At 39.3% G+C, this 144,179-nt stretch overlaps 1 protein-coding gene across 4 annotated transcripts; it reads left to right on the top strand.

Annotated features, from left to right (window-relative positions):
- Window positions 1–71,619: 71,619 nt before the first annotated feature.
- Window positions 71,620–140,980, top strand: LRIG2 (leucine rich repeats and immunoglobulin like domains 2). Of its 4 annotated transcripts, none has more exons than XM_037005369.2 (19): window positions 73,106–73,240; window positions 100,990–101,138; window positions 112,190–112,255; window positions 113,729–113,803; window positions 113,966–114,100; window positions 114,646–114,789; window positions 114,908–115,051; window positions 115,537–115,680; window positions 115,885–116,028; window positions 120,867–120,947; window positions 121,653–121,724; window positions 121,863–121,931; window positions 126,142–126,305; window positions 127,900–128,220; window positions 129,260–129,541; window positions 130,958–131,407; window positions 132,034–132,183; window positions 133,840–134,130; window positions 136,023–140,980. In XM_037005369.2, exons 4-19 carry the CDS (start codon window positions 113,733–113,735, stop codon window positions 136,241–136,243), a joined length of 2,883 nt encoding a protein of 960 aa, XP_036861264.2. In that variant the 5' UTR covers window positions 73,106–73,240; window positions 100,990–101,138; window positions 112,190–112,255; window positions 113,729–113,732; the 3' UTR covers window positions 136,244–140,980. The 4 variants fall into 4 exon arrangements, with proteins under 4 accessions (XP_017519117.3, XP_036861264.2, XP_073090508.1 ...); XM_073234407.1 differs by lacking the exon at window positions 100,990–101,138 and adding an exon at window positions 73,861–74,048; XM_037005370.2 differs by lacking the exon at window positions 100,990–101,138 and adding an exon at window positions 77,025–77,148 and having other exon boundaries at window positions 73,116–73,240.
- The last annotated feature ends 3,199 nt before the right edge of the window (window positions 140,981–144,179 follow it).

The raw sequence follows: 144,179 nt of genomic DNA, 5'->3' as shown, positions 1-144,179 counted from the left end.
GTGTCTATGGAGATGATCATGTGGTTTTTTTCCTTCTTTTTTTTTGATGTGGTGGATGATGTTGATGGATTTTTGAATGTTGCACCATCCTTGCATCCCTGGGATGAATCCCGCTTGGTCATGGTGTATAATCCTCTTGATGTATTTTTGAATTCGGTTTGCTAATATTTTGGTGAGTATTTTTGCATCTATGTTCATCAGGGATATTGGTCTGTAATTTTTTTTTGTGGTGTCTTTGCCTGGTTTTGGTATTAGAGTGATGCTGGCTTCATAGAATGAGTTTGGAAGTATTCTCTCCTCTTCTATTCTTTGGTAAACTTTAAGGAGAATGGATATTATGTCTTTCTCTGTATGTCTGATAAAATTCTGTGGTAAATCCACTTGGCCTGGGGGTTTTGCTCTTGGGTAGTTTTTTGATTACCGATTCAATTTCGTTGCTGGTAATTGGTCTGTTTAGATTTTCTGTTTCTTCCTTGGTTAGTCTTGGAAGGTTGTATTTTTCTAGGAAGTTGTTCATTTCTTCTAGGTTTTCCAGCTTTTTAGCATATAGATTCTCATAGTATTCTCTCATAATTCTTTGTATTTCTGTGGGGTCTGTCATGATTTTTCGTTTCTCGTTTCTGATTCTGTTGATGTGTGTTGATTCTCTTTTTCTCTTAATAAGTCTGGCTAGAGGCTTATCTATTTTGTTTATTTTCTCAAAGAACCAGCTCTTGGTTTCATTGATTTGTTTTCTCTTGTTTTCTTCTTCTCAATTTTATTTATTTCTTCTCTGATCTTTATTATGCCCCTCCTTCTACTGACTTTGGGCCTCATTTGTTATTCTTTTTCCAATTTCAATAATTGTGACTTTAGACTATTCATTTGGGATTGTTCTTCCTTCTTTAAATAGGCCTGGATTGCCATATACTTTCCTCTTAGAACTGCCTTCGCTGCATCCCACAGAAGTTGGGGCTTTTTGTTGTTGTTGTCATTTGTTTCCATATATTGTTTGAGCTCCATTTTAATTTGGTCGTTGATCCATTGATTATTTAGGAGTATGTTGTTAAGCCTCCATGTGTTTGTGAGCCTTTTTGCTTTCTTTGTACAATTTATTTCTATTTTTATACCTTTGTGGTCTGAGAAGTTGGTTGGTAGAATTTCAGTCTTCTTGAATTTACTGAGGCTGTTTTTGTGGCCTAGTATGTGGTCTATTCTGGAGAATGTTCCATGCGCACTTGAGAAGAATTTGTATCCTGTTGCTTTTGGGTGTAGAGTTCTATAGATGTCTGTTAGGTCCATCTGTTCTAGTGTGTTGTTTAGTGCCTCTGTGTCCTTACTGTCTCGTGGATCCATCCTTTGGAGTGAGTGGTGTGTTGAAGTCTCCTAAAATGAATGCATTGCATTCTATTTCCTCCTTTAATTCTGTTAGTATTTGTTTCACATATGTTGGTGCTCCTGTATTGGGTGCATATATATTTATAATGGTTATATCCTCTTGTTGGACTGGGCCTTTTATCATTATGTAATATCCTTCTTTAGCTCTTATTACTTTCTTTGTTTTGATGTCTATTTTGTCTGATAGTAGTACTGCAAGACCTGCTTTTTTCTCCCTATTGTTTGCATGAAATATCTTTTTCCATCACTTGACTTTTAGTCTCTGTATGTCTTTGGGTTTGAGGTGAGTCTCTTGTAAGCGGCATATAGATGGGTCTTGCTTTTTTATCCATTCTATTACTCTGTGTCTTTTGATTGGTGCATCCAGTCCATTTACATTTAGGGTGATTACTGAAAGATACGTACTTATTGCCATTGCAGCCTTTAGATTTGTTGTTACCAAACGTTCAAGGGTAGCTTCTTTACTATCCCACTAACTTAACTCACTTATTAAGCTATTATAAATGCAGTCTGATGATTCTTTATTTCTCTCCCTTCTTATTCTCCTCCATTCTTTATATGTTAGGTATTTTATTCTGTAGTCTTTTGTGTTTCCTTTGACTGCTTTTGTGAGTAGTTGATTTTATTTTTTGCCTTTAATTAGTATTTGGTTGGTCTGCTTTCTTTGCTGTGATTTTATTTTCTCGGATGACATCTATTTATCCTTAGGAGTGCTTCCATCTAGAGCAGTCCCTTTAAAATATCCTGTAGAGGTGTTTTGTGCGAGGCAAATTCCTCAGCTTTTGCTTGTCTGGGAATTGTTTAATCCTTCCTTCATATTTAAATGATAATCATGCAATACAGTATTCTTGGTTCTAGGCCTTTCTGTTTCATTGCATTCTCTTCTGGCCTGTAAGGTTTCTGTTGAGAAGTCTGATGATAGCCTGATGGGTTTTCCTTTGTAGGTGACCCTTTTTCTCTCTCTGGCTGCCTTTAATACTCTGTCCTTGTCCTTGATCTTTGCCATTTTAATTATTATGTGTCTTGGTGTTGTCTTCCTTGGGTCCCTTCTGTGGGGAGTTCTGTGGGCCTCCATGGTCTGAGAGACTATTTCCTCCCCCAGTTTGGGGAAATTTTCTGCAATTATTTCTTCAAAGACACTTTATATCCCTTTTTCTCTCTCTTCTTCTTCTGGTACCTCTATAATATGAATATTGTTCCATTTGAATTGGTCACACAGTTCTCTTAATATTCTTTCATTCCTAGAGATCCTTTTATCTCTCTCTGCCTCAGCTTCTCTGTGTTCCTGTTTTCTGATTTCTGTTCCATTAATGGCCTCCTGCACCTCATCCAGTCTACTCTTAAGTCCTTCTGGAGATGGTTTTATTTCTGTATTCTCCCTCCTGACTTGATCCTTTAGCTCTTGCATATTTCTCTGCAGGTACATCAGCATGGTTATGACCTTTATTTTGAATTCTTTTTCAGGAAGATTGGTTAAATCTCTCTCTCCATGCTCCCTCTTAGGGGTTGTCTGGGTAAGTCTGGACTGGATCAAATTTTTCTGCCTTTTCATGGCAATAGAGGTGGTCGTAGGCAGTTGGTGTGTGTGTCAGCTTGGAGAACAACGTCCCGCACATGGGGAGCAGCTTCTGGTCTTTTTTCCTGAGCCGCTGTGGGTGGAGCAAGTGTTGGGGCAGCCCAGAGCCCCACAGGGAGAGGCAGGCATGCCAAGTATGCTCTCCTGCAAGAACGGTGACCTTTCACACCCTGTCCCAGCTTCCTCTGTCTGCTGGGCTGCTGCATGCTGGCAGCGCCCCTGAGTCTGGCCCAGGCAGCTGCGGAGGAGGCTCTGTGCAGTTGCAGTTGCCACAGCCACTCTCAGGCTGCTCCCCTGCTATGGTGGGGCCATGCCAGAGGGGGAATGGATGGGAGGCTGTTCAATGCCGTGAGGGGCTTCAGAGCTGTGCTGTTGCCCAGGGAGTTAGGGTGCCTGGAGTTCTCCAGAATTCCCAGCTGCTCAGCTGAGTGTGCGAGGATGCTTCCGTCCAGCTGTGAGGCCCCTGTCCTTTTAAGACTTTCAAAAAGCACTCGCTTTTCTTTTGTCCCAGGGGCACCAGCTGTGGGGAATTTCTTGCAGATTTTACTGTTCCATTTCCTGAATATCCAGCACACCATGCAATGTGTGTCTGCCCTCCTGGTGCAGATTACTAGGGCTGGGTATTTAGCAGTCGTGGGCTTCCACTCCCTCCCCACTCCAACTCCTCTCCTCCTGCCGGGGAGCTGGGCTTGGGGGAGTGCTCGGATTCCGCCGGGCCTCGGCTTGTACCTTACCCACTTCGTGAGGTGCTGAGATCTCGCAGATGTAGATGTAGCCTGGCTGTTGTACTCTATCTTCTGGTCTCTCTTTTAGGATTAGTTGTGTTTGTTGTATTTTCAAAAATATATATGGTTTTGGGAGGAGATTTCCGCTGCCCTACTCATGCCGCCATCTTGGCTCTGATCTATCTCTTTCTTCTATTTTTAACTTAAGCAAATTGTATAATCTTTCTGTGCCTCAAATTTCTTATCTGTGATTTGGGGATAACAAAATTATCTACTTCAAAGACTTGTTAGGAAAAATTGAGACAGCATGTTAAGAACTTCATGTTGTATCTAACAAAATGCGTGATAGAGAGTAGTTATTCATATTTTTAGAGCTCTCCCTAGATGCCAGGAACTATGCTGAGCATTGATATAGTTGCCCAAAGTCAAACAGCTGGCAAGTGGCAGACCTGGGAGTTGAACCAGGCCAAAGCTAATGTATGACTACTACGTTAGACTGTCCCTGATTTGTTAACAAATGCAGCAAAACATACACTTCTAAAAAGTATCATCTCCTTTAATGGAATGAATTTGGAAACTGTATACTTTTTCTTTCCTAAGCCTATTCAGAATTTTTCTTTTGGATTTACCTTAGAAATCTGTGATACTTTTTGAACCTCAACAAGGGAAAATATTTGTTCTTTAAGAGAAGATTTGATCTTCCAGTAAGCAAAACTTAGTGCCAAGCCCAGTAAAAAAACAAAAACTAAAACCATGTGGTCTAGAAAGCAGTTCCACAGTTTTGATAGAAGTAGCAAATACTTCATTATTGCAAAGTCAGCATTGCTGCTAATGTCACTTTGCTATCATATTGGTCTTGTATGGGACAAAGAAAGGGAATATATATTGTTACAAGTAAACTGGGTTAACTACAAATGGGTTGAATAATTATAATTGAAAACTAATTTGTGGATGAATATAAACATAAAGAAAGATTGTCAATGAAGGCCTTGTCTTTTTAACAATTCTATCCTTGACGTGAAAGTACGCTCATCAAACAAAGTTGGGAATTGGTGATTTAAAAAAACATGAAAGGGGATTAAAAATTAAGTTTAATAGAGTTAAATGTAAGGCCATGTACTTTAAGCTAGAGAAAAATAACTATATGAACAGGATAAGCAATATGGCCTAGCAGAAACACATGAGAAAAATGCTTGGAAGTTTTAGTAGATAGGAACTTAATCTAAGTTAATGACTGTCAAGAAAAAATTTAAGATATTAAGCTGAATTAAAGGAAAGCATATATCATAGATAAAAGAAGTGACATGTTCACTCTGCTAAGTAGATTTCTAGAAACTACAATTTAAGAGGGATATGGTTAAATAGAAAAGGGTAAATGATGGTAAAATAATTTGAGAAATGTATGGTTAGGTGTGTTGTTTGAAGGTGATAACATTGTGGGGCATGATTGATTTCCTTAAATATTAAATGTACTATCACATGGGGAAAGGATTTAGTTCATTCCATATGGTACTCAGGAATAGGATAAGAAAAATGGATGGAAGCTTCATTGAGAGAGATTTTTAGTTCAGAAAGCAAAAAAAAAAAAATGTATGTGACACAAAATGAAATGAGGTTTCAGGAAAAAGTTTCCCCATCACTTGAGGTGTTCCTGCTAAAATGGACACTGAACAACTTCTCTCCTCTGTAAGAGGATTCACACTTAGCAGATCTTACTTAAAATCATCACTGTCATCCAAGAGCAACCTTAAAGTACCCATACATGTTCTGAAATTATAGTGACCAACCATCCTGATTTTCCCAAGACTGAGTTTCTTGGGGTGCAGGACTTAGAGTGCTAAAACTATGAAGAGTCCCATTCAAACCACAAGGAGTTGATTCCCCCTGGGAGTTTTAAATAAAACTTTGAGGCATTGGATAGATACAAAAGATACACACCTAAGCCTTTATTGAACCAATTAATGAATAAATGAAGGTTTTTTTTCTCTTCTATATAAATGAGATTTCTAGAAATAGAACCTTACTCTTTAAATACCAACAAATTTATACATATTAGATTTTGAATGTCCTAAAACCTACTATGTAGTTCCCTGTGCTTTTTATCAGACAATATGGAATATAGATGTCTTTTAAAAAGTATATCAGGAAACAAATAAGATGGGAATATAGGACAATAAAACAAAATAGGTAAGACTTCAGTTTTGAAGTCTGGCAGAGGTGAGTTTGAACTTGTTTTGGTCCATTACAACACATCAAGTTACTTAATTTGTGTCATCATTTTTTCAGCTGTAAGTGGGGATAATGTGTGTGCCTACTACATATAATAGTACCCAGTAGACCATAATAAGCACTCAATAAATGGTAGGTATTTTATCATTGGTGTTAATAATCCCCAGGGTTTTTGTCTAGTCTAAATAGATCCAGCCAGTTGCAGTCTTCTAGAACATCTGAACAGACTGCTGTCAGCTGTCAGTATCTCTGGTCTGTATATTTGATTCCTTTATTTTATGCACAATTGAATGACTGTGTGAGGGCACTTAAACCTCCTAAGGAGCAAAGTGCATGTGCTTTTTGATGGTTATTTACTCATTTATATCTAGTCTCTGGACTTTGTTCCAAATACTTGGGAGTTTTGGAAACATTACCTACTTGTAAGTGTGGCATTATAAAAATACAAGAATCAGTTAATCTGCCAATTTTACCAGCACTTTGAAGGTAAAGTATTATTTTCAAAAGTAATTTTACAAAGGCTCTTCCTTTTGTTCTACCACCCATTTTGTCTAAAAAAACATCCCTCTCTTCTCTTATGGTTACTCAAATCCTGAAGAACTACTTGGACAAAATGTACATCTGAGCTTTATTAGTTTTCTCAAAGAAGCCCAGGAAAGGAACATTCCTAAAGCACAAGAATGAGACTTTTAAGTCAGTAATTATTTTTCCCTTATTAGTTAACCCTTGATCCCATATAAATGAAACTTGCATGAAGATCCATAAGAAGGCTCTATATCAATAAAGGAACAGGGATGCACACGTAACATGGCGGTACTGACTTCCCTTACCTTTCTCTTTCTCCTCCTACCTGCAGACCTAACCCAAATCTGTGGGTCATGGCTTAATCAACTGTATTCCTCATGCCAGGACTAGACAAAGATTACCCATTAAATTGTTGTCTTAAATCCATAGTACTCCCCTGAGGTATTCCCTGGGAGAGAGGAAATATTTCAGAAGAGCAAATAAAGTCAAACACACGAGCGTCATTCATATGTCTGTGTGAAAATTGCGGAATTTTAAAGAATCTCTTCAGTCCAGAACAAAGTTAACCTATTTGAAACTGACCACTGGGAGTTGGCCTCCTGTCTAAAGGTTTAGCTGTAAGTAAACAAACTAAAAAAATTTAAAGACCTTGTTTTTGATGAGACTGTTCAAAGAAAGCCTTTTGTGGGTAAAAGTTCACTAGGCTGAAACAATAGAAACATTTGAGAGTGGAATATGGCCTGCACTCTTAAAGCAGAGGGGCTTAGTTCACCCTTGCTAGCCTCCTTTACCTCTCAGAATATTTTGCAAGTTGATCTCTGACTTTAGGAGAGTCAACTAGAAGATGCTATGTTCACTTGGACATTTATCTAGGTATAGGAGAAGCTGGGAACAGATTTCAGCCAGCTTGGTCTTCACTTGGCAAACAACCTCCTGAATCATCTTTAATGATTAAAAAGCAAATGGAACAAAGTAGCAAGAACTTTACCACTCCCATGGCTCTGTATCAATCTCACTATATTTTCTTAAACTGCAGATAAAAACCATCCAGAACTGAAAAAGAGAAGATAGCCAGTCTGAGCCATGCCCTGATTTAAACCTTACTTTTTAACCTCTAAGATAAAAACAAACTTAATCCTTCATTAAAAAGCCTCTAAGAAGAGGCAGAAGTTAATTACTATTGCAAGAGTGTGAAGGTAATTACATATCCATGAGTTTGCCTATATGTTCAGTTGTGGCAGTCATGTTTCCTAAATTATCTGGGAAAGTCCCAAGTTTTACATATTTTATCTCAGAACTCTTTTACTCCTTAGATCATGAAGAAATTTTTCAGTTTGTAAGATATGATTATTTTTGCTATGGCTTCATAAGCTCTGTTATCAAAAATATGCTGTTTTAGACTGAGGGAAGGCTGTTGAAGAACACACATTCATCCACCCCCTTACTGCTGCTTACCAGGGTAATAAATCGTATCTCCTGTATGATTTTAAGGTACACCAAAAGAACAGGGCTTATCACAATTACTGCTGGAATCATCCTGACCTCCTCAATGTAGTGTAAGTGGAGAAAACAGAGGGGTATTGGTTTATGTCCCTTCTGAGTGTCCTTTTACTGTTGGAAATTAGATGCGCTTCCCAGGTTCCCACTAAATAGCAGGCTCTTCACCAGCCATTTGCTCCATCGTGGGTCACCACTCAAGTACAGATCACTTGCCCCAAACTCCTGGACATAGCTGTCTTGTGGGATGTTGTTTCCCATGATGGGTGCAGCATAAGAGTAAATGTGAGGCAGGGCACACTTCTCTTTACAATTTTATCCCTTTATTTGCCATACCTCCAACGCACAAGGTAGTGTAGTCCTATTAGACTAAGTGAATAGTTGGAGTAACTTAAGGAAATCACAGTGTAGCAAGGGAAAAAAATTTAAACTGAACTCAAAATCTGCTATAATTACACAACTCAGTGCATTTGATAGGTAGAAGCTCTAAGTTGCCTTCCTGGAAATTCTATCAAGACTTCCAATTAATCTTATTAATTAGAAACTTAGATTGACCCATGGCCATATAGATGTGCTGCTTCAAGAGTGAAATGCATATTCTTCTCTTAAATCTCTCATGTCACTGTAATTTCAGCCTAGTGAACCTGCAAAAGACTGCAGAAGGGAGGCCAGCAAAGTTAAGTATCCTTACTCCCCACCACTTACTACAAGAGAAAGTCAGGGGTTGGAGGACAAAATGAGATTAGTGACACTAATTGATCAAGTTATGTATTTTTTTGTACATCCTAGTTTTAGTGTCTCAATGGTAGCCCAGCTAAATAACCTTTCCAATAGTCCCTGGAAATCTAATAAGACATTATACCTTTCCCAGGAGATTGCCTTATAAGATAACCAATCTATAATCTTTCTACCCTACCACCAAATCTGAGAGCCCTGAATTTGCTAACCTCTGCCGTGTGACTGCCCACCTATCTCTGGGAAGTTCTTGTCATTACCATGGAGTTGGTCTCATCCCAAGAACTGTCCGTTGCTGCTCCCAGTAGTTCATTCTCCAAGTGTTGAGTTATCAGGCAAAAAAGCCCAAGTGCTTCAAACGACTCCCACAAACCAGTCATGGTGGCCTTTGGTGCTTCAGCCCCACAGAACTGTCCACGTGGGCACATGGACCCTATAAATGTGATCCCTGTTTGCCTTTTCACCCCTGTGAGCAGCAAATATGCCTTTGTTCTTAAAATTATGTAGCCAGTAACTGTTAAAACACAAGTGCACACACACATACACTCTTTTTGAGGGCAAATGTTAAGTGCAGAGATAATTTAAAACCTTAACTAAAGCTCTCAAACTGCCTATAAAGTTAATTCACCCCACAGACAAGTCTGATCAGCCAGGTATCGTTGCCTCTGTCTTCCAGTGATTTTTAATGTCTTTAGAAGGGGCTTTCAGTTCCCATTTTCTTCTGGTCTCTACTCCCTGTTACACATCCACCGGCATCACCCATTCATATACTGACCTGTCCTTGGAAAGCATTTGGATTTGAGTTCCCAGTAAACCCATAAGGAGGAAGATATAAATTTTCCTAATTACCCTATGATACATGAACGTGTCCTTTCTTTTTAAACTTTGCCCCTTGTATCTTCAAGTCATAATAGGCCACTGCCCTATCAACTCCCATACCATGTGAAGTTTTTAAATGTTCCTTTAGGATTTAGGTAAATTCTTGACAAGACTTGTCCTCTCATCCAGCCTTTGAACTGGAGATGGAGGGGCAGATTGATTCCTCAGACCACATAAGTAGTAACCATGCTTTAGCATTCTTACTGATACTGTTTGGAATACTGATAATTGAGCAATAATTCCTTCCAGATTTAGTTTTATAATTTGTCATTTTCTCCTATTATGTGACCAAACATTTCCATTTGTTCAACAAATATTTACTAAGCCCCTAATATAAGTCAGGCATACTGGGAATGGAACAATGAACAAAACCAAACTCCCTGCCCTCTTGAAGCTTACATTATATATAGTAAAGGAAACAAGTTAAGTAACCACAATAGAGATCTTATTGTTAATGTCTGTGATTCTGCAGATTTAATATACTCTGGCTTTAATTAAGAATTATTTGTCTTGCATGTACATCTTTCATATAATCAAGAGATTTTATCTCAACACAAGTTAAAATAATTGCATGTTATTAAACACAAGTTTAGTAATAAAATATTCAAATTAACCAGTCTGTGACTAGTTAGCTTAATAGATGGGGAAGGATGTAATGATGTCAAAGTCATTAATTCAGTCTTATTCTTTGCACAAATTAGTTACTACCCTTCAGTCTCAGCCACAGAATACTTTGCCAACCTAGCCAGTCCTCCACAGGCATGCAGTTGGAAACAAGAGAAATCAGGGAATGATTGATTAGGTGTCTATTAGCACTGTTGGAAAAACAACTTAACATCCACATCCTGTTGATGGTATTCTAAGAAGCATGCCGGACAATAACATCATCGTGATCAAATGTGGCGACTGCAGTCTTCAAACTGAAAGCTCTCCAGGTTTCCTCTGTCTCCACCAGCCAGGGTCATGAGGGAGTTCTTTACCTTGGATGAGATCCCTGGGATGGGGTTGCAGTCCTTTCATGTCTGTGCTGCTTCCATAGTATAGTCCTCTACCATAAAGAGAGTTCCTGAATTAAACAATCAATACAGATAATTTAAGAGAAGAACAAATGTGATGTGTTTTTGAGAACTTAAGCTGACACATTCTGGTATTCAGACATGTCTGGAAGACCTGTCTGCCAAGGTTTCATATATGTGAAGGATTAAGAAAGAACTCATTCTAATGGAAGAGAGGACCACAAGACAGGGTTGAAAGAGAAGTGATTCCAGGCACAAACCAGATTTATTCTGAATCCTAGGGAAAGGGAGCATGTAAAACCCCAAAGAGTACTTCCCATAAACTCTGTGGGCCATCAGGACCTTATAGCAGCCCTTCCAGACTGGCTGTGCCTCTGTAGAGCAAAAGTTGGGTGAAGAGTTCTTTTGCTGGTTGGAATTTCTCTTGCAGGTGTAACAGGCTGAAATGGCCAAAGAAGGCTGAAAGAAGCAGGGAGGGGTGCACCGCGCCTCAATGGACACTGGTGATGTAGCACAGACATCATTGGTTTGAGGGGCCATTAGCCCTGGTATCAATCCATACAGGTTGGCTTATGGATAACAGATTGCACTGAAGTGACTCAGAGAGGAAAGAGAGTGCATGTAGGGGTGGTTACATGTAGTAGACTGTGGTTCCATAGATTTCTCATTGTTGGAGAAGGGAGTAATAAATATGGAAAGAGAATGGATTATTACCAAAGCTATACTGGAATGGGAAATATTGATATGAGCACATTGTTTTTCTGTGTGTATGTGTGTGTGTGTGTCTGTGAAAGGATGAGGGAGAGTGCCCATCCTCTGAGAGAACCTACAGACAATTACACAGATGTACAAATCAGCATACCTACAACCCGAATCTTTCTAAATACTATTCTCCACTAAAGGAACCAGGGCTTCTTAGAGAAGTGGCTGATTTTAGGGCTGGTGCTAGGAAAATACAAGAAAAACCTGGGATATCGTGGTGTCATAAAGTTAGGAAGTACAAAGAATTTGGGGACATGTCAGTAGGACAGTTTGAAGGGACTCGCACTAGCCAAATCAGGGACAATTTGAGTATCATAATAAAGTTAACATTATAACTCATTTAATAAGTAGCAATCTATGAGTCTATACTGGTATAAATACATAGCCAAACAAACCAGGGAGAAGAGAAAACTTTTCCTGGCAGTAGAAGGCCATCTAAAAAATATAGAAGGAACGGCAGAATTATAAAAACACCATTTGGCAATCATCACAATAATAATGACTCAGGCAACAGTCTTCAATGGATGCTAAAATTAGTAGGTAAAATTTGATGAGGGACAGAATATTTAAGTCTCAAAGTATGCCCCTACAAGATATCTGGTATTGACAAAGGGAAAAATAGTAATTTTAAAGTGGGAAAACCTTGCAGATACTACCTTAACCAAGTCATTAATAGTAACTGCAACAGTAACGGAATAAAGCAACTCCTAGTATTATGTACTGAGAAAGTCACAACATTACTTTTGTGGTATTCCTGCTAAGAATGCATAACTTGAATCTAATCCTAAGGAACACTGTACAAAACAATTGGCCTATAATTCTTCAGATATGTCAACGTCATGAAAAGCAAAGTGTAGAAGACATAGTCCAGATTAAAGGAGACTAAAGATACTTGGCAACTGAATGCAATATATGATCTGGAATTTTCTTTTATATAATGGGAATTATTATGAGGTCTGTAGATTCTGTAATATTGAATACATGTTAATTTCTTAGTGTGCATAATTATATTGTGGTTATGAAAGAGAGTGTCCTTGTGTTTAGGAACTACACACTGAAGCACTTAAGGGAAAGGGGCATCATATTTACAATTTATTCTCAAACAGGATGAAGTTCAGAAAAGGCTATAAATCTTATATACGAAGAGAGAATGCACAAGCAAACACTCTAGGTATTGGCCTAGGTTGCTAGGAGAAAGAATTGGAATTAACGAATGATTTATACATGGCTGATGCCAGAAATTCTGAGAATATGCCTCAAAGCCCTTTTGGGTGCCCAATGCCAATTTATGATGTAAGAATGTAGCAGCCCACACAGCAGAGATCTTGAATACCAAGTGAGTCATTTCCTGTGTTTGAGACACCTATAGAACACTCTTCCAACCCAAAGTCAATTCAGCCCATCTCAACTTCAATTCCATAAACCTTCTACCAAAAATTGCTTAACTTTAATCTTCAGATTGAGTCATTGCAGTAAAAAATTCTCCTGCTGGAACAAAAGAATAATCTATTTTCTGATGAACAGATTTAATCCAAATAAATTCCCAACACTTATCTTAATATAAGGATAAATTATTGGGGGCTAAAAGTCAAAGCTGATTAAGAAACAGGAGGGATCACAGGTGAGCCACTACCACTTCACTCTGTTATTTGTTTTCTCTTTTTGCTTTATTATTTCTGTATCACTTGTGGTCAGGAAGCAGCCATATTGAAATACAAATTTTATTTGTTTCTTAAAAAAAACAAAACAAATAGACGGTTTATTCTAAGAATATACAGGAACTTATATTCTAAACGGCCATAAATACATATTCTAGGGACTCTTATCACCTCCAGAACCCTACTACAGTTTCTCTTTAATCTTTTTAAACATCCTGTTACATAAATTGCAGCTGCATCTGTAGCAGGAAGAGTAATAAGATAATAATTGGTCAAACATCAAAAGGCCTTTGGGTGGGTCTTACATAGACCTTTGGTCTTCTCTCCCCTCAACACCATGTTCTTAGGCTTTTTTCCCAACCACATTAATGTATTTTTTGTTTGTCTGTTTCCTTTGTCCCTTTCCCTGAGTAATAACTGAATTTTTTCCAGATCAGGATTTTTTCCCAGGAAGAGGCCCTGAGTATTAAGAAAGCAGACAAATAGTACCTGAAGATAAGATCTTAACTTCTTCCAGGCCTACCCCTCCCTTTTATTTCTTTCTCCATACTGAATGGAATTTAACTGGTGAAATTGCATATCCTCTACTGCCTGTGCTAGGAATTTCCTACTAAATGTCATGGGATGAACTGGGAACTGGAACCACCCAGTATTTGATAAGAACTACACGAATTGTCTCATGAGGACTGTGAATCTAGTGTATGTATCCATCCAGCAAGCATTTCTTGATCATACAGTGTTAGAGTTAGGAAGATTTTTAGAAGTCATTTAGCTTGACCTCTCCTCCAACACAGGCATTTCTTCCATAACTTTTCTGACAAATGGTTGCCAGCCAAGACTCAGTTATTTATTATAACAAGGAGCTCTCCGTGGTATAGGACAGTCAATTCTGTTGCCATACAGCTCTCATCATAATTCTTGCTTCTGGCTATGGTTCTTTGCAGTCTCACAGAATATGTCTCGCTCTTTTCCATTTGACAACTCTTCACACATTCGGCGGCTGCTAATTTGGCCAACCAAGCTATCACCAGGTCTCATGATGATTTTTCAGATCACACTGAATAATGAATAAACTTTCACAAGTTAACAAGAGTTAACCCTGGAAGGTATGATTATGACTGTGTTTTTATTTTCTTATTTATATATAAATTCTAATTTTCACAATAAATATTTTCTTTTATAGCAGTGGCAGCCATTATTTTTATTGAGTTTATTCTAGATGTCAGTCTTGGCATGCATATATAATGATCCTACAATAACACTGAGATATAGGGATTATAATTATCCCCACTGCACAGATGAAAAACTAAGGCATAAAGGGATTAAGTCATTTGCCAAGGATACACAGCTAAAGAAGTGGCTGAAAAGAAACTAGAACCCAGGTTTGCCCGATTCTTAACCATTCCTCTTATAACAAGAAAAACCAATTTATTTCTTTTTGCAGGGAGGAGAATATTTGTTTTGTGTTTAGTGTGGTGTCCAGAAATTAATACAATATGCTAGGTTTGATCTGAAAAGCATAAAGGACACTGTGATATTACATCCTTTGATTCGGACTCAGTACAATCTATTAATGTCCCTAAGATTGCATTTGATTTTTCAGCTGTGATATGAGATTATTGGCTCATAGAGCTTTTAAAAAACCCTTTGGCTCTTAATTTATTTTTCTTTTTCCTTTGACTATCTCTTGTCCCCTTCCTTCTCTACCACTTCATCAGCTCTTACTCCTCCATAATCATTATATCAACCTTGTTAACATTTTTCCCCATGCTCATATAACCATATATAGACAAATACGAATGTTCTCATATTCAATATAGCTTTTTTTGCCATTAAAAAGTGACTGCATTTTTACATCTTACTTTTACATAAAACAATTTCTTGTTTAAAATCCTTCTAAATCAACTGGTAGATACAAATTCATTCCTTTTAATGGATGTTCAAAATGTGACTGGATTGAGAGAGAACCAAGATGGCGGCATGAGTAGAACAGCAGAAATCTCCTCCCAAAACCATATATATTTTTGAAAATACAACAAATACAACTAATCCTAAAAGAGAGATCAGAAAACACAGGACAACAGCCAGACTACATCCACACCCATGAGAACCAAGCGCCTCGCAAAGGGGTAAGATACAAGCCGCAGCCCAGCAGGACCTGAGCGCCCCTCTCCCCAGCTCCTGGCGGGAGGAGAGGAGTCAGAGCGGGGAGGGAAAGGGAGCCCAGGACTGCTAATCACCCAGCCCTAGCCTTCTGCACCGGAGCGCAGACACAATGCATGCGTGGGGTGCTGGAAACTAGGGAAACAGGACAGTAAGACCTGTGAGCAGGTCCCTGCAGCCGGCGCCCTGGGGACTAAGAAAAGTGAGTGCTTTTTGAAAGTCTTAAAGGGACAGGGACCCCACAGCTGGATGGAAGTGCCCTGGGACACTTAGCCCAGCAGCTGGAAATCCCAGGGAACTCTGGGTGCCCAAATCCCCTCAGCACAGCTTGGAGGCCCCTCACCGTGATAAACAGCCTCCTGCCTGTTCCCCCTCTGATGCGGCCATATTGGAGAAGCAGCCTGAGGCAGGCCATGCCCACAGCAACTGCAGAGCTAAATAAACTCCATAGCGGCCGGGCAAGATCAGAAGCCCTGTCTGCACACAGCTGCCCAGCACAAGCCGCTAGAGGCCGCTGTTCTCCCAGGAGAGGAAGGCCACAAACTGACAAGAAGGGACTTTCTCTTACCCAACACACACGTCAGCTCCCCACAAATATATCTATCGCCATGAAAAGGCAGAAGAAATTGATACAGACCAAGATCACAGAGGCAAACCCTGAGAAGGAGATAGACCTGACCAGTCTTCATGAAAAAGAATTAAAAATAAAGCTCATAACCATGCTGATGGAGCTGCAGAGAAATATGCAAGAGCTAAGGGATGAAGTCCAAAGGGAGATTACAGACGTCCGGAGGGAAATTACGGAAATGAAACAATCTCTGGAAGGATTTATAAACAGAATGGATAAGATGCAAGAGGCCATTGATGGAATAGAAACCAGAGAACAGGAACGCATAGAAGCTGACGCAGAGAGAGATAAAAGGATCTCCAGGAATGAAACAATATTAAGAGAACTGTGTGACCGATCCAAAAGGAACAATATCTGCATTATAGGTGTACCAGAAGAAGAAGAGAGAGAAAAAGGAATAGAAAGAGTATTTGAAGAAATAATTGCTGAAAACTTCCCCAAACTGGGGGAGGAAATAATCAATCAGACCATGGAAGTGTACAGAACTCCCAACAGAAAGGACCCAAGGAGGACAACACCAAGACACATAATAATTAAAATGGCAAAGATCAAGGACAGGGACAGAGTTTTAAAGGCAGCTAGAGAGAGGAAAAAAGGTCACCTACAAAGGAAAACCCATCAGGCTATCATCAGACTTCTCAACAGAAACCTTACAGGCCAGAAGAGAATGGCATGATATAATTAATGCAATGAAATAGAAGGGCCTTGAACCAAGAATACTGTATCCAGCACAACTATCATTTAAATATGAAGGAGGGATTAAACAATTCCCAGACAAGCAAAAGCTGAGGGAATTTGCCTCCCACAAACCACCTCTACAGGGTATTTTAGAGGGACTGCTCTAGATGGGAGCACTTCTAAGACTAAATAGATGTCACCAGAGAAAATAAAATCACAGCAAAGAAAGCAGACCAACCAAATATTAACTAAAGGCAAAAAATAAAATCAACTACCCACAAAAAACAGTTAAAGGAAGCACGAAAGAGCACAGAATAAAACAACCAACATATAAAGAACGGAGGAGGAGGAATAAGAAGGGAGAAAAATAAAGAATGACCAGACAGTGTTTAAAATAGTTCAATAAGTGAGTTAAGTTAGACAGTAAGATACTAAAGAAGCTAACCTTGAACCTTTGGCAACCACGAATCTAAAGCCTGCAATGACAATAAGTACATATCTTTCAATAATCCCTAAATGTAAATGGACTGAATGTACCAATCAAAAGACACAGAATAATAGAATGGATAAAAAAGCAAGACCCATCTCTATGCTGCTTACAAGAGACTCACCTCAAACCCAAAGACTATAGGAATAAAGAAAGACTGAAGGAACAAAACAGCAGCAGAATCATAGAACCTACGAATGGACTAACAGTTACCAAAGGGAAAGGGACTGGGGAGGATGGGTAGGAAAGGAGGGATAAGGGGGAGAAAAAAGAAAGGGGGCATTATGATTAGCATGTATAATGTGGGGGGGGGGGTCACGGGGAGGGCTGTGCAACACAGAGAAGACAAGTAGTGATTTTATAGCATCTTATTACGCTGATGGACAGTGACTGTAATGGGGTTTGTGGGGGGGATTTGGTGAAGGGGGGACCCTAGTAAACATAATATTCTTCATGTAATTGTAGATTAATGACAACTAACTAAATAAATAAATAAATTTTAAAAAATAAAATAAAAATAAAATACAAAGGAGAAAAAAAAAAGGAATCCAAATTGGTGAGGAAGTCATTATGTGCATATGACATAATAGTACACATAGAAGACCCTGAAGAATCTACCAAATATATATATATATATATATATATATATTACAATAAATGAATTCAGTAAAATAAAAAAAATGTGACTAGATTATAGTTTTTGCAACCATTTCCACATCAGTGGGCAGGCATAGTATTTACAGTTTGTGCATGTGCATATGTTTGCGTGTGTGTGTGTGTGTGTGTTGCCAGTTAAAACACTGCTCTAACAAATATCCATGTGCATATGTACTATGATTTATTTTTACTTAAATAGTTTTATTGAAAACAATGGCTTTTTTCTCAGTAAGATAGGTTCTCAGAACTGCGATTGCTAGGCCAAGCTGCTGCCCGATTGCCTTCCAAAAAGCCTGTAACACTCTATATTTCAACAGCACATGAAAATACCCTTTACTCCATATCCCTGTAGCAACAGGTATTACAGCAGCCATTCTAATAAAACCCCTGTGAAACAGATCAAAAGAAACTACTTAAATATAGTAAAGATTATTTACTGCAAATCAACAGCAATTATAATCCTGACTGGCAAAATATCAGAACTCTTTCATTCAAAAATCAGAAACTATACATTGAGCTTTTAATTAAATACATCTCCCAGGTCTAATTTGCCCTTAACTTTAAAACTGATGTATAATACATGTAAAAAGATGTGCACAAATTTTAAGTGCACAGATCAATGAATTATTCAAAGTAAAATCATCCATATAACCACCACCCAGGTCAAGAAATAGACTTCACCAGCACCTCAAAATACTTCCTCATGTCCCCTCCCAACCACTTCCCCCTTCCTCCTTCTCAAGAGAACCACAGAATAAATAGTTTGCCTAGTTTTGAAATATACGGAAATAGAGTATGTGGCTTGCTTTCCTCAGCATTACCTTTATAGATTTTCTCCATGTTGCAGGTGGTGGTACTTCACTCATTTCACTGCTGCACATCAGTTCATTGTATGAATAATATGCCATAATTAATTATCCATTCTATTTTTTTATGGACTTTCAGGTCCTTTTGAATCTGAAACCCGTCATCCAGTTTATTAGCCACCAATACTTCCAGCTTTGTGTCATTAGACATTTGGATTATTACACTATTTCTGTCTACACAAATCATTGACTTTCACCCATTTAACAAGACCAGACTGACTTGTGTCAGGTGACTAGAAATCTCCCTTCAGGTGAGCTTTGATACTAATAAATATTATTTGATACTAATAAATATTATTTGGGCAAGCTATTCAGTTTGCTAAAACTATAGCTATCATTTAACATAATTTCTTCACCTCATACAATTCAATTTAAGAAACACTTATTGAAGGTCTGCTGTGTTCCAGGTTCTGATGGGGGATAGAGCAGTGAAAAAAAGAGGTCAGATCCACACCTTGATGGATTTTACATTCTAGTTGATGAGAGAAATTTAAACAAAAACTAAATAATTTAAATAACTTATTTAAGTGTATGAGGGAAGTGAAACAGGATAACACGATAGGGAGTAATGAGGAGGGGGCAGCCAACTTTAGAAGGAGCTAGCCACATGAAGACTGGGAGAATTACATTTCCAGGCAGGGGAACAGAAAGTGCAAAGGCCCTGAGGGGGGAATAAGCTTCAAGAAACAGAAAGGCTAGTGTACCTAGAGCAAATTGTGAGAAGAAGGAAGTGGAAGAGAGGTACAGGAGCTAGATTATTTAGGGTCTTGAAGTCCTAAAATTCTAAATGCAACAGTGAGATGGGTAAGGAGATGCAGCACCCCGATCTCCCCTAAGGAAGGACTTGATGCTCAGATGTGAAGAGTATTGTCAGCAAACAGCCTAGAGCTGACAGCTCTTTCAGGGTTGAGCTCAATTGCAGAGCTTTACTGCCTGAAGACACACCCTTCCTAGGGCAGACATCTGTGACTAAGTGAGCAGAGGTATAAAGGGTCCACCATTCTGATCTGGTACTGGACAATTCTGACCAACAGTACTCATTTCAGAGCTCCCTGATAGGTCGGCCAAGGATGTGCATCACGGATTTCTTCCTCTGTTCAATCCTGCTTCCTCCCTTTTCCTTTCATAGGTGTCAGAACCCAAGAAATGTATTGGATCCCAAATTTGGCCTCCATATTTGTGGAGAAGAACCCAACTCGTGACAAAGGGGAAACCACTGAAGGATTTTTAAAAATTCAAATGGTATGATTTAATTTTTAGATCACGCCAGCTGCTGTATAGGGAATGGATTGTAGGAGGTATAAGTGAAAACAGTGGCCCAGGGAGAGATGATGGTGGCCTGATCTACGGAAGATACAGAAGATAGGGAGCAGTTGGTGAATTTTGGATTCGTTGTGAAACTGGTAATTATGGTTCATCCCAAGCATTTTGATCAGTTGTCTTGCTGAAAACAAATTTAGTGTGCCTTTGTATTTCTTTAATCTACCTGTCTAGCAATCATTTCAAAAAAAGGAAATAACATTAGTTAGTGGCTGTGTGACAGGGCCCCTAATCACCTGGATAGTCTTATTCTTGCATTCTCCAATTACTGTTCTAGCCACCTCAGCCTATTCTCTGTTCCCCTTAGCATGCCAAGTTTATTGCTGCCTTAAACCTTTTTCACATGTGGTTTTCAGATTGTCTTTGTAGCACCCACATTTTGCCTTCCTAAATTTGATTCCACCTTCAAGGCTTACTGACCTTCTGATCTGGTACCATATGATTTCACTTGTCAGTGGAATATAAAAACAAAGCAAAGTAGAACAAAACAGCATCACTGAGAATTTCTCTAGCACTGCCCCCTTCCGATGAGGCTAGTTCCTCTAATTATGTGCTCACATAAACCCCTTTCTTTTATAGCATTTCTTAGGTTGTGCTTATGCTGTAATTTTTGTTAGTATTTGTCTTCCTCGCTATAGTTCCACAAAGAGCAAGAACATGCCTATTTTGTTTTCTACTTTATCCTCACTGCCTTGTACTATGCACCCAATAGATGCACAATAAATATTGTTGAATGAATGAACTTGCCCTTAGTGGATCCATGTTGGCTGCTAGGGTCAATTCCATTAGGTGCTTATATAACATCTCTTAATAATCCAGGCCAAAATTTTCCAAGGATCATTGAAGATTTCAGACTGTAGTTTTTAAGATCTTATTTTTTCCACATGAAAAACATTTGGAGGGTGAGGATAAAGTTTATTTATGAATGTAATCTTAAAGTAATATAAAATATTTATAATTTAAAAAGAAATCCTGCTTTGCTCCCCAGTCTTGCTCTCTAGATAGGCAGGTACTTTAAACTAAACAGGTTTGGTCAATCCTCTATCTTTAAAAAGAAGTCCTTTTTTATGCATCCTACAAAATGGGAAAATATATTTGTAAATGACTCATCTGATAAGGAGTTAACATCCAAACTATAAAAATAATTCATATCCCTCAACACCCAAAAAACCCGATTAAAAAATGAGCAGAGGATCTGAACAGACATTTCTCCAAAGAAGAAATACAGATGGCTAACAGGCACATGAAAAAATGCTCCACGTTGTTAATTATCAGGGAAATGCAAATCAAAACCACAATGAGGTATCACCTCACACCAGTTAGAATGGCCACTATCCAAAAGACAAGAAATAACAAATGTTGGTGAAGATGTGGAGAAATGGGACTCCTCCTACACTATTGGTGGGAATACAAATTGGTGCAACCACTGTGAAAAGTAGTATGGAGGTTCTTCGAAAAACTAAAAAATAGAAATACCATTTGATCCAGTAGTTCTACTTCTAGGAATTGAACCTAAAAAAACAACATCCCTGATTTGAAAAGATATATGCACCCCTATGTTTATTGCCACACTATGGAAGCAATCTAAGTGCCCACCAACAGATGAATGGATAAAGAGTAGGTGGTACATATATACACAAAGGGATATTATTCAGCCACAAAAAGAAAAGAGATCTGGCCATTTGCAACAACATGGATGGATCTAGACGGTATTACACTCAGTGAAATAAGTCAGGTGGAGAAAGAGAAATACCATATGATTTCACTTGTCAGTGGAATATAAAAACAAAGCAAAGTAGAACAAAACAGCAGTAGACTCATAGACACTGAGAAGTAACTAATGGTCAAGGGCAGGGGGGAGGAGGGTGAGAGGGATAAAGGGGCACTATAATTCACAATCACAACATAAGTTGGTTATGGGGAGAGTAGTCCAGCATGGAGAATATAGTTAATGATCTGTAACATCTTTCTACGTTGATAGTGACCATGCTAGAGGGGATGAGGATTTAATAACATGAATAACTGTTGAGCCACTGTGTTATACATTTGAAACCACCATAAGATTGTATATCAATGACACTTCAATTTAGAAAATTTTTAAAAAGTCCTTTTTCATACTTGAAAATCAATACATCACCACTCTTTTCCCCTCTCAACAGTTTTTATATTTCCATTTGTGGTTTGCAATACCACAAATTGGCTATTTCTTGTATTATCTTTCAGTGTTTGGGATTAGAAATCTTGATGTGTTAAAAGTGGCAAAATATCTTATTATATCACTTCGGTCATGTTTTGAATTTCATACTTACATTTGTTCTTCCTCTTCGAGCATGAAAATTATCTTTTGTTTTTTTAATGAGGTATAATTTACATACCATAAAATTCATGTTTTTAAAAAAGAATCTTTCTTGATGAAGAAGATGGACAGAAAAGTAGGCCTGACATAGTTCACCAGCAGACATGTTACTTCTTTCTGGAAGCAATGGTGTATGCGCTCCTTAGAGGATGGCCTGGGTTTCAAAGCCAAGGTAAGGAGGGATGGCAGTAGTGAAGCAGATAGATAGAAGCAGGAAAACTTGAGGCATAGGCTTTGCCTAATCTGAAAGGGGTAGTGAATTTCTTTCAGTAATTTCCTTTCATAACAAGGTTGTCATTTCTTATTCACATCAAATGGTCTTTTATCAAGCGTCATAGGTAGAATTAAGATACAAATTTATTCTTCATATAGTTTGGAGTTTATGCTAGCCAGGTCCATCTTAAAAGCCTCTTGTGCTCTAGGCATTGTTATCTTTGGAGATCTTTTGTGGTATCCTATATACATATGAAAATATATAATCACATCCCAAATCACATATAAAATTTCACTGTAAAATTCTGACAGACTTTCGTAAACTTTTTCTTTTGAAATTATTATTTAAACTATAAGCAAGTAATATTTAATTTGTTTGGTTATCATTTCTCAAAAATTATATGATCTCATGAGTTTATGTAGAATTAAATAAACCTTCAAATACTTTTCAAATGTAGTAAACTTTTGAATAGTACATGATTAATGAACTTCACATTACATGTATACACATTTAATTAAGAGTTTTATTCATTTCAAAAAATTTGTGCACAAACATACTTTTTGTTTTAAAAGTTAGTATTTTATGAATTTGTACACTCACATGGTAAATCAGCATCCGGAAAAGCATATATACAAGAGTCAAGTCCTTTTTCCTATCAGCCATTACCATTTTCTAGAATCTAGACATAAGCACTGTTGAGTGTCTTGTGTGGCCTTCCAGAAAACTTACATTCATATCCTGACATCCATTTATAAAAATATACAGATGGTATTGCATTGTGCCTACTATTATACATATCATGCTATTTTCACCTTATAATTACTATGGGAGTTTTTTCTTTCATCATGAGATACAGATTTATCTCACTGTTTTCAAATGTTACATAACATTCCACAACATAAACTATAATATATTGAACTACTGCCCTATGAACATAACTTGAAAAAATGTTTATCGTTTTTAGGGTAGTGACATGGTGGTGACCTTTTTTCCTGCCTTTTTTTTTAGAACTGTATTGTTACTATACTTATCATGTAATTAATTTTTTTTAATTTATAAAAAAAGTAAAAGAGAAATGGGTTGCTTTAATTTGTCTGATTTCTCTCAGACTGTTCAAGTACAGTTGGACAATATCCATCATATCATAGACAAATTTTCACAAATGCCTAGGGTGCCTAACTGGTTTTCTTGGCTTCACTGGAGATGGATGGTAATTATAGATTTGCTTAGTTTATGTCACCGTATTCCTATTATGTTAATATGTGTGCACAAGTTAGTTAGTAGTTTAAAACCTATACATGCTTAAGGTACTCTACAAGAAGATATGTCAAAGAAATAATCAATCCTCCCATGTTTTCTTCCATATGCTACCTCTATAGCTTTTATTCTTCCTTCCTAATTACAACGCTTAAATAGAATTCGTGCCTCATATCGAATTTACCGAGTATCATAATTCCTCCAGGTGGTAAAGATACCTCGAGACAAGTGCTGGGCATAGAAGCCACAGGGCATAAATCTGCAAAGAAGTAAAAAGCTAACCTTTTCAAACAGTATGGCTTCTCTCTCACTTACCAACTTTGCATTTCCCTGTATGGCCCCGGAAGATGACTGGTTAGCCAGAGACGGGTAAGATTCCTCAAGGGAGGAACAACCTAAGACAGGCACAGTCGCAGGGGGGCCATCAGGTGAGAATTTGGGGATCAACAGAGGTGAGGCTCAGAACCTCACCCCCACTGCTTTGAGAGAAATCTTCTGCATCCGTGGATGTTTTGCTGCTCTTGTCTAACCTGGATTAATACTTAGTCCATAGGCACACACCTGATCATCTGATCGTCTACATTTGCCCTCTTACAGTACTAAACCATGTTTTCTACCTTTATCTTGCATCTACCTACCACTTCAGCATTTTATTAAAAATAAAAATAATAATAATAATAAAGGGAGAAATGTAGGATCAACATATAAATCAAGTACAAAAATCAAACGAATATTCATATTTGACCTGATTGTTTATAGGTCATAATGCATGATCAAAACCGAAAGTTTCTGTGATGAATGCCCTTGTACTGTTCACCATGTAAGAATTTATTCACTATGTAAGAATTCGTTCACCATGTAAGAACTTGTTCATTATGCTTCAGAAGATTGGAGACTGATGAGAATTAGGCTTGAGATGGATTAATGATTGTACATTGAGCATTGACCCCCCTATACTGAATTTTATTGTTGTTAACAACCATTTGATCAATAAATATGAGAGATGCCCTCTCAAAAAAAAAAAAAAAGGTAAAAGAACTATCCCTTAGGGTGTGGTTTGCACTAATAAATTCAGGAGGGGACTCAAAGAGTCAGTTAAGAACTGAGAAGGACATTTGAATCCACCCATTCAGAAGTAGATAATGACCCCTCATTATATTTCAGTAGAGACTAAAAACATATTACTGGAAATTAAGAGGTGAAGATAACGGTGAGTGCAGATTATTTGTTCGAGAAGGGTTGAAAACAGGACAGAATCATTAGAGAGCAGCCAAGTTGGGCAAAGGCTATGTTATGAGTTGGAAAGACCAGACTAAAACAGATCTAAGCTTCGCCTATTACCTATCTTGATTGTAGGCCTGACGATCTCATCAGCAGTGGAAAGTTGATAGCGTCCTAAGAGAGCCTCTTTACCTTTCTCTATTGGTTGCTTTACTTTGTAAACAACATAAAATGTTTGCTGTTATAGCCTCATAAATTATGCTTTTTTGAGAGGCCAGTGTTAGAGCATTGGGAAGAAGAGAAAGCTACTTGATTGTAAATTCCTCACATTTCATCTGTGAGCAGAATCTGGTTTGTGTGAAGCTGGCTTTTGTGGAAAATGTGGGGCTGTTGGAAAAACTATCACATTTGAAATCCTGAAATCAGGTTTGCCTTAGTGAGGGCCCTAAGATGGGGGTATCTTTTGAGAAAGAGTGTGAAGAGAACAAAATGAACAGAAAATACTGATCAGGTTGATGAACATAAATGCCTTTAGGCAAAATTACTGAGTTTGACCATTACCTTTACTCTTTGTTCAGCATAAGAATTACCCCTCAGGGGAATTTCCTGCTAGGTTGAAAAGGAAGGGGGTCTCAAGTCAGTAAAGATATATTTTGGATAAAGCAACGACTCTTTTTTTTTTGAGAGGGCATCTCTCATATTTATTGATCAAATGTTTGTTAACAACAATAAAATTCTGTATAGGGGACTCAATGAACAGTTATTAATCAACCCCAAGCCTATATCTCAACAGTCTCCAATCTTCTGAAGCATAACAAACAAGCTCTTACATGGTGAACAAGGTCTTACATAGTGAATAAGTTCTTACATGGTGAACAGTGCAAGGGCAGTCATATCACAGAAACTTTTGGTTTTGATCATGCATCATGAACTATAAACAATCAAGTCAGATATGATTATTCATTTGATTTTTATACATGATTTATATGTGAACCCCACATTTCTCCCTTATTATTAATATTATTATTATTATTAATAAAATGCTGAAGTGGTAGGTAGATGCAAGATAAAGGTAGAAAACATAATTTAGTGCTGTAAGAGGGCAAATGTAGATGATAAGGTCTGTGCCTATAGACTAAGTATTAATCCAAGATAAAGCAAGGACTCTTTCTGCACTTCTCAAATCGCACCGTGTAAAAGAGCATTCTCTTCTAATATGCAGAACCTCTCTGTTTAGGTTGAACCAGCTTCTCTGGATACTCTATGGGATCAGGCTGGCTGGTGAGGGGCGGGGTGTCAACAGCGGGAGGATGTGACTTTTCAAGTTATACTTTTTGTGTTTTTTGAATTTTGTGTTATGAACATATATAATTTCATTTTGTTTTTTTAAAATTGTTGTTTTAAAAACTTGATTAACACCAAGAAGAAAAATTAAAGATTTTGTTCTCTGGTCAACATAATCTCCTGGATTTACTTCATTTCATACCCTACTTGTTCATTTGATTCGTGTTTCATAGTGTGACATTTTTGTTCAAGGACCTCTCACTGCAAACCATAACCACAGCCCAAATTAACTAATCTAGTCCAAACAGGTCAATTTATGTGTGACATCTTGTTTTCTCCCACTCCACTTTTTTTTTATTAAGGTATTATTGATACACACTCTTATGAAGGCTTTACATGAAAAAATAATGTGGTTACTACATTCACCCATATTATCATGTCCCCCCCATACCCCACTGTAGTCACTGCCCATCTCTTTCACTCCACTTTTTGTTTCCCATTAGCAAACAAAACATCTTGTTAAACACAGACCATCCACCTCAAGTTTGAGAAGAGAATTACAGTCAGATGCGAGCCCTGCTATTTACTAGCTATGTGACCTTTTGCAGGACATGTAAAACCCTCTGGGATTCAGTTTCCTCATGTGGGACTGTGGAAGGCACACCCATTAGATCAGGGCTGGAAGGGAGTAGGTTCAACTTCTGGTTCTGCCACTTTGTTGCTGTGTGACCATGGGCATGCTGCTTGGCTTTTGAGCCTCTGTTTTCTGTTAAATAGGGATAAATCTTACTTCCAGAGGGGTTGTGAAGGTGGGATAAAAAAGGCTTGGTGTCTGGGACACATGGGCTCTCAAGCCATGTTAATGTCTTTTCCTTCCTCTTCACCTTCTTCCCATTTTTGTTTTGTTTCTTTTAATTTTGCAAAATCTGCCTGTTATTCAGATCCCCTGCCTCTCATAATGCTGTATAAAATATAAAGCAGAAAGCAGAATATGTGATTGTTTTGGCACCAGGAAGGCATAGGGCCTTAGGCTGTGAATTTCTCTGACTTCTCTAAAGTGTACTTGAATTCCAGAGGAGAGCTCTGTTTTACTAGGTGGAAATTGGGTAATTTTTCCCCAGGAGCTCACCCCAGACAGCATGCTGGGGGCTGGAAGGTTCTCTCTGGAAGTCCTCCCCATCGTCTGTACAAGGGGCTCAGCATTGTGGAGCCACCTGGGGAGCCAGGGGTGGGTACTACTCTTAGGGGACACTGGATGCTGGCTCATTCCCTCAGGGTGAGAGAAGCTGCTCAGGCTCTTGAAACACATTATTAAAAAACATATCACACTTACACAAAAGCCAGATGGTGAGAGTGATGATATTAATGATGCTGAGGAGGAGGAGGAAGAGGAGAAGCGGAAGCCATACCTGCTGTTCACTGTGTTCACTGTACTCTGGGAGAAGTCAGAATGCCTTCAGCCCGGTTCTTAATTTGTTTTTTTGTTGATTTTTTTTTTACTGAAATGTAGTTGATAACAATATTACATTGGTTTCAAATATACAACATAGTGATTCAACAGTTATATACATTATTAAATCCTCACCCCAACTAGGGTAGTTACTGTCAACATAGATGTTACAGAATTATTGACTATATTGTCTATGCTGTACTATCATGCCTTTGACTAATTCATATTATGATTGAGGTTTTGTGCCTCTTTATCCCCTTCACCAATCTCACCCACCCACCCCCACTCTTTCCTCTTGGTATCTGCCAGTCACTTCTCAGTGTCTATGAGTCTCCTGCTGTTTTGTTTTGTTTTTAGATTCCACATGTAAGTGAAATCATGGTATTTGTCTTTCTCTGCCTGGCTTACTTGGCCCAGTTATTAATTTGTTTATCAAAGATTTCACTGCATTTCTATCTTCTCTCAAGTTTTACTCTTAGAAGCACATCTTAGTGTAAAAAGTTGTTAACTAGATACTAGGAGAGGGAAGAGAGAGGACAACCTAAAAATTACTAATTTAGTAATTTTGATTAGTTTCGAAATGAACCAGAGGTACAAGTGAAAGTTTAGAAGAGTTCATTAAGACACCTGCTTTACCACTCAGTGGATCTATGACCTGTAGTAAACCAGCAACTCTCTGGGCCTCAGTTTCTCTGTCTTAAGATGAGGAGAATTGGTGAACTATTATCTAACACTTCCTACCTCTTTTCACTCCTAGGCCATATCCTTACAGACTGAAATTCTTCAGTGTCAACCCTGTCCTCTTCTGTGGGCAAGGGGGAGGAGAGAACCTGTTCTAGGTTTGATAGAGCAATCAGCATATGCCAGGCATTGTGTAGAGGATTCATGTACATTAATGTGTAGTTAACTCCTAGTATAGCATTGCTCTGTTAATTTCACCAGGGGTCTTCAAACATGGGGACATTGGGTTGGGCACACATGCTCTTATTTCTATCTTATCCAGAAAACAAGAAAGTAATCAATAGAAATGGATAGACAAAAGTGTACATATATATGTATTTAACTATAAATAGTTTATATGTATATAAATTATATTTTTATGTGTGGTACATAATTTAAATTTTATATTACGTGTGTAAAATTTAAAAATCATATCCTCTCACCACATTATCCTAGACATTGGAAATAAGGTAATCACAGTTAACCCACCAAACAGATATTTCACTTGGGGGTAATTGAGAGTTCATAATATGTCTAAATTAAGTGGCATATATAAATAACAGGTGAGTTGTTTTTCAGTTCATTATTTCCTTCCTTCATATCCTTCCTTCCCTACTTAAAAAAAATTACACACGTAATTTGCTACACTATTCTCACTGTGCAAAAGCCCAACAAAATAGAGCACAGAGTTCTGGGACATTCTCCACTCTGCCCTCCTCCCTACTCCTACCCCCTCATCTTACTATTCTACCCACCCAGTTGTCTCACTAAAGATAACCATGATTTATAATTTTGCTGTGTATTCCAGGCCATTTTTAAAGTTAAGATATTGATACACACTCTTATGAAGGTTTCACAAGTAAAACAATGTGGTTATTACATACACCCTTATTATAGAGTCCCCCTCGCCCCCCATACCCCATTGCAGTCACTGTCTCCAGGCCATTTTTAAATTAAAGTTTCATTATTGCTACCTTAACTTGTTGCCATAAGAAAAAAGAGACTGGAAAGAAGAGAAAGTGGGATTCAGTAACCTACCAAACATCTAAGGCAGGACGCTTTTCAATGTGCAATGGGCAGAACTGGAAGTTGAACCGCATGTGGTTTCCAGTGCAGGGCATCTGGCCACCTTCCCCTTGGTAAATACTGCTGATTGACTGGCTCTGGCTCTGGCTTGCCTGCCAGAGGCAGCCAGACACAGGAAACCTGACAAATCACTAGCATCCTTCACTTCTTTATTTTTATTCTTTATAGTCATCAGTCCCCTGGGTCTTGATTAATGACTGGGAATAGAAGTTTCTTGTACACACCATAGCAAGGACACACTTTCTTTCCTATTCTTTCCTTTCTAAAGGACAATGTCAAGGACGTGTGTGGGCCAGGTCAGAGAATGTTACATGAGAGATACTGCTGCTATATTTACCCCCCCTTGTCTTTCAAGCAGAGCAATTCATATGATGAAAAACAGCAGAGACAAACTGCCCTGGGTATCCTCAGAGAAGAAAAGCATTGAATTTTAAAGCTGTATATGATTTTACACTGCAGTAAATTTCTCTGGGAGCTAAATTTCCTTTTCCTCTTTCTTTTCATTTAAAATTCTCTTTGAAAGAGTTAATAAGACTTATTTTATTCCAGGCCTAGAGACCTGCAGTTGCCATTCAGGGTTTAATCCATTCCAGGCTGTCACCACAGCCTTGAGACAAGAGAGACTACACAGACAGAAAAAGGACAAGCAGAGTCATCACTGGATTTGCTTTGTCTGGAAGTTTCCATATGGATCTCTCTCACTCTTCCATCCAGAACCCAATCTTTATCAATTATTTGTATTCTCCAGGCTCAGTTTCCTGCTCAGTAAAATAGAAAGAATCAATTCTGTTTCAGTTGGAGAGGCATTGTTAGGAGAATAAATGTGAATAAAGTCTTAAGAGGGAAGGAAGGTTATTCAGCTCTAATTCTATTCAATAATCATTTCTTGAATACCTATTAAGTTCTGGCAGAGGGTACCACTCCAAGTAAGATATTGTACCTACCCTTAAAGAGTTACCAATTTGATAACTAGTAGAAAATCAAATTTACAAAGAACCCTAACCCCAGGCAGCAAATTAGAACAGCCCCAAGTTTCAGATGAGGGAGTGCTAAGGGAATTATGAGAGGACCGGGGGAAGCGTCCAAGGGAGAAGCAGCATTTGACATGGGAGGGAGCAAGAGGACATTCCAGATAAAGAACAAAGAAAGGTATAGAGGAGCAAAGCTCAGGATGAGTTCAGGGAACAAAGAGTATAGCAATCTGGCCTCATCAGGGAGCGACAGGCAATAAGTTGGATTTACACTGGACAGGCTAAGTCTGTGTTTAACTCCATATGTGCCACAGATGTTTAGCTGAGGAGTGACATGACTAAAGTAGTGCTTTAGGGCATTTACTATGGCAGCTGTGGTGGAGGGGCATAGATTGGAGAGATAAAAAGAATACGTTCTTCAGTGAGGGTGACAGAATCAGTCTTCCTTGATCAGTCACCCACAATGAATTTATGTGTCAAACTCTGTTAAATGAAGAACTTCCCTCTTAGCACTTACAAAGTCAATATTTATACCCACCCAAAACTGTTTTTGGTAGGCCTCTTTCTTTTCCAAGCTTGACTCCGGGCTCCCTGTTGGAGGATGAGTTTCCTGAAAACAGGGCTGTATTTTTTCTTTTCATCTTCTGCCTCTTTGTTCCAGAAGCCCAAATGCCCTCTATGCTATGGCTAGCTGTAACCCTCACTCAGAGTAAAAAGATTGGCACACGCCCCTTTGGACCCAGTCTACACAGTCCCTATGCTTTTGTTTCAGGTATTTTTCAGCATCATCTAAGACATCCCATTAATTCAGAGGGTGAAAAAAGGAAATAATTTGTAGGCAGATGGAGGAGGACAAGAAGTACTTGCATCACAGTGAAAGACCCAACTTTGTTTAGGTCATTGCCCTTTAAAAAATAGTTTAAGATAGCATTTGGTGAGTGGTTACTGTATGTCATGCATCTTGCACTTCAAACATATTATCTCATTGGTTCTTACTGATAATACTATGAAATAGTTACTGTTATTTAACAGATAAGAAAACTGATGCAAAGAGAAGTTCAATGATTTGATCAATAACCTATAACACAATATTCCTGATGAACAAAGATGCAAAAATACTCAACAAAATATTAGCAAACTGAATTCAAAAATACATCAAGAGGATCATACACCATGACCAAGTGGGATTCATCTCAGGGATGCAAGGATGGTACAACATTTGAAAATCCATCAACATCATCCACCACATCAAAAAAAAGGACAAAAACCACATGATCATCTCCATAGACACTGAGAAAGCATTGACAAAATTCAACATCCATTCATGATAAAAACTCAACAAAATGTGTGTAGAGGGCAAGTACCTCAACATAATAAAGGCCATGTATGACAAACCCAAAGCCAACATCATACTTAACAGCAAAAAGCTGAAAGATTTTTACCTAAGATAGGGAACAAGACAGAGATGCCCACTCTCCTCACTGTTATTCAACATAGTACTGGAGGTCCTAGCCACGGCCATCAGACAACACAAAGAAATGCAAGGCATCTAGATTGGTAAAGAAGAAGTCAAACTGTCACTATTTGCAGATGACATGATATTGTACATAAAAAACCCTAAAGACTCCACTCTAAAACTACTAGAACTAATATCCGAATTCAGCAAAGTTGCAGGATACAAAATTAATACATGGATATCTGTTGCTTTCCTATACACTGAAGATGAGCTAACAGAAGGAGAAATCAGAAAAACAATTCCATTCACAAAAGCATCAAAAAGAATAAAATACCTAGGAATAAACCTAACCAAGGAAGTGAAAGAACTATACCCTGAAAACTACAAGACACTCCTAAGAGAAATTAAAGAGGACACTAACAAATGGAAATTCATCCCATGCTCTTGGCTAGGAAGAATTAATATTGTAAAAATGGCCATCCTGCCTAAAGCAATCTACAGATTCAGTGCAATCCCTATCAAAATACAGCATTCTTCAACGACCTGTAACAAATAGTTCTAAAATTCATATGGAACCACCAAAGACCCGAATAGCCAAAGCAATCCTGAGAAGGAAGAATAAAGTTGGGGGGATCTCGCTCCCCAACTTCAAGCTCTACTACAAAGCCACTGTAAAAAGACAATTTGGTACTGGCACAAGAACAGACCCATAGACCAGTGGAAAGGAATAGAGAGTCCAGATATTAACCCAAACATATATGGTCAATTAATATACGATAAAGGAGCCATGGATATACAATGGGGAAATGACAGCCTCTTCAACAGCTGGTGTTGGCAAACTGGACATGCACGAGAGTGGTCCTATGATAGGACAGTGGCAGGAATGGGATCTCGTACTGGTCTAGTATACCAGACCATCACCCCCCAGTCCCACCCTGTGGGAGTTATAGATGGGTCAATATATAGGGCTATGGGAGGTACATGCACTGGCCATAAAGAAAAAACAAAATTTCCCCATAAGATACTCTTACCTCCTGGATGTTTTGGGTAGACTGCTGTGATCTTTGGAGCACACAGAAAGCCAGCTTCCAGGCCTTTTCCCCAGGGTTCCAGAAGAGTCAGCCATCACTGGTCCATGTGTCAAAATGTCCAGGGCCAAGTCCACTCAACAGAGTCCTCAGGGTTTAATCCATTTGGAGCTGGTAGCAAGATGTTGCTCTGCTGGCCACATGCTGGCTTTAATAACTCCTCTGGTTTGCACATACAGTTGTATAGGAGAGGCAGCAAGGTGTGTGAGCATGTCCACAGGGCTCAAGACTTCTTTTGGGAGCTTCTCATTCAAATGCTGTAGCACCGTTCATAAGCAAACTGACCAGCCCCATAGACTATTGGTGTCTGACTTCAGACCAGATTTCAACAAACCATTGTACCTCTCTATCATTCCTGCCTCAATAGGGTTATATGCTACATGAAACTTCCACTTTATCCCTAATTGCTGCATCCATTCTTTTAACACATGTCCAGTAAAGTGGGTGCCTTGATCGCTCTCAATCACCTGTGGCCTGCCATAGGCTGCAAAGAGATGCTCTAGGCCCATTTTGCTGATCTGCATGACATGCATGAAAAGCAACTAACAGTCCAGTAGCTGTATCCACACAAGTCATGGCATACTGATACCTTTCTGATATGGACAAAGGCCCAGTATAGTCCATTTACCACCTGATGAGGTGTATCAGCCTCTTTACTATTGTCCCATGTTGCCATGGGACTCAATGTAAGTCCTCCTTAGAGTACACAAAGTACTCCTTCTGGGCTCTGCTGACTTCTTCAAAGGTCAACAGCAATCCCCACCAACAGGCTACAGCCCACAGTGTATTTTGCCCCACCTGTAATAAATGCTAGTGTAACCATTGGGCTACATCAGAGGCGGGCCTTCCTTCTAGCCAATGCACCTGGGCCAATGTGTCTGCTTCATCATTCCCAGGGAATGCCAAAGGCAAATGGCCAGTCACATGATATACGGTAACTGTCTTAGTCTGACCAAAGGTCCATAGGTCTTGCCACAACTTTAGCCCCAAAGAGGCCGGTGACCAATCATCTAGTTGGCACAGTACCATGTTGGTAGCCACAGGATCAAGCTCTGATAGACGGTCCGTTGTCAGTGCAGGCAACTATGGGGGAGGGCTCCTGGATAATCACAAGCCATACTGCCCACAACTCAGCCCATTGAATTATCTTGCACTCTCCATCCTCCATCCATATTGTCTCAGTCTTAGGATGGAAAGCCATATCCCTCCACTTCAGGGGCTGCCAACAACTGGAGCTGTCTGTATATCAAGCATCTTTAGGTATAGAGGCTTTTCCCCCCTGATAAGAACTCTCAGCTACCAATGGCTCAAAAGCAAGTTTTTCCTGCTTTCCACTGGTATGTTACTGGTTCCAATAAGTGTTGGAGTTCTCCACATAAGTGCTAGTGAAGAGAACACTATGCTGCTGTAAATCTTCTCCCCATTTGGCCCATTTAGGCATCTTTTCGATGCCACTCTGTGGCCTTTGGGTCCAGTTTCGCACCCACCCTGCAATGGGATAGGTGGTTATTACCTTGGTTAGAGCTGTTCTGGTGATGGGCTCCATTGCCAGTAAGACGTAGTACACAGCAACCAGTTGCTTCTCTATCAAAGGGTACCAGGCCTCTGCTCCTCTGCATAGTTGTGACCAGAATCCAAGAGGTTGGTGGGTCCATTCAAGCCACTGCCAAAGGCCATCCATAACAATTTTCAGCTACATGAACACCATCTTCAGTTACATGAACATCCAGCTCACAGGGCTTTGATGGGTCCATCACACTCAAGGCCTTTACAGCCCTGACTGCTCACTTAGCAGCAGTAAAAGCAGCTGCACATGTCTCATTCCAGTCCACCCAATGCCCTTTCATACCAACCAGTAAAAGGGCTTCAGAATTTGTGCCAAGTACAGGATAAACACTCTCCAGTAGACTAAAAGACCCAAAATCTCTTGTAAAATTGCCACAGTGGTAGGGGTAGGGAGAGCCTGGACCTTGTCTATAAGTGCTTCTGGGATAACTTTAGTTTTATCTGACCAGACAACTCCCAGGAACTTTACTGACAAACCAGGTCCCTGAACCTTGATGGTGTTCACAGCCCATCCTTTCTCCTGTAAATGTTGCAGCAGTCTAGGAACTTCCCCTTCTAAATCTGAAAGAGAATCAAACGTGAGAGAATCATCAATGTAGTGATAAGCTGCACTGTTTGTGGTCTCTTCCATGTAGCCAAGTCCTGGGCTATAAGTCTGACAAATGGTGAGACTGTGGAATGTCCACTGCCAGCCTTCCAATGCAAAGGCAAACTTCCTGACTTTCCTGTGCTATGTCAATAGAGAAGAAAGCATTAGAAAGTTCCACAACATAATGATACGTCCCTAGTTCATGACTGAGGGTGTCCGTAAGGGCTGCTATAGAGGGGACAGCAGCTGGGTGTGGCTTTATTCAATTCTCTGTAATCCATGGTCATACGCCAGAAGCTGTCTGGCTTTTTCACTGGCCACACTGGGGAATTAAAAGGACTATGAGTGGGCTTTATTATGTCCACTTTGTCTAACTCCTGTAGAGCTTCTTCAATTTCCTTGTGCCCCTCTAGGCAATTTATACTGCTTAGTATTTGTCACCTGCCGAGGTACAAGAAGAGCTACAGGCGGGTGCTGAGCATGTCCTCTCAGAATTGCCTTTACCACACATACCCTCAGTCTGAACTCACCTGCAGTGATCTGTAACCACAGGCTCTGCATGATATCCACCCCAAAAATACATTCAAGGATGGGAGAAATGTACACGGTATACTCCTTTGGGGGTAAACACCCTATCCCCAGTGGGATTTGGGCTTTCTTCACTCTAATTGCCTTACTCCCATAGCCGTCTATCATAGCAGGGGTCCCAGAAAAATGTTCAGGGTTGCCCTAAGTCAGAGAACATTCAGGTCCTGTGTCCACCAGTGCCAGGACATGACCATTCACAGGGAACTGAATTGCTAATTCTGCATGTGACCTCTGGTCCCCACCATGTCCCCCAAGGTGGGGAACCTTGACCCTCCCCTCAGTCAAATTGCAACACCCAATTGTCATCGTGTGCGGGTGAGGACCCAGGTGGAGTCAGAATACTGTCCACTAGGAAGTCCTGCAGGGACATAGACCAGACATGGGGCTTTGCCTCTGGCTTCCATGTCCTAGACCTCAGTGGCTAGCACTGCTGCTTTGGCTTTAATTGGTGCCACTGTTCTAACAAGATCCTATTGGGCTGCCCATCAAGGTTTTCTTTCACTACCCCAGCCTTTATCAAATCAACCCACATCTGGGTCCTCAAGACCTTCATGGGGCCCTTTGCACCTCTCCTTTCAGTCATAGCCTGTACTTCCTTCTGTGCTCTTATTGTTTCAACCTCCCCCACATCTGCTGAAGTACGAGTAGACTCACTTAGGGTTGCCCTATGTGGAGGGCAAGAATAGTCGCTAGGTACCCAAAGAGAGATGGGGGAACTGTGTGGAGTACGAGATTTCTCATTCCCACAGTGAACATCTCATCAGGCTCCTAGGGGTCCATATTATAGATGATATTTTTCATGCCCAACTCCTGTAATACCTGCTGGAGCTCTGCATACTTTTTTTTCCAGCTAGCAGGTAAGTTTTGTAAATCACCCTGATTAGGTCAAATTGCCCTGATGGCAGTTGTCAGCCAATCTAGAAGTGCATGATTCCCTGAGGCATGATGGGCACCTTGCAATTGCTACTGGGGGATGGGGTGAGTCATCAGGGAAACCAGTCTACCCATTTCAGAACCCAACATAGCAATGTTTTCCACCCCGATATCCCAAAGATACAATAGCATTGTAAACAGAGGTTTTGATGGCTTCTGCCAAAACTGGATGCTCAGATCCAGCAGCTCATCCTTGGTATAGGGGCGGGGCATGGAGTGCTCCACAACCTGGGGAGGGGCTGGCTCCTCCCCCCCAGGAGCCCATGGTTGTTGTGTTTTTACTTTCTTAATTACAACCAGGAGTGCCTTTAATAGGGGAGGGGTTGGTGCCCTGGGTGGTGGACTTGGCCACAGTTGCAACCCTTGGCCCCACCCTCACATCCTCCCACTATCTCCTCTACAATCTCCAGTGCTGAAGGCGTTGCTCTTCCCTCCTCCTCCCCCACAACCTCCTGCAAAGCTGATTCTCCTGCTGCCTCCTCCCTCACCGATAACATATCTTTCAGGAGTGTGACCTCACTTCTCAATAGTTGTCTCTCTTTCATAAGGGCATCCCATAGGTCGCCCAGCTCCTCCAAGTGACACCAAAGTGTGTCTTTCTCCTCAGTAACTCTTTACGGTATTTCAAGAAACAAATATCCCACAATCCTGGCCGCCACACGGCCACTAAGGGCCTCTAAGCAGTTTTCTACATCACGGAAGGCTAATTCCACAGCTTCCAGTGTCTCCAACCTTCCCCAATTCTGGGGAAGAGCCCACCCATCTAGGAGGTGCTTTACTCTAGTCTAATTCCCTACTAGGGGCTCCCCGAGTGGAAACCCTAAGAAAGGGGTGTTCCTGGGTGAAGTCGCAACCACAGTGTGGTCCCCTCCCTCCCTGCAGCAGCTACTGGTGCCTCCTATCATCCACAAGGGGGTTTCTGCATATCTCAGCACCATCTCTAGGGGCAGCCTGCCCAAGCTTGCACCCATGAAGACATATTTCGGGTTCAGAGGTCCTGCTGACTACCTCCAGGTGTAACTCTGTGGGAAAAATGTGTTCCTAGCCTGGGGCAAATAAACTTTTGAAGTCAAAATCAGTTAAAGGGAAAAATTAAGTGGGAGAAACCCATTTATTGCCCCAGGAGCAGTCGTCCACTTCTGCTCACTCGTGTCTTGCAATCTGGCTGCAAAGGCTCCCAAGAAAAACCTCTCTGCTCCAGGTGCACACTCATTCCCCACCCCCCTTGTAATCACTTATTGATGTGGAGATAGACTAAGGCTCAGGCAAGAGATTCTGGAAATATTGCAAGTTTACGCACAGAAGCATTGTGTAAAAGCCATTTGTTCAAAGTCTTGAGAAGTACCATTTTGTATTAAGAGGCTTCAGAATTAGACAACTTTCTTGTGAATTTCCATGTAGTCTGTTATCTCTAAGTAATGGTTGAAGTAAACTAGAAAGACCTCAGATATTTTTAGTAGATGATAGTGGTCAGCCAAACAAAAGAGCATGACCTTAATGAACTAGCTGATCCTTGCGGAAGATAGAATGTGGATAAAGCTTCCAAATTGTCAGAATTTTTTATTTGACTCTTCTAAAGACAGCTCAGTTTTAGACTGAGAAGTAATTATTTTCAGCATAAAGATCACCAAGAACATATTAAATGGCATTATTTCAAATTAGATCTTGAGACATAATTTTTGTTTATTTCTGTTTTTAGAGTCCTTATTACAAGATCTGTTGCAAGAGACAAGCTTGATATTTGAAGAATCTTGGTTTAGCTTTAAGCTTTCTTCCTGACTTTTCTGTTTTGTTTTGTTTTGTTTCTCTCTCCCCTGAGGCCAAATGCTGAGCTCTAGAACCAGGGTCTTATCCAAACAATTGGCCCTATCCCTCCAATCTTTCCAGGGGATGTGGGGAGGAGGGGATGGAGGGAGGTTGCCCTCTAGCCCTACTGTGCCTTCTAAGCAAGGCTATTGGTGAGGAGATGTTGTTTTTTAGCATCCCCAAGTGGTGACACTATTTGCATATTTAATGCATATTCTTATAAAGCAGGGACAGTTCAAAATCAGTGACTACTTCGCAGATTTCCCTAAATCCTATGAGCTAATGAATGTACTGAATCAGCAAGACCATCACAGGGGTGGGCAGGGTCTCTGCCTGAGACTTCCTTCCCCACTTCACATGGTTAGAGTCAGCTCTGCATCCCCTCCTCAGAGAAGCATCTCTTATCACATCTTTCCACCTCAGTGCATCAGTCTCTGGCTAGGAGCAGGGTTAAATTTCCTTCTCACACTGCCTTAACCTTTATGTAGCACTGTGATGGACTGATTAGAAGTTGATTACCTTACCAGAGCATGTTTCTTCAGAAATTTTTTCTATTCCATCTCCAGAAAATATCACAAGACCTGGTATATAATAGATGTTTAATATCAGTTTGCTCATGGAAGGAAGGAAGGGAGGGAGAGTGAGGAAATCCCATTCATCTCCCTCCTCGCCCTACCACCCCTACCCAGCAGGGAGCAGCAATATGGCTTCTGAATATAGAAAAATCAAAACAAAAACAAAAAAACAAGCAAGACAAACATGAAAGCAAATGAACTCTGAGTTATCAGTTTAGCAAAATGTCTCTATTTTCTAGGTTTCAACCTTTGTTACTAAATAATTGAGAATGGCAGAAATCCTACACAAAAACAGACAAGATGTTTATGCATCAAAATAGCATATGTTTAAAAATTCTCCCATTCCAATAAAAGTTTTTGTTGTTAGTTGAATCTAGCTCCAGGTAGGAAAAGTTGAGAGTTCTAGTTCTGGTTTTAATGCTGATGGTAACTCGGGGTTTTCCTTTTGTTTCAAGTTGTTCATCTGTAAAATGAGTTTGTGTTAAAAATGTGAGTTGTCATAAATAAAGAGAACAGACTGGTGGTTGCCATAAGGGAGGGGGTGGGGAGAAGGGTGAAGTAGCTGAGGGGAGAAAGAGGTACAAACATCCAATTATAAAATAAATTAGTCATGGAGATGAAAGTACAGCAGAAAATAGCTCATAATATTGTAATATCTTCGTATGTTGACAGCAACTACACTTTTTGAGGAAAGCATTTAGTAATGTATATAATTGTCAAATCACTATGTTGTACAGTTAAAACCAATATACTATATCAACTATGTTTCAATTAAAACACATCCATGAAAAAAATGTGAGTTATGGTCCATTAGTAGGTTGTGTTACCAATTTAGTGAGTCTCAATTGTCATTTTCAAACTGAAATCAGGGTATGGTTTGCAGTAAGGTAAGGAATGTTTCATTAAACTTGGTTTTTTCATTAACACTTTATGTATGTAGGTACTAAGTCATGGTGTAAAATGTACTTGTTATGTTAGGGGGATTAAGTTTATTTTCCTCGGTTCTTGTCCCTGCACAACAAAGAATTGGAGGGCAGAGACACAGTAGTGAAGCAGAGTAAAAGTTTTATTTGAATTTACTCCAAGAGAGGAAGGAGTGAGCTGAGTCAAGGTAGATAAAGGCAGGTTTACTTAAATAAAGCAGACAGAAAGGAAAAGGAAAGGTAAACTCATTGAACTGCTGCTCGAACTAAGGGCATAATCCCTTGCCAATACCTGAACCCAGTGTCACCTGGCGACCAGTGTTCACTTAAATCTACATGGCCTGGGAACTAAATTCCTACCACCCCAGGATTTGGAGGAGCCTCAGAGTACTGGATGGAGTAGTATTATGTTCTGAGAACTTCTCAAAGGCAAAAGAAGAAATTTTCAGGCAGGCTATTAAAAAGCATGATCATTCAGCTGCAGTCCTGTCTGGGTCACCCAGGCGACAGGAACTTGCAAGCCCCAAGTCTGAGCTCTCAGCATTCCCTCCCTATTTATCAGGGGTAAAGCAGAGACTAAGTCAAGACTTAAAAATAGAATGAAATAGCAAATAAACAAAAATGCTTACTACTGGAAAAGCACAAAGAGGCAAAACGCAATTAAGGTGAGCAGTGAGAAAGTTACACACTTAAAGAGAAAAAGTGTGAGCATCCTCAGAGAGAAGGTGTGCTGAAAGGTTGAATTCCCTCTTTTAAGAATTTTTCAAAGGGCCAGGAGGTATAGACTCGTAAATTGGTCTCAAAATTATTATCTCTGGTGAGAGACATTAAGTCTCTTCTCTTCTATTATTAATCCTCAGGTGATGCTATATATATAAAATTAACTTAACACAAGAAATTTACTAATCTAGTTCCTCCCCAGGATAGCAGCTTCCCTCTGGGAATATACCAAGAAAGACCACCTGCCTTGCCCCCAAGGTGGGCTGAGTTATTGTCTGTTTACTGAAGAATATTTTAGGAATCTTACTTGCTAACTTTCTGGGGGTTTTTTTGGTATCATTAATCTACAGTTACATGAGGAACATTATGTTTACTAGACTCCCCCATCACCAAACTTTCTGGTTTTTAAATGGAATCTTAACTTTAAGATGGAATCGTTCCTGTTCTTACTATAATGTTTACATCTGGGCTTTTTTGGAAAATTAATCATGATGCTTGTCTCCTGCCCTGGTTGCAAATTACTTAATGAGGGGCTGGAGGAGAAGGAGTTAAAAAACAGCGTATAGGTTAAATCAAAGAATAAGCTGGACCTTTTAGAAGGCTTAAGTTGACAGGGTGAAGTCATGGGCTGCTCTCAGATACTTTTCTTTATCTGGGGAATATCCAGACATTCCAAGTTGTTCCTGGCCTTTGGAGCTTCAGCTGATTAACTCAAACTCTGTGAGTCTTTTCTGGCTCTCTAGTTTTATCTGGTTAACTCTGAGTCCCTTCTAGTGGGCTTTATTCTTTCTCCACCCTGCTCATATGTATTTTTCTGCTGAACACTTACTGTGTTGTCACAGCCAAAAATTTTAAAAGAATTGAACAGGGTGATAAATGAGGCCCCTCTAATCTTGATCTTTGTGAATTTGGCAGGACTGCAGTATAACCACCTAAAACAAAGGGGAAAGAGGGACTGTCAAGAAGTAAAGAGAGGTCAATTAGAAGAATGCAAAAGATAAGCAAACTCCAGAATAGGAAGAACTTACAGAAGAATACCAGATAGGTATAAAATAGAAACCCAGAAAATAGTGCAGTTGGGCCCTACCTGACCTTCTGGCCTTAAACCTCTGACCTTGTCTGTCTACTTGAGTTGGGAAGCACACTGGCATTCTCAGGAGCTGTTCCCTCCAGCCCCACCCCTACTTTTCTCTTTTGGTTATATAGAACTCCTCTTCCCCCCTCTTTGCAACTCCTTCCCACCCACATCCTGATGCACCCACATATGTGTGCACGCACTGAGTCTAATTATTTCTGATGTCTCGCTCATACCTCTTCTATTCATCTTTGGTGGTCTGCCACATGTACCCCCCCACCCAGAAGTGTGTGTCAAAATGTGGGGTGTTGGGGAGGTAGATTAAGGGGTGGAATATTTCATTTCAGAAGCCCAAATCTTCCCCAGGAGGCAGATCAGTATAAATTGAAAACATCCCAAACATTGTTTCAGTTCACATTAAAGGAAAGTATAAGTCTTATTGTTTTTTAATCAAGGGCGACCATGAACTTTAAACGTTTGAGAATCACTGGTCAATGGAGTCAGAAATGTCTCCCATTATCCACCAACTCCAATCACCTGTCCTGTTTCAGAGGTACAAGACCAGCCAGTATGGAGGAGATCCAATGAAGAGAGATGGAAACGGATCTCTGAAACCCTAGCAGAATGACTGATGGGAAGGGTGTGGGCCTAAAAACAAGGACTGTCTGATTTCTACAGTCCTTTCTAGTTATCATTCTTAAAAAATAATGGATTTAAGGATTTTATGTTTTAATGAACAAATGAGAAGTGATAGGAGATTTTTAGCAGGTACCTATCTACTCTGTTTTATCATTTGGAAGCCCAGTCTTAAGAGGAGACAACAGACCTTAGTGTGTAAACCTAGGCCCCCTATTCTGGCTGTGGGTGCTTCTACACAGTGCTTAGTGGAAACCATGAAAGAATGGATTGTTTTCAATGACTGTGTCAGGAAAAGATGTTATGGACCAGCCCTCTAAGTTTTTTGACAAACATTGAGTCACTGCTAATTAGAGGTGGGTGGGCTAAATGCTAACATTCCAGGATTCTTGTCCTTTGCAACTGATGAAGCAAATGACCTTTGACATCTGGCTTGACCTGTTTCTCATTCTTCCTTTTCTGTTGAGTGTTAAAATAAACAATAGTATCTTCCATTGCCAAGCATTTTTTAAAGTAACTTACATAAATTATAAAGTAGTAGTAGTAGTAGAAAAAGAGTAGAAATTGAAGAAGCAGTAAATATTATTCCCATTTTGTAAATTAGAAAACAGAGGCACAGGGAGGTTAAGTACCTTGCCCAAGGGTACCCAGGTATTTGTGTATGTGACTGAGTTGGCCACCGCTTAAGGCTGTGTGACTCCAAGGTGAGTAACTAGAGGTGCTTGCTGGAAGTAGGGGTGGAAGCGGCTAACAAAGGAGCAAGGTGTGGCCCTGCCCTGAAGAGCCTTGTCCTGCTGCTGAGTCATAACCCTTCTGGGTTTCCCCTCCAGAAATGAGTTGGCCTAGAGCTGTAGTCCTCAAATGTTTTTGCTCCTGTGTCTTTCTAAAAGAGTTTTGAAAAACCCTATACCCCCTTGTACATTTTAAAGTTGACATCTAACATTTTTCATCATAGCTTTAAGAGTTGTAAGAGTTGTAAAATACAGTTATTGGCCTTTGGTAAATATTAATATGATAAAACTTGAAAACACTCTTTTAACTGAATCTAAAGGATTCATATAAATATAGTAATTTGTTCTTACCATCATTGATTTAGCTAATTCATGATGAAACTCTAATTTGGAGGTTTTATATATATTTTTTACTTTGAAATCATATTTCAATACTTTTTCTATGTAATCTTGTCTTAATATAATTTAGTGATTGAAAGCATTTTATTTATTATTGAAGTTTAGTTGATAGACAATGTTACGTTGGTTTCAAATATACAACATAGTGATTCAACAGTTATGTGCATTATTAAATCTTCACTGTAACTAGTGTAGCTACTGTCAACATAGAAAGATGTCACTGAACTATTGGCTATATTGTCTAAGCTGTACTTTCATTCCCATGACTAATTTATATTATGACTGATTTTGTGTCTCTTTATCCCCTTCACCTGTTTCACCTACCCTCCCCAACCCCTCCCACATGGTAACCGCCTGCCATTTCTCAGTGTCTATGAGTCTGTTGCTATTTTGTTCATTTTGTTTTGTTTTGTTTTTACTACCACATATAAGTGAAATCACATGGTATTTGTCTTTCTCTGCCTGGCTTATTTCACTTAGCATAATACCCTGAGGGTCCATCCATATTGTTGCAAATGGTGAGAGTTCCTTCTTTTTTATGGCTGAATAATATTCCCTTGTGTGTAAATACCACATCTCTTTATCCATTCATTTATTGATGGACACCATCACTGCATCCATATCTTGGGTGTTGTAAATAATGCAGCAATAAACCTAGATGTGCATATATTTTTTTCAAAGCTGAGATTGTGTTTTCTTCAGGTAAATTCCTAGAAGACAAGTTACTGGGTCATATGGTATTTCTATTTAGAGATTTTTGAGGAATCTCCATATTGCTTTCCACAGTGGCTGCACCAATTTACATTCCCACCAACAGTGTAGGAAGGTTCCCATTTTTCCACATCCTTGCCAATACCTGTTGCTTCTTGTCTTTTAGATAGTGGCCATTCTGACTGGTATGAGGTGATATCTCGTTGTGGTTTTGATCTGCATTTACCTGATGATTAATGATGTGGAGCATCTTTTCATGTGCCTTTTGGCTATCTATGTATTTCTTCTTTGGAAAAATGTCTATTTACATCCTCTGCCCATTTTTTAAATCAGGTTATATGGTTTTTTGGTGTTGAGGCATATGAGTTCTTTATATATTTTGGATTTTAACCCCTTATCAGACAAATCATTTACAAATATATTCTCCCATATTGTAGGTTGCCTTTTTGTTTTGTTGATGGTGTCCTTTGCTATACAGATGTGGAAGTATTTTATCAATCTTCTATTATGCAAACTTATTTGCAACAAAATATACAAACTGAAATTCATTAAAAAAGTATTTCCAGTGACAGAACGTTCTAATCATTTAAAAAATATTGTTATTAGTAACATTTATCAAAATAACAGACATTACAAATTTTATAACTAGTAAGCATTGTTTTGCTCTAAGAAGAAAATAAGAAGAAATAGATTTTACTGGGGACTTGTCTCTTAAGAAGATGGAAAGAATAGGGAAGTGTTTATGGTTTCTTGATTAAAATAATTGTGGAATTGTCCTTTTGTCCCAGAGGTATTTATACCCTAGAGAAATGCATCATTTAACATGATTAGAGAATGAGAGGTAAACTCTTTTTTTTTTTTGTAAAGTGGGAAGAAGCAATTGACAGAGTTGGGGAAAGAAAATCAGTGCTGCTGATGTCCTGTGAGTTTTAAGGAAGAACATGAATGGGAACCTAAGACCTGGAAATTGCTTGCTTTGAAACTCTTCAGGGTCCTATACCCTTAAGAAAGCCTTCATGTATACCTGGGTACTGGCAGCCCTGCTGGTGTCCACATTACCTGTGACCCCCACAGCTCCCTACGGGAGAAACTGGTAGCAGGAGCCAAGCAGTGCTCTATGTTCCCTATCCCACAAAATTTACAGAACCTACATTACAGCCCCTTCAGGGTCCTTCCGAGTCATTCTGTAGTTGCTAGGGGTGACTTTCTTGTGCTCACAAACTGGTCTTCTCCACCCTTTGTGTTCTTTGCTGGTTTTGTTGATCTTCTGAAGTCTGGCACAGCAGAGCTGCCTGCCCTGAACTTCCAGAGCCCAGGAGATGGCTGGATATGAGGAAACCAGGCCTCAGACCCTAGACCCTTAGTTCTCTTCTGACCCCTCACAGTGGCCCTTCAGAGGGAAAAGAACCCATACCCTCAGGCACTGTCCTTCTCGGGAGGAGAGAGCCTTAGCACAGAATGAACCTCCTGCTGACAGTTCTTACAAGGGCTTGCCTAACAAATTTTTCCCATTTGGGCTCTCTCTTCATTTCAGAGTGGGGATAAATGCTCAAAGTGGGCTGAAGTACCAGGTTCTATGAAAGGGACCCCAGACACCTGATCCCAGCATTTTGTATTTCAGCAATATCCCAAGGCTCAAATGGCTTCTTCTCTCAGCCTTGCCGTTTGTCTCATTGGTGAACTCATAGGCCCCCTTCAAATCTGAGTGCAATCCCTTCTTTCAAGATGCCTTCCTTTTCCTGATGACCTTGAGGGTTTTCTGCTAAATCCATGGTCTTACTGCATTTTGGTACATTTGCTTTTATGTATTTGTTAGTCTTTCTCTCCAGTTAAACGCTGGGCTCCTTGAGAAAGGACTAGGACTAGGTTTATCAGAGACTACGCATCCAGCATCTAACATGGGGTGTGTGAAGAGTAGGTGCTCAAATATTTGTTGAATTGAATGTCATGCCTTTTGGAGAAACTGTGAGTGCAAAAAAAATAACTGAAGCATCCTGCTGACTTTTTCCCTACCTCACAAATGGGGATGAGGAGAGGATAGGAAGTGTGCACTGATACTTCCTCTGTCTTGTTACCACCTGGTGCATAAACAGGAGTGGCTCTCTTTTAATCACTCTTAGTGCTGTTGAATTTCTCTTGAGGATAACCCTATCATTCTCACTGGCCTTTGTGTCTCTAGAGTTTTTAGAGTTCAGAGGGTGCTAAGGAGAAGACAGAGGCCTTGGGGCGCAAACTGTTGAACACAGCCAGGGTTCTGTGGATAGAGTCTCCATCTCCTGCCCGGGAGTGAAGGAGGGGCCTACTGTGATGCTCCTGCCAGTTGGAATGAAAGAAACAGTCAATGGAGAAGAAGCCTATTATCTGAATTCAACCCCCTCCAACAATGCTTTGGTTGATACATTCTCTGCTCCTTTTCCAAAGGGAGGGAACAACTGATGTTTGAAATCTTCTGGCGTGGACTTCGGAGGATCAGGACTGACTATTCTGGGGGATTTCATCTTACCAGGATTTCATCCAAGCCGGCCTCTGACCTAGATTTATACAATCTATTAACTGTATTTGGTGTACAACAGTGCTGCTCAAAATGTAGTCCAACACTGGCAGCATTACACTATCTCGGAGTGGTAAGAATGCATATTCTTAAGACCCACTCCTTACCTACTAAATCAGAATTCCTGGGTGAGGCCAAGGAGGCTGTGTTTTCACAAGCTCTCCAGGTGATTTTTTAATGTGTATCAGTTTGGTGGAAAGTACTGCTATACTGGATACACACGCACATTCTTTCCCTCACTCACTTGCACACACACACACACACACACACACACACACATTCTTTCCCTCACTCACTTGCACACACACACAGTTTCCCCTCAGCTGGGGCTTCGGATTTGTTTTCTCTGCCGTGGACCTTATTCATTTCCTGCTGCTTCCAAGAGATTGGGAGAGGAAAGAGGGCAGGAATGAAGGCAGGAGGGAGGGGTAAGGGGTTAGCTAAGGCAGTGGAGCTTTCAAGAATGAAAAGGAAAATGCTTAGTGACAATGTTCCTTTGTGAAGAGTTAGCTTTATGTTGATGGAGCTGCTCGTGGTTCGCAGCCCAGGCGCACAGCGGGAGGCGGCCGGGTCATTCCTCAGCGGCAGATCGCCCTCTGCTGCCGAGGGATGACACTCTGGGACGCTGGAACTGCCAAGGAAAAGAGAGAGTTCCTGGGGGTGGGGTGGGAGACAGGACTTCACTAAGGCCAAGAGGTCACAGAGTTACCACTTCAGGCAGCAGAAGAATCTTAAGATGATGTTGACAGGGAAGGAAGAAGTAGCCAATTCAGTGGGTGTTTCCAGGATCCACCTAAGAAACAGTGGGCTTCTGCCAAGATCTCCACTGGCTCCCATGATTCGAAGCTCTCTGCTTCATTTGGCTCTGCAACCACTCTTTCCCCTTTCTTTCTCACCCTTACCTCACCTTGAAAAGAAGGGGGCTTAAAATAGGAAGAGGGATTTAAAAAAAAGAATTTTTTGGTATGGAGGCACGTCGGGGCAGTTAGTCATGGCTCATACTTTTTTAAAATTTCATTTTCTCAGTCTCTGTTTCTTTTGTTTCCATGAAAGCACTATGTCTTTTTCCTCTTGCCAGGGAACTCTTACCTCACAGATGTGGAGTCAGCCCTTCTTTATTGCTGTGGGGACTTATGGTTCATGTGGGTCACTGGAGAAAAGAGCGAAGATTTGTTCACAGAATAAAAGCTCTGGCACAGCAGTTGCTCCTGCCAACCCCTGGGCAGTGACCCATTTCCTCCTGGTTCTTGCTTTTGCCCCTTCCCTCCTCTGACTTGAGCTGGCCCAGGTGGGCCATCACCCCTGTGCACCCACTCTTGGGGCTTCTGCAGAGTGTAGGACTTCCTCTGGGGAGATGCCTTCGGGGTCAGGTCTGGAAAATTACTTAAACTGACCTAAAGGGGTGAGGATGGAGTGGAGGAAGGGAGGAGAAGGAGAGAGTGGGAGACTGGGGAGATGAGCAGTGAGAGGTGGACATGGGAGTGTAGATGGGGAGGAGATGAGAGCCACAGCCTGATTTTTCAGAATGTTCTAGTGTCATGAAACACCCTGGCCTGTCCCCAAAACATCCTTATGTGCAGAGTAAGTCTATCTATGTGATGCTATGCCACTCAACCAGAACAGATATCTTTAGATAAAAATTTGGTTGTTATTGGTTTTTGGTCTACATGGGACCAGATATCTGGATCTTTAGGTAACCGCATTCGGATAATTTTATCTATATGAGCCCAGATATATGCTGGTTATCTGTTTGTATTAAAATCAAAGCACCCTACTTCTAGTTATAGAAAAATTAATACATGGAGATGCAACATATAGCATAGGAATGCAGTTAATAATATGAAACAACTTTAGTGAAATAACAGCTATATTTATTGTGATCACTTCATAATGTATATAAATGTGGAATCAATATGTTGTATACCTGAAACTAATACAGTGTATGTTGACTACAGTCAATGAAATAGCTTTTTTAAAAAAAATCAAAGCACCTTATACACTGACTGTGGTTATGGTACTTGAAGGACAATTTCTTCTCTCTTGTAATCTACTTGGTTGTCTTCACTGTGAGCAGGATTGCATCTCTGGATCAGTTTTGTGCCTGGAGTTGGACCAGAACCCCAAGAAGTTACTTTGGCTGGTGAAAGTGGTCTGGTCTCTGCAAACACAGGCAGGTAGGGGGTTAAGGAGAAGAATGGTCAATACAGGGTGTTGATGCCAGGGTTCTTGTTCACGAAGCCAAAGAATGAGCTTCACAAACACTTAAGGTAGGAGAGCAAGGTACAGGCTTTTATTTAGAAATAAAGCAAGAAATAGAGCTCCTGGCTCACGCCAAGAGGGGTCAAGAGAGCCCATTATGGTGTGTTGTCTAGGGGTTTTATAGGCAATGAGGATTTTTTGAGAACATCAAAAAAAAGCCTTAGGGGTGTGGACTTGTACCACCTGCCCTGTCCTCAAGGTGGGCTGGGTCATAGTCTGATTGTTAGGGCTGACAGTGGAGTCACTGGTTATACTGATACCCTTGCAGAACACTCAAACATTCCAGGCCAAGTTGCTCCTGGCCTTTTGACCTTTAACTAATTTCACTGAAGATGTCTGTATCTTTACCCTAGAGAACTAGTGTGACCTTGACTTTGCATAATGCTTAGCAGAGTTTCAGTAGGGACATCTTTGCCCATTGTTACATTGCTCTGATTGTAGATATTCTGCCCTGCTTTTCCCCGAGCCCCTCACCCTACTCTGACTACATCCACCGTCCCTGTCTCAGTGTGATTGTAACAATGTATATGACAGATGTTAATTAGGCTTATTGTAGTGATCGTTACACAATATATACAAATATTGAATCATTATGTTGTACACCTGAAACTAACGTGTTATATGTCAATTATATCTCAATTTAAAAAAATAGAGGCTGTCAGTAGCTACATAATTTGCAGGGCTGTAGCTCCGGGGGGAAGGGTGTTCCCAGCCTGGGGTGAATTCCCCGTGAAACCAGGGAAACTGAAATAAATCAAGGGAAAGGGTGGATTGGGGGAAACCATATTTTAGTGCTAACAGCTTGCTTGAATTCCTTAGTTATGCCAGGCCCCATCTGTCTCCTCTACTGCTGCTCAGCTCTGAAACCCAATCCCCGCCCCATGTGCTCTCTACTTCCTGCCCAACCCTTGGGGGGGGGAACTCCATTGGTGGGTTCTTCATAACTGGCAGAAGCCAGACCAATTACATAGCAGGAATGGAGGAGCCCTGCAGAGGTAAACACCTATTGATATGTAAATGAAAGGCCAGGAGGGAGATTCTGGAAGTTCTGCCATTATACACAAGGGCTCAGCACAAAATGAAAATATAGGGCTTCTTGTAAAAAAAAAGAGTATTAAGAATTTCAAGATGGTGACAGCAGAACATTAAATGTGTAGACCTTGTTGGTAAGCATGGGGGCCTATGCGATTACACAGGTCAAAGGCCCATAGAACCAGCTCTGGTAGAGGGTCCCATAGGGAAGTGGTGAACTAACAAATTCAAGGAGCGGTGCTATGCCCCCACCAGTTTAGGTTTCTCTCCGTTTCAGTGTAATTTCTTCTGTGATCTTCAAGGGTCTGTCAGGCTTTTCATGACACCCACTTGCTAGTCTTAGCCATACTTTGGGGAGACATACCTAGGAGAGAGCAGCCACAGTATCAGGGAAGAGCCAGTCCCCAGATGGCATCAGGTGGCCTTGGAGCTGTGGAACAGAAGCATGGATGGCAAATGTACCTGGGGAGGGAACCTGCAAATGCCAGGATCCTGTTGGGTTTCATCCAGGATTCCTGCCACAAACATGAAAGAAAAGGGGGAATCCAGTGAAAATCAGTTTCTCATATTCCAGAGATGACTTGGAGTCATTGAAATGTGTATATTAAAGAAATGTGACCTGATTCTTTGGGACATTTTTGGTGGGATAATCAGGCATAACTAGTATGACACGCTTTGTAACTTTGTTAGGTAGAAAGACATGAGGAACTGGAGAAGGTGAAGATAAGGTTCAAGGAAAAAACCGCCCAAACCCTGCCCAGGTAGGGGTCCCACGTGAAGACAGAAAGGCCTTGCAGGGAGATAACTTCCTTGCCTATCAGGATCAGGCCAAACCGGTCCCAATCAGACCCAATGGAGTGCAATTGAACACAACTAATGCCCAAACCACATGTCATCATAGTTTCATTAAAATAAAATTACAATTTTGTCTCCACTCCACCCCAGGGCTTTTCTGTATGCATTTTGGGAAAGGACATGTGCACTGACAGGGATGGCTATAGAGATGGACCTGTCAATCAAATGGCCTCACCTTGTCAATCCAAGAGGTGCCTCTTAGCCAGAATGTAATAAAAAGCCCAGCTAACTGATGGAGGCCTTTGTCTACCTTGACTCTGGCCTGCTCCTCCCTTGGAGTGTATTCAAATAAAACTTTTACTCTGCTTCACTATTGTGTCTCTGCATTTCATTCTTCGTTTTGGCAGGGACAAGAATCGAGGAGAACGAACTCAACCCACAACAGCTTTGGGTATAAGTATAGTTTATCTTTTAATTTTCTATTAATCGCGTGAGCCCTTAACTGCCCTTAGAGGCAGGAAGTCCAATATCAACTCGAAGACCTTGCCATTTCTCTTATGAAATGTCCAGGAACATGATGCTTCTGTAGGTCTGGCCAAGTCCTTGTTTGGGAAGAGAAGCAGCAGCAAGGAGTGGCTCAGAGAGTGGACACCATGTCTGGATGTTCACTGAGGTTGAGAAACAGCACCCCTCAAGTTCTACTTTCCTTTCCCTCCCCTGCAGAATCAGTGCTGTGTTTGGTGAATGAGCTAACAACATCCTTCCTGACTTCTTACTCAGAATTAGGAAACATTCAAAACCTTACTTTTCATAGACATCAGTCATTAAAATTTCAAGACCTAGGCAACAACACTGATGAAATTTAATATTAATATTAAGCAAGATAATAAAATATATTTAAATATGTTTAGAATGTGTACTTTGAAAAATGTTTAAAATATGCATTTAAAATGTTTATTATGTCTTAATTAAAGTTGCCATTTAAGACAAGATTTGACTGTTATTGCTTCTTCTTTCTAAAGGAGGTGACAAAACACCTGTTGATAAGGAACTACATACATCTCTTGCTTGGTCCCTAATAGTCCCAGGGGCTCTGGGAGAAAGAGAAAGGAGAACAGATTTCTAAGTGGCTGTGGGGAAAATGCATAGAGGTTAGCAGAGCGTAGTCAGCAGAGAAGGCCTGGGTTGAGTAGAGGGTAGAGAGGTCAGTCATTTTGCATAACAGAGGGAGGGGAACTGAGTTTCTGGGAGGTCAAAGGAAAGGGGGTCTGAATATTGAATAGGCAAGGAGGCTTTCAGGAAGAAATGATGATCAAATGCAGTTTGTGTTGTTTGTGTTTATGTAATGTAAATCCCTTCCCCTCCTGAACTCTTCAGTAAAGTCTGCTGCACACACAAATGCCTTGGGCTAACAACTAATAAAATAATACAGCCCTTGCTGTTTATCACATACTAGTCTAAGCACTTTACATACACAAACTAAATTAATCCTCATAATACTCTCTTGAAGTGAGTACTATTATTCCATTTTTATGAAGAAACTGAGACCTAGAGAGAGTAAGTAATTTGCCTAAATTCATTCTAATGGTTGATATATTTTGAAACATTACAATATTAACATGCTATTATTTATCTAAATGCCAGTAATTCATATACATCAAATACCTGGCAATTTTTAAGTTCTCAAGTTTAAATTAATGGAGAGATGTAAACAAGGAGGAGTGTGGGCTTGGACTGCTTTTTGTTTGTTTGTTTTTATATTTTTCCTTCCCAATCTAAAGAAGCACTGAGGCCAAAACTCTAGACAGTACAGGTGCTGCAAGATAGAAAGGACTAGCATAGCAAGTGTGTAAAGAATGAACAATGATGCTGAGGAGAAACTGGAGTCTGAGAAAGTAAGAGGGTGCTGGATGAGCTTTTTAAGAATGCTGCCCAGAGCTTCTGGGCCCAGACATTTATATTCCTTAGTATCAAAATAATTTGTTAATGGGATCATGGATCTATCAGCAATGTTCTACCTTTGAACATAAAGTTATACATATTTTAACTTAAAAATACTTGAGAAATTGTGATAGAAAAGTGTATCAGAAGACTGGAAACATGAAAACATTATAAATTTCACAAATGAGAAAAGGGCAGATGCCACAACTCATACAAAAAAGTAGAATATGGATCACAGGAAGAAATCCCAGAATAGTATTAAATAGTTGTTTTGTGGATACTTCATAAAGAAAGATGTTGACATGTGGAATGAGTATGAGTTTTCTAGGAATATTCAATGTCAAATTATCTATATTTTATGATAAAATAACTAAATTATAACTAGGACCATGCAATAGTTACACTCCCTCTTGACTTTAGCAAGACATGTAAAGAGTTGATTGATGTCATTATGGAAATGATGAAAAATATGATTAGATTCTCTTAAAAAGAAAGACACAGGCCCAACATGGTGTCACTTCTGCTAGGCCAAGTCACCAAACTGGGACTTAATACCTTAAAACTAAATTATAATTTCAATTTCCCCCAAGAAATGTCAGTTCAGGAATATTCTGGTCAGGATCGGTGAGATAATGTCACATATGCCCTCTCTATCCCCAAAGGGAGATGAAGTAACCCACTTAATGAGATCCTTATCCTTGCCCCCTTTCACACACAAAGATAGCCAGAATGTGTATAACATGATCCTTTAGGACACTAACTAGACGTATACATACTGCTGGATGTGTTGATAAATATAACCTCTTTTCTGCATGTATCCCCTACTGTAGAAAAAGTATTTAAGATGTTTCTAAATGAAGGGGTTTACAGCCCTTTACAAAATTCTTCCCAGGTTATTTCACTGGTCATAATCCTCAGTAAGACTATGAATAAACTCTATTTTTCTTAAATATAACGGTTGTATTGATATCACTTGACAGTCCTAATATGGTTTGCTGGGTTGTATGGGTCAATGTGAACTGACTCAGGGCCTTTGACCTTGTCCTGCTTGGTATTTTTATCGAGGATTTAAGAAGGCGTTTTTATTAAATATGTAGATGACAAGTTTTGGAGCAATATTTAATGAATTAGAGAAGACAATCAAGATTCAAAATTATCTTGTTATTTTAGAATAATTACTCCAAACTGATAAGAATATGGTTGCATTCTGTAATTAAGTCTGGAAAAAAACTGAGCAGCAATGAGCTTTTGGATGACTGGCACAAAAGAAAAATCCTAAGGAAAACCCTGATGGTGGGAGTCTTCATTATTTTTAGTATAACTGCTACAAACAAACAAACAATTGAAGAACTCTTCCCTGGGGGCCACATTGGGAGCTCTGTATATGATTTGGTGTGCTACTCTAGGAGGATCTTTAAAAAACGGGGATATTCAATGGTAATGACACTGTGCAAGAGGCTTCAGTACACCATTTCTCATTTCCTTCTTTCAACAGTCTTGTATGATAGCTATTACTATTCTCATTTCACAAATGAAGAAACTGGGCATAATAAGATTAGGCATTTGCCCCAAATCATACAACAGTAAGTAGGATTTGAATACAGATCTAGCACTTTGCCACCCAGATGCTTGGCCACTATGCACGCTGCCTTTCAGGAGAATGACCAAGTCAGTATGGTCCTAAGTTAAACTGTGCTAACACAAAAGGTTGAAGAGTCTGAGTCTGTATTTTCAAATATTTTTAGTTTCACATGGAAAATGTGGCTCCAGGGGGCATAAATAGGACAAAGAGATTGGTCAGTATCTGCTGCCCATAAGGAAAGACTTTATATAATCACTAGAAGTGTCCAAAAATGGAATGAGCTGCTTAGAAAAAAAAAAAATTTGAGAGTGTGTGTGTGTCGAGGCTCAAGGTGCTAGAACGTGGAAGTGACCAAAGTTCCTGCTCTCAGGGTGTTTCTTGTCAGTGTTTCCAAGTTTCTTGCAAAATGTGTTCAGGATGGATGGTGACTCTCTGGATTCCTCCCAGAAGCCATGATATTTGAGTTGATTTTGTATGAGGTAGGATTTTGGACTGGTGAAATCTAATTTTGCAGTCAACTCAATGATTCCTATTTGTAAATATTTGGATAATCTGTTGTGTAAGAATTTATACAAATGTTAGGTAAACAGACTAAAAAGAAATAGCTCATATGTTACCACTGTCTCTCTCCCACATCCCCCTCCTCAGTTACTCACAGTTGTTGCCGTTATTGTTTTTTATTCAAATAAGACTGCTTTATGTGTCTAGACCAACTTATACACAAACATTCAGAGCAGTTTTATTTATAATAGTCAAAAACTGGAAGTGGCTCAAATGTCCATCAGTAATGAGTGGATAAACATACTGAGGTACATCCACACCATGGATTATTACTCAATAATAAAAAGGAATGAAATATCAAAAGAATAACATGATGCATCTCAAAATAATCATATTGCATGGAAGAAGCTACACACACACACAGAGTACATGTTGTGCTTTGTAATTTATTTAAAGTTCTAGAATATGTAAACTAATCTATAGTGACAGAAGGCAGATCAGTGGCTGCCTGTGGACAGGGTTAGATGGGGAAGCAGGAACGGATCACAGTGGAGCTTGAGGAAATGGGGGATGACGGCATTGTCTCAATCATGGTTATGGTTTCACAGGTGAATACCTGTGTCAAAACTAACAAGTTGTATACTTTAAATACGGGCAGTTCATGATATGTCAGTTACACCTCAATAAAGCTGAAATTGAAAAAAGAATATGTGAGAACAGGAATATAGGAACCTGTAAGCAGTAACTACCTCTGAAGTCAGGACTGGGGAAGGGAGAACAATTTTCCCTTTTTGTGCTTTTTAAAAAAATTTTTATGAAAAATGAAAGTAAAAATGTTTTTAAAAATGAAACTACTCACACAAGCAAAAGAATCAGCCCGTTCTGAGTCCAGAAATTAATGGATTTTTAGAAAATCGTCGAAATGGTTGGGTGTAGAACAAGAAAGCGTGCTGCTGTAAGGAGCAATTTAGATGTGGTCTAGTTACTGAGAACTGCAAACGGCAGAGCTGTAAGTTCTCTCAAAAGCTTCCTCACTTCCTCCTCCCTTGGGGTCAAAGACTTTGGAACTCAGCAGTGAACAGAGAATAGAATTCTATCTCTCTGGTATTAAGTTAGAAGCCTTTAGGGTAAGAAATCTGGTCATTGTTCAGTTTTAGGAACCTGTACTTAGTACTTAGAGCATGCAAGGCACTAGGATGGAAACTCATTGTCTCTGTTGTCAGTTGTAATCATCATCCTCATAGCTAACCAAGCAAGGTACTCTGCCAGAGGATGTTAGATGCAATATCTTGTGTAATCCAAACAGTTGTGTATGATATGGATATTATTTTTAACCCTCATTTTGCAGATGAGGAGATTGAGGCAAACAGAAGTATCTTATCAAAGTAACAAACTTATAAGGGATAAAGGTGGGATTTTAATTTGGCAGACTTCCACTAGAACCACCTTACTCAGCCATCACTTTAGGCAGCCTTTCTAGGGACACTAAAATGAAAAAGATAGAGGCCCCACTCTTGAGGCACCCCTGGGCTGGTGGGGGAGACTGGCACAGAAACACATTAAGCCTAGCATGTGATAAGCCCTGCATGTAGGTGGGTACAAGTCCCATGAAAGAACCAAAGAAGGCCCCCACTGCCTGCAGCAGGAAAATGGGGAAGGTGGCATTTGAGCTGAATCTTGAAGGATGGTGGGATTTTTGATGTAGAGAAGGGAGAAAAGAGTATGGGAGCAAATGGAACTACATGTGCAAAAGGCATGGGAGAACGAAACAGGAAAGGAGGAAAGGAAATAGTTTGAAAAGAGAAATGGGTGAGGCAGCAGGAGATGAGAATGGAGGCAGACTCTGAGAGGTCTTAATGGGTGTTCAGGAACCACAGGAAATGTGTGAGCATAATAACAGGGTGAGAGCTGTGGTGAGGATGCTGCTGTAACTACATCAACCTCTTAACAAGGAGCACCTCAGACTTTTGCCACAAGTACCGAGACTCTGAGCTCAAACTGGTTATGACTTTGAAAGAAGAGGACTTACAGCTGTTTGTGTATTGTTTATTTGCTTTTGCTTAGGGAAGTCAACCTTGGGCAGGAAGAGGTGTTAGCAAAATACTTGCCATTTTCCTGTGAATGGAAACACCAGGCATGCTTCCTTGTCCACTATTATTGTTACCTACAGAAGGAATGCTTTGTTGGGATGCTTTCAGTTGCAACTAACAGAAAATTGACTTGAATAAGGAATTTATCAGCTCCTGATGTTATAAGTCCAGAGGCAGCTAGCTTTACATGAGGCTTGATCTAGCAGTAAAACAATGCTTTCTTTTTTTTGTTGGAATTAAGTTAATGTACAATACTACATTGGTTTCAGATATACAACATAGTGACTTGATAACTATATACATTACTAGTGCTTGCCATGATAAGTGTAGGTACCCCAAACAATGCCTTTCTTTCTTCTCTGCTGTCTTCTAATTAAAGCTCCCTTTGAGATCCCAAGATGGCTAAAAATAGATCCCAGGGCTACCTGTTTTCTCATTCATATTCAGCAGGAAGGACATCATTGTCCCAGTATTCCCCAAAATAGCCCTGAGAGTGACCCTGATTACAATAGCTTTGGTCACATGTACACTTTAAACCAGTCCTAGTGGCAGTGAATAAAATGCAATGATTACCTAGGCCTCTGAGTCTCCTGCCTGACCTCTGAAGCTGGGAAAGGAGCAGCATCCCTTGTACTGCACAGATCTTCAAATGTAAAACTAGGCTACTGGGAAAATGGAAAGGGGTCAACCAACAACCATCCTCTACAGTCAGGTGTCAGAGATTCAGAGGACTCAGTTAAAGCCTTGATTTTCACATAGCACCTTCGTTGTTCTTAGGAGCCCCCAAAACTTCACACTCATGGCAGCCTCTGTTTAATCCAGTGCTGCTTAATGCCTTCAGGGATTCTGATTTCATTGGTCTGGACATCAGTATTTTGTTTTCAGCTCACCAGATAATTCTAGTGGGCAGCCAGGGCTGAGGCCCTCTGCTTCAATCTTTTACAATCGCCACTTCTTAGGTGGTAAGCTTAGTTTTATTTTATGTATAGCTGAACTCTGTTGAATCTCAACAAATTAGAATATAGGCAAACATATAATAAAAATTAGTAATAATTACACTTAATGATTCAGGCACATTGTAAGTAGTTTTACAATGTGCTATGTCATTTCATCTACTCAACAATCTTACGAGACAGAGATGATCTCTTTTTCTCAGTTGAGAAACCTGAGGACCAGAGAACTTAACTTAGCTATCCAAGGTCATGCATGTGGTTAACACAGAACTTGAACCCAGGTATATCTGACTCCAAAATCCCATGCACTTAAACTATTACACATTGTTCCAGATCCATGACTATATGAGATCTCATTTAGACTTCATTGTCCAATGCACTGTAGTCCCTGACATTCTTTTGTCAGGGCCTTCCAAGTGATTTTTATATTTACACACACACACCCCTTTTTATCATCTCTAAAATGAGGAGATAGGGGTTACTTTTTCTAACTGCATGATTTTCTGAGTATCAAATGAGATCCCAGACCTAGCAAGGAGTCTTGACCTTACATTTTTTTGCCAGCTAATAAGCTGTACATGTGAACTCTATATATTTGATGTGTTGGCATCACGTTTTTCAGAGTAATATTGCATCTTTGCATACCCCCATTGATGAGCCATAAATCTCCCCTTTCCTTGTTTCCTCATCTACTGATAAACCTCTAGAATTTTGTGTAATGTGCATGGCTCAGAGATTTTACATTTAATAAAAAGCAGGGAAAAGGACAGAAGTAAAGAGAAAGAGCGGGAGAGGCATTTTTACAACTGATACTCAAGCATGTTTTTTTTTTACTACAAGTCACTGTTGGCTAGGATGGGCGGAAATGGGCCTGCTTATACACAGCTGGTGGGAGTGTAAATTGGTATAAAATTTTGAAGAGTTAATTATCAAATTAAAGATCAACATATCAATTCAATTTTGTATTCAATAATAAAAAAATTAAAAATCTAAGTTCATGTGTATTACAAGATTTAGCAGGGAAAGGTATGAAAAGAGAGACAACAAATTGTTAGCAGTGGCTATCGCTGGTGGGTGGGAGCATCTGAGATGGGAAGTTTCACTTTTTACTTTATGTTCTGTGTGGTTTGAACTTGCCTGCAAGTATTTATTATTTTTTGGAAAAACAAAAGCCCAGAGCAGAGGGTAGCTAGATATGCACACATCAGCTCTGCTCCTGTGTTTTTAATCCTTGGCTCGTCTTTGCAAGGCAGGCCCACAGTCCCAGGAGGGCACTGACCTCTGCCTGTCAGGCCCCCCTCGTGCTGTTTTGCGCTCCATTACCAGCTGCTTAAGCAGCAGGTTCCCAGTGGCTGGTCAGCTGGAACTGCTTCAGGACAAACAGGAAGGACACAGCTGTCAGTGCAGATTACCCGTTGGCCACACTGACAGAAAAACAAATCAAATCTTAAAATGTTGAGGAAAACTTCATTCTATTAACAACTCTCTCAAGCCTCCGCCTGGAGAGGGAAGTGAGGCGGATTTAAGTAGCGCTGAAGGAATCTTTGCAGTTGCTCACGTTTCAAGCCTACAGCTCCAGGTCCGGGAACAGCTTGTCTTTCACACTTGGTCAGGGCTGCAGTTCCATAGGCTAAGCCTCCTGGTGATCCTGGATCCCTATGTCAAACAGGAGCTTCCTCTATAGAAAAATAAAATGTCTTACCATTTCTGCAGCTAGCCTTGTCTTATGCGAGATGCCTGCGGGAGCTCAGGGCAAGGAGAGATTAAGGGAGGCAATGCAATGTGGTAAGAAGGTTGATGGTTAGCAGCTGCTCTCACTGACACTTCTTAGCTGTGTGGCCTTAGGCAAGTTACTTCACCTCTCTGAGCCTAAATTTCCTCATCTGTAAAACAAGGAAAATAAGCCCACCTGCCTTGTAGGGTCGGAGGTGCTGCCACCTGCAAAGGACTGGCCATTCTCTGCCTGGAGTAGAGGAATGCTCAAGGAGTGCTATCTGTGTGTGCAGGAGCCTCATTTCCAATTACGCCCTGTAATGGCCGTGGCTAAGAGTTTGGGCTCCATTAGTAGTTACAAGTGTGACTTTGGGCAAACCTCCATTTTCTCATAGGCAAAGTGAACATAAGGATTCCCATCTCATGGATCTTGTCAAGATGAACTGAGATAATGCACATGAAATAGTCAAGTGCCTGGAACCTGGGCATTCAGGAAATGGAGCTGTTAAAATTTGCTGATGAAAAGTTGCATGTTTCCTATAAAAAATATGAGTTTTATAAAAACACTCAGAAAGTGAGCTGCTGGTTCCACTCTGAAATGTAGCCCTGAACTGTGCTTTCACCCCCTTCCTTCTCACTCTCCCAGCTTCTCTTTGTCTCCCTGCCTAGGCCTCTCATTAGTCCAACAAATGAACTGTTGCTGTCATTTCAGTTCAGTCCCAGGAGCAGGGGCCCTGGAGGATGAGCAATATGCTGGGGAAGTAAGGTGACTGGGGTGCTGCAGGGAGACCCTCATTTCCACAGGGAAAGGGGACCAGGAACCAGGGCTGGCAGCAGATGGACCTCCCTGGGCCCAGTCACTAGGGACACCATCAGGATAATCAGTGGGAATTTCATTATACAGTATGAGAGTCTGGATGTTTGGCAGCACACCAGGGGCCCATTCAGGGACTGGAAGGTTCTGGCCTGGAGATAATGACCAGCCGGAGGCCTCTGGCTTTCTTCTGTGCACTGGCCTTCGGCTCCCCCTTGGGCATGTACACACACACACACATGCATGCATGCAGGCACGCACAGAGTTCCCTGAGCTTTTAATCAGCTTAAGAGTTTATGGGTACATTCCAGGCCTACTAGGCTGGTCAACAGGGTGAAGCTGGAGGGCCCAGAAACGCCCGACTGCTCTTGCTGATAGCTGAGAATATGCAAACCCTGAGGTTCCCAAGAGCCCATTAAACCATCACAAATGCCCATCCAGAATGAGAGCAGGTTCTTTCCCAGCCTTGGAAAGATAAAGGAGCAGACCTGGGGAGTAACCCAGCTAGCTGAAAACAAGAAAGTGAACACATTAGCTCAGAAGCTCAAGCAGCCCAGGGACAGGTTGGTTTGTTGAGTGTGTAATGGAGTCAGTATCTTCCCCACCACCAACCACCACACCAAGGTGTGAAACTGGACTTAACGCTGAGGATGAGGGAGGTGGGGTTAGGTGGGGATAGCGAGGGGGCAGTGTTTGATGGGAAGTTAGCACAGTTATTTCCTCAACCAGTTACATCATACATACCTGTTCACGCATATATTTAGGGAAAAGGGGCTTCATTTCAAACTCATTCCTCTGACATCTGGCTCTTACCTGCGGCACTGTTGGCACTGTCAGCACTTCATTTACCACCTAGCTTATGAGCTTCTATGCAGGCCTTAGCCCATGTGCAAAATGCTACATTTTCTTTTACTGCTTTGTCTTCTAATTCCCCACACAACATGTCTGTGGATAATGGACTTTACTTTAGGTCTCAAAGTGTGGTTTTCAAAGTGTGGTCCATTGACCTGGAAGCTTATTAGAAATGCAAATTCTCAAGTGTCACCCCAGACCTACTGAATCAGAAACTCTTGGGGGCCAGCCCAATAATTCATGTATTAACAAGCCTTTTAAGTGATTCTGATACTTGCTGAAATGGAAGAACTATTGCTGTATGTTTGAGGATAACTTGAAAAAAATTACGATTTAGGAAAGGAAACTAAATTAAAACAGATTTGTCAATAGGACTGTTTGCAAGTATACAGGAATATAAAAGCGTCTTTCATGGAGTTTTTCTTCCTTTTCTGTAGACCCACATGCAGAGGGTGATTTCTTCCCATATACAGACAAGCTAAAGCATGTACTCACACACACACACACACATGCACACACACACACACGAACCCATTCCTCACCTCTCCACAGAGGCCACAACATTCTTTAATTTGGTGTGTATCATTCACATGCATGTTTTTATCACATACTTAACTATGTGGTATTTTTTGCTTATTTTGACAGTATGTGTATTTTCAACATACTGTACATACCTGTTGACAGTTTGCTTTATTCCACTGACATTAAGTTTTGAGGTTTATCTTTGGTTCTACTACATCTATTTTCTTATTGATGAATATTTTGCTTGCTTCCAATTTTTAGCTGTTATATATAATGCTGCAATTTATACTCATATACATATCCTTTTGCACCAATGTACAAGAGTTTCTCCTAGGTAGGAATGTAATTACTAGATCATAGTGATGTGCACCTTCAACTTTGCCTGATCTTTCCAAGTTATTCTCCGAAACGATTATATTGATTTAAGGCTCTACAAAAACAGAGTAAAAGAGTTCCTGTTGCTCATTGCCAATATTTGGTATTGTTAGACTCTAATATTTTTGTTAAATTTTCTAGTTTTTGGATGTGAATGGTATTTTTTTAGTTTTGCTTTTTAAAAAATTAATTTTTAGCTTTAATTAAATTTATCTGATTATTGTTAAGGTTGAACATTTTGTATATGTTTACTTGACCATGGGATTTTTCTGTGATTTCATATTTATTCCCTTTGTCTATTTTTCTGTTGGGTTGTTTACATTTTCTACACTGACCTGAGGAATTTTTTATATACTCCAGCTATGAATTATAAATATCTTCTTTCAATGATGCCTTGTGTTTTCATATTATTTATGATGTTTTGTGATACAGATTTTGTCATTTTAATGTAGTCAAAAAATTTTTTTAATTTATATACTTTTCATTTTTAAATGATTGTAGATACACAGTGATTGCAAAAGTAGCCCATTGGACCCTCTGCCTGGCTCTCACAGTGGTGACATCTTTTTTTAATTTTTGTTGATTAAGGTATGATTGATATACACTCTTATGAAGGTTTCACATGAAAAAACAATGTGGTTACTACATTTACCCATATTATCAAGGCCCCACCCATACCCCAGTGCAGTCACTGTCCAACAGTGCACCAAGATGCCACAGATCCACTATGAGCCTTCTCCCCCATACCATGTGTACTAAACATAGTACCCCTCAATCCCCTTCTCCCTCCCTCTCCCCCACTCTCCCACACCACTCCCCTTTGGTAACCACTAGTTCATTCTTGGAGTCTCTGAGTCTGCTGCTATTTTGTTCCTTCAGTTTTGCTTCATTGTTATACTCCACAAATGAGGGAAATCATTTGGCATTTGTCTTTCTCCACCTGGCTTCTTTCACTGAGTATAATGTGCTCCAGCTCCATCCAGTTGTTGCAAATGGTAGGATTTGTTTCTTTCTTATGGCTGAATAGTATTGCATTGTGCATATGTACCACATCTTCTTTATCCATTCATCTACTGATGGACACTTAGGTTGCCTCCATATCTTGGCTATTGTAAAAAGTGCTGTGATAAACATAGGGGTGCATATGTCTTTTTGAATCTGAGAAGTTGTATTCTTTGGGTAAATTCCAAGGAGTGGGATTCCCAGGTCAAATGTATTTCTATTTTTAGTTTTTTGAGGAACCTCCATACTGCTTTCCACAATGGTTAAACTAGCTTACATTCCCACCAGCAGTGTAGGAGGGTTCCCCTTTCTCTGCATCCTTGCCAGCATTTGTTGTTATTAGTTTTTTTGATGCTGGCCATCCTTGCTGGTGTGAGGTGATATCTCATTGTGGTTTTAATTTGCATTTCCCTGATGATTACTGATGTGGAGCATCTTTTCATGTGTCTGCTGGCCATCTGAATTTCTTGCTTGGAGAACTGTCTCTTCATATCCTCTGCCCGTTTGTTAATCGGGTTATTTGCTTTTTGGGTGTTGAGGTGTGTAAGTTCTTTATGTATTTTGGATGTTAACCCCTTGTCAGATATGTCATTTACAAATATATTCTCCCATACTGTAGGATGCCTTTTTGTTCTGTTGATGGTGTCCTTTGCCATACAGAAACTTTTTAGTTTGATGTAGTCCCATGAGTTCATTTTTGCTTTTGTTTCCCTTGCTGGAGGAGATGAGTTCAGGAAGAAGTTGCTCATGCTTATATTCAGGAGATGTTTGCCTATGTTGTCTTCTAAGAGTTTTATGGTTTCATGACTTATAATGTAGTCAAATTTATCAACATTTTCCTATCTAGTTGGTGCTCTTTGAGTCATGGTCATAAAATATTTTTTGTATTAGTGAAGACGGATGCTGTAACAAAGAGACCACAAAATACAGTGGTTTAAAGAACAGAGACATTTATTTCTCTCTTGCAAAACAGTCTCAAGATGAGTAGTCCTGATTGCTGAGGTGGCTTTCAAGGCATTCAAGGGCCCAGGTTCATGCCATCTTGTGGGTTTGTCATTCTCTTGGGCATTATCACCACTTTGTATAGTCAAATCTGGATCACTGCCATATTCAGATTCCAATCAGCAGTAAATAGAAGGAAAGCATGGGAGAGGCAAAACTAATGTCAAGTCCTAGAGCTACAGTGGCACTCATCATTTCTTCTCAGATCTCATTGTAAGAACTTAATTTTATTACCAGACCCATCTGCAGGGGAGGCTGGAAAATGTACCCAGCTATAGTGTGGCTATTACAGAAGAATGGGAGGATGGGTTTCATGGGCTAGGAGTAGTTTCTGCCACATCTTCTCCACCTTGATGTCTTTATTTTATTAAGGTTTTATTTTCATTATAGTGTGAATTAGTGGTCTAATTTTATTTTTTTCTTATGTTCCAGCATATTTGATTTATTTGTCTTGTAATGTGACCTCTGTCTTATGTCAAGTTTCTTTGTGTGCATGACTTGATTTCTGGACTCTATATTCTGCCCTGTTCTGTTGGACTATTTGTCTATCTCTATACATCTTCCCCAGTTTCTGAATAACTAGAGCATTATTGGAAGTCCTATTATCTGGAAGGGTAGGTCCCTTGACTTACTAATTTTTTATAAAAATAGTCTTGGCTCTTTGTTCTTCTTTATCACTTTAGAATCAGCTCGTCAGGTTTCCTAAAATACCTTATTAAAATTACATTGCATTATGGGTTTATCTTGGAAGACTTGTCATTTTTAACTCTTCTATTATGAAATATATAGAAAAGTATAAAAAATAGAAATCTACATTTTGGTTGTAAAGCAAAATCCATATACCACCACTGGTCAAGAAACCGTACTACTGAAACTCCTGAAGTCCCTTATATATTCTTTACCAATCACAACTGTCCTCTTAACTTTTATAGTGATAATTTATTTTGCTTTTCTTTACAGTTTAACTGCTTGTTTATGCATCTCTAAATATAGTTTTCCTTGTTTTTAAGCTTTATATGAAAGAGTAATATAGTATGCACTCCTTTGTAATTTGGAGTTTTGACTCAACATTATATTTGGGTTGTTTCCAGCTTTGGGCAATTGTAATAATGTTGTATCAACGTTTTGGTGCATCTCTCCAGGTTAGTAAGCTGCTTATCTCTAAGGCATACACCTGAAAGTGGAACTGCTGAATCATAACATGTACATCTTCAGCTTTATTAGATAATGCCATACTGTTTTCCAAAGTGGTTATGCTAATTCCTATTCCCACGAGTCTTTGATGAGTTACCTCATTGCTCTATGTTTTTTATCAATACTTGGGATTGTCATATTTTTATAACTTTTTTGTCAATTTGATGTACATAGTGGTATTTCACTGTGGTTTTAATGTTCCATTTCCCTGAAATATGAGACTGAGCTATGTTTCATTGCTTTTTGACTATTTGTATTTTCTTTCCTCTTTTAAAGTGCATGTTAAAATCTTATTCTCATTTTTCTTTTGGGTTGTTTGCCTTTATCTCATTGATTTGTAGGAATTCTTTGCAAAGTCTGGTGCTTTTAGGTTATGTGTATTACAAATCTCTTTTTATAGTGTCTTTTGTGAATGAAAATTTAATGTATTCAAATTTATCATTCTTTTCTTTTATGATGATGAGTTTTTCCATTTTAAGATATTCTTTTCCACGCCACAGTAAAAAAGATAGTTTTTTCTCTTCGTGGCTTTGCCTTTCATTTTTAGGTCTTGAATTGATTTTTGTATGTGATGTGAGAAAGGATCCAGCTGCATTTTTTCCCACATGCTTATCTAGTGATCTCAGCGTCATTTATTGAGACGTCTATCCTTTCTCCACTTAACTGAAGTTTCAACCGGGTCATAAATCAAATGCTCAATCAAATCTCTGATATATACCAAAAGTTTATTTAACTTTTCTTTTTGGCAATATTACCCTTTTAAATTGCTATAGCTTTAAAACCTATCTAGATATCAGGTAAAGCAAGTTCTACATTTTTTTAAAGAGTATCTTTGTTATTATTTGTTCTTTGTAATAACCATGTACATTTGGGGTTTTCATTGGGATTGCATTAAATCTACAAAGTAACTTTGGAGAATTGACATCTTTATGGTAATGATTCTTTTAGTCTAAAAACATAGTATAATTTTCCATCTATTTAGGGTTTTTTTTAATACTTGTCAGTAACATTTGATAATGTTCTCCATACTTTTTCTTGAGTACTTCTTTATTTGATCAAGGAATCTTCTAGTTTTATCCTAGTTATCTTTCTGTGTTTATTGCTACTGTAAATGCTATCTTTAAAAAATTATATTATAAAATATAATTTTATAATTGCTGATTTATTAGAATAACACTGATTTTAGTATGTTGATCTTGTAGTCACAACCTTGTTGAAACTCCTTCCTAGTTCCAATGGTTTGCTAGAAGATTTTTTTGGGTTTTTATTTCATAAATCACACAATCATATATTCACACAATCATATCTTGTGTGAGTAAGGGTAATTTTATTTCGTCCTTTAAAATCCTTGCACCTTTAGTATCACTGTTTATGACCTCTTGTGGCACTGGTTACAACCTCTAGTACAGTGCTAGAAGCAGTGATAGACATCTCTGTCTTCATCCTAATGTAAAATGAATATCTTTCATGTTTCACTACTAAGTAAGTTTGGCAAATACCCTTTACCAAATTACTTAATGAAGTTCATTGTATTCTAAGTTGGTGAAGAGTTTTTATGATGAATATGTCTGGATATTCATATATACTACATCTCATATAGTAGATATTTACATATATCTTATATGGTCTACACATATGACCTAGATTACAGAGTATGTAGTATATGTATGTGTTAAAGAAGAAAAACCATAAAAATATTTCAGTATATGAAAAAAATATGACAAATATTTATATGATGTATGTAATATGTATAACATATTAAAAATGTAAATATATATCTGGTAATGTAATGAATTGCTGGCCCTCTCTGGTTTACTTTACTCGAGTTCATTCATAGTGTTTGCTCTGTGGGTGGTTTTGAGGGGGACAAGATTGGAAAAAGGAGTTCAGTTAGGAGGCTACTGAAGTGAATAGGTGAGAGATGATTGTGGCTTGGGGTTGGTGTGGTAGTAATGGAGATGGAAAGAAACAGTCAGTTTTAAGATATATTTTGGATTTGCTGATGGACTGGATATGATGTAGCTGTAGGGAGCAGATGGAGAATAAAGAGAAGGGGAAGACTCAAAGATGAGTTCCAGATTTCTGGTTTTAAATTAAAAAAAAAATTGTGGTAATATACACATAACATAAAATTCACCATTTCAACCCTTTTAAAATTACAACTCAATGGCTGTAAGTACATTTTAAGTACATTCACATTGTGCAACCATTATCACTGCCCATCTCCACAACTTTTTCATCATCCCAAAGTGAAACTTGATTCATGTTAAACAATAACTATCTATTGTGTCCTTCTCCTGAGCCCTGGCAAACACCATTCTGTTTTCTTTCTTCATGAATTTGACTATTGTAGGTTCTTCGTGTAAGAGGAATGAACAATATTTGTCCATTTGTTACTGGTTTATTTCACTTAGTATGACATCTTTAGGTTTCATTCATGTTATGGCATGTGTCAGAATTCCCTTCCTTTTTAGGGGTAGATAATATTTCATTGCACATATACACATTTTCTTTATCCATTCATCTGTTGATGGACACTTGAATGGCTTCTACCTCTAGCTATTGTATTGTGAGTAATGCTGCTATGAATGTGGGTGTGCAAATCTCTCTTCAAGTTTCTGCTTTCAGTTATTTTGTGTATATAACCCAGAAGTGGAATTGCAGATTGTATGATAATTCTGTGTTTAAGCTTTGGAGGAATCAGGGAAATGCAAGTTAAAACCACAATGAGATATCACCTCACACCAGCAAGGATGGCCAGCATCAAAAAAACTAATAACAACAAATGCTGGCAAGGATGCAGAGAAAGGGGAACCCTCCTACACTGCTGGTGGGAATGTAAGCTAGTTTAACCATTGTGGAAAGCAGTATGGAGGTTCCTCAAAAAACTAAAAATAGAAATACATTTGACCCGGGAATCCCACTCCTTGGAATTTACCCAAAGAATACAACTTCTCAGATTCAAAAAGACATATGCACCCCTATGTTTATCACAGCACTTTTTACAAAGCCAAGATATGGAAGCAACTTAAGTGTCCATCAGTAGATGAATGGATAAAGAAGATGTGGTACATATACACAATGCAATACTATTCAGCCTTAAGAAAGAAACAAATCCTGCCATTTGCAACAACGTGGATGGAGCTGGAGGACATTATGCTCAGCGAAAGAAGCCAGGCGGAGAAAGACAAATGCCAAATGATATCCCTCATTTGCGGAGTATAACAATGAAGCAAAACTGAAGGAACAAAATAGCAGCAGACTCAGAGACTCCAAGAATGAACTAGTGGTTACCAAAGAGGAGGGGTGTGGATGGTGGGTGGGGAGAGAGGGAGAAGGGCACTGAGGGGTATTATGTTTAGTACACATGGTGTGGGGGATCATGGGAGAGCAGTGTATCACAGAGAAGGGACATAGTGGATCTCTGGCAACTTGCTGTACTGAGGGACTGTGCCTGCATTGGGGTGGGGGTGGGGGCTTGATAATATGGGTAAATGTAGTAACCACATTGTTTTTTTCATGTGAAACCTTCGTAAGAGTGTACCTTAATAAAAAAGAAAAAAGAAAAAGGTTTGGAGGAAATGCCATACCATTTTCCAGAGTGGCTGCAACATTTTTACATTCCATCAATGTACAAGATCCAATTTCTCCACATCCTGGGCAACATTTATATTTTTAAAAAATTATTTCATAATAGCCACGCAGATGGGTGTAAAGATTCTCATTGTGATTTTGATTTGTATTTCTTAATGATTAGGGATGTTGAGCATCTTTTCATGTGCTTATTGGTCATTCTTCTATAGAGAAATGTCTACTTAAGTCCTTTGTCCATTTTACAATTTGGTTGTTTGTTTTTATTATTACTGAGTTATAGGAGTTCTTTATATATTTTTGGATATTGATCTCTTATCAAATATATGATATGCAAATATTTTCTCTTATACCATGGTTGTATTTTCTTTCTGTCAATAGTGTCCTTTGATTCACAAAAGGTTTTAATTTTGATGAAGTCCAGTCTATCTACTTTCTGGCTTTACAGTTTTCTTCAACAAATAGTAATTTTTATTCTTATCCCTTCTTTGTTTTAGCAGGAAAAGGAGGTGGAGGAAGAAGGAAATAAAAGGAGACAAAAGGGGTTGGAAATATATTTGGGCTTATGCAATGGAGAAGGAGTTGAAGTTAACAACAATATATTCAATAATAAACACTCATTTACTATCTCTTGTATTCCAGATACTGCATTTAGAACTGGAGATATAAAGTGAATATGGAGATCTCTTAATTAGTGGGAGGACAATCAGAAGAAGGTATTTTCAACAAAATGGGATGCTGTAAAATTACATATGCCATGGACTATGGTTGTAGAATTGAGGTAGATGCCATTAGATGCCTAGGGGATTCAGAGAAATCTTTATAGAGGAAGAATCTAGAAGGACAGTAGGAAATGCCTGGCTAGGAAAGGTGGGTAGGGGCAACTAGTAGAAGAGCAGCATGCACAAACAAGTATAGGCACACAACGCCTAATTAATGAAAGGCAAATAATTTCCTGTGGCTGGATATGGGGAAAATGGTGAGGAGATACAGGAAATGTGGGAGGTAGTTAGGCTGGGGTCTGATTGTGGAATCTTCAGTGGTAGGACAAAGAATTTGGAACTTTATATTATAGGCAATGGGGAGTCATGAATAAAACTTTTTTTTCCTGTTTTTCAGAATAATCCATGTTTACTATAAAACACTGGGGAACACAAAGAAATCCACTGGGAATATCAAGTATTTCTATGTAGGGAGGATCTAATAACATACCTATACCAGTGTGCTTTGGAAATACAATTCTGGTGATACTGAGTGAGGGGAGAGACTGGAGGACAGAAGAGGGGTTCAGAGGTTATTGCATTAATACCTATGAGAGAGGGAGGTCTGAGGAAAGACAGTAGGCAGTGGGGATGGAGAAGCGGGAAAGAGACATTTCTGAGGGGAAATTTAACAGAACTTAGTGACTGGATGTGGGAGGAAAGAAAGAGGGGAAAGCATAGGTGACCCTGAAATTTCTGGTTCAAGAGAATGAAATTGACCAGGCTAGTTGACCTGATTAGTTAGCTATGACTTAGCAAAGAGTAAAGTCCTGAGATAATGGGAGATGGGCAACTAAACGTTAAGGAGTTAGTGTTTATACAAAGGTCTGGGACAAGGGATCCAAAAAGAGCAGTTTTCTTTAGGAGTCTGGAACTCGGTATTCTCTGCTTATGAGTTACATTGAAATGTAAAAACTCTGTGAGGTATTTTGGGACCCAAGGATTAATTAGACAATACTAGGAAAATTAATATAAAAACTATTCTACTGTTAATGAGAAATGGATCTCTAAACTTTCTTAAAAACATGTATTTGCTAAATTTAGTTCGGTATATGGGGCTTATTCTATAATTCTCTTTACTATTGTGTATAATGACTTTTTTCATAATAAAAAAGTTCTAAAAAAATTGTAGGTAACTATCAAGTAGTAGAGTATAAAAAAATCTCTTCATCTATTCATTTATCAAACATTTATTGAGTGTCAACTATGTGCTAGCACTGTGCTAGCCCATATGGGGAATATAAAGATCATTTTTTATCTTTCTGATAAGGGGCTATCAGAAAGATAAAAAATAATGTGTAGAAGGAATTAAGAGCTAGGAAGGACTCCCAGCTGGTATGACCTGCACAATTTATTGGGGAGATCACAGGGAATGAATTTCTAATGGGCCCATAGGGATGCTCTCAATCTTTAATTTAAAGAGGTACTAAGATGCCACATTTTTCTGTGGGGGTCCTGCCAATGTCCAGTTTCTTAGCGGAGGTTGTTAAGAATGTTCAACTGTCAGAGAGGAGAGGCTAAGAGTACGTTTCATTTGCTGTCTTTGCTTTAAAAGTTTGGTTTGGACTGGAGCATTAGATATGTCCTTGATTCCAAGAAAGACTTCAATACTGCAAAAATGGAAAAGCTTTTTAAAAGGGTAATTGTGACTCCAAACCTACCATGGAATGATTTCAGTTACTTTCTAGGATAAGCCTATGACCTAGGCTTTTAACCTAGGTCCTTTTAACCTACTCATTCCTTTTAACCTACTCAAGTTTTTAATTTTTAAGGGTCAGAAAACCCATAGTAATGACAGCTTGCCTGTCTCCGGGTAACTTGTGTTAAAAAAAAAAGCAACAACAGGCCCAAGATGGAGTCACTTGTGCTAACCCTCAGGTCAAACCAAGACTTAATACCTAACCTAATTGCAGTTTCAGCCTTTCTCAGGAATGTGACCTTTAACCTGTCAGTTTGGAATAACCTGGTCAGCACTAGTGAGCTAATCTGCCTGATAGACCCCTCAAACTTCCCCCAGAGTGGCCCTGCATGAAACAATCTACTTTGCTAGGAACTTCTTTTTTCTTCCTCCTTCTGCCTATAAAAGCCTTCTTCTGTATTGTACAGTTCCTTGGAGCTCCTTTCTCATTGATGGGATACTGCCCCATTCATGAATCATTGAATAAAGCCAATTAGATCTTCAAATTTACTCAGTTGAATTTTATTTTCTAACATTTGGTTTAACCTATGGGTTTGTTTTCTCATCAGCAATAACTGTCTGGCCAATTTCACAGTCATTGAGGGACCAAACAAGGTAACAGACAAATGCTCTTCGAAAAGTATAAAAGCACTACATATAAGTGAACCATCAAATGAATTTGGTAAATAAAAAATTTCCTAATACCCAGCCTTCACTTTGTTGACTGTTCAACTCCCTGTTTATCTACATGTCCCTCTTGCTTTTCTGAGAGTTAGTGTGTATAAAGGATAGCATTCTCCAAAATGGGAAAAATGAGGATTTCCCTTAAGGACATGTTTTGAAGGTGTGTCCCCGTCAACACTTATTGAACTCCAAGTTAGAGTAGGAGCTGGAGGTACACAGATGAATAAACAGGGCCTTCAGGAGCTTACCTGTCCATCACGACTAGGTAACATTCCCAGTGTTAACACACTTCCTGCTAAGAGGATGGGAGCTATCGCCTACTTGGAAGACTGCACTAGCCGCAGACAAGCAGGAGGGGGCAGAGAAGGCCCCAGTTCGGCTCTGGAGGCCAACGGGCCGAATGGAAGCTCCCGCGTCACTTTCCAGTCTGCGACTTGGACAGTAGCCCTTCTGTCATTCCCCTTTCTTGGAACCCAGGGAAGATAAAAGATCCTTTTCTACTACCATAGTAGATATATCCCAAGTCACGATTTCTGACTCGCAGCGCTTTGGCCCCCATTCCCTGTGAAGGACTCACTGCGCCCTCCAGCGGCAGAAAGACGGGAGAACCCCAGAGAGTCGCCCCAAAGCGCAGGACACCATGCAGTCCTCCTTAAGAAACTATCTGTCCCCCTGGCCCCGCCCCTTCACGAAGTCCCGTCCCCGACGCGACCTCGATTTGTGGCACCGATTGGTTGGTTTCTGTGCGTGCACACGTTGCGTGCGGGGCGGAGCGGAGGAGCGTTGTCCGTAAGGGCCTTAGTCCGCTGTCCTCGGCAGCCACCCACGCTCCTGAGCTGTGTCCGCCCCTTGCCTGCCTTTAGAAGGAGCAGGCAGCAGCCCAGGCTTCTGGTGGTCGCGCAGCAATCAGGCGAATTTGCTGAGCTGCTCTCTCTAGCTAGAGGCTCTTCTCGGCCAGGTCCAGGTCGGGGGGAAAATGGCGCCGGCACCCCAAGGCGCCCGGGAGGAGCCGCCGCTGGAGTGTCGCTGCAGACCGCTTTCCCGGCTCCTTTTCCTCGCCCAGGCCGTTCTTCTCCTGCTGCCGGCCGCCCGGGCAGGGCTCTGCCCGGCGCCGTGCTCTTGCCGCACTCCGCTGCTGGACTGCAGTCGCAGGAAGTTACCGACGCTGAGCCGGAGGGCGCTGTTGAGCCCGCTGCCTCCCGACGCCGCCAGCCTGTGAGTAGAGTTGCCAAGCGAGGGGACCAAAGGACAGGGAGCTTCCCCTTCAAGGGGGACGGGAGGGAGGCAGGCTTGGTCGGAGGGCGCTGTCGGGAGCTTGAGTTCTAAAGAGAAGTGTCATTACGGTGTTGTGAACTTTTTTGGGGGGTGGCAGGAGCCTCAAAAACCCGGTGTTAAGGTTCTGGAGACTTACAGAAAGTCTAGAATAATACCCTCGGCCAGGGAGTCTGGTATTCCTGGGCTAGGGAGGAGTTGGGGTGGAGATATTGTTGAAGGCACACTGGCCCTGGGCACCGGTACTGACTAGATTGTTGGGGTTCCTCGCCCACTTTGGGCTGCTTCATCCGGTATGTGCTTCAGTTTGAATGGTCTCCAGGCGCGTGATTTTATGACCATGATTATTAAAGGTACATGAATTGTCTTTTGTCCCCAGTTTGCATTTTGGCTTAGTTGGTACTGTAGTTTTGATACTTAACGGTGTTAAAACCCCATGTATCAGGAGATCCAGTACTACCCTGAACAAATTATCTTTATAATTAGCATTCTGGATCTAATTTAGAATTCACTGTAAAGAAGGGGAGTATTCTTTCCAAAATCATGTGATGCTTTGTTTTCAGTGCATTTCCTTGTGGCAAAGAACCTAAAAATCAGTCCTCTTTGTTTATGTATGAGAAGCAAGTACAATGGTTGGATGAATTCTTCTGGAGACTCCACTACTGAATGTTCATCTTGGCAGGCCTGTGTTAGACAGTGGCACCTGGAGAGCTCATTAGTCTGAGTCAGCCTGGTGGCATTAGAAGCAACAGTAGGTATTAAATGCTGCAATTATGGGGCTTCTTAACCACTAACGTACAGTTATTTCTCTGCTGCTAACTGAGCAACATGTTTATTAATTGACAGACTTCTAACAAAGTCATCTCTAAAAACCAGTTGTCACACAAACAAAGAATAGCTTCAGGTACTATTAAAATATGAGGGGCTGGTTGGATTTTCCTTGGAAATAGAATACAAATAGAAGGTCTGCTGAAGGATATATAGGAAAGAAAGATCCCTCATAAATTCCTTGAGAAAATTAAGGTAATTTAAATACCCAAATGTTGTAGTAACATAAATCTGCAATAAAATCGGCCTTCTGTTGTTTTGTGATAGTGACACCTGTAGTGATTTCTGGTTCTGTTGACACAAAATTTGAAAATCCATATCAGTGAACAGCGTAGTGTGAGTTAAACCTAGCACAGCATCTTTGTAATGCAAGTGCTTTTTTCTAAGAAATTTCTTGAAACTGCCTCCTGATTATGACAATAAATCTGGTACAGGTTTAAAAACAGCACAACTTCGTTTAGCTGTTACTGAAATCAGTGTGGCCTTCGTTTTAAGATCCTTCATTGGTAGGTAAACAGTGATTAGGAATAGTTCTATGTTAAGATACATTTATTTTGTGTCTAGGTTTGAGTTTTGTTTAATCAAGACACATCGCCTAAGGCCAAATGACATTAAAAAAATTTTAATGTCCTATAATGAAATTGACATTTTCAGTTGAAGTGAAATGCCTCAGAGAGCAATTCTGTTGTAATCCAGATGTAATTGGATGGACGTCTTACATTAGCAGAACTCTTAGAATATTAAAAGATGGGATTGTGCTGTTGTAAAATGAGAAATGTAATATTCAGCAATTCTTTAAGCCTTAAAGCCACCAGGTACACACAGGTTTCTTAATGTAATTCTGAAATTCTAAGAACAAATTCAAATGCTGAAACTTTGGCCATCAAAGAGATTGTAGACAAAATAAATTAATCTTGATTTTCAAAACTTTTATGTATGTATATGTATATATACATGTATCTGTCCTTGATTCCTGGCACAGAGCTCCTGAAACTCTTGTAATTTCTTAAGTGATAAGAGTACAAGGGACCCGTATGTTTATTGCTGCAGCATTTACAATAGCCAAGATATGGAAGCAACCTAAATGTCCATCAGTAGATGAATGGATAAAGAAGATGTGGTACATATACACAATGGAATATTACTCAGCCATGAGAAGAAAACAGATCCTACCATTTGCAACAACAACATGGATGGAGCTAGAGGGTATTATGCTCAGTGAAATAAGCCATGCAGAGAAAGACAAGTACCAAATGATTTCACTCATATGTGGAGTATAAGAACAAAGGAAAACTGAAGGAACAAAACAGCAGTAGAATCACAGAACCCAAGAATGGACTAATAGTTACCAAAGGGAAAGGGACTGGGAAGGATGGGTGGGAAGGGAGGGACAAGGGTGAGGAAAAAGAAAGGGGGCATTACAATTAGCATGTATAGTGTGTGGGGGGTACAGGGAGGGCTGTGCAACACAGAGAAGACAAGTAGTGATTTTACAGCATCTTACTACGCTGATGAACAGTGACTGTGAAGGGATATGTGGGGGGGACTTGGTGAAGGGGGGAGCCTAGTAAACATAATGTTCTTCATGTAATTGTAGATTAATGATACCAAAATTAAAAAAAAAAGTACAAGGGACATCTTGTGTTCTAATATTTGGTCTTTGACTCTGATTTCTGACACAGAGCTCCTAAATCCCTTGGGATTTCCTCGGTGAAGGGCATATCTTTCAACCGAATGAGGTGACTCTTGGTGGTTTCCTGGGTAGCTTCAGGATGGAGACTGGTTACCGGAAAGACCAAGCCATGATTCAAAGTTTGGAACTTTCAGCCCCACCCCCCATCCTCCTGGAAGGGGACAGGGGCTGGAGATTGAGTTAATGCTTGTTCATGCCCGTTTGATGAAACCTCCATAAAAATCCCCAGAGTGTGGGGTTTGGAGAGCCTCTGGGCTGGTGAACAAGTCTGTGTGCTGGGAGGGTGGCACACCCCCAACTCCAGGGGACAGAAGCTCCTGTGTGGGACCCTTCCAGATCATTCCCATGTATCACTTCATCTGGCTGTTCTTCTGTGTCCTTATTATTTCCTTTATATAAACCAGTAAATGTAAGTAAGTGTTTCCTTGTGAACTGTTGTGTCAGGTGATTGCATCCAGTGAGGGGACTGTGGGGACCTATAATTTGTAGCCAAGTCAGACAGAAGTTGTGTGTAACATGGGATCTACTGCTTGGGGTTGGTGTCAGAAGTGGGGAGCAGTGTTAAGGGACTGAACCCTTAACCAGTGAGGTCTGTACTAACTCTTGTTAGTGTCAGAATTGAATTGAATTACATAACATCCAGCTGGCATCTGACAAAATTGGTTGATGTGAGGGGAAAAACCCACACATCTGGTATCAGAATTAGTGATATGAGTAAGGAATAAACAAGTGTCAAAAATTCTTTGCTTGACCAAACTTCAGTCAGGTTCCTGAACCTTCTCTTAGGCCACCTGTGTACATTTTTGCAAAATACAGTTTTAGCAAGAACTCTGCTAATTCAGTTTAGGAAGAAGCCCCCACCTTTGATATCTGATTGGGTTCCTCCTTCTGTACCATTCCCCCAGGTAATGTCTGATCACCTTGGCCCGTCCTCAGCAAGAATTCTGTTAGGTCTATTTAGTCAAAAATCCCTCTTATCCCTAATGTTTTCTCTTACTAATTTTCCATGCAGTGATCTCAAGATCTCACCCTGTTTCTTGTCTATAAATTCCCAATTACCAATGCAGTATTTGGAGTTGAACCCAGTCTCTCCTTAACTGCAGAATTTCATTGCAGTGGTACCTATGCCTATCGAGATAGCTCCCCAAAGTCTTCCTTACCATGCTTTTAACAATGTCATTGAATATTATTTTTTCCTTTTAACAGTTGTGGCACAACTTGGATAGGATCAGATTCATTATTGGACCCCCGGACCTCTCACTCAGGACCCTAAGTGCAAACCTTTGAAGCCTTTATCTTCACTCCTGACTGATTGACCGGGGATCCATTGGTGAGTCCGACTCTTGAACCATTGCTCTGGAAAAATGTCCATGGAAGCTGGTAAGGACAGATTTTGATTCTTAAAGAGTCTCAGTGTACTTCAGAAGGTGGCACAGAATCCCAGATAAACACAGGCTGGGTTAGACTACTTGGTTTCTCTGTAAGAGGCTCAGTTAGAGCCCTAGGCAAGCAGGTGTTTGTAAGGAGCTGAGTTAGAATACTTTTTTTTGTTTGAAAAGTAACTACTGGGCTGGAGATCTCTTCTTATTGGCTCTCTCTTTCTCAAAAAAATTATTCCCGACTTCTTGTACTAGAAGTCTGTCTTCTGGCTCTCTGTGACACTGCTTAGTTTTCTCTATTAGATCTTGATTCTCCCATGCATCTCAGTTGACTCAGACCCCCTTGTTGATCCCCTGTTGACTATATTCTCTGTCTACCTGCATTCTTGTTGGCATGCTTTTGCTGAAAATAATCTGGAACTTCATTGGCCTTTTTGGAAAGTGATATATCCAAGCTGGCTCCTCTAAGACCTCTCCCTTCCAGTTGCTTCTGCTCTTCTTACTACCTTCAGTCTTCCCTCTGTTTCCCTTGGATTCCTTGATAATATCTCCCTCCCTCCAAACCCCTTCCTCCTCCATCCCTCTGTCTACCACTCCCAGACCCTTTTCTACCTCACTCTGTATATTCGTATCCACTTTGGGCCCCCTGCCCTGTACTGGGGGCTGTCAGGGGACTTACAGACCTCCAAAAGCAACTGCTTGGGCCTGAAAAGGAAAAAGGGTAATTTGAGATAGATTGGATGTTTTGGCCAGTTGAATGGGCTTTGGAGGGTACCACACAGCTGCTAGATGTCTCCTTGGTCACTCACCTAAAATTTGGTCCATAGCCACCATAAGATACTAGGGCAAAGAAATGTCTTGAAGGTGGTCTCTACAAAATTGGTAAAACAGGTAATCTTAACCTGTTCCATTTGCCAGAAACATAAAAATATAGAATGGAGAAAAGATAAGAGCTACTTATTTTATATAAATCAATGGGTTTATATTACTGTCTAACTCATGGCTAAAATTTTAGAATGAAAACGAAATGATCTCTATTTGTATCTGTATGTTTATGAATGGCTATATATACGAATGTTATAGATGTGTGGTATTTTTCTATCTCTGGATCATATTAACCAAATTAATTTATAAAAAATCCCTTAATGGAATTCTGTTCAAATTGGCTTAGAGATAAATGAATGCTTATAAAATTAAATATTCCTGAAACTCAGAATAGGGAAACAAGCCCAATGTTTTAAGTTCACATGATCTGGGATAATTTAAAGAAAAAATAAAATGAATTTGAAATTGTTAAAATAAAACTGGTATGCCTTCAGAGTTGTAAGCATTAAATATAATACAGACATTTTTTTTTCTACCTACACTTATTAGTCAAACAAGCTTATCTCTACTTAAGATTTTCAATATCTACTTAGGATATTAATTAGGATATTAAGATATCCCAGTATCTACTTAGGATATTTAAGATTATAAAACTGTAAATCCAAACTAAGAATAAAATGTATAATGAAAATGAATTTTTTGGTGTATGTAAAGCCTGGCAGTAAAAAAAAGGAAAAAGGAGGGGAAAGACCATGAACTTTTTAGGTTTTTGCTTTTGTGATGCTTACCTAATATGCATATGTTGTGAAAATAAGTAGTTAATAGGGAAATAACTTGAGATGATGGCTAGCTTTGTTTGATGTTATAACTGCCTAAAATAAAAACCTAGGTCATTTCTAAGAAAAATAAACTACTGAAACATTCATTACTGAATGTTTAAATTTAAGTTCATGTGTTTTTGACATCTTGTTTTTATACTGTATAGGAAAGCTAAAGATTTTTGATCTATTGGTAAACACCCCTTTTCCACACTGAAAAATTGTACTGTGAGGGATCATAAGCCTCTAGGTGTTGTGGAATTATATATTCATAAATTTGCTCATCTACTTTGGAGTACTGGTATATGACAGACTATGATTGTTTACCTCCTAGTATTCTCTGTAAAAGAAATGCTACTAATGGTTAAAAATTAAAATCATATCTATAAAGAAACTACTAGAAACTAAGAATGAAGAGAACCTTGTCTGCAAAGCATGCAAGGTGTGAAGGACATGTTTTTGTTTAGGGAAAAAAACAGTTTTATTGAGTGGTAGACTGACCAGTTCTTCCATAATCAGAGAAAGGAAAAAATAGGATAAAAACTGAATGGATATTAGAAAAACAATTGGTATGTTAAATTACATGGAAAGCATTGTCAGGAAATGATGACAAACCTTCTTAGATTATGTGTGTATGGATATATGTTACTAATAGATATTCCAGAAATGTATGAAATTCAGAGAAATTTGTTGTCTGGTTACTATGTTAAAATACTGTATGCCACAGACAGAAATAACTAATTTTCCTTATCAAATGAATTCTCATTAGAACTTTAACCTTGGCCATTTTCAGTCTTTTTTCATTCATAGACAAAGTGTTTTGCCCTCATTCTTTGAGAGCATTACAATCAAGTACAGGCAAGAATGTTCCATGATGGTATCTTTTGAAACTTCAAGACCATGCCAAGGACTGAGTTAAGAATTTACATATTAGTTAAGAACTCATGAAGATGGAAACTGTTTTCCCAAGAGTCATAGAGCTGTTAACCCAAAATCAAGCAGAACAAGAATTAATTACATGGGACTGAATGAACTGATGAGGATGATTATAAATTTATTATGGCTGTTTGAAACAATCCTGGTTCTTTAATGTTTGTTTTCCAGATTTAGAGATCCCTTTTTTCTTTCCTCTTAAGCTATGTTGTATAGTTTACAATAATCTAGTAGATTATATCTTTGCAAACAAAGATGAAATGATTGCTTTCTCTCTTTACCTTTTCCCTCCGGAATTTGAAATTCTTAGAATTCCTATTTTCATGACAAGTGATTTGCATAAGTTCTAAAAGAATCTGTTCTTGTAACAGGATACAATTGGAAACATGGTTATATCACCAAAGTTTTGACTGGAATGTTAACATTTGACAGTAATCTGCATGGAATTTGGTTTAAGAAAGGCAACTTCCTGGCAGACCCAGTACTCTTAGTCATATTGAGGACCTTAAGAGAGGAATTCACCTGAATCTATACATGTGGGAAATGAAGTCTGGTGGCTAGTTTCTGCATCAGCTTTCTTGGCTCCAGAGGCTTTCAGACTGCAAATAATCTGGTCTCATTAGATTTATCCTGATTATTTACATAAGTGCAACAAAAATAATGACTGACCATACAGGCTCTTTTTGAGCTTGCTGTGCTGGAACTTTTCACAAGGAATCTAAGATTATACTTTTAAAAGCCAGGATTATTTGTAAACAAGAATTAAAAGGTTGACTGTAGAAAGAAACTGTTTTCTGTTTCAATACAAAACTATAGCAAACCCTGTGGGTTCTGTCTTGCACATTTTGCCAGTTCTTAAACAAATTCTCAATTCTAGTTTCCTCCAGTATCTGACTATCACTCCCCCAAGTAATGTTTCCAGTTTTTTTCTCACTTTCCTGATTTGGCATCACTGAGAAGACTGCCGTTTTCCTGAAACCCTGTGTGCTGAAACTGGATGACTTGATATAAGATTAAAAAGAAAAAAAATTACCACAACAGATCATATATGGGCAACCTTTGCGCCTCCTGCCAAATGGACCACTTCACCAGACACCAAAAGCCATCACCAGAGGCATTCAGATTGCAAACCTGGAAAATTTTTCAGACGGCCACTGCATCTGCACACCATTTAAGGATACTTCAAGCTCAAATCTGAGACCCTCAGCTGGCTGCCCTCTAGATTCAGAAACTGGTGGTCTATTTTTCTTGTGTTTTCATAGAAACTTATCTTATTAAAAAATGCCTGACTGCCAGCATCATTGAACAAATATACTCTAATTCTAAGTCCCAGCAGGGGTTCTCCTTTAGCAAAAGACTACTGAATGGGAAAATAGAGTTTTCTTGTTCAGAGGAAAGACTATTTCTTCTTATTTCTTCTTTCCTTGAGCAAGATAGAAGACTGACAGAGATTCTTTGCTTGACCAAATTTTATTTAAATTCCTGAACCTTTTTCTTCTAGGCTAGTCTGTATACTTTTAAGATGCAGTTTTAGCAAGAACCTTGTTATGTCAATTTAGGAAGAAGCCCCCACCTTCAATATCTGATCACCCTTAATACCTGATTGATATCTTATCTTCCACTATTTTCCAGGTGATATCTGATCATCCTGGTCTGTCTTTAGCAATAATCTAGTTAGGTCTGTTTAGCCAGAACTTCCCTTGCCTCTGTTGTTTTCTGTTCACAATTTGCTATGCAGTGATCTTAGTTGACCACCCTGCTTCTAGGCTATAAATTACCACTGCTCATACAGTATTTGGTATTGAGTCCAATCCCTTTCCCCCACCGCAAAATATCACAGTGGTGCCTATACCTATACAGAGATAACCTGTACCACTTTGAATAAAGATTTTCTTACTGGGTTTTAACAAGTACCATTCAACATTTTTTTTCCTTTTTAACATAGGGAACTTTTCCTAGACATTTAGTATCACAGAAGTGAGATTTGCTAGAATGGTTCTGGTTCACAGAAATGAAATTTGAGAAGAGAGGATAAAAGGTGGGGGGTGCTGAACCTTTGATTCCTGGGTGGTCAGATGAGCACCTCTGGTGTGAACAGCAGCTGTGTGGCTTTCAGTTATTGAAAGGTAAAAGATACAATAGAATTTAAAGGTGGATCCAATTCCCAGCACATTGATTCACTCACTGGATGTATAAGGAAATGGAAACTACTAAGTAAAAGGTGAAATGTTCAATCCCATGGTTATATTATCTGTAACAGCTAAAATGAAATTAAGAGAGTGTTGGATGGGACCTTGATACTAGACCAAGGTCAGATTTCAGTGAGTCTGAGCTTTGGCCACTAGGCTCAAAGCTGAACCTCAAGGGAAAAGTTATGCAAGGATAATAGATCTCTAGTTACTAGGAAGTAGTCGGTGTGAGGAGAAGGCAAAACCGAGAAACTGTTGAAACCAGGGAGTATAGTGTGAAGGAGTTGTTTCATTTTGTGGATCAGTAACATCAGCTTCTTAAAGAACCTTAATTAAATTGGATTGTGAGAGTAATTAATTTGGGAGCAATTTTGGGTTTTCAGTGCTACAGTGGGGAAGAGCATGTTGGGGTTGGCACAAGATCCACAGCTCATTGTGGAACAATCACAGATAAGACAATATGTGATCCTGACACAGAGCAGGTTATTCCTGAGGCAACAACCAGTCTGGTGGACTGGGTAAAAGCCACTGTAAGGTTTGTTTACCCTGAGGAAAGGGGCTGCCTACCTCCTTCTAAAAAATGCCAAATGGTACACCCCTGATGAGGCAGATGATGTGTTTCATATACAAGCCATATGTGATCATCTTTACGGTGATTAGACATTTACCTGTTGAATTTACCTGTTACCCAGATCCTGGTAAGTCCCGTGTTTAAGCGGGACTCTTTCACATGGACACCCCATATGACCTTACTGCCGCAAAACCGAAGGACAGATGAGGAAGCCTTGTGTTTGCTGTCTCACCTTCCCTTCCTGGGTCTCATAGATGCTAATAAAAACTTTAGGTTAGTTAACAAGAAAATGAGGAAAGGCAAAGGAGAAAGTCAAGGGACAGGTCTTAGCAAGGTGGAAAAATTTAAATGGTTATTAAGAAATAAGGTGAATAAAGCAAATATTGTTAGGAGCAAAACAAAAGAAGAAGAAAGGGAAGAATGGGGCTTGACTCAGTAGAATGGAAAGCTTTAGATGGTTATTAAGAAATGTGATGAATGAAACACACTGATAGGGTTTTAAAAAAGGCTTTCATACAGCTCTTCCTACCTCCTCCTGGTCCCCCAACTTTAAAGGGCCCCAAACACCACTTACCCCAGTTAGAGACATTGGAAAACTCAAAAGCAGAGATGACATTGAAAAAATCTGACCAGTAATCGCTTGGAGCATTGGTTAGACAGATTAAATGAGATGAAAATTGACAAAAGGGCCAGGATCCCTTGGTTCAGTCCCTAGGTGGAACCCAAAGTCGTTTTCACAAGTGTGGGTAAAATGGCCAGAAGGTGGAGGCGTTGCCGAAATTCCTTGATAATGGGAGTCTGTTGTACTGTGGCACCAAAACCTATTGTTGAAGCCATGATGAAACTGAGAGAACATAAAAATATGTTGGTAATCATAAAAACATCAAAAGGATTGATAGGATAATTAAACTTGGAATATTTAAACGGGCTTTATGTAAAGAAACTCTTTTGTCTTTACCTGAATGTTTTGTGGGAATAGATGGGAATGGATCACTGGCTGGAGAACATGTACCCTACCTAGTACTGTAAAACCAAAACTTGTTATTAAAGTCCTCATGGAAGCTCCAGTTAGGAATGTGAGGTAACAGTTTGTAGGAGAACTGATATGTTTGAAAAGGCTTTTACCTTATTGTATTATGGAGATGGACATTTGTATGTGATGGGGGAATGTTTCCTCTACCTAGTATTATAAAACATAAGGCATGTAAGTCTGCCCTTCAAGCAGTATTAATTGGCCCTTCAAGCAGTATTAATTAATTAATGCTAAATGGGAACAAGTAAGACTGTCCAAGCCACAGTGTAGAATTGGACATTGGAATGCTTATATGGACAGATTCTCTGTATGAAAGTCCTATGTGTATTCTAGACTGGGGCTTATGGCAAGAGCTTGTGAGTACCTCCCAGCAGCAATTGGTAGGGCTTTGGTCTAGAGAATTTTCATTTGAAGGGCAGTTACTGGCCTGCTATTAGACATTAATTGAAACTGCCACTATGACTAAAAGTCATAAAATAATCTTAAAACCTGAAATACTCATGATGTTTTATGTAATGTTCCATTGAGGAGGGAAGTGCTCAGAAGAGTTCCATAATAAAATAAAAATTGTTTATATAGGATCATGTTGCTTGTCAATGCAGAGAGGAGATACTGAAGAGGCAGGGGCCTCTTTCCCTAGGGCTGACTCTGGAACTTTGTAACTTTGTGAAGAGCTGCTGGATTCTGTTGTCACTTGGGCAGTGTCCTATAAACAGCTCGTAAGTGGTCAACAAAATGCTGTCTGTGGGTGATAATTCTAAGGTGAGTTGGACGACATCTTATTTGGGAGGCTGCCACTCTGAGAAAGGTAAAGACAAATTAGCTTGGTGGGCTGAATTGCATGCTGTTTTCCTAGCAATAATGGAAGAATTGCACAGTGGTAGAAGCCCCAGTGTTTGGGTTTTTACTGACTCAAGGAGTGGCCAACAGCCTGGCTATAGGGTCAGACAGAAGAGCAATGGAAACTTGGCCTATTAAATGGATATCCACGTGGGGTACAGCCCTATGAAAAACACTGGAAATTTGAGGGGTGTGGAAGGTGATTGAAATCAACAAGCAAATACCCCCATGTGCTCACTTGAGGTGGCCATCTGGGTCCATGAAATGAGTGGCTGTTGGGGGCATAGTAACTCAGAGATGTGCTGAAGCTAGACATATTTCTCTTGCACCCTCTGAGGCACAAAATGCTAGTAGGAACTGTTCTGTCTGCAAGCAGAAGAAACAGACTGCAGATGGTTAAGTGGCAGACTCCCTTGTGGGAAGGCCCTGATTACAGCTGGCAAGTAAGACTGATGTTGGTAGCCCTGGGGGCAACAAATGGATCTGAGAAGGAATAGACACTGACTCTGGACTGGACTTTGCTTAGTGATGGTAGATGCAATGCTCAGAGTGCTATAAAAGAGTCAGTACTGAAGAGTACGTGTGTGTGTGTGTGTGTGTGTGTGTGTGTGTGTGTGTGTGTGTGTGTATGTATACCAGTATATAATACATATAGCATATAAAATATGTGTTACATAAACTGCTTGTATAATCAGTAAAGCTTCTGATAAACAGTAAAGTTTTTGGGATGTCAAAGTTATGCATGGATTTTCAACTGCTGGGGAGATTGGTGCCCCTAACCCTCACATTGTTGAAGGGTTAACTGTGTATATGGTGGTCTTTACCCCTGGTTCCTATCACAGAGCTCTTTGTAACTTCCCAAGTGACAGGAGTACTGGTACCAGAACCAGTACCATGTTGGATGGCTGACTGTCATTTCTTCAGGCCAAGGAATATACTTCACAGCCCATAATGTCCAGCAATTGGTAAAGAGATATCCTTCTCAGAGTACTAGTTTGATAGAAAGTGGGGGCAGTCAGTAAAAGCATTAGTTGTCTAAAATGGGGTGAAATAAAGACATGAAGGGTCAGCTTACATACCTTCATGAGAGTGTGCTCACTCTTAACATGAGGTGGGACTAAAACAGTGGCCTGCTAGATAGAGTTTTCTTATTTGGGTGAATCTGGGGAAGGGGGAGAGGAAAGATGCTGGAATGACTATGCAGTTCTTAGCAAGGGAGGAATATGCTGGTATAATGACTGAACTTTTTTCTTTCTTCCATATCACCTCGATTTTTTTTTCTTCTCTACTTGATGCAGTGATTGATAGGACCAGGGCTGCAAATACAAGTCCTGGAAATGGATGCTTCCTAACCAAGAAACTGTTTTTAAACTTTGGGTCAGAATTCCCAGGGGCCTGATGGAGTAGGTTGTGCCTTCACCCTATCTAGCAAAATTGAGGTTAAGAGTGAATGTCACTGTATTGTCTGTTGTAAAAAGAGCCCAGCAGTTGTGCATCTGTGTAACTTTTCTCTAACTGAATGGAGTGGACTGAGAGGGAGGCCTTGCTAGACTATTATTGCTTCTTGCAATCTAGACCAGCACAGTGGCTGAACCTGGAATCCCTTCGAAATGGAAGAGTTTGGGTATAATGGAGAGAAGGAGCAATAGTAGCTGAGGGTAAAGGAATGAATAAATAGGTTGGATAATGAAGTAAATCCAATGTTAGCATCTTGAAAGGGGCTGAGAGTAAGAGATGGTTGTCTTTTAGTTGAGTTGTACTGTATGACTGAAAGGGTGAGACCGTGTGTTTGCCTAGATGACTACTGTTTTTGAGACCTGACAACATTGAATAGAACCTGCAAACCTGAAATGGCCTTGCTTAGAAGACATTTTTCATATGATATGATGATAGACTGGTCCAATTATTAATGACTGAACGGTATTCTAATAATATGCCAGTATCTTTTGAATTGTGTATCATAGTGCTGTAAGAGGGTCTTATGGCCAAAGACTTGGGCGGTAGTCTGTGAAACAGAAAATATAGTTGACCCTTGAAGAACATGGGTTTGAACTGCATGGATCTTTTTCTACATAGATTTTTAAAATAAATATATATTGGAAAAGTTTTTGGAGATTTGTGACACTTTAAGAAACATTTTCTCTAACTTTATTATAAGAATATAGTATATAATACAGCATACAAAATATGTGTTAATTAGCAGCTCATGTTATCAGTAAGGCTTCTGGTCGACAGTTGTTAAGCTTTCAGGGAGTCAAAAGTTATATGTGAATTGTCAGCTTTCGGGGGGGTTAGTGCCCTTAAGCCCCACCTTGTTCAAAGGTCATTTGTATGTATGTTGGTTTCTGCCCCTGGTTCCAGGCACAGAGCTCCTGAAACCCTTGTAATTTCTTAAGTGATTAGTACAAGGAGCATCTTATGTTCTAATATTTGGTCTTTGACCCTAATTCCTGACACAGAGTTCTTTAAATTCCTTGGGATTTCCTAGGTGAAGAGCATGTCTTTTGACCTAATGAGGTGACTCTTGGTGGTCTCCTGGGTAGCTTCAGGATGGACACTGGCTACCAGAAAAACCAAGCTAATATGAAAAGTTTGGACCTTGCAGCCCCCTCTTCCCCCCATCCTCCTGGAAGGGGACAGGGGCTGGAGATTGAGTTAATGCTTGATCATGCCTGTTTGATGAAGCCTCCATAAAAATCCCCAGAATATGGGGTTTGGAGAGCCTCTGGGCTGGTGAACAAGTCTGTGTGCTGGGAGGGTGGCACACCCCAACTCCAGGGGACAGAAGCTCCTGTGTGGGACCCTTCCAGATCATGCCCATGTATCACTTCATCTGGCTGTTCATCTGTGTCCTTTATCATATCCTTTATAATGAACCAGTTGTAGCTCTGGGTCAGAGGAGCTTCCCAGCTCTGGGCATGTTCAGTGTGGATCTGGGGAGAGTGAAAAATGACAATGGATGTTTGGGGTAAAAAGGGGCTTATACCAAACTTTACTTTCATGATGGTAGGTCAAATGCTAGAATCCCGTCCACCTCCAGGGTAGTCTGCAAGTAGCAAGTCCATCTCAGGCTCTGTCTCCACTCTAGGCTCTCTTCTCCTCCTAGCACTGGGCAGAGCTTTTTTTTATAGCAATACAGGCAATAATGGCTTATTACCAATGGGTATGTAAGCATGCGCCTGCATAGTAGGCTAAGTATTACATCATTGCATGTATACACTGGGTGAGTAGGCTAAGATCAGGTGAGGATCCTGGCCTTGGAACTTGCATTTTCCCTACACTCCACCCCTCCAGGATCCTCACCTCACAGTCTACATGCCCTCAGTCTTGTGTGATGGTCTCTATGTGAGAAAGGTGAAGCATTGTAACCACATTCCACAATAGCAACAGAGGCTACAATAACATAGAATAACAACAAAAATTACCATAGTAATAGTTGTTCTTAAGCCTGAAGAGATAGGGATGTACCTCCCTATCATGCCTGCCCTGGTAGGATTATATGGTATGTGAAACTTCCACTCTATTTCTAATTGTTGCACCCTTTCTTGTAGTGCATGTCCAGTAAAGTGGGCTTCTTGATCACTCTCAGTTATCTGCAGTCAGCCATAGGCTGCAAAGAGACACTCTAGGCCTCTTCTGGTCATTTGCTGGTCTGTGCAACATGCAGGAAAAGCAACCAGAAGTCCAGTAGCTGAGTCCACACCAGTCATGGCATATCAGTACCCTTTTGACATGGGTAGAGGTCCAATATAGTCTATCTGCCACCTGATGAGGAGTATTGGCCCCTTAGCTATCATCTCAGGTTGCTGTGGGACTTGGTGTAAGTTCCTTTTCGAGCACACAATACACTTCTGCTGGGCTCTGCTGACTTCTTTAAAGGTTAAAGTCAGGCTCCACACCATTGGGCTACAGCCCATGTTGTCTTCTGCCCCACATGAAACAAACGTTGATGTAACATAGGGCTGCATCAGAGGCAGGCTTTCCTTCTGGCCAAGGTACCTGGGCCAATTCATCTGCTTCATCATTTCCTGGGGATGCCAGTGGCAAATGGCCTGTCACATGATATACTCTGACTGTTTTAGTCTGACCAGAGGCCTGTAAGTCTTGCCACAATTCTTGCCCCCAAAGGAGTTGTTAACAACCAGCCAGTTGGCATGCTACCATGTCAGTAGCCACAGGGTCAAGCCTCGATAGACAGCCCAGCTGTCAGTACAGACAACTAGTGGGGAGGGCTCCTGAGTGATCACAAGCCATACTTCCCGCAACTCTGGCCATTGACTGTTCTTCCCTTCACTATCTTCCAGCCATATTAACTCAATCTTAGGAAAGCTACAGCTCTTCATTTCGGGTTTGCCCATGGCTGGAGCCATATGTATACCATGCACCTTCTGGTATAGAGGCTATTCCTTCCTCATAAGGGCTCTCTGCTACTGATGGCTCTAAAGCAAATTATTTCTGCTTTTCACTGGTGTATGTCACTGGTCCCAGTAAGTGTTGGAGTTCTCCACTAGTAGGGCTGCTAAGCTGCTGTAGGTATGTGCCCCTCTTGGCCAATATAGGCATCTGGAAGAGAATCAGAAGTAAGCATGATATCATCAGAATAATGGTACATTACAGCTGCACCATTCTCACATGCTGCCAAGTCTTGTGCTACAAGTCCATCCATGACAGATGGTGGGACTGTGGAGGTACCCCTGAGGAAGGACAGTGTAAAAGTCCATGTGTCCTTCCCACATGAAGGCAAACTTTTCTTGACTTCCTTGTGCTATGTCAGTGGAAAAGAAGGCACTAATAAGATCCACAACATAATGATACGTCCCTAGTTCATGGCTAAGGGTATCTGTCAAGTCAGGTCTGCAGTAGAGGGGACAGCAGCATGCAGAGGGGGTATGACTATTCAGTACTCTGTAGTCCATGGTCATACACCGTGTGCCATCTGGCTTTTTTACTAGCCACACCAGGGGAATTAAAAGGACTGTGGGCGGGCTTTATAATAACCACCTTCTCCAGTTCCTGGAAGGTTTATCCAATTTCTTTATGCCCTCCAGGCAATTTGTGTTTTTTGGTATTAGTCACCCACTGAGGCACAGGTAAAGCTAGGGGTGGTGCTTAGCATGTTCCCTCAGAACTGCCTTCACCACATGTATCCTCATTCTGAACTCAACTGCAGTGTTTTGTAACTATAAGCCCTGCAGGATATCTATCCCTTCTTTTGGGGATGGGAGAGATATACACAGTATACCACTTTGGGGGTAGACACCCTATTCCCAGTGGGATTTGGGCTTGTTTCACCTTGTTAGCCATATCCCTATATCCATCTATAACAGTGGGGGTTCCCAGGAAACCACTCAGGGTTGCCACAAATCAGTGAGCATTCAGCTCCTGTGTCTACCAGAGCGAGGACACATACATTCACTGGGGACCAATGAATTGGTACTTTAACATGTGGCCTCCTGTCCCCACCCAGTCCCCCAAGGTGGGTGCCATGACCTCACCTCAATCAAACTGTATTGATCAGTCATCTTTCTGTGAGGATCCAGGTGGGGTTGGCTCAGTCTCCAACAGACAGTCCTGCAGACACACAGTCTGGACTTGTGACTTTGTCTCTGGCTTCCATTTCTTGGTCCTCGCCTTAAACAACTGTCAAAACCACTGCTCTGGCTTCAGTTGTTGCCACAGCTGCATTAAGATTTTATTTGACTTCCCATCCAGTTTCTCTTTGCTCCTGTCTTTATCAAATCAATCCACATCTGGGTCCTTGCGACCTTCTTGGGGCCCTTTAAAGTGCTTCCTATCACTAGCAGACTGCACTCCCTTCCATGCCTGCATTGCTTCAGCCTCCCCCAAATCTGCTGCAGTACCGGTAACCCCATTTATAGGTTGCCCTGAGTGAAAGGAAAGAATGGCCACAGGGGCCAAAGAGGGATGGGAGGTCCATTTTCAGCACCATATCCCTCATCCCCATGGTAAACAGCTCTTTATCTGGGCCATGATTTTCTGGGGTATAAATGGCATTTTTCATGCCCAACTCCCATAATACCTGTTGGAGCTTGGCATATGTCTGCCATCTAGTGGGGGAAGATGGTAATTCACACTTATTGGGTCAGTACAAAGTGAGGCCATAAGCCAATTGAGGAGGGAGTGGTTGCCTGGGCTCTGGTATGCATTTTCTAATCCCTGCCTCAAGGCATGATGAGTTATCCGGGAAGCCAGCTTTCCCATTTCTAACCAGGACAGAATAGTCCTATCCACCCCTACATCCCAAAGGCACAGGAGCCAGACTGAAATGGACTCTTAGGGTTTCTGCCAAAACCAGGACCCCAAATCCACCAGCTCTGCCTGGGTATAGAGGTGGAACATGGAGTGCTCCATGACCTGGGGAGGGGGCTGCTCCTCTCCCAGAGGATTGCATGGTTGCTGTGTCTTTGTCTTTATTTTCTTATCTAAAACTAGGTGGGATTTCAATGGAGAAGGGGTTAGAGCCTCTGGCATCACCCCCACCCCCTTGTCCTTCTCTGATGTATCTTCCACCATTTCCAGAGTTGATGACAGCTCTCTCGCTGCCCCACAGAGCGCCTGCATCTCAGTCACCACTTCCTCCCTTACCTCCCCCACAGCACTTTGCAGCCTGCGTTCTCGTGCTGCTTCTTCCCATGCTACCATTACATCCTTTATCTTCTCCGCGGCAGGTCACAGCACCGCCATCTCAGTCATTAGCCATCTTTTACCTCCTCCACAGCACCTCACAGCTTGAGTTCTTATGCTGCCTCCTCTCATGCTACTTGCAGGAGTACATCCTTCTCCTTTATGGCCTTTATTAATATTGTGAGAAATAGCCAACCAACAGTTCCTGCTGCCACACAGGCATTCTGTTTCCCAGTCTCATAGAGGGCCTCCACCACTGCCTCAGGTGTCACCTCCACCTCCCCCCAGTCCTGGGGAGGGACCCACTCCTCTAGGAGGCAAGCCAGCTTGTTGGGGGATACCTGGGTGTCTTCCTATCTATAGGGGTAGCCTGCTGAAGTACCCTTCTCATGAGGGCAGCTTTGTTCCATTTTTCCCTGGTCTGCAGCGAATCCTGCTGACTGCACCAAAATGTAGCTGCAGGCCAGAGGGGGTTCCCAGCTCTGGGAAAGTTCACTCTGGATTCAGTGAGTGTGAAAAATGACAACAGAACGTTTGGGATCAAAAGGGAACTTATATCAAGCTTTGTTCTCTTGGTGGTAGATAGAGTGCTAGAATCCCATCTGCCTCTAGGGCAGTCTGCACGTCTGTCTCAGGCGCTCCCTTCATTCCAGGCCCTGTCTCCACTGCAGGCCCTGCCCTCCTCCTAGCACCAGGTGGAGCTTTTTTTATAGCAATACAAGCAATAATGGCTTATCACCAATGGGTATGCAAGCATGCAACTATGCAGTAGGCTAGACATCACATCATTGCCTCTATACAGTGGGCAAGTAGGTTAGGATTAGGTGAGAATCCTGGCCATGGAATTTCCATTTTCCCTATACCAGTAAATGTAAGTATTTCCCTGAGTTCTTTGAGCTGTTGTAGCATGGGACTGCATCCAATGAGGGGGTTGGGGGAACCTCTGATTAGTAGCCAAGTCAGACATAAGTTGTGTGTAACATGAGGACCTACTGCTTGTGATTGGTGTCTGAAGTGGGGAGCAGTCTTACGGGATTGAGCCCTCAATCAGTGAAGTCTGTGCTAACTCTAGTGTCAGAATTGAATTGAATTGCAGGACATCCAGCTGGTGTCAGATAATTGGTTGGTGAGGGAAAAAAACCCACACAACTGGTGTCAGGTGTATCATTTACATGAGTCAAGATGGAAATGGAGTTTTTCATCAACAGAAACCTATTTAGATACTATCTTTATGCTTCTGAAGTAAGGACATCAGAACCCCTTTCCTCCAATTATTTGTTGTTATGGTCATTTCATGATAGCACCAAAAAAATAGGAAGTACATAATTTTAGAGCTAAGGACAATTCCATAGATTAAGATATTTAGCTTTATAAAGAAGATGTGATATATATACACAGTGGAATGTTATTCAGTCATAAAAAGAAAACAAATCCTATCATTGCAACAGCATGGATGGAGCTAGAGGGTGTTATGGTCAGTGAAATAAGCCACTTGGAGAAAGACAAGTACCAAATGATTTCTCTCATTTGTGGAGTATAACAACAAAGCAAAACTGAAGGAACAAAACAGCAGCAGACTCACAGACTCTAAGAAGGGACTAGTGGTTACCAAAGGGAAGTGGTTGGGGAGGATGGGAGAGAAGGAAGGGAGAAAGGGATGAAGGAACATTATAATTAGCACTCATAATATAGGTAGATCGGCGAAGGTAGTATAGTATGGCGAAGACAAATAATGACTATAGCATCTTACTGTGCTGATGGACAATTGATTGCAGTGGGGTGGGGAGGACTTGATAATATGGGTGAATGTTGTAACCACAATGTTGCTCATGTGAAACCTTCATAAGATTATATATCGGTGATGCCTTAATTAAAAAATATAGCCCTGAGCTTTGTGGAAAACTTGTAACCTTGTCCTTAACTATTTTCATTTTATCGTGGACTGAAGAAAACATCATGGATCAGTATTTGGGAACCATTGCTATACTAGATTAATTGGATTTCATATGCATTCAGTTAACTTTTAGTTTCTTAGTCCATTCTGTTCCCTTTATAGTAACTGTTTGACTGTTTGCATTTGTTCCTTTAAAACAGTTGGGATTTTCATTTGTTCCTTTAAAATATTTTTGAACAGATTTCTTTTTTAGCATACAAAGAAGACATTAACTTATGTTTGATAATTCTAGGAAAGTCTTTCCAAATTTACATGTGACTTGAGTTTCACCCTCTTTAGCTGTTGCTCTGTGTGACTGAAATTGGCAAAACATTTTCACTGTTAACAAATGGAGTCAGCCTTGATCATTTCAAAGGTCCTGAGCTTACTACCGATGACTTGTGTGATGTCAAGCAAAAACTGCCTAGCTTTGCCTGTACTTCGTATTTCCTTCATGAAGGAGCAGAAAATTTGCAGTATCTCTGTCTTTTCTACATTTATAGTGATATTGGTAAGGATTAACATACTCTTTAGAAAATATTCTTATGTTTTAGAATGACTTGAAGGCCTTTTAAGTTCATTCCAGATGTTTGTTTTGTCTTTCAGTAAATGATCTCCTTCAAACTTCTATTGCATGTAGAGAATAAAGGTGAAGAAAACTGAGAGGCAGAAATACAACCTTAACATAATTTAGTACTTTTCAATTAGATAATTCAGCTGGAATTTGAAAAGAAAACCCTCTTAAATTGCTTTTATAACTGGAGAGGGGTCCTTGGTCTCCTTTAGAGAAGGTGGTTGAGCTTTAAAAGTTTATTTAGAAAGTGAGGGTATAGAAAAAGGCCATAGTAGGTGCCTGGGGCTTGGGCAGACCCAGAGCAGGGCTATGCTGAGGAAGCAATGCAGAGCCTTTCTTTATATAAAGGAAGAGGAACATTCACTAAGTGGGGTTAGGTTTCAAAGGGAACAGGTGGAGGTTTTTTGGAGTTGGACTTGGTACTCCCTCACATAGGGTGGAGGGATTTTTTACCATATTTGGTTCTCCTCAGGACTGTTATGGCTAGGGAGCTGTCATTTTTACTATGTTAATGAGTGTATAGTGTATTTTGGGGCAAAGTTTGGTTCAACTTCTCCGAATTGGAACCAGCTAGTCTTGGCTGGTCTGTTATCTGTATTCTCACTCCCTTTTTTTCTGTGAGCAGTTTTCATGGAATATGTAGAATGTAAGCAAGCATTTAGCTGAACGTGAACATTGGCTGAAGTCCTCTTCCCTGCCCATATCTGGCTACCTACTTACTGTAGCACTTCAAACTACAAGGTGGTGAACTGAAAATAAGTCCTTTTAAAGAAGGTACAGATTAGATTTCCCTTCTGCCAATTTCCCTCATGTTTACTTCAGTTGTTACTGTCTACCTTTATCTTCTACTTCTTCCTTATATTTTATGTCCATATTTTCACCATACTTTGTACAGAGAAGTGAGATTGGCTGTGGGGTTGACTGTACAGGTTTAGAAACCTGGTTTACTCTGATGAACCCAGAAGACCTTCCCTCTCTTGGCCTCTTGGCCTCCATAGCAGGAATCCAGAGGAAACTCTTCTTGCTATGGATAATATCACCCTGTTAAAAGTCTGCACTCCAAAGTAAAGAACTGTGCTTGTGCCTGGAAAGATTCCTCTCCTTCCTGTTATTGCTCAAATCCACATCAACCAGGCTCTGCCATGAGACTATCAGCACTGGTCTCATTATGCCCTTTATTCTTGTGTATACCAATCTCCATAAGAGTCTCAGGCTATCTCTTTTCCCAGAGACAACTCCAACCCCCTTCTTGGCTCTATTTTGGTCTTTAGCAGGCATCATCTTCTGATATGCTACAGATGTTCATTATTGTAGATGAACAGTGACCTGCAATAGGTATTCAAAAATATTTGTCAGTTGGATGCAGTATATACTTAAGTAAAATGTGGCTGTGCCTTTTGAGGGAGATGAGGAAAAACTCTTCAGTTAAAGCAGTCTTTTCTCATTTGCTTCTCTAGTCTTTTAATTTTCTTATTAGATGACTTCTTTTTGTTTCTGAGCTGCCAAATCTGGATTTGTGTGCCCATTGTGCAGTGAACCAGTCTGGGTCATTGGGTTTGAAGTAGAGAAAGTTTTGTTATCAGAAGGATACCTTAATGAGAAGGCAGGGGACCTTTCCCAAATCTGCCTTACCCATCAGGCAAGGGATGGGTTATATACTATGACAAAGGAGTGTGGGAGTTAGGGCAGAAACTGGAAGGACCTAGAAACTTCTTGGAATTAGGTGCCAATCCTATTTTCCTGGTGCCTTCTGAGGGTCTTGGCTTGATTCATGTTGAATCCATGTCTGGTATCAGCTCAGCAACACAGATGTTATCAACCAGCATTCCTTCTGGTCCTGTAGAAGAGGGCAAAGACAAGGTTAATAATCCTTGCATGGTCATGCAGTATGTACTGTCACTGCAGAGGGAGAGCCTAGCAAAGGTATAAGCGAATAAAGAAATATATGTCCGGGTTCGTTTTCAGGGTACCTCATTTTCCGTGGTAAACATTGTGAATGAGTCAGGGCATTATCTTAGCTAAGTATTTGTATTTTAATATCATCTTTTAAAAATTCTAAATATAGGTATATTAAGTTACTAATGTAGTTTTATTTTGCTCTTGTTACAGGTTGAATTTGTTCTCCTTGGCTCTTGTCCCCTCCAGAACAAAGAATTGAAAAGCAGAGACACAGTAGCAAAGCAGAGTAAAAGTTTTATTTGAATACACTCCAAGGGAGGAGCGGGCCAGAGTCAAGGTAGACAAAGGCCCTGAACCATTAGGTAGGAGGCCTGTAGGTCGCATTCTGGCCAGGAGGTGCCTCTTTGACTGACATGGTGGGGTCATCGCTCTTGGTGAGATGTCCTTTCCCCGTGATGAGGTGTGATTTGGGCAGTTCTTAGTTCCTTTGGATTGTGCCCCTGTTGGGATTTGATTGGGAAGGAAGTTCTCTCTGTGAAAAGCCTTTCTTCTCTTCACAGGGGACCTCCTACCTGGGCAGAGTTTGGGTGGCTTTTTCTTTGAACCTTATCTTTCCTTTTCTGGCTGCTCATGTCTGTCTTTCTAACTAACATTCCTAAACTGTCCATCTAATGTTTTAATTGCACCAAAGTTCAGAAAAGCTTTTGCATCATCTTTGTTTTTAGGGATTTGCAGCATTTATTAGATATTTACTAAATATTAATAATCAGTTGTATACAGTGTCATTATGGTTTGCAGCTGTAGTCTGAGGAGTTTTTATGATCTGCAACTTCATACTGAGATAAGACAGGGAAATGGGACAAGGATCATGCCATTGTAAAAATCTCCTTACCCTGTGAAAAAGGCCCAGCTTTTTCTTTAACGTAATCTATATGCTGTTCTTTCTCTTCTTCCAGCCCCTTAATCAATTATGAAACTTTGTAACCAGGACAGGAGATAGACCCCCAAAGTGTAAATGAACCTATGTGGATAAAGAATGCCGAGCTGGTACAGCACAGTCACCTAAATAACCCTATTCTGAAGGCAAAACTCCAAAGGAATTATGAATCAGTTGTATACATCGTGCCTTATGCTGACCCCTATGCAAAAGGCCCCAAACCCTAAACGTAAGCACACTTCCTCTCTGAGGTCGCCTGAACTCCCATCTGAGTGTGTACTGTCTTATATCAAATAAACTTTCTTGTTGCATAAGCCCATCGTACTTGTCTCTGAACTCTTCTCCATGATAAAGACAAGAACTCACTGACCTCCACCTTTGTGTTGTATGTCTTTATCTCTTTTTCATTCAGCTTTCTAGTCTTATTATAATCTTTTCCTCTCACCCTGTTATATGCAGACCAGTAGGGAAGTGGAAGTTCTCAGAACATAATCTCACTCCATCTAGTGCTCCATGGCTTCCCCAAATCCTGGGATGGTGGGGACTTAGTTCCCATGCTGTGCAGATTTAAACAGATGCTGGACACCAAGCGATCCTAGTTTTAGGAGTTAGCAAGGGACTTACTCTATGCCAAGTAGGAATTTACTGAGCTTCCCTTTTCTTCCTCTTTTTTCCTTGCTACCTACTGCCTGCATAGCGGCTGACATTTGTTGCTACTCTTGCTTTAATTAATTCCTTCCTTACCTACACTCGTCTGACCTGGTCGAGAATTCTTTCTTGATCAGAGCCAAGAACCCTCCCCCAACCAGGTTGAGGTCTCACCTAGTGCACAGGGAGATACCTCCCCAGACTCAGCTGCGCAACAATTCCAACTTGTACGCCACCTACTCATTTCTGAAGTTGGGGTACTTCAAAGGCATTGTGGATGTCTTTAACATGCCCTGTCTTTTTTGGTACTAGGAGAAACTCCAGTTATATTCTTTAAAAGAAACAAACTTACTGATAAATCCCTAAAGGTCATTTGTGGAGAAGGGAAATATGCTGCTACAGTGTCTCCGGAAGCCAGTATACATTGTACTTGGCTTGCATATTGCATATTGTTGTAATGTACTGTTTTTACTTACAACAATCATTTCGAAGCATATACAGTATGCTTTTCTTTATGGATATACATGCATTAAGGATTTTAACACATTTCATTATCTTTCTGGGGAAGTGGTAAACAGAAATATGAGCCCACAAAATCTGTTGGCAATCTTTCAAGGCATTTTTGTTAACTTGAGATACCTAAACCAGAAGGCCTACAATGAGATACTGTGCAATCTGTTTGATTTTCCTAATAGTAACTTTGCCTCCACTGCTTCCCTTGCCCTGAGTGGCACTGAATATTAGTTGTCAGAACCATTTGGAAAGAAGAGACATAGTGTAATCAGTGTATCCCTGAGATAACTTGTTTTACCTTCAACCTTTGTCCTTTGCTGGGGATGGAAATTGTAGTTAAGGGATTAGGAGACAACAAGCCTGCTACTGGAAAGAGGTCCTTAACCTTGCCATGGCCTCTCATACGCAAACCCAAACCCTGGCTCTCCTTCCCAGTGAAATACATAGCCAAGGATCTATCCAAGTGTCTAATAATATATCTTGCTGCATTATCTGTGCATTCATTTTAAAAATCTTATTTTAGAAAACATAAAGAAATTATAAAAGGGAATATATTCTCATTAGAAAATCAAGCAAAACATATCAAGTAGAAGTAAAAGCAACCACTCCTTCCTCTATCCCTTCTTTCCTACTTTCGTGTGCTGCAAATAGTTTATCTTATAGGAATTTCATCTTGATAGTAAATATAATTTAGTGGTGTTTTGGTGTCTGAGGCTTTCGGTTAAGGTGAGGCTTTCGGTTAAGGTGATCCTGTAAGTTCTAAGAGGGATTATATGAACTTCAAAAATGTCTGTTTTGTTTTCTACTACTTAGTTCAGTGCCTGACATATAGTAGGTGTTTTCAAATCTTTGTTGGCAGACATGTTTGTTGTAGAGTAAGATAAAGAAAAGAATTCTAAGAATATTAATAGAGTATCCTCTGGCTGTCATGCTTTCAGGTATTAGATTTCTGGACTAGTGCAGTAGTTCTCAACACCCACTGCACATTAGACTGTCTCTTAGGGAGCTTTTACAAAATACCAGTCCTTAGGCCTTAGTGATTTTGATATGATTGGTTTGGGGTGAGACCCCAGCATCAGTATTATAAAATCTTGCCTGGGGATCCTGATGAACCGTGGTGGTGGTGAGCCATTGAACCATGAACTGTTATTGCTTACTGAATGTTAATTGAGGAGATCTATGCTTTGCTTTTTTAAAAGTCCTTTACGCTTTGGAGGACACTTTTCTCTGTTTCATTATATTAAGAATATTTTGCATTTCTTGATATATCAGCACATAGGTAATCAAAAGATTTACTTGTGTATTAAGATAGTCACTTGTCTTCCTGATGGTAGAAAACACTTTTTCTCATCTTAGGTCTGTGGTATTTTATATGGTATACTTTTGTTTTTTTTTAAGGTCTTTTAATCCTATTGGAAACTGGCATTTAAGCAGTAGAGAAAACATAATGTTAAGAGCTTAGCAAAAATGTTTTTTTAAAAAAATTGAAAATGCATTCTTATACCATATATACTTTTCTATGCCAAAGTAAATGACTCAGCTAATTTATTCTGTATTATTCCAGCCATCGAAAATGTTAAGATATTCAGCTGATGCAAATAAAAAATAAAAGCAGTTTAAGTAATTACATCCCATCCAAATTATTATTGCATGTTTGGGATAAAAACCAAAGGAATAGAATAGTTAATGCAAGCTTTACTTTGCTGTAAACCTGTTTTTTCTAAAGTGTGTGTAGTCTTTATTTCTCTTTCGCTTGCCTTTCCCTCAGAAAAGATATGGTAATTATGTTCTTTATAACAAACTTAACTGCTGAAATAACTGTTGGAATAACCAGTGGTGATTAGACATTTTAAAGTCAAACCATAAACAGTGCAACATTAGTGAAATGTGATGGAAGTAAATTTGTAATGAAAATGTTTCTTTGGGTTCATCTTTCACTTTTAGTTTTTACATATCTATTTCTATCAGTATGCCATCTTGCTCATATAATCAAAATCTTGGCAGGTTGCAGCAAGAATAGCATAGTCAACCCTGAGCGTAAATATGCTTATTTGAGGAGATATTGGACTTGGTGTCCTGTTAAACCATGTAGGTATTAAGGAATGATGGATGATATTAATAATGAGAAACTGAGCTAGTGCTTGACTTTGATTAGACCTTCCTTCTCTGCCATTAGTGTAAGTAATAAGATAACTTGTTTATATCTATTCACTCCTAAAAATATTTACAGTAACCTAATAATTATAACAAAATATAAATTGTCTGATACAAAGGTGTGAACCCAGTCAGTACCCAGAGAATGCTCATTAATGGTGATGGAAAATGTCATAGCTTTCTGTATATTTTCATGTATAAGCAACAGCCTTTGTTTTGCTATTGCAGGGATTACTATTTTATTTTAAATGGAAAAAAAGACATACTAGAAACCTGGAATTAATGTGCCATGGCTCTGTATTATTCACTAAAATTTCAGCTCTTTCATGGTCTTGAAATTTGAATGCCAGACACTGGATTCTGTAATGGAATTTGGTATTAAATGAATCAGTCCAAAGACTAACTCCAGTATGTTTGCATTTTCTACTCTCTTCCTGAGGTATATTACTAATTAGGAATACAAGAGAAATCTAGTTATTAGGGCTTTTTTCCTTGTCCAGTATCATAATTAACTGATTTAGTCAGTTTAGGCCATTATTCTGAAAATAGTCTGTAGGAAGAACTCTAATCTCTTAGAACAGTAGCAGAATTAAAATCTTTCCCAGTCACATTCTGGCTTAAAGATAGATTTTATATGTGAATTTTTGTTTTATTTTTAAATAATACTTTCCCATGGTAAGCTAGTAAAACAGTACAGATGCATATGAAGTAGAAAAGTAACAAAGTTCCTTTGTCTCACTTAAGGAAAACCCACTGTTAATTTTTTCTTGGGTATACTTCTTGAAATTTTAGAAGTACTGCTTTTTCCTTTTCTTTAAAACACACACACAGACACATACACATGAAGCTATATTATATGCTATAAATAAACCATCTGTGTTATTCTTTTTACTGGCTGCAGCAATTTACACACACACATGAAACTATACTATGTATTGTGTAAAATATCTGTTATAATTTTTACTGGCTGTAGAAATATCAATTGTGTGGAACTTTCATAATTAACTGATCCCATTTCAGTAACATTTAGATTTCTTTTTATTTTATGGTACTATTTGCACACTGCCCTGTATGCTAAGCATTTTGTTTATATCCTTTAATCTTCTGAGCAATAATTCAGTGAGGCTGGTGCTAGTATTCTCATTAAATGATAAAGGAGACTGAAGTTAGAGGTTAAAGGACTTGCCCAGGATCCCAGAACTGAGTGTGAGAAAACATGTTCTTAAATGTAACTGTAGAATCTGTATTTCCTGTTGTGTTGCTTCTTGTATTTCCCCCAGTGAAGCAGTATTTTCAATCATTAAGAACCCAAGGAAAGATAACAGAAGAAAATAAAAACATGCCTCTTATTGATGAAAAGAATGTTCCCATGTTCCTGCCATCTCCAGCTTGTTGGGTTTATATAAAAAGTATCTACAGTGTGTTTCAAGTAAGTAGTGCAAATGAAAGGTAGAAGGTTTATAAATTGGAATAGCATAATGCTTCATGCTGTGGTAAAATCTTGCTTAACCTATAGATCTTCACCCAGTATCTCTAGCCATCTCTAGTTAAACCAAAAAGCAAAAATGTTTCTAGGAAGCATTTATTCGTAATGTGCCTCTCAGACTCTCAGATCTCATTTGCTCCTGTTTCAGACAGTTCTACTAGGCACTGGGGTTTCCTAGTCTATAACAGTTGATTAGAAGAAACAAATTAGAAAAATTGCAAGTAGCAGTGTTATAGACAGAAAACCTGACAGTTCAACAAAGGGATAGCTTTTGGTGTAAAGCTGTTAGTGGTAAAGGAGAAGCAAACCTAAAAGCAGACCATTTTTTTTTGAGTTGTTTGGAATCCCTGTGTTTAATATACTCCCGAACTACTCAAGATCAGCACCCTGTTAATCACGGTACTGTAATTGATTGTAGTGAGTATAATTTTTTAAAGTAAATTAAACTAGATATACTGTAACAAGCACAGGTTTCCATTAATACAATAAAGGGCAAATTATGCTCGGTTAGTACATGAAGCATTGTCATACCCAGTATATATACAAATATTTTTAACTTGGAAAAGAGCCCCTTTAACAGTTCTGCTATTGTTGAAGTTTGACCTATTTGTGCTGCATATTCTCAAAAACAAAAAAGATTGACGATGACTCAAAAGTGTACATATGTGACTAGGTAGAATAAAACCACTATCTCTATTGCTGCAGGATTTCTTTGGAATTAGCTTGCAGAACTTGATTCTCCTCCTCAAACTGTTGTGATTGCCTGGTACATCCCATAAATTATTTACACCCTGATGGTACTAAATGACTACATTAATGGCACCTCTGGCTCCACATGATATCGAGAGTTTAATAATTCATCCCTTTTTACAGCTACATCCCTGTCAATTAGCATGAGTGGGAGTTGAGTTTACAACACTGAGATACAATGCCTTTTCTGAGACATTTACTCTTCAAATATTGTATCTGTAAATATTGAGATCTTAGTGGTGTTAGAAAGATTATTAACTGTTGCAAAGCTAGACTCTTCAGGTTATGTTTGTTAAGCATTAGATTATGTCAAGTTTTTAAGTACATTTTAGGTATATTTTAAGGGGAAGATCTTTGAAAGAATTCTCCATTCCAGGACTCTTGATTTAAAAAAAAAAAAGACAAACCAGTATAAGCTTGTTATGAAAACTAAATGGAATTAATGATTGGCCACTGGGAAGAATAGTAGACTTTGATTTTAAAAATTGTCCAAATTCTTTTTTTTTATTAAGGTATCACTGATATACCCTTTATGAAGGTTTCACAAGAAAAACAACGTGGTTACTACATTCACCCTTATTATCGAGTCCCCCCCCATACCCCATTGCAGTCACTGTCCATCAGTGTAGTAAGATGCCACAGAGTCCCTACTTGTCTTCTTTGTGCTACACTGTCTTCCCTGTGATGCCACACACACCATGTGCACTAATCATGACACCCCACAACCCCCTTCTCCCTCCTTTCCCACCTGTCCTTCCCCACCCCTCCCCTTTGGTAACTGCCAATCCCTTCTTGGAGTCTGTTGATCTGCTATTTTGTTCCTTCAGTTTTGCTTCATTGTTACACTCCACAAATGAGGGAAATCATTTGGTATTTGTCTTTCTCTACCTGACTTATTTCATTGAGCATAATACTCTCTAGCTCCATCCATGTTGTTGCAAGTGGTAGGAATTTTTGTTTCTTACAGCTGAATAGTATTCCATTATGTATATGTACCACCTGTTCTTTATCCATTCATCTACTGATAGATACTTAGGTTGCTTCCATATCTTGGCTATTGTGAATAGTGCTGCAGTAAACATAGGGGTGCATATGTCTTTTTGAATCTGAGAAGTTGTGTTCTTTGGGTAAATTCCTAGGAGTGGAATTCTCGAGTCAAATGGTATTTCTATTTTTAGATTTTTGAGGAGCCTCTGTATTGCTTTCCACAATGGTTGACCTAGCTTACATTCCCAACAGCAGTGTAGGAGGGTTCCCCCTTCCTTGCATCCTCGCCAGCATTTGTTGTTCCTAGACTTTTGGATGTTGGCCATCCTTGCTGGTGTGAGGTGATATCTCATTGTGGTTTTAATTTGCATTTCCCTGATAATTAGCGATGTGGAGCATCTTTTCATGTGCCTGTTGACCATCTGAATTTCTTCTTTGGAGAAATGTCTGTTCATATCCTCTGCCCATTTTTTAATAGGGTTATTTGCCTTTTGGGTGAAAAATTATCCAGATTCTTAATGGAACAGTTTTACATCCTTTGAAGCCTTCAAATTTCAGTCTTCTTTAACCTTTTTGGAGTACTTTTAAATAAAGTAGACATATTCTTGCCCTCTGTAAGCATGCCTTCCATATTTCCCTATTTAACTGCAAGTAGTACTGTTACAGAGAGGATGGCTGACAGTTCCAAGAAGGGGTAGCTAAGTTCTAGAATTACAAACACTGTAAACTTTAAAAACCTTTCTCTTTGTCCTTTCTGAAAACAACATCTCAAAGGTGTAGTCACTCCAAAACTAAACATAAATTCAATATCAACTTGGCTATTCCCTTTTACTGGAAATGCATTAATTCCTTTTATTCAGTTCACTCTAAATTGAATAATAATTTCACTCTGGAATTTAATCATGTGACACATGTGTTTATAACCCTAGCACTTAGCACAGTGCCTGGCACATGGTTCAGTAAGTGTTTATCTGATAAATCCATATAATTCTAGTTAGGCACTGTAAGTCTCTTTGGTGACTTAAGCAGTTAGACTGCTTTATACTATAGCGGTCCCCCTTACCTGCAGGGGATACATTCCAAGATCCCCACTGGATGCCTGAAACCATGGGTAGTACCAAACCCTTCATACACTTTTTTCCTATACATACATAACCTGTGATGAAGTTTGTTTTATAAATTAGATCAGTAAGAGATTAATAACAAACTACTAATAAAAAAAATACTTACAAGTGTTATATAATAAAAGGTAAGTGAATGTGCTCTCTCTCTCACAAAATAAACTGTACTCATCCTTCTTGTGACAATGTGAGATGATGAAGGGCCTACGTGATGAGATAAAATGGGGTGAATTACATAGGCATTATGATCTAGCATTAAGCTACTGTTGACCTCTTACCATCATTCAGAAGGATCATCTGCTTCCCAGCTGCAGCTGACCACAGTAACTGAAACCACGGAAGCTAGAGCCACAGATGAAGGAGGAATGCTGTAGTTCCTTCCTAGGATAGTGCTACTTTGGGAGTGTATTTCACTTTGCTATTAGTGCTTTCTAATCCCGTATGATGGATTTGTTTGGAAGGATCCAGAGAGCCTCATTATAAGGGCTTCTGCCCAGTGAGGCCTGTATTCTTAAGAGGCCATTATCCTGTTAGAGAGGCTCCTAAGTATTTCAGGTATCCTTTGGGTTCCAGTGAGTGTCTTCATAGAGAAAATTACTTTCCCCCCAATAGAGTCACTAGACAGTTTTCACGGATACTTAATACAGAGTAATAAGTAATAACTTACACCATGTAAGTTGAGTTTAAATTGAGTAGATTTCTTTAATAATGCTTTCCCTTAAAACTGACTATCTGGTCATCATTGAAATCCATGAGAGAACTATAGGGATAAGTACAGTCAAGAGTTACACTGCCAGGGAGATTGGTTTGGAAAGACATTAGAAGCACTGTTAATGACTAAAATGAAAACGCTTAATCTATAAAAGGAAAAAAAAATTGAATTTCATTAAGCATGAGATGTAGACCTAAATCATACTATGCTAGCCTGCTACACAGATGATCCTAGCTCTCTATTTGCCAGACCAGCCACCTTGGAACAGAATATGGAAAATTAACTTAAACTAGAAATACCATAATAAATAAACATCTTTACTGAAATTCTGTTTGTGTACCAAGTGTGAATTGGATGAAACTATCTGAACATAAGATTTTTGTGTGGAGCAATTTCTGTTTCATCTCTTAAATTTCCCAACACCCTCTCCATGTGGCTCTAGTTGCCATGGTTTCTTCAGGTACTATGGTCAGCTGCAGCTGATCCTTCTGACTGATGGTAAGAGGTCAACAGTAGCCTAATGCTCGATTGCAATGAATGTCCTTGAGCTGGCACCTGGTGCCAGATATGTTAGAACAAAGGTTTTAGAGTTGTTGGGGAAAAGTGATGGTTTGATCTAGCCTTAGTTATGTTTTAATGGAAATTAAGCTCTCAAATGAAAGTGGTTAGGTATTACAGATGGATGGACATGACTCTAGCTGAGAACAAATTGTTCTGCTTTGATAGAGATATAGTTCAAACCTGCAGGCATCTGTCAACTGCCTGTTGTGGCACAGTGAGATAAAGTGATCTGTAATGTTTCTCTAGCATGTCCCTACTGGTAGCCATATTGCAATGTATAAAAACATCTTTTGGGCAGACAGTTTGTGTGGGCTGGATTCCACCTCAGCTTTGTTAAGATGCCAGGAAGCATCAAGGTGAATTTTTTAAAAAATTTTGGTATCATTAATCTACAATTACATGAAGAACATTATGTTTACTAGGCTCCCCCCTTCATCAAGTCCCCCCCACATACCCCTTCACAGTCACTGTCCATCTGCGTAGTAAGATGCTGTAAAATCACTACTTGTCTTCTCTGTGTTGCACAGCTCTCCCGTGCCCTCCACGCACTATACATGCTAATCGTAATGCCCTCTTTCTTTTTCCCTGCCCTTATCCCTCCCTTCCCACCCATCCTCCCCAGTTCCTTTCCCTTTGGTAACTATTAGTCCATTCTTGGGTTCTGTGATTCTGCTGCTGTTTTGTTCCTTCAGTTTTCCTTTGTTCTTATACTCCACATATATTTGGTATGTGGAAATCATTTGGTACTTGTCGTTCTCCGCCTGGCTTATTTCACTGAGCATAATACCCTCTAGCTCCATCCATGTTGTTGCGAATGGTAGGATCTGTTTTTTTCTTATGGCTGAGTAATATTCCATTGTGTATATGTACCACATCTTCTTTATCCATTCATCTACTGATGGACATTTAGGTTGCTTCCATATCTTGGCTATTGTAAACAGTGCAGTGATAAACATAGGGTTGCATCTGTCTTTTTCAAACTGGAGTGCTTCATTCTTAGGGTAAATTCCTAGAAGTGAAATTCCTGGGTCAAATGGTATTTCTATTTTGAGCATTCTGAGGAACCTCCATACTGCTTTCCACAATGGTTGAACTAATTTACATTCCCACCAGCAGTGTAGGAGGGTTCCCCTTTCTCCACAACCTCGCCAACATTTGTTGTTGTTTGTCTTTTCGATGATGGCGATCCTTACTGGTGTGAGGTGATATCTCATTGTAGTTTTAATTTGCATTTCTCTGATGATTAGCAATGTGGAGCATCTTTTCATCTGTCTGTTGGCCATCTGGATTTCTTCTTTAGAGAACTGTCTGTTCAGCTCCTCTGCCCATTTTTTAATTGGATTATTTCCTTTTTGTTTGTTGAGGTGTGTGAGCTCTTTATATATTTTGGATGTCAATCCTTTATTGGATATGTCATTTATGAATATATTCTCCCATACTGTAGGATGCCTTTTTGTTCTATTGATGGTGTCCTTTTCTGTACAGAAGCTTTTTAGCTTGATATAGTCCCACTTGTTCATTTTTGCCTTTGTTTCCCTTGCCCGGGGAGGTAAGTTCATGAAGAAGTCACTCATGTTTATGTCCATGAGGTTTTTGCCTATGTTTTTTTCTAAGAGTTTTATGGTTTTATGACTTATGTTCAGGTCTTTGATCCATTCGGAGTTTACTTTTGTGTATGGGGTTAGACAGTGATCCAGTTTCATTCTTCTACGTGTAGCTGTCCAGTTTTGCCAGCACCATCTGTTGAAGAGACTGTCATTTCCCCATTTTATGTCCATGGCTCCTTTATTGTATATTAATGGGCCATATATGTTTGGGTTAATGTCTGGAGTCTCTTTTCTGTTCCACTGGTCTGTGGCTCTGTTCTTGTGCCAGTATTAAACTGTCTTGATTACTGTGGCTTTGTAGTAGAGCTTGAAGTTGGGGAGCGAGATCCCCCCCCACTTTATTCTTCCTTTTCAGGATTGCTTTGGCTATTCAGGGTCTTTGGCGGTTCCATGTGAATTTGTGAACTATTTGTTCCAGTTCATTGAAGAATGCTGTTGGTAATTTGATAGGGATTGCATCCAATCTGTATATTGCTTTGGGCAGGATGGCCATTTTGATGATATTAATTCTTCCTAGCCAAGAGCATGGGATGAGTTTCCATTTGTTAGTGACCTCTTTAATTTCTCTTAAGAGTGTCTTGTAGTTTTCAGGGTATAGGTCTTTCACTTCCTTGGTTAGGTTTATTCCTAGGTATTTTATTCTTTTTGATGCTATTGTGAATGGAATTGTTTTCCTGATTTCTCTTTCTATTAGTTCATTGTTAGTGTATAGGAAAGCTACAGATTTCTGTGTGTTAATTTTGTATCCTGCAACTTTGCTGAATTCTGATATTAATTCTAGTAGTTTTGGAGTGGAGTCTTTAGGGTTTTTTTATGTACAATATCATGTCATCTGCAAATAGTGACAGTTTGACTTCTTTACCAATCTGGATTCCTTGTATTTCTTTGTTTTGTCTGATTGCCGTGGCTAGGACCTCCAGTACTACGTTGAATAACAGTGGGAGAGTGGGCATCCCTGTCTTCTTCCCAATCTCAGAGGAAAAGCTTTCAGCCTCTTGCTGTTCAGTATGTTAGCTGTGGGTTTATCATATATGGCCTTTATTATGTTGAGGTACTTGCCCTCTATGCCCATTTTGTTGAGAGTTTTTATCATGAATGAATGTTGAATTTTGTCGAATGCTTTTTCAGCATCTATGGAGATGATCATGTGGTTTTTGTCTTTCTTTTTGTTGATGTGCTGGATGATGTTGATGGATTTTCGGATGTTGTACCATCCTTGCATCCCTGGGATGAGTCCCACTTGGTCATGGTGTATGATCCTCTTGATGTATTTTTGAATCTGGTTTGCTAATATTTTGTTGAGTATTTTTGCATCTACATTCATCAGGGATATAAGTCTGTAGTTTTCTCTTTTGGTGGGGTCTTTGCCTGGTTTTGGTATTGGGGTGATGTTGGCTTCATAGAATGAGTTTGGGAGTATTCCGTCCTCTTCTATTTTTTGGAAAACTTTAAGGAGAATGGGTATTATGTCTTCTTTGTATGTCTGATAAAATTCCGAGGTAAATCCATCTGGCCCGGTGGTTTTGTTCTTGGGTAGTTTTTTGATTACTGATTCAGTTTCGTTGCTGGTAATTGGTCTGTTTAGATTTTCTGTTTCTGGGTCAGTCTTGGAAGGTTGTATTTTTCTAGGAAGTTGTCCATTTCTCCTAGGTTTTCCAGCTTGTTAGCATATAGGTTTTCATAGTATTCTCTGATAATTCTTTGTATTTCTGTGGATTCCGTCGTGATTTTTCCTTTCTCGTTTCTGATTCTGTTGATGTGTGTTGACTCTCTTTTTCTCTTAATAAGTCTGGCTAGAGGCTTATCTATTTTGTTTATGTTCTTGAAGAACCAGCTCTTGGTTTCATTGATTTTTTCTATTGTTTTATTCTTCTCATTTTATTTATTTCTTCTCTGATCTTTATTATGTCCCTCCGTCTGCTGACCTTAGGCCTCATTTGTTCTTCTTTTTCCAATTTCCATAATTGTGACATTAGACTATTCATTTGTGATTGTTCTTCCTTCTTTAAATATGCCTGGATTGCTATAGACTTTCCTCCTTAAGACTGCTTTTGCTGCTTCCCACCGAAGTTGGGGTTTTGTGTTGTTGTTGTTATTTGTTTCCATATATTGTTTGAGCTCCATTTTAATTTGGTCGTTGATCCATTGATTATTTAGGAGCATGTTGTTAAGCCTCCATGTGTTTGTGAGCCTTTTTGCTTTCTTTGTACAATTTATTTCTCGTTTTATACCTTTGTGGTCTGAAAAGTTGGTTGGTAGGATTTCAATCTTTTGGAATTTACTGAGGCTCTTTCTGTGACCTAGTATGTGGTCTATTCTGGAGAATGTTCCATGTGCACTTGAGAAGAATCTATATCCTGTTGCTTTTGGATGTAGAGTTCTATAGATGTCTATTAGGTCCATCTGTTCTAGTGTGTTGTTCAGTGCCTCTGTGTCCTTACTTATTTTCTGTCTGGTGGATCTGTCCTTTGGAGTGAGTGTTGTGTTAAAGTCTCCCAAAAATGAATGCATTGCATTCTGTTTCCTCCTTTAATTCTGTTAGTATTTGTTTCACATATATTGGTGCTCCTGTATTGCGTGCATATATGTTTATAATGGTTATATCCTTTTGTTGGACTGAGCCCTTTATCATTATGTAGTGTCCTTCTTTATCTCGTTACTTTCTTTGTTTTGAAGTCTATTTTATCTGATACTAGCTTTGCAACACCTACTTTTTTCTCCCTATTGTTTGCATGAAATATCTTTTTCCATCCCTTGACTTTTAATCATCTGTGCATGGGTTTGAGGTGAGTCTCTTGTAAGCAGCATAGAGATGGGTCTTGCTTTTTATCCATTCTATTACTCTGTGTCTTTTGATTGGTGCATTCAGTCCATTTACATTTAGGGTGATTATTGAAAGATACGTACTTATTGCCATTGCAGGCTTTAGATTCGTGGTTACCAAAGGTTCAAGGTTAGCTTGTTTACTACCTTACTGTCTAACCTAACTCGCTTATTGAGCTATTACAAACACAGTCTGATGATTATTTCTCTCCTTTCTTATTCCTCCTTCTCCATTCTTCATATGTTGGGTGTTTTGTTCTGTGCTCTTTTTAGGAATGCACCCATCTAGAGCAGTCCCTCTAAGTGCCCCTGTAGAGGTGGTTTGTGGGAGGCAAATTCCCTCAACTTTTGTTTGTTTGGGAATTGTTTAATCACTCCTTCATATTTAAATGATAATCGTGCTGGATACAGTATCCTTGGTTCAAGGCCCTTCTGTTTCATTGCATTCAATATATCATGCCATTCTCTTGTGGCCTGTAAGGTTTCTGTTGAGAAGTCTGATGATAGCCTGATGGGTTTTCCTTCATAGGTGACCTTTTTTCTCTCTCTGGCTGCCTTTAATTCTCTGTCCTTGTCCTTGATCTTTGCCATGTTAATTATTATGTGTCTTGGTGTTGTCCTCTTTGGGTCCCGTCTCTCGGGAGTTCTTTGTGCCTCTGTAGTCTGAGCAACTATGTCCTCCCCCAGTTTCGGGAAGTTCTCAGCAATTATTTCTTCAAAGACATTTTCTATCCCTTTTTCTCTCTCTCCTTCTTCTGGTACCCTTATAATGTGGATATTGTTCCTTTTGGATTGGTCACAGAGTTCTCTTAATATTGCTTAATTCCTGGAGATCCTTTTATCTCTCTCTGCGTCAGCTTGTATGCGTTCCTGTTCTCTTGTTTCTATTCCATCAATGGCCTCTTGCATCTTATCCATTCTGCTTATAAATGCTTCCAGAGATTGTTTCACTTCTGTAATCTCCCTCTGGATGTCATCCCTTAGCTGTTGTATATTTCCCTGCATCTCCGTCAGCATGCTTATGATTTTTATTTTGAATTCTTTTTCAGGAAGACTGGTTATGTCTATCTCCTTCTCAGGTGTTGACTCCGTGATTTTTGTCTGTCTCAGATTCTGCCTTTTCATGGCGATAGAGATAGTTTGCGGAGCTGGGGCAAGTGACGGCTGGGAGAATGTCCCTTCTTGTTGGTTTGTGGCCTTCCTCTCCTGGGAGAACAGCGACTCCTAGCGGCTTGTGCTGGGCAGCTGCGCGCAGACGGGGCCTCTGATTCTTGTCTGGCCGCTTTGGAGTTTAGCTCCGCAGTTGCTGTGGGTGAGGCCTGCCTCAGGCTGCTGCTGCAATTGGTGGAGCTGTGTTGGAGGGGAAACGGCCGGGAGGCTGTTTATCTCTGTGAGGGGCCTCCGAGCTGCCCTGCTGCACAGGGTGTTAGGGTGCCCAGAGTTCCCCAGGTTTCCCTGCTGCTGGGCTAAATGTTCCGGGACACTTCCATCTGGCTGTGAGGTCCCTGTCTCTTTAAGACTTTCAAAAACCACTCGCCTTTCTTTGTCCCTGGGGTGCTGGCAGTGGGGACCTGCCCACAGGTCTTACTGTCCTGTTTCCCTAGTTTCCAGCCCCTCACGCATGCACTGTGTCTGCACTCTGGTGCAGATGGCTAGGGCTGGGTGTTTAGCAGTCCTGGGCTCCCTCTCCCTCCCCACTCCTACTCCTCTCCTCCCACTGGGAGCTGGGGTGAGGGGCACTTGGGTCCCGCCGATCTGTGGCTTGTATCTTACCCCCTTTGCTAGGCGCTGGGTTCTCGCAGGTGTGGATGTAGTCTGGCTGTTGTCCTGTGTCTTCTGGTTTCTCTTTTAGGAAGACTTGTATTTGTTGTATTTTCAAAAATATATGTGGTTTTGGGAGGAGATTTCCGCTGCTCTACTCACACGTCCATCTTGGCTCTGCCCCTGTATAAGATGTTAAGTGGGAAAAGCAAGGGGCAAAGTACTGTAAATTATTCTACCATTTGTATAAAAATTTGCTGATACGTGTACAAAATATCTGGCAGGCTGTACAAGAAGTGGTTTATTTTCATTTTTTGCTGTTGAATGGCTGGAGACAAAGGGTGGAAGACTTTTTACTGTATCCTTTTACACTTTTTAAAAGGCTGGAGTGGATGGCCAGAGATAAGGGTGGGAGGCTTTATAGGCTTTATATCCTTTTACACTTTTTGTTTATTGAACCACATGAATGTATTCCCTAGATAATAATAAAAATAACCATAAAAATGAAAAAGTAAAACAGCTGTTTTGAAATCTAGATAGTTATTTGTTCTTTATAAGCATTACTTCATTTTGAGTAAATAACATTTGATCAGGCATATGATTCTTAGTTTTGTTTTTCTCTTCTCTAAGTCTGCTTTCCAACACTAAAAATGATCATTTGTTCTCCATTAGAGACTTGAGTCATAATCGGTTGTCTAACTGGAACACCAGCTTGGAGTCTCAAACATTACAAGAAGTGTAAGTTATTTTTATTTATTTAAATTTACATTAAATTCCTTGAGGTGATTTGGTGAGTTATGAATTTGAGAATCTTTAATCCAGAAATGCTGTCAAAAAACTGGATGAAAAAAATTAAAAAGATACTTAAAAATCTAAATTGTTGCATTTAACTTGGTTACTGTCACAAACTCTCTGGAGATTGTGCCATTGGGTGTTTGTGATTTCAAGTTGCAAACTATAGAAATATTATTCTACTAACTTAGGGCCAAAAGTAAGATTTTTTTCCCCTTTCTTCAGAGTTAAACATGTTCTGTTTTGGCCAAAGTTTCAGCCAGTGAAACTCTCTGTTGTGTAAACAGTTTTTATGTCTTGACTCATCTAAGATGGAAGCATCATGTCTCTTAAGTAGATTTATATGAAATACAATATTTTTGGTGTCATCTCTAATGTGGTTAATATCATTCAGTTTTTCTACATCAGTGAAGTGTTTCTTTAATACTGAGGTATATTTTTTTTTGGAGGGAATTCTCTAAAATATTAATATCAGTTATTGCATTGTGACATTTCCAGAGGTACAACTGTTGGTATTGCCTCTGTGCTAAACACCCCCAGAATACTCTATTTTTCTTTTTGATATCTTGCTGACAGGGATTACTTGTTTCTGTGCTCTCATTGTCTCTGCATTCTCTTCTTACGTACCCCAAACCAATTGCTTCTAATCTGTTGAGGACTAAAAAAAACAATCGACCAATTTATTAATTGAAAGATTAGGCATTGAGGAAAGGCCTGATCCATGGGAAGTATATGAACTTTATTACATAGACTAACTTTTGCTTCTGGTTTCTTTTCTGCATTCTAGATTGTTTGAAAACCCAGGTTAAATGAAATGTGATTGTATTAAATTGCTTTTAAAACATTGGGGACAATCCGTTTAAAGACCTGCTAAGATTGGATATCATGTCATTTGTAAAATGAATCATAGTTTCCATCTCTGGATGGCCAAATAAATTTCATCTGTGATCTCAAGCAAACTTGCCCTAACTTTGAATAATTTAAAAAATATGTATATGTATATATATGTATGTGTATGTATGCATGTGTATTTTTAGAATTTACTTTATAATTTATAAATACATATATGAAGATATAGATAGGTTCATTTTTTATTATTCCTTCTTTGTTTAAGGACTCAAATTAGCCAATAAACTTAACTATTAAACAACCTTGCTGGTATTAAAAATATTTAATGTGCAAAATATTTCCCAGCCTTTCTAATACTGGTATCAATCATAGATCTATGCCATGAAAAAACTTTTCCCCTTAAAATCTCTTAATTTCTCAGTATAATACATTTTATCTAACTCATTCTGAGTCACAGGCTTTTTTCAAATTTGGCACCTATCCTAAAGAATGTGTATTAGCCAGAAACGAGAATTCAAGTGGTGACATTTCCCTCACTAAACTTTTAAATCTATTTTTCCCCCTGCCCAGGAAAATGAATTATAATGAGCTAACAGAAATCCCTTATTTTGGAGATCCAACCTCTAATATTACTCTACTCTCATTGTAAGTAAATAAGATTTCAGGTATTTTACTTAAATTATGAATAATACACAGTTTTTTTGTTTTTGCTGTGGGTACCCTTATTGTTGATCCTAGTTGCATACCATCCTTGTGCCCTGGAGTGGATCATGGACAAACAGCTTCAATATAATCTTTGTTTTGTAGAGTCCATAATGTAATCCCAGCAATAAATGCAGAGGCATTTCAGTTTTACCCTGCTCTCGAGAGTTTAGACCTCAGCTCAAATATAATATCAGAAGTCAAGACATCTTCATTTCCTCGAATGCAGCTTAAATACCTGTAAGTAAAATAGAGTTTAAACTAGATTTAAAGTATGTCTTTTTTATTCATTGATACTTATCTTTCCAGAAATGTCTGTTATGTGATTTTGATAATGCTTATGTGAAACAAACTTAGGGTCAGGTTTTAGGTTTTTAGGATTTTTTGCTTGTTTTTTTTCCTCCTCTTAAAGAGTGCGCTGTTGTCAGAACACATTGTTAAATGTCCAGAGTAATTTTTGAGATTTAATTCTGGATTGTATTTTACTAGCAGTTTGCAGAAGGTAAATAGGAACATTTAAATGGCATACCCTTTATAATAATGATAGTAATTAGTATATGTGCTAGTGTTTTACACTTTACAAAGCATATTCACACATACTGTTTCAACCCAAATGAAGTAGGTATTATTTGTAATTTGTAGTTGAAGAAACAAAGCACTTAAATGATTCGTAGTTATATACAGTTGCTAATAATAGAATGGGGGCTCAGTCATAGATTTTGGCAGCTTTCCGGTGGTAGAATTTTTGTTTCACTAAATTTTTGTTATTGTCTTGTTCACTTTAGGAATTTAAGTAATAATAGAATAGCCACCTTGGAGGCTGGTTGCTTTGATAATTTATCGAGTTCCTTACTAGTGGTAAAATTAAACCGGAACAGAATTAGCATGATTCCACCCAAGATCTTCAAGCTACCTCACCTCCAATTCTTGTGAGTAATTAAGTAGATGGATTAGAAGATCGTTTTCCTTTACTATTTTTTTTTCTTTTAATTATTATTAGAGCAAATCAGCAAACCAGTTTTCTGACTGTAAAACTTTTTGTTAAAGGGAACTTAAAAGAAACAGGATTAAAGTTGTAGAAGGTCTAACCTTCCAAGGGCTTGACTCCTTAAGATCTTTGAAGATGCAGCGGAATGGAATCAGCAAACTTAAGGATGGAGCTTTTTTTGGCTTGGATAACATGGAAGAATTGTAAGTACTATGAACTGGAATTGGAGATTATTAGAAGGAGTCTGACTGGGACTTTTCAGAGCCAAATGGGTAGGATTGTTGCTTTAATATACCAAGGACATTAGTTCTTGCTGCCTTCTCTGGTGTGAAATAAGTGTATACAAAACTCTGTAAACTGTTTATCTAACTGGTATTTTTGTTATCATTCTTAAAAACATTTCATCTTAAACATTTATATTCTCTTAGTTTTTTGGCTGATGAAAATTATCAGAATTTATCTAGAAAAGTATACTATACCTCTCAGTGTGTTGATTTTAAAGATTTGATATTTTAGTCTTACTACCTTCTAGCACTAAATCTTAACTAAGATAAATATTTATTGAGTAGAATTGTTGGTTCACTTGGGTTGAGCAAAGGTATTTACTTCTCTGAATAAGGCTTACTGAAGATTTTTAGAATCTTCTCATAGCAAACATATTTTCTCCTTTCTTTCTTTAATTCTGCAGAGAACTGGAGCATAACAACCTTACAGAAGTCAACAAGGGGTGGTTGTATGGTTTACGAATGTTACAGCAGCTGTATATGAGCCAGAATGCTGTTGAAAGAATCAGCCCTGATGCATGGGAGTTCTGCCAAAGACTCTCTGAACTGTAAGTGTGGGATGGCATTTCATGGAGGCTGTGAGACTAGAGCAAGATGGAGTAAATCATTCCCTTGGCCAGTAATGAGATATAACATCCTATTTTATTAGAAGTTTGTTGAGAGCTTTAAATTTATCATGTAAATAGAATAAGAATGTGAGAGTTGAACTAAAATGCAATGAATTCCTTACCTTCCATGCGTCCTGTTTTCAGTGATTTGTCCTATAACCAGTTGACCCGCTTGGATGAATCTGCCTTTGTGGGTCTGAGCTTACTGGAGAGATTGAATTTAGGGGACAACAGAATCACTCATATTGCTGATGGTGTGTTCAGGTTTCTTTCTAATCTTCAGACACTGTAAGTACATCTGTCCTTTTTTTGCTAATTTTTTTTAAAGCAGTTAAACAAAATAATCAATGTGCAAATTTATGTATGTTAATATCTTGCAGTTCTGTCAGGGTAAGACAGTCTTGTATCTGTGTCCATACAAAAATCATAATTACTTCTAAAGTTCAGTTTGTACTTTAATTGAGTTAATTAGCTAAACAACAAAGCATCTCTTACTGTGTCAGTTACTGTGGAATAAAGCACAGTTGCTAGTGTCCAGAAAGCACATTTTCCTGTTCCTCTGACCTTGAACTACCAGTAGTGTACCAGAATTACTATGTCTTATTCAAAAGGATGCAGGATGTGTAGTGGGAGCATGTGGATAAAGTGAAGGTTCCTGTGGCCAGGATTCTCCTCTGACCCTGGTTAGCTAGCTTACTACACATGTGTGGACAATACATTGTTATTAACTATAAAGAGCCCTGCCCAGTGCTCTGGGTGACAGAGTGGCAGGGCTGCAGGGCTACAGGAGAGCAGAGACAAGACTGCAGTGGCGGCAGCACCGAGGACAGAGACTGAGACGGCTACAGGCCCAGAGGCAGAGAGTGGCTTGCTGCATGCAGACTTGCTCTCAGTGGATGGGATCCTAGTGATTAACCTGCCACCGTGGGAATAAAGTTGGGTATAACCCTTTCATCCCAAGAATATTCCACTGTCATTTCTTTGGTCTCATTGATCCGTAGTGAACTTGCCCAGGACTGAAACCCATTGGCAAGACAGAGCGGCTCTGGCCAGAAACCTGTTCACTGATACTAATTTGCAGCATATCTTCAGACAGAAAAAATTACTGAGCTGTGTTAGGTGCTTTCAGAATCAGGATATTACTGCTCTTTTTCACATCAGGAGGCTGATATTCAGGAGATTAAAATGATTTGTTTGAGGTCACATACCTTGTAAATGTTGGGGCCAAGATTCAAACCCGAGTTTGTTTGATACTAAATGTCATGTACTTTTTACCATACTGCCAGATGAACAAATCACTTAGCCTTTCCTGGGTGTCATTTTGGTGGACTTTTTGTCCAATTAAGGATGGACATAGGATTACATGGCTCCTAAAGCCAATTTGACCTCTAAAATTCTATGGTTCTGGAAGTTGAATGTTTTACCCTGATCATGGAATATAATTCAATGAAGAGGTATTTTAATGAAATATAGTAATCTCAAGCATAGAGCAGAATAAGAGAAAAAGACTAATTAGAATTTGTAGATTCTTAAGGTTTCTGAATAGGGGATTTTTTGCTCATCAGGTTCAGAGTTGATAAATGGTCTCAGAAAATATGCAGGCTCCCAACTTTTGGACCTAGCCATCAATGAGAAAGTGATAATTTTGTGAAGGTGTGTATAAATGCATGAGTATTTGTTTTTTTTTTTTTTTAACTTAATGAGGTAGTCTTCCTTCAATTAAAAGTGATTCCCCCCCATACCTTTTCTACATTATTTCTAGTGAAACTAGATCAGTGAAAACTCAGAAACTTAGATCATTTGCAGCTGCAGCCTTTTGGCCAATCAGGGGATGGTGAACAGATTCTTTGAGGATACAACTGATTATTAATTTGAGTACAGGCATAACTTGTAGTATTATGGGTTTGGTTTGAGACTACCACAATAAAGTGAATATTGCAGTAAAGCAAGCTAAATGGATTTTTTGGTTTCCTAGGGCATATAAAAGTTCTGTTTACATTATACTAGAGTCTGTTCAGTGTACAATAACATTATGTCTCAAGAAATACTGTACATGGGTGAATTAAAAAACACTTGATTGCTAAAAATTCTAATAATTATCTGAGCTTTCAGTGAGTCATAATGTTTTGGCTGGTGGAGGGCTCTTGCCTCTGTTGATGGCTGCTTACTGATCAGTTGGTGCTTGCTGAAGGTTGGGGTGCCTGTGGCCATTTCTTAAAATAAGACAACAATGAAGTTTGCTGCAGCAGTTGACTTCTCCTTTCACAAACAATTTCTCTGTAGCATGTGATGCTGTTTGATAGCATTTTATCTATAGTAGAACCTTTCAAAATTGGAGTCAGTCCTCTTAAAACTTGCCAATGCTTTATCAACTATGTTTAGGTAGTATTCTAAATCCTTTGTTGTCATATCTTCACAGCATCTTCACTAGGAGTAGATTCCATCTCAAGAAACTCACTTTATTTTCTCATCCATAAGAAGCAACTCCTCGTCCTTTCACATTTAATCATGAGATTGCACAACTTCAGCCATATTTTCAGGCTCCACTTCCAAGTCTAGTTCTCTTGCTATTTCCACCACATTTGCATTTTCAGTTTCTTCCTCCACTGAAGCCTTGAGGGTTGGAATCAACTTCTTCCAGATTCCTATTCATGTTGATATTTTGACCTCCTCCATAAATCATGAATGTTCTGAATGGTATCTAGAATGGTGAATCCTTTTTAGAAGGTTTTCACTTTACTTTGCCCAGATCCATCAGAGGAATCATTGTCTTTAGCTATAGCCTTAGAAAATCAATGTCTTCAATAATAAAGACTTCAGAGTTAAAATGACTCCTTGATCCATGGCCTGCAGAGTGGATTTAGTATTAGCAGGCATGAAAACAAAATAATCTCTTTGTTTATGTCCATCAGAGCTCTTGGGTGCATTGTCAGTGAGCAGTAAAATTTTGAAAGGAATCCTTTTCTCTAAGTAGGTCTAAACAGTGGGCTTCAAATATTCAGCATAACTCTTACAGGCCCTAGGATTTTTGGAATGGCAAATAAGCGTTGGCTTCAACTTAAAGTCACTATATTAGCCTCTAATCAAAGAGTCTGCCTGTCCTTTGAAGCCAGACATTGACTTCTCTCTTAACTGTGAAAGCCCTAGATGGCATCTTCTTCCAATACAAGGCTGTTTTGGCTACCCTGAAAATCTGTTGTGTAGCACAGCTACCTTCATTAATGATCTCAACTAGATCTTCTGGATAACTTGCTGCAGCTCCTACATCAGCACTTGCTGCTTTACTTGCACTTTGATGTTATGGGGATGGCTTCTAAACCCCATGAACCAACCTCTGCTGGCTTCAAACTTTTCTTCTGTGGCTTCCTCACTTCTCTCAGGCTTCATAGAATTGAAGAGAGTTAGGGCCTTGCTGTGGATTGGGCTTTGGCTTAAGGGAATGTTGTGGTTGGTTTGATCTATCCAGACCACTCAAACTGTCTCCATATCAGCAATAAGGCTGTTATGCTGTTTATTATTCTTGTGTTCACTTGGAGTAACACTTTCAATTTCCTTGAAAAACTTCTTTGCATTCACAGCTTTGCTAACTGTTTGTTGCAAGAGGCCTGACTTCTGTGGTCTCTCAGCTTTCAACATGCCATTCTCACTGAGCTTAATCATTTCTAACTTGATATAAAGTGGGACAGGTGGACTCTTCGTTCACCTGACCACTTAATGGCCATTGTAGGGTTATTAATTGGCCTGATTTCAATATTGTTGTGTATCAGAGAATAGGAAAGCCTGAGGAGAAGGAGAGAGATGGGTAGAACCGGTCTGTGAGTAGTCAGAATGCACGCAACATTTATCAAGTTCATTGTCTTACATGGATGTGGTTCATGGTGCCCCAGAACAATTCCAGTAGTAACACTAAAGATCAATGATGGTGATCACAGATCACCATAACAAATATTATAATAAAGAAAAGGTTGAAATATTGAGAGAATTACCAAAATGTAATACAGAGACACAATATAAGCAAATGCTGTTGGAAAAATGGTGCCGATAGACTTGCTTGTTGCAGGGTTATCACAAACCCTCAATTTGTAAAAAAGAAAAAAATAGTACCTGTGAAGTGCAATAAAACGAGGTATGCTCACATTAAAGTTTAGGAAAGTAATTGTAGGGGTAAATGATTGTCTAATGCCACAGAGACAGGTAAGGCAGGATTAGGATCAGATCTGAGAAATTGTGTCTTTAGTTCAATGCTCTTGCCTGAGTAGATGCACTTCTTACTCATGTTGGTTAGTACTGAATTAGCGATGCTGTACTGCAGAGGGTTGGGGGTAGCCTGAACAGCTGAGCTGTCAGTCTCAGTGTTTGTTTCTTAGTAGGATAAAATGAGCTTTGTTAGTGTTCACATCAAGTAAAGATGTAGCTGAATGGGAAGATTGATCTGTCTCCTTTTTTCTTATAAAGGAAAAAGCTTTGTACTTTATTATGAGACTACTTAAGGAAGCTAAAGTGAAGAAATATCTTTAACTGGTGTTTCTTTCATCAGGACATAGTGTGCTGCAATTGCATTTCCTCTGAGAATGGAACAGTGGATTTTAAAAGATCCATACTTACCCTTTTAAAGAAAACAGAGTCATCACTCTAGTACATGGTTATACCATTCTTGCTTCCCAGCAGATGTGTTTAATTGCTGATGAACTGTGAAGTTCTGTATTGACATTACTCTGTCAGCCATTTTAGGTTTAAGGGCCCAGGGGTAGGCTTGGGTCACCCAGAAACCCCATTAGCCTGAGGTGAGATTTGTAGGCCACACCCCCTGCATCTTGAAATCCTCCTGCTTTTTGCAGGACCATGACAGTAATTTTTAAAATGCTAACACAATTAGAGTCTATTAGCTAGGAAGATTAATACTCTTCGCAGGTTGCTTAATTTATTTATCAAGGCCAGTTATTTTTAGCTTATTAGAATCATTTCTTATGTGCTTATCACAGATATTCTTTAAAAAGAAGAGTTGAATTATCATAAATACCTGTTCAAATAAGGATCTGAATTAGCGCTGCTGTGCTAGGATGATGCCCAGTGCTGTAATGGATATGCTGACTAACATAACATGTCTTCCTCTGACATTTTTCTAGAAACTTAAGAAACAATGAAATTCAATGGGCCATAGAAGATTCTAGTGAAGCTTTTGCTGGACTTAAAAGTCTCACTAAATTGTATGTATTTATAATATTTGTATATGTATACAAAGGTCTATTTTTAAGAATCAGTTGTAAATGTTTAAACATGTCTATTGCTATGGCTAGAAAGTATGAACCTTATGACTCATTCAGTAAAGAAAGAAACTGTGTTTATTAAGTTTTTTGGGTTTTGGGTGGGGGGGTTCTTTTTTTGTGTGTGGTAGAGTACTTTCTATTGAAACAACATTAAAGAAGTTACTTACGAAACTAGAATTTCTATTTAAGTAAAAGAAATGCACTGAGAAACGAGAGTTGAACTAGTAATCTGTTTGTAATCATGTGAGACATGTGGGTAATATATCTAGCAAGAGAGGATTCTCTCAAGATTTTAGATCTTCTCCCATGAGAACTGCCCCAAGGCTCCACATTTGTACAAATTTCTTTAACCTGATGGTCTTTGGCTAAGAAGGGAGAAACCGGGAGTTTTCTGATAATCTACTTCTTTTATGAAACGACTAGTGTGTCAGTGATCAGGATGGTTGCTCACAGGTTCCTTATTGAGCTCCAACATCTTAGGAGGAGTCTTCATTCTGTGCTTTGTATTGGCTAATAATAAAGGCTTTCAAGTTTCTTAGAAATGCATGTTAAGCTTATTTTCACTGTTTATAGGTGAATGGTTGATTTAATGAATTAAATTTTGTTTAATGGGAGCTTTATTAGAAAGGTCTGTTTGTGTTTCAGAATCTTACAAGGAAATCAGATTAAGTCAATTACAAAGAAAGCATTCATTGGTCTTGAATCCCTTGAGCATCTGTAAGTATTTTGCATCCATTTTGCGAAGTATATAAATAATCTTTGCTGTTAGCAGAGGTTTTCATGACCATTTGAAGTGTTTATATACATTAATTGTAGAGATGGTGACTGGTAATGTCTCATTTCTTTTTATTTCAGAGATTTGAACAACAATGCTATAATGTCTATCGAAGAGCATGCTTTTTCTCAGACTCGCTTAAAAGAACTGTATGTAACTTTAAGTCTTTTCTTCACCTATCAGATCATTATCCATGCTTATTGGGCTTAAGCTATGATGAATGTGACTCAGATGTTTCCAAAAAAGCACTCCATTCAGGCAGGAAAAAAGAAAATGTTATTTTAGTGGCTGGATGGATGTAATTTCAATAACCTCATCATCGAAAAGCCCAGGATATGCAGCACCAAGACCTTCTGTTTTGTCTGTGCTGCTGATGTTTATAGTTAAAGAAAAATTAACACTGTTACTTTCCTTTATGTATACTCCACTGTTCCTTTAAAAAAATTTTTCCCCTCTTTCTTTTTGGACAATTGGAAACATATGTTTCCAGTCCTTATCCCTTGGGGTGAGTTAGAATTAAGGCATTCTATAATATTTTGGAGATTATCTAGCACTTTCAAGATAGTGGTCAGAGAGGATGCCTCTGAATGTTTGTTCAAACTCCTAAAATGTGTAAAATCTGTTCAATAGCTGCATAGAAAAAAATACATACTATATCCTTTTTCATTCATGAATTTTTAAAAATTGCTCTTACTGGTTTATAAATTTCTCAGCGGGGAGGAGTGGTTAGTTGGGCATTGGTATTAATTTTAAACAGGTGATTCAAATATTCAGCCAGTGGTAGGAATCAGTGGGCTGTTAGTAACAATTTATCTTGTCTTGCCTGAAAGCTACTGAAAGGACAGTCTGTGTACCAAAACTGGCATGACAAGATGAGGATGGAAAATCAGAATAAGCATTTAGAAACTTATCAAACAATTTGACATTACTGTGACACTTTCGTTGAATTCTATTAAAGTACTGGTTTACGACAGAGTGGAAATTTTGAAAACTGGTCCTTCACCACAGATAGTTTGAGATACACTGAAAGTGTATGAGTTCAAACTGTCATTAGTTCAAATTTGTGCTCCATTCTTTATAAACTGTGACATTGGGACTAGCACATCCCTCAGAGTTGGTGGATAGAATAAGATGATTTGTTTGTTTGAGGAATACTTATGGCATCTGCTATGTAAGGTGCTGTTTTAGGTGCTAAAAACACAGCAGTGAACCAAGACAAAGTCTCGTCCTTAACAGCATCTTACAGTAAACCTAGTAAGGAAGACACTAAACCAGTAAACATAGCATCTTGTCAGGTGATAAATGTTCTGAATAAAAAATAAACTGGATCAAAGGTATGGAGAGTGATAGTGGTTACTATTTTAGATAAATTATTGAGGAAAGGCTTTTCTGAAGATGACAGCATTTGAGCCAGTACCTTAATGAAGTGAAATGGCAAACTGCTGAGTACTGAATGAAGAGCATTCCAGGCACAGGGAGGAGCAAGTGGAAAGGCCCTGAGGTAGGCACATGCTCTGGTGCTTGAAGAATAGCAAAGACCCTGGTATGGCTGGAAGAGTGAGGAGAAGACTGGTAGGGGATGAGGTCACAGAGAGTTAAGCAGGAGCCAGATCATGTAAGGCCTAATAAGCCATGAGGAGTTAGGATTTTTTCCGCTCTAAATACATTAGGAAACTTTGGAGGGTTTTGAGAGATGCTCAGCACAGAGCCTGGTACATAGTAAAAGTTGAATAAATAGAAGATAAATAATAAAATAATAAAAGTGAAATGTTATGTAAATCAGCATTAATTATTTTCTAGCAGATTTATAGTGACTTTTTTGCGGGGGAGGGTTGGAGGGTCTGTTGAGGTATTTCTCCTAGGCTTGGTTTAACATGTAAGGGCACAGCTTACTGCCTGTCAATATTACTTTTTTTGGGCCTGTGACAGTCTGAGGGCCAACAAGAAAGCTTTGACCCTTGTAATGAGAATTCAGGTTAAAATGCAGTTTAGCTAGTAGATGAAAGAAAATATTGTGTTTTCATTCTTCAGAGTCATTTAGTAATTTGGGAGTTGATTTGAATAAACTGCTAATGCAGAACTCAAATTTGACTTACTGAGAAGTTTTGATTGCTTTTGGTTACTTTAAATCTAAGACATTTATAATTTTTACATGAATATTTATTAAAATCTCTATACTTGTTGAAATCCACGGTGCTTTGCATAAATGTTGGTTGGAGAGTTGCATATTAATTTAAAAATATTTTGCATTAAAATTGCATAATCATGGTAGAAAAGTTAGAAAATACAGTTAAATCAAGAGGAAGAGAAAGATGCCAAATTCTAACTACTCAAAGACAAGCACTATTAATATTTTGGTATATCCACACACTTGCTGAGAGAATGTAGGGTACCCTAGTAGGCTTTGTGGGCAGGGTTGGTTAGTGTGTGAAGGGTGAAAAGATGGAAAAGAAGTACAAGTGAAGGGAACTAATGTGAATTCAGTGATATCTATGGCCAGGCACTGTGCTAAATGCTTTATTTAAAAATTTTTTTGAGGTAGGCATGCTCAATCCCATTTTTCTAGAAATGGAAACTCAGTTTTTAAAGACATTCAGTATCTGGCTTAAAGTAAATCATGGAATTAGAATATGAGTCCCAAGTCTCATGCATCCAGCCTGTATTACACCTAAGAAAGCATAAGTCAGACCACATCAGTCTTCTCTTCTTAACTCTGCAGTGGCTTTCCATCACACACAAGGAAAAAATAATTCAAGTTTTCCTTAGTTTATAAATCACCGCATGGCCGGGGGCCCCTGCCCCACTCTCTGACCTCATACAGTACTCTCTCTCCCCTCACTCACTGCTTTAGCCCCGTGGCCTTCTCGCTTTTCCTTGGGGACACCAAGCGTATCTGCCTCCAGGCTTTCGTGCAGTTTCCTGTCTGCCACACTTAACCTCAGGTCTCGCATGATTTGCTCTCGCTTTTTTCAGGTCTTTGCCCAAGTCCCATGTCTTCAGAGAATCTTTCTCTGCCCACTCTGTCTGAACTGGTAGCTGCTATCTCTCTATTTTTTTACCTGGCTTTGTTTTTCTTGATAGCACTTACTTTCTGACATTATCCTTTCATTTATTTGTTTATTCCTTGGCTCTAAATATGTAAGCTTTGTGAGGGCTCTATCCCTAGAGCTTAGAACAGTGTCTGGCATATAGTAGACTCAAATATTCCTCTCTGAATGAATGAATATAACAAAAGAATTTTTAAATGCAAACAGTAACTTTGGGCCCATTTAATCACCTTTAATAAAATATGGCTTTTGAGATACCTTTAAAGACTGAAACTTCTTTGAAATCTGATCTTAGATATTTTACACAAAATTTTAAAACTAGATAAAGATTTTGATGCTCACAAAGCAGGTTATAATGTTCTCAAAAGCATTTTCTTTCTCTGCTTCCAAGTGGATAGATCATTTAAGGGGTTATTAAAAGAAAACACTGATTTTTTTAGATGCTTTATAGGCCTGTTACAGACCACAAGTAATTTCTGAGTGTTCCTTGGTTTACGTTGCAGTACACGTTGTCATAGGGCTGAAGTGTTTTCAGTCTTGATGAAATAATTAGAAAAGAATTATATCCTCTCCACAACAAAGATATCTCTGTGCTCCAATATAGATAGTAAGCATTTCCCCAAACTTTTCTGGAGAAAATTTTAAACCTCAAAAATTTTAAGGAAGGTGGCAACGAACATTCACATACCCATTACCTACATTCACTGTTGTTAACTTTTTTCCTATTTGTTAAATTTGTTACCTATTTCCTTCCCTCCCTTCCTCCTTTCCTCCCGCCCTTTCTTTTCCCCCAACACATATGCATGTATACACGTGCACAATTATTTTTGCTTAACCATTTGAAAGTTGCAGATACGACATTTTCACCCCTAAACATCCCAGCATGTACTTCCTAAGAACAAGAATATTTTCTTACATAACCACAGCACTGTTATCATACCCAATGAAATTAACCTTGATAAAATAATACCTATGTCCAGTCTATACTCAAATTTTCTCAGTGTCAAAAAGTGTTCTTTGTAGATAATGTTTTCCCAGTCAAGGATCATACATTGCATTTGGTTGTTATGGTTCTTTAGCCCCCTTTAATCTAAAACATGTCTCTTGCCCTTGTCCATCCCCATGTTTTTTTTAGTGTCTTTCATAACACTGCCATATTTGAGGAATTGAGGCTGACAGTCTGAATTTGTTTTCTCATGGTTAGATTCGGATTAAACATTTTTGGCAAGAAAAATTCATAGGTTATGTAGCAAACTTTTAATGCTAAAGAACCTTAGAATGAAAAGTAAAAGGTACTTCTCTGTTTCTGTAGGATTCTGAACACAAGCAGTTTGCTCTGTGATTGCCATTTGAAGTGGTTGCTTCAGTGGCTGGTTGATAACAACTTTCAGCATTCTGTGAATGTAAGCTGTGCACACCCTGAATGGCTAGCAGGGCAAAGCATCCTGAATGTGGATCTGAAAGATTTTGTTTGTGGTTTGTATTTTTGTTTTTTAAAATTTTGTATATCACACACTGTTTTGACAATGGAATTTAAAAAAAAATTTAAATCAGAATGCTTTTCCATTAACATATCCATTTTCATTTCTCTGTGTTCTCTAACATTTTTATGTTGTTGCATTCCTAAGTTTAATTTTGCATTCTTTGACTTAATTTATCATAAGCACTTTTTTTCTCTGTGTTCTTAAATGATCATTTTAATGTCAGTATAATAGCAGTCTTATGAATGTTGGTCTTTCACCTTTTAGGGGTACTGTTAACCATAGAATAAATATATAGTAGTAAAATTACTGAGTGAAAAGGTATGAATTTTTTTTTAATTTTTTACATGAGTTCATTCAAAAGTCTGAATTATTTTTTTAGTAGATATTGGAAAGTGCCACCAGGTCATTTCCATAAAGATAGCCCTAGTTTATGTTGTTACCAGCCATGTATGAATATACCAATTCCATGTTGTTTCTGTTTTTGGTACAGCTTCTTAAGACTAAAGTGGCAGGGTTTTAGACTTCTTACAAGGGAAAGGAGGACATAGACAAATTGTGTTTCTAGTACTTATAATTTCAGTTCTCAATTTGCAAATTTTTCCTTTACACTTTGCTTTCCTTTTAAGTGGAATAATTGGTTCTTAGCTTTACAAAGTGGAACTTCTAGATCATTGTATTTGAATCTGATTGGTTAGATACCTGTATATTGCCAGATCTATTTCCACAATCTACTTAAACATGTTTAGACACTTAGAAGCTCATGCCCACAAAATACTTACATTGTTTTTATAAATTTTAAAGAAGAAAACAAAGAATCTAATAATTAAATTCTGCTTACATTTCCATAAATTCCCTTTTGACTTTTTTTAGTTTTAAATATAAACACACATTTTATCTTTTTTTCACATTATTTTTCATGGCACAGTGAAATGTTACCCAGTGAAGATACTGGTTAAGAATTCACATAACTGCTTCTCTGAATCAATCTAATAACATTATTATTTATTAATCTATAGTCTAGTAGCCACTCCTAAGCCAATCTTCAGTTAAACATTGATGTTTGGAATTTTTCAGTATTTTAGGTGAAAGTTATACACATGCAAAGTACTATAAAATACATTTTATTAATAGATACTCTGTAAAATAAGTTCATAATCCCCATTTTCTATACACAAACACACACACATACACACACACATTGATAGGATTAGAATTTGTCTTGACATACTAATAAAGATTTCTCTTTTTTTCCCAGTAACTGGTAATGCTTAAGAAGTACATTCTAAGCATAAGTGACAGTAAGGGATGGTGGAAAGTGTGCTAAACCCTGAAGTCAGAAAACATGGGATCCAGTCCAGCCTCTGCTGCTGACTTACAAGTCTTTGAGCAAGTCAGTGTGACCCTCCTGAGCCTCATTTTCCTCATCTTTAAACAAGGAAATTGGATTCTAGCTCCAAAGTCTCTTTTAATCTTAATAGACCATTTTGTAAACAGAACACACAATTTTACATTATTTGTTTTCAAATTGAGTCTATAGAAACAAAAATAACTGACTTGGCTCCTGCCCATTTTTTTTTTTTCCTTAGATGACTTTCTCAAGCCACAGATAAGAACACATCCTGAAACCACAGTTGCTCTAAGAGGAATGAACATAACTCTGACATGTACTGCAGCAAGCAGCAGTGATTCACCCATGTCTACTGTGTGGCGCAAAGACAGTGAAATCTTGTATGATGCTGATATTGAGAATTTTGTTCGCTATCAGCAGCAAGCTGGAGAAGCTCTGGAATATACCAGTGTCTTACATCTTTTCAATGTGAATTTCACAGATGAAGGGAAATACCAGTGCATTGTTACTAATCACTTTGGTTCTAATTATTCTCATAAAGCCAAACTGACTGTGAATGGTAAGGAATCATGCTCTCTGATAGTTTTGTGGTTAGAACAATTTTTCAAGTTCAGTTTTTGAACCACTTGACCAAGAAAATTAGGCTAAACCTGACATTTGGGAGGGGATTTTAACTGTTTTTGTCTTTATGGTTATGATAGTATATAGATTAGATTGCCGGTTTGCCCACTTACTGTCCCTAATTTTAATTTGTCTTTAATTGAGGGGTAAAGGTGAATTCCACAGCCCCAGGAGATAGACTATTTTCACTGTTGTTTATGCTTTTGAAAAAAAGTTCTTTTGGATTTCTCCCATTTTCTTTCAAGAACCATAAGTCTGTTTGAAAACTATGAAATGTATTCCTGACATTGTTCACACAGCCTTCTGCTAACTGGGAGTATTTAGGACATTTCTGGGTCCAGTGATCATTATCTCTGTGTAAATGTAGTCACACAGAGTCACTTTTTAAATTAATGCTCTTCTCTGTGGCTAAAAAAAGCTTCTCCAAAAAGCTTGATTTATCTCTTTCCTGTCAGATTGAGTAACTACATTTTTGGCTTTGTGCGACCAAAAGATGTACTTGTCTTGCTTCTGTGTTGTTTTACGAGATTTTGGAAGGCATAGATTTTTTGTTTATCATGGCATTTGCCTTGACAGCTTTGTAAATTAGTTTGGAAAGAACTGTTTAGTCTTTTAAGTAAGGAAGGCATAGTAAATATCAGGTTATAAAATGGGGAGTTCAGATAGGTTGGTCTTCTGCATTCTCTGTCTGCATCAGTGAGATGAGGTAGGTATGTCATGCATGCATTCTGTAGAAGAATTAATTAGTCATCACTGTATCCCAAGTATTCTGAGGTTCTGGGAGAAAAGATGGCCTCTGAAGTTGTATTTACTATTGATCCAGAGAGCATGCCTTCTCAAAGAATGGAACATTACAACAGTTGGTATTTTGCCTAACAGATTCTCTCATGTATATGTGTATGTATATACATATATATATATATATGTATATATTTTTTTCTCCCTTACCCACATTCTCTCAATCTTTTTTGGAACAGAGATGCCCTCTTTTCTGAAAACTCCAATGGATCTAACTATCCGCACTGGTGCCATGGCCAGATTAGAATGTGCTGCAGAGGGACACCCTGCACCTCAGATTTCCTGGCAGAAAGATGGTGGTACTGACTTCCCTGCAGCTCGAGAAAGACGCATGCATGTCATGCCTGAGGATGATGTCTTCTTCATTGCAAATGTGAAAATAGAAGACATGGGAATCTATAGCTGTATGGCACAAAATATAGCAGGCGGCCTCTCAGCAAATGCCTCCTTAACAGTGTTACGTATGTTTACTGCCCCATGCTTTTGTTAGGAGCTTTTTATTAGGGATCTACTCTTGATACTAAGGACAAGGAAAGTCTAATTTTTTTTTTTTGAGTTCTTCTTTTTCTTGACGTATAGTTGATATACAATGTTATACAACACAGTAGTTCATTATACACATTATTAAATCCTCACCCCAACTAGTGCAGTTACTGTGAACAGATGAATTCTTGGCTTTCTCAGATGTTTATAGTTTTCAGAGTAATACCAGTCATGGGGTATTATTGTAAGAGTTAATACTGAGTGGCTACTATGTGCTAGGCACTGTGCTTTACAAGCATTATTGTGTTTGATCTTAAGGAAAGTCTAATTTTGAGATCTTCGTTGTGAACTTTATATCTTTGTCACCTTATTTTTGCCAACTTACTCAGGTTTTTGTCAGCTTAGGATATTAGTGGATCAGATAACTGAAGTCTGGGGAAGTGCTGAGGGTGGAATGAGAGATCTTTATCACGTGAATTGAAAATTCAAATCTCTTTATATGTTATGTCTCCCTTTGTAAGGTTTCTACTTGATGTATGTTTTTCCTACTGCTCAGTATTGAGTTTGCAGTTGTTTTATACTGTTCACATACTGCTTCACAGAGAACAACTCTAGACAGTGTGACTGACCCCCCTAGTTCATTAAAAAAAATTTTTTTAAACAAAAAAGTGACCCATCTTACTGTTAGATTTCCTGTTTTGCTTTCAGTGTCTTCCTCTTAATCCTATCCTCTGGTAAAATGTCTTTTCCCTGAAGATTTCCACTGACAAGCCTATTTTTTTCTTATGAGAGTATTTTTCTTCATGGGATTCAAATTCAAGCAAATTCTATTTTATATTCCCTTAGATGTTAGGGCTTTTAAAAGTTTGTTGGTTTGTTATTTACTTGTATAATCAGAAAAACTTACTGTTTTAAAAATTCAAGATACACAGAAAACTAGAAAAAAGGAGGGAAATTCAGTAAAACTATTAAAGATTATGGCATATTCTGGACTTTTTTTAATATGCATTTTTATGTAGTTATGTATACCTACCTTTTTGCACTAAATGTTGTATCCCAAGGATTACCCCATTAAGTCTTTGTAAAATATGTGGCTGTTGGGAATTACTTAATCATTTTGCTGTTAGATTTTTTCCTTTATTTCTAAAACTACAACTAATTTCATAATACCTTTGTGTGTAAATGTTTGAATTCCTTACTTAGGATAGCTGGTCAAAGGTGGAATTACTGAGATAAGATTTATGTTTTTTTGAAGCTTTTGCTTTTCTAAAACATTGACTTCTAATCCTCCCATGAGTATATGAAAGTGTTTATTTCATCATAGCCTCAATAGTTAAATTCAGTAAGATTTAAGGATAAAATCGTTTAATGTGACTTTCTTGTTTATATGTTAGAGACACCCTCATTTATTAGACCCCTGGAGGACAAGACAGTAACCCGAGGTGAAACTGCCGTATTACAGTGCATAGCTGGAGGGAGTCCTGCTCCTCGCCTCAACTGGACCAAAGACGATGGGCCACTGCTGGTGACAGAACGGCACTTCTTTGCTGCAGCCAACCAGCTTCTCATCATTGTAGATGCTGGGCTAGATGATGCTGGGAAATATACCTGCATTTTGTCTAACACCCTTGGGACAGAACGTGGTCACATTTATCTAAATGTCATTTCATCCTCCAATTGTGACTCTTCCCAGAGTAGCATTGGGCATGAAGATGATGGCTGGACCACAGTTGGCATTGTCATCATTGTTGTGGTTTGCTGTGTTGTGGGCACCTCTTTGATCTGGGTCATTGTTATTTACCACATGAGAAGGAAAAATGAAGACTATAGTATCACCAACACAGGTGAGTGGTATCTAGTTGACACCCATGGCTTATACTTGAGTCAAAAATGTAGTATATAGGATTTATTGTAAAATACAAAAAACTAAGGAGCTTTGATACTTGATTTTATGTGTGGTAGAAGGAAGAGTTTTTCCTGTTAAAATGTCCTACTTCCTTGATAAAACAGAATCTCTATGGTGATAAGTGATTTTAAGAGGTCGTAGACATTCCCCCAAAACATTGCCCTTACAAACATATTACAGATGTATCTTATTTCCTTAGTACCTAAGGTTCATTCCCATCATAATTTCCCTGTGGGGCAGAGTGGAGCCCATATGACTAAGGTCAGCACGCCTCACCTGAAATCCACAAGAAAAGAGGTTCAACTGGATAGATTGTGAAAAATGTGCCTGTGGATAAGATTTCAGACTTTAGGTTTTGTTCCTTTTGGTAGTACTTATTAAATGAAGCTTTGAGAAGAATTCTATGAGAAATAGTTAAAGGGAAAATTCTAAGAGCTCCTGAGTTTCTGTTGTATAGCATTTTCCTGGCTAGTTGCATCAAAGTGGAACACATTTGTAAAACAGTCTACTAAGTGTTGGCTTAAATTGTCTAACTTTGAGAGTTAACAGATGTTTCTTTTACAGAGGAGCTTAATCTACCTGCAGACATTCCCAGCTACTTGTCTTCTCAAGGAACACTGTCTGAGCCACAGGAAGGCTACAGCAACTCTGAGGCAGGCAGTCATCAGCAGCTTATGCCTCCTGCCAGTGGGTATTTACACAGAGGCACTGATGGTAATGACTGTTCTTGTATATCCCTACAATTTCAGCATAGTCTGTTGAATTAAATTTCAGTGTATAGTTTTCACCATTAACCTGTAAGATACTCAGTGAAAACATTTGGCCCCATGCAAAATAGGATGAAAATTGATTAAAGTCTTAACAGAAGAAAATCATCTGACAGAAAAGAGAGACACAGCCTAAGCAACGGTTTGGGATACACAGTACAGGCTGTTATTAGGGGAAGGAGATGTTCCTGAAACTTTTTTCAGGTGTCCTTTATCCTTTTCAGGCATGAGCATCCTTCAGACCATATCCAGGAGAGGTTTGTTTCTCCTGCTGTCAGGTAGATAGTCATAAAGTTTATATCATAAAGTAGATGCCCTGAAGTTTATAAGGTGATGATGATTCATAGCATAGTTGGAGAACATCAGCAAGGTATAAAATGTTCTCTAATTAAATAAATCTTATTTCCTAACACTACTACTCTTCCCCACTCCACCCTTCTTCCCACAAGGAGTGAAGATTTCAGGAAGGTGAATTAAGGGGTAGAAGAATTGGGTTTGATTCCCAGTTCTTTCCAGCTTTGTGACCATAAACAAGTTACTTGAAATCTGAGCTTTTATGTCCTCATTTTAAAAATAAATTAACAGTATTTTATAAAGCACTTCTCTCAAGATTCTTACAGATCCTTTCAACAAATCTGTGTTATTTCAAGTACTGTACAGATGAAAGGTCTGTTCCATTTCTGTAGAGATTTTTTTAAGGCTAGGTGTTAACAGAAATTTCTCTAATTGACAAATTGAACTTCATTTTGGCTTTCCATAGAAAGAAGGGTATTTCTAGCTTCTTAAAGAATACCTAAAAGCCTCTATTCTGAGATTTGTGAGAAATAACACTGTTTTCTGGGTTAAACTACATTACTTGTAGGCGTCTTTCAGTTCTAATGTTCTTTTGCTTGATCATACATAAATAACTCACTCTCTATTTCTCACTGTCTTTCCTTTCTTTCATTATTTAGTTTTCAAAGTATGTAACAGTTCAGGGAGCTCATTATTAAACTTTCATGTCTACCAAGCACACATCTGTTAGGCAGGACTCATGACCATCAGAGGCTTTCTCTAGGGATACTTTTAGCAATTAGTGTTGCTTAACCTCTTGACTCACCAAAGTAACAAGGACTTTTATGAAATCATCATAACTCCTTGTTCTCTGCTTTAGTTTGCTTAAGCCAAACATGTGTCCTGTAGCACAGTGTCAGCTTTATCTTGGCTCCTGTGATTTGGGCATGATTTTACCCAGGCTGGACAAAGATGATTTAATGTAGCCTTCAAGAGCATGGGCTCCAGAGCTGGAGTGCTGAGTTCACATTGTAGCCGCCCACTCTGGCAGTATGTCTTTTGGAGAGGTACTGAAATTGAACTTCTCTGTGTGGTAGTTACCCCATCTGTGAAATGGGGGTGATAATAGTACCTACCTCATAGGGACGTTGTGAGGATTGAGTTACTTAATTCACAGAAAGAGTTTAAAACTGCACTTGGCTTGTAAAGTAACTGCTGAATGGATGCCAGCTGTGATGATAATGATGACAGCCATTGAAGAAAACTGATCATTGGTAGAGCTGATTTCTCAACTGGAGAATGTCTGGGTTCTTTCCCACGTTGTCATTAGGTGGCCCTGGTGCCCGGGTGATCTGCTCAGATTGTTACGACAATGCCAACATCTACTCCAGGACCCGAGAATACTGTCCATACACCTACATTGCTGAGGAGGATGTATTGGATCAGACACTGTCCAGCCTCATGGTCCAGATGCCCAAAGAGACATACCTGGTACATCCTCCCCAAGATGCTGCTAACCTGGAGAGCCTGGTATCGTCAGCAGATCGAGAGATGTCTGCCTTTCCCACCAGCCACGAGAGGATAAAGGAGAAGAAACATTCCTTCACACAGATGAGCAGTGGTAAAGGGCACAGTGTTTTTTGTTTGTTTTGTTCTGCTTTGCTTTCACTTTCACCTACCTGATTTTTCCTTCAGTCATTATAGGTGGCACTCTTCAATTGCTGGGAGGCAAACAAGTGAGTGTAGTGGAGTAATTAGCTATTGGTAACTGGCATAAACTGGAGCCAGAGATCTTTAGAGGTTAGGGTTAGAAAGAAGTCTGCATTTGTAGGATGAAAACAAGATCACACTTCTAAAAATTCAGAAGCCAAGTAGACAAAGCTTTATAAAGCTTTTTCTCTTTTTAAATAATGGAGACTTGAAATGCTAAGGATATAATTTGGGTGTAATTTAGTGAAGGTTTTACTGAGTTGACTTAAAACATGTGTTACTTGGTTGTTGTTCCATCAGGTAAATATTGAATGTCAGTCTCACTTGGCAGGTGCTTGCTGTCATCTGTGATATGTTATGTTCAGAGCCATAAGTGGGAGAACAGTTTGGGGAAAGTGTCCTTGGCCTCACAGGGCCCAGGAAGAGAAACACATGTTCTATTGTGCAGTTGACCATTTGATGACAACTTAGTCTGTAAAGCAAAACTCTTTCTAGACCATGAAATGCACACTGAGCATGTCGTCCTGTCCACCCAGGCTTTTCATTAGCTGTCACTCCCCTGTCAGCCTGCAATGGAAGAGCATTGGGAACGGGGTGGGGGCAGAAAGGCAGTGTGTAGTCGTGCTTCCAGGGATGGTTCTGGAAGGAGCAAATGATCTGAAGTAGCACCTTGAACGTGAGCTCTGTTGCTCTTAATTCAGAGACCAACTCTAAAGATTTCTAAAGAGGGTATAGCTCAGAAAAAGCTATATCTTTATTGAAGTTGGTCTCTTGTCTTTAAAATCAGTGTCCATGAAAGAAATGCAACACTAAATCCATCTCCCATGTCCGAAAAGAATAACACACACACACACACACACACACACACACACACACACACACCCGCCTTCTTAAGTAAAACCAAAAGTGTACTGCATCTTTTTCCTAACTTTGGGACTATCTTAATTGTTAACCTGGTCTCTAAGTGAGTAAATCGGCAAATGAGAGTGCTTTGAGGCCTTGCTCCCTTCCTTGCCTAGGGCGCTCCTTGCTATGCAGGGTGTGGTCTGTCAGCATCAGCATTACCTCAGAGCTTGTTAGCAATGCAGATCTTATTTCTGAGTGTTTGGTTCCAGAATGTTTGGCTAGCTTTTTCCAAAATGCGTACCTCTGAAGCTAATACGACTTCCAGTAAATGATCTTTGGGGAATGAACTTACCACTGCATTAAGTAGGGAGAAAGTGTAATGTATATTTTTGAAACCATATTACAGATAATCTAATTTAAAATCACTGCTGTTGGTTATTATTTTGTTGTTATAATTATTGGTATGTTAGAAGCTGGGTGAAATGATGGTTTATTTTTAAAACAATTTTTTCAATATAGGCATTTGATTGTTATTTAAAGATGGAATTGCTGCCCTCAGTCAATGATTTTTTATGTATAATACAACTTTCATTGCAGTATGGATACTGTTAAATCTGCTTTAGCCTTTTTCCATGTGTCTAAAGGGTTTTATATTTAAATTTTGTAGCAGCAGAACCACTAATAGGTGGAAGTAGGTGATATAGCATGGTCTCAGTAAATAGTTGGCTGTTTTTTGAGTAGGAAGGTTTAAAAGACCATGGTTCCAAGCTTTTATTTTGCCCTCTTTTTTTAGTTGTTACTGAGAAGATGGCAAGTATACATTTGATCTCAGTTTTCTTATTCAGTAATTTTGGGTATCTTTATTTCTCTGAGGATTTGGGTAAAAGAAAATTAAATTTTAGAAAATTAATTTTAAAATTTGATTCACTGCTGATAATTACTGTCTTTCACTCTCAGAAATGTTACAGCGGCCTCTGTGGAGCATAAGCAAAGAACTGCCTCATCCTCCCTTTTCCCAGCAGCCAGTCGTTGAGTCCCCACAACTCCATCAAAATGAGGGCCTGGCAAATGGTGATCCAGACTGTTCCACCTCCCCTGTGTCCTGTCACAGGCTACATGACCGCGCTTTTGATTTTAGTAGGACTCGTAACATTCAAGGTGGTAGCGAGGGCACATGAAACTCACTCCAGGATGAAATCTGGGCAAAGACTCAAATTAATTAATTTTGTATTTACTACCTCAGAGTTCAGAAGAAACCTCCAAAGTCAGCATTTGCTTTACTCGTGGTCTACAATTACTTCAAGCACACCAGGTGGTCCTGGCATTCACTTGGGCTTGTACTTGATGAAGGGAGGCTAACGGCTGATGAAAATGGGTTCATCTAAGTAAATATGTGTGGCACAGGCAGAGGATACTGGACAAATGTGCTTCCTGATGGTTCCCTGGGGATGTGCCCAACGAGCATTCCCTATTAGGAAGAGGCTCATTGCTGCTTAACATGCTGGATTGTCTCAGCCCACAGAAAGATCCTGAGAAAACATCACTCCTTTGTTTTGCCCTCCAAGGAACAAAAATAACTTTGGAGCCCTCTGAGAAGTGTTCCTGAGCTTCTTCAGTGGCTTTCAGCTCAGAGTTGAGACTGGGGCTTTGATATTCAAGGTCTTCAACAAGAATCCAGGCTTGACCCGCTGTTACCGGTCAAGGGGTTTTATATTCTTGTGAATCTTTTTTTTTGGGTGGTTCCCTGTCGCCCAGGGATCTCATTGTAAATATATGTGCATTCATAAATAATTTTTGTATTCATTGACCATGTGTTGGCCGCAATGTAAATATTTTTGATATGCCAAAATTATATATAAAATCCAGTTATATTAACAGCAGCTTCTCAGACTACAGACAGATTTTGTATAACTTGATGTAGTGAATCTAAAGACTTTGTTTAATGTTTTAAAAACATGTTTGTTAAGAATTATATGTGTAGAGGCAGGGTATCTATGATTGCATACACACAAACACAATCTTGGTGTAACCATTTTCTTCATACCTAAAGGTTTGTACATCTAGTCATTTGCCATCTGTGTACAACTGCTGGGTGATGGTACCTTCTTAGCATAAAAAGGCTCTTTCAAACACTAGTAGTCTTGTCACAGCCATGTGCACATAGAAAAAGGAAAACTTACTTGGGGAGGATCTTTCAGCAAAGTACTTAGTTGACAAAGAAACCAAGGTTTGCTTCTTTTCCCTGTTTTTTTTAATAATCCCTCTTCTACCAATGCACACTATAGCTTAAGGGAAGAGTGCTTTGGGGTTAGAAGAATGTGCAGAATTGTCTGTATTCCTATAGAGTGGGTCCTTGTTTTAGTACAAGTGATTATTTAATCCAGAAAGTTTCCTTGAATTTCTGATAGCAGAAAGCTTTATGTAAACAAAGGACTTACACTCCAGTAGAATATAGTGGACTAGTGTTCTCCTTTCTTGTGCTTTAGATTTCCTCACATAGGCTGTCAGATTCTGTCCCCTGAATCCACTGAGGACTAGTCTATACTGGATAACTTGCATCACTTAAACAAAAATATTGTTTCTCAGTCATTGTGCATTTCAAGGGTTCTAAACTCACATAATTTCTCAGCTTTTTCCTGGAAAAGTGACCTTAATTTCATATGAGTTTTCAATCCTAGATTTTCCTCCATAGGCAGTGGCACTTCTTTAGCTGTGTAGTACCACCATGCCTTTCTCTTTTTCCTTTTTAACCTGTCAGCCTCTGGTCATTTTCACTTTGAACTTCTGAACTATCACTGTTTTCCTGTCCCTTTAATTTGTTATTCCTCTTCTTAGTAGATTGTAGTATAATTTATATTGGACTGACTATGAATCAAGCGACCTGATTTAATTCCTAGTTCTGCTACTGACTGGTGTCCTTTACTTCTCAGCCTGCTTTTCTCACTTATGGAATGAGGGCATTTTACTAGATGCTCTAAAGCCCTTTCCAGCTGTAACATTCTGTGAATCTGTGATCCCTCCAGGAACCAAGGAGGATTATGCTAGTCTAATAAAAAGCTGCTTTCATGAAATGTTTTTTAGAGTAGAACAGGAGTGATGCTGCTTGCTCTGACTCAAGCCAGATTTATTTTCTCTAAGTAGGAGTAATGGCATAAGAAATACTCAGGAGGAGAAGAAATATTCTACTTCTAAACCGAGTCAGTAAACATAAAGAATCTTGATGTACTGGGAACTACCCATTGCTCTCTAGAATAGCAGGACTGAATGCTAATGTTACAGAATCGGTTGAGAGGCCTGCCACAGCTAATCTGCAACTCGTTTGTAGCTCATTTACCTTTCTGGTGTATTCAAGGTTACCCCTAAAATAATAGTACTTTCTCCCTCAAATTCTCGTAGACTTTCTTGAGTGAGAAAGGTGGAGTTGGAGTTGGGCTGCAAGTGAGCATCAGCTGTTACATGTGAGAGGACAAAACACAGGCTGCAAACCAGTCCTCTAGAAAACTTAACATGCATGAGTGCCGCCTCTTTATTTAGCAGTGGTCCCTTTACTGCCTGGAGTGTCAGAGTCTGATATGAATGGCCACATTCTGCATTATGTCAACTCAGATGGCTGAGGTGGCCTCCCAGATACTCCTAGCTTGCCTGAATAACTAAAAAAAACTGGCCTAAATACCAGTCAGGAATTTGTTTAAATGTGAATAGTCTACTTCTAGTCTTAAAAAAATAATAAATTCTTAACTTTAGGAAAAGAAATTCCTGAAATTTTTCATAATTGCATTTTGTTTTACTGAGCAGTGATTTAATCCTCTGCTATGAACAGGACTAGTGACTCATCAGTGTTTCTTCCCAGTGGTGTAACGCCTGCCCAATGCCAATTTAATCAGGATGTTACAAAGCAATGCAAACTAAAAATTCTCTCTGTTCCCACCCAGTTACCACTTCATATTAGGAGGGATACATAAATTATCTTAATTCATTTGTGCCCCTTTTAAAGTGATTCTTTAAGTCTACCTGGAAAAAGAAATAGCATTTTCCTTGAACTCCAAGTCTTACTGACAGATCTACACCTAAGCCATTGGCTTTCTGTCACTCATCAGCTTCTAAAGTGCTTTCCCTACCATGCAGGTTATTCCATACAATTGGAAATCTCAGAAACCCAGTCTACTGTGCCATTGCCTTTAGTGTGCCATCTCAGAATGCTCGAAAGGAGTATTTTTCTGTAAGGTGACTTTCATGTTTCAGAACAGTTGCCTTCATATTAGCCATTGAGAGGCTGTAAAAGGAACATCAAGATATCAAGCAATTTAGACTCTTACTATTTTCCTAAGAAAAGGAAGATAAGATTAATTACTTAAAGGATTGTCATCTGAAAAAGGATTAAATTCACTGTCTTTATTCTAAAGAAAAAGGGTCCTATCAATGGGGCAGAATTGCCAATAATCTATGTAAGCTAATTCTTAACGATTCGATTTGTCTGGTAATTGGAATAATTAGCCATTCATGGGAAAAGCATACATGGAAGCTAAGTAACCATGTTAACAGCATTGAAGGAATACCTGTGCTGACATGGAATATGGGCAAGATGAGTTAGCGTTCTTTCAGTTTTGTCATTGGGGATCTCCAGAAGCAGTGATAGTCTGAAAACTTTGTCCTTCAGTAAGTTTAGAGCACTTAAGAAATTTTTTTAAGCTAAAGAATTTAGGGTTTTGGTTGATAAAGGGAGCATGTCTGTGTTAATAGCTGAAAACACGAACTCTGGGCTATTCTGAGAAAATCTGTAACTAGTTCCTAATGCAAATGGCATTACCATAATACAAAATTTTTTAAGCATGTAATAGAACACCCCATTTACTCTGTAATTTTTATTCCTGATTCTTCTTACCAGTGTGACTGTATTTGGAATGGGATTAGAATTGTGGGGTTCAGTTTTATACCCAATATTTTACCCAAGTGTATTATGGCCTTTTCTAATCATTTTAATATCCCCATAAATGCCAAAAGGGTAATGGAGCAACAGGGGCAAATTTGCTGTAATTTTGTGCTACATTCTCCATTTCTTATTTTGCTTCTTGATGCAGAGTGCAGAGGTAATTGTGAACCAGCTGGACCTTAGAAGGTTGAACTAAGATTTTTTTTGGCAACCTGCAATTAAGGTTTCCTTTTGTGATGACGTGGTCTCTTTCCCAGGTCAGTTTGGCAGGTGTTTTTCCTCCTGCTTCCTCCAGCTTACAGCTTTTTTGTTTGAAGTACAACAATCTAAACCAACATCAGTTAGCCTTAATTTTCTTTCTTTCTGGAAAACTGCCTGCTTTTGTCGACAAAAATAACAAGTTCTGAATTAAGAGATGTATTACAAGCTGCTCTTAACAACATACCTGAAAGCCCACACACCAGCGGAAGGTTTTGTGGGTGGCAGGGACGTGTTTGTGTGAGTGAGTGTGAATGTATGTGTGTGGGTTCTACGAGTAACATGGACTTGCTCCCTCGAGGCTGTGTGTTGAGTGTTTCTTAGCAGTCCCAGTGGGCGGGGTGAAGGTGAAAAGACAACTTGGTTGGAGCCTGTTTTCAGATGTGAGAAGTAAAATGAATTTCATCAACTGGAACTGTCTTGAAAGAGAAATCGATTATCAGGTGGTCAAGTGCCCTTAGATTAACTCTTGGCTGCTTAAAGTGGCCTCTTATTCCATAAAGAAACTATTTTGACCCTCTGTTTTCCCCCTGTTCTCCCATTTTCCCCATCAGAGAATGTCAGTCTGAGCAGTACCTAAAGAGTTCTAAGTCAAGTTGTTCAGTGTGGCCCTTTCCTAGTATCTATTTATATTTTCTCACACATGAGAATGTATATTTTATAAAGCATGTGTCTACTTGTTTTGTCTACAGTAATATGTCTCCAATAAAGCTAAAATACATTATGATTTTCTGGTCTTCTCTTGCCTAAAGCAACAGAGTGAAATGAAACATTTTTAAGCTTGTAATCTTTTTGAGAGGGTCTCCAAATAGCTGTACAAGTTAAAATGGGGGAGAGTTGCCCTGCTCCAGTTCCTGCCGTGTTTGAATCACACGGAGCGTTGAGCACTAGCCGTTGGCGCACCCAGTAGCCGTGAACTGCTCAAGGGCTCTGCTCTCCTCTTCCTCATGGTGTCCACCGTGGTGCCAGATACCTGGCAGGATGGAACCAAGCACCCTTAATAATAGTTCCTTAGAAAATAAGAGTACTTTCTGCATAGGAAAAAATTTGAAGGCAGCATTTTCTAATTTGGCAAAATACTTCAAGGCTGTAAGTATTCTGGTCTCCATACTGCACCAGGTTAGGGGCTATTTCCTTTGAGACTGTCAACAAATAATACTCTCAAACTGTAGATTGGGTGGATAATACTAATCTCCACTCTGTAATTGAGGAAATTGGCTCAGTGAGATTATTACTTATGAACTGTCAAAAAGCTTCTAGGCAATAAACTGGGATTTGGATCCAGATTTTCTGACTCATATTCAGGATTTTCCCCACTATGATACCTTCTAGTTCTGAACAGAGTATTGTGTTTGTAGTCTTCATAAACCTTTGACTATAAAGCCTCTGGGCATTGATCACTTCTAATATGATGAAAGTTCAGACTGGAATGTATCCTAGAAGCTGACTTTTACTATATTCCTGAGAGGAAAACAGACCTACTTTCTTGTCTTAGAAGGTGGAATGTGGAATGAAGAAAAATGGCTTGGTTTTACTGTATTTTTTGTTTTGAGTGGGATATACTAGTGTCCTGCTGAGTTAGGAGCTTGTAACCTATTGCTTAAGCTATCTGTGCCACAGGACTAAGCCATGGATCAGTACTTCTACAGAATACAGTAAAAATGAGTTTCTAGGAAAATGAAGTTAAAAGAAAAATGTAGATTTTATTATACACTTAACAAAATTACTCCTGCTTTTTAAAATAGTTTAAAGTTTCTAAATGCTTACTCTTGATTTCTGTGCTTTGTCTTGGACCACTAGCGAATAGTTTATGGGTAGGCACAGATCTGTAGACCACTTGGAGTAGGACTGCTATAACCATGTAATGACAGTTGTGTCATGATGGGGATTGATTTTACTCATTTCTGGAGGTTCCTTTGAACTTGCTGGTTTGAAATAGTTGAACCTGAGAATGGGGCTTCTGTCTCAAGGCCTCCCTGACTTGAAAAGGAACAATTAAAACACTTTAGCTCAGTCACCACCCCCTCACTAAAGCCCCTCACTTGTGTGGTGGAGTCTTTTGTAGCTCTGCTTGTTTCTAGTCCTGCTGTTTTATTGGCCAGTGCTTGGGATGCACTGTTTATATACAATCTTATATATGTTTCAAATATGCAACACAGTGGTACAACAGTTACCCGTATTATTAAATTCTCACCCCCACTAGTGCAGTTACTATTTGTCAACATAGGAAACTGTTACAGAATCATTGGCTGTATTCTCTGTACTGTACTACTGTCCCCATGACCAATTTATATTACAATTGAGACATTTTGTGCCCCTTTATCCCCCTCACCCTCCCCACCCACCCACCCCAAACCCTCCCCCATTGTAACCACTAGTCAGTTCTCAGTGTCCGTAAGTCTACTGCTATTTTGTTCATTCTGTTTTGCTTTGTTTTTATATTCCACTAATAAGTGAAATCATATTGTACTTGTCTTTCTCTGCCTGGCTTACTTCACTGAGCATAATACCCTCTAGATCCATCCATGGTGTTGCAAATGGCAGGATTTCTTTTCTTTTTTATGGCTGAGTAATATTCCATTGTGTATATATACCAGATCTTTATCCATTCATCTATTGATGGGCACATGTTGCTTCCATATTTTAGCTATTGTAAATAATGTGATAAACATAGGGGTGCATGTATCTTTTCAAATCAGGGATTTTGTTTTCTTAGGGTAAATGCCTAGAAGTGGAAATGCTGGGTCATATGGTATTTCTAGATTTAGTTTTTTGAGGAACCTCCGTACTGCTTTCCACAGTGGCTGCACTAATTTACATTCCCACCTACAGTGTAGGAGGGTTCCCTTTTCTTTGCATCCTCTCCAGTACTTGCTGTTTCTTGTCTTTTGGATGGTGGTCATTCTAACTAGTGTGAGATGGTATCTTACTGTTTTTTTAATTTGCATTTCCCTGATAATTAGCGATGTTCAGCATCTTTACATGTGCCTGTTGGCCATCTGCATTTCTTCTTGTAAGGGAAATTCTGTCATGAGATGGGTAAGAGAAGAGGAAGCGCGTGGTCATCAACCTGGGAGGGAGATGGTCTCATGTTGTGGGGACTTGTCTGTATAATCAGTGAGGCTCTGTTGAGCATGTTCCATTCTCCACTTTTGCTGGTATCTTTGTTCAGCCAATCAAGAAATCCTTCTGAAATCTCTAGGACAAAGATTTGTCACTTTATTTAGTTCACCGGCCATTACCAAGGCTAGTCACCAAAGCATTTTGACAAGAAGAAGCAAACTGGATGCATTATTAAAAATTATTGCCAGGAAGAAATAATGCAATAATAGCAAGTACATTCTGCCTGCCTCTTCCACATGCTGTTAAGCACTTCACATACTTAACACTTTATCTTCAGAGTGATCCCTTTGAGGGCGATATTCTTATTCCCATGTTACAGATCATGAAACAGGTTAAGCAACTTGCCCAAATTCACCCAAGCAATTGGACCAGGAGTTGAAATTACACTTTATGATTCCAAAACACAAGTTTTTTCTCTATGCCTAAGAATGGAAAAATATGAGCTTTTAATGCCCCTACTTTGTCATTTAATCTTACGGGCTGACCTGTGTGTCCCCAAATTTGTAGGTTGAAGCCTTAATCTCCAGCATGTCAGAATGTGACTGGATAAGGTCTTTAAGGAGGTAATTAAGTTAAAATGAGGTCTCTAGGGTAGGCCCTAATAAAATATGACTGGTGTCTTTATAAGAAGGGCAAGTTTGGATACCGACAAGTATGACCCAGAGGGAGGACCGTGCGAGGACACACTGAGAAAGCAGCCACCTGTGGGCCTACCAGAGAGGCCTCACAGGAAACTTGGCCTGCTGACATGTTTCTCTTGGGCTTCTAGCCCCCAGAACTGGGAAATAGATTTCTTTAAGCTA

This window comes from Manis javanica, chromosome 4, assembly GCF_040802235.1.
Source record: "Manis javanica isolate MJ-LG chromosome 4, MJ_LKY, whole genome shotgun sequence".
NCBI classification, from domain to species: domain Eukaryota; kingdom Metazoa; phylum Chordata; class Mammalia; order Pholidota; family Manidae; genus Manis; species Manis javanica.
The sequence above is the reverse complement of the archived record's forward strand: the minus strand, read 5'-3'. Positions and strand labels throughout refer to the sequence as shown.

Excerpts from the sequence above, each read along its gene's own strand:
- LRIG2 (XM_017663628.3), top strand. The coding sequence starts at position 73,002 with ATGGCGCCGGCACCCCAAGGCGCCCGGGAGGAGCCGCCGCTGGAGTGT. Across the intron at positions 112,256-113,728 it reads TCTCAAACATTACAAGAAGT|GAAAATGAATTATAATGAGC; the intron begins GTAAGTTATTTT and ends CCCCCTGCCCAG. Across the intron at positions 115,681-115,884 it reads TGCCAAAGACTCTCTGAACT|TGATTTGTCCTATAACCAGT; the intron begins GTAAGTGTGGGA and ends TCCTGTTTTCAG.